The sequence below is a fragment of the Anomaloglossus baeobatrachus genome, chromosome 2, assembly GCF_048569485.1.
Source record: "Anomaloglossus baeobatrachus isolate aAnoBae1 chromosome 2, aAnoBae1.hap1, whole genome shotgun sequence".
NCBI classification, from domain to species: domain Eukaryota; kingdom Metazoa; phylum Chordata; class Amphibia; order Anura; family Aromobatidae; genus Anomaloglossus; species Anomaloglossus baeobatrachus.
Window position 1 is genome coordinate 251336865 of NC_134354.1, and position 135266 is coordinate 251472130.

At 46.1% G+C, this 135266-nt stretch overlaps 1 protein-coding gene across 2 annotated transcripts; it reads right to left on the minus strand.

The window, feature by feature from the left end:
• Positions 1 to 35819: 35819 nt before the first annotated feature.
• KCNC4 (potassium voltage-gated channel subfamily C member 4) lies at positions 35820 to 121303 on the minus strand. Of its 2 annotated transcripts, XM_075335740.1 has the most exons (4): positions 117720 to 121303; positions 116157 to 117669; positions 111090 to 112020; positions 35820 to 36278 (listed from the first exon to the last, which is right to left on the minus strand). In XM_075335740.1, the coding sequence occupies exons 2-4, from the start codon at positions 116763 to 116765 to the stop codon at positions 36028 to 36030; spliced, it is 1791 nt and encodes a 596-aa protein (XP_075191855.1). In that variant the 5' UTR covers positions 116766 to 117669; positions 117720 to 121303; the 3' UTR covers positions 35820 to 36027. The 2 variants fall into 2 exon arrangements, with proteins under 2 accessions (XP_075191855.1, XP_075191854.1); XM_075335739.1 differs by having other exon boundaries at positions 116157 to 121303.
• Between the last annotated feature and the right edge of the window lie 13963 nt (positions 121304 to 135266).

Below are 135266 nucleotides of genomic sequence, written 5' to 3' on the forward strand. Positions count from 1 at the left end.
CGAGACAAATCCTTCTCACCCTCATCCACTAATACCCTTATCCGCTCCATCCCATCCTCCATTCAAACTCCTTTATTGTACGCCTCGGGGCCACGAAGCCGAGAAGGGCCACTCGTGACATACCCAGACCCGACATCACGAGCCTGCTGACGAGTAACAAGTTTAACCCCTTGCTCCGTGGGTGCTACACTTCTCAGATGGCGATACACTAAGCTCTTCCTGTTACAAAATGAAAAAAATGATAAATTGTATTTCTTCAGTAATTTTCTTTTCATTTTCTATTCTATTTCATTTTGTTTTTAAGTCACAACCTTTACTGTAGCCAGGGCTGTATTTTGCCTTCGTGCTGCCCTAGGCACTTTAAGTGGTCGCGCCCCTTAGTGACAACGTAAAACTGAGTTTTCGCACACGACATCTGTTTAAGGCAGATCTACTCTGTAGCACACTTTAAAAAGTATCAATAAGAAACGAACCCCCCCCCAATGGGAATCACCACAGGCACATCAAAACATAGCATGAGTATAAAATATTCCCACCACACCGTCCCCACTTATATACTGTGACTGTGACACTGCCCCTAATAAACACCACACTGCCCTCCCTTATAAACTACTGTATATCCACCACACCTTCCTCGATTATGAAATATGATCTGTACATTGTGAGGAGGGAGCAGCATGATGTGAGGACAATGTCCCATGCATGCTGCCCCCTCCTCACAATGTCCCATGCATGCTGCCCCCTCCTCACAATGTCCCATGCATGCTGCCCCCTCCTCACAATGTCCCATGCATACTGCCCCCTCCTCACAATGTCCCATGCATGCTGCTCCCTCGTCACAATGTCCCATGCATGCTGCTCCCTCCTCACAATGTCCCATGCTTGCTGCCCCCTCCTCACAATGTCCCATGCATGCTGCCCCCTCCTCACAATGTCCCATGAATGCTGCCCCCTCCTCACAATGTCCCTTGCATGCTGCCCCCTCCTCACAATGTCCCATGCATGCTGCCCCCTCCTCACAATGTCCCATGCATGCTGCTCCCTCCTCACAATGTCCCTTGCATGCTGCCCCCTCCTCACAATGTCCCTTGCATGCTGCCCCCTCCTCACAATGTCCCATGCATGCTGCCCCCTCCTCACAATGTCCCATGCATGCTGCCCCCTCCTCACAATGTCCCATGCATGCTGCCCCCTCCTCACAATGTCCCATGCATGCTGCTCTCTCCTCACAATGTCCCATGCATGCTGCCCCCTCTTCACAATGTCCCATGCATGCTGCTCCCTCCTCACAATGTCCCATGCATGCTGCCCCTCCTCACAATGTCCCATGCATGCTGCTCCCTCCTCACAATGTCTCATGCATGCTGCCCCCTCCTCACAATGTCTCATGTATGCTGCTCCCTCCTCACAATGTCCCATGAATGCTGCTCCCTCCTCACAATGTCTCATGCATGCTGCCCCCTCCTCACAATGTCTCATGTATGCTGCTCCCGCCTCACAATGTCCTATGCATGCTGCTCCCTCCTCACAATGTCCCATGCATGCTGCTCCCTCCGCACAATGTCTCATGCTTGATGCTCCCTCCTCACAATGTCCCATGAATGCTGCTCCCTCCTCACAATGTCTCATGCATGCTGCCCCCTCCTCAGTGTCCCATGCATGCTGCCCCCTTCTCACAATGTCCCATGCATGCTGCCCCCTCCTCACAATGTCTCATGCATGCTGCCCCCTCCTCAGTGTCCCATGCATGCTGCCCCCTTCTCACAATGTCCCATGCATGCTGTCCCTCTCCATGAGCTCCTAATGCTGCCTTCCTCTTTTCCATAATGAGACCTTCATGTTGCCCCACTCATGCTAAGACCACCACACTAACGCTTATGCTGAGACCCCCCACACACACACTACCCCACTCTTGATATTGACTCCCCTACATTGCTCCACTCCATACTGATCCCACACATGCTGCCCCTTCTTCACAATGAGCTCCCAATGCTGCCCCCTCTTATTCTGAGTCCTTACACTCCCCCCACCCAATCGATTTTGTCATTGCACTATCCCTCATCCCTTGTCCTCTGTCTCTAGCATTAGCCCCTCTCTCCCACTCCCCCAGCATCAGCCTCTCTCCCCCAGCATCAGCCTCTATCTTCCCTCAGCATCAGCCTCTCTTCCCCAGTCTCATCCTTTGCCTCCCCCCAGCCTCAGCCTGCCCCAGTCTCCGCCTCAGCCTCCCTCCAGCCTCCCTCCAGTCTCAGCCTCAGCCTCCCTCAAGTCTCAGCCTCAGCCTCCCTCCAGTCTCAGCCTCAGCCTCCCTCCAGCCTCCCCCCAGTCTCTGCCTCTGCCTCCCTCCAGCCTCCCCCCAGTCTCTGCCTCTGCCTCCCTCCAGCCTCCCCCCAGTCTCAGCCTCAGCCTCCCTCCAGTCTCAGCCTCAGCCTCCCTCCAGCCTCCGCCCAGTCTCAGCCTCAGTCTCCCTCCAGCCTCCCCCCAGTCTCAGTCTCCCTCCAGTCTCAGCCTCTGCCTCCCTCAAGTCTCAGCCTCAGCCTCCCTCCAGTCTCAGCCTCAGCCTCCCTCCAGCCTCCCCCCAGTCTCTGCCTCTGCCTCCCTCCAGCCTCCCCCCAGTCTCTGCCTCTGCCTCCCTCCAGCCTCCCCCCAGTCTCAGCCTCAGCCTCCCTCCAGTCTCAGCCTCAGCCTCCCTCCAGCCTCCCCCCAGTCTCAGCCTCAGTCTCCCTCCAGCCTCCCCCCAGTCTCAGCCTCCCTCCAGTCTCAGCCTCTGCCTCCCTCCAGCCTCCCCCAGTCTCTGCCTCTGCCTCCCTCCAGCCTCCCCCCAGTCTCAGCCTCTGCCTTTCTCCAGCCTCCCCCCAGTCTCAGCCTCTGCCTCCCTCCAGCCTCCCCCCAGTCTCTGCCTCTGCCTCCCTCCAGCCTCCCCCCAGTCTCTGCCTCTGCCTCCCTCCAGCCTCCCCCAGTCTCAGCCTCTGCCTCCCTCCAGCCTCCCCACAGTCTCAGCCTCTGCCTCCCTCCAGTCTCAGCCTCTGCCTCCCTCCAACCTCCCCCCAGTCTCAGCCTCTGCCTCCCTCCAGCCTCCCCCCAGTCTCTGCCTCTGCCTCCCTCCAGCCTCCCCCCAGTCTCTGCCTCTGCCTCCCTCCAGCCTCCCCCCAGTCTCTGCCTCTGCCTCCCTCCAGCCTCCCCCCAGTCTCTGCCTCTGCCTCCCTCCAGCCTCCCCCCAGTCTCAGCCTCTGCCTCTCTCCAGCCTCCCCCAGTCTCAGCCTCTGCCTCCCTCCAGCCTCTTCCCAGTCTCTGCCTCTGCCTCCCTCCAGCCTCCCCCCAGTCTCAGCCTCTGCCTCCCTCCAGCCTCCCCCCAGTCTCTGCCTCTGCCTCCCTCCAGCCTCCCCCCAGTCTCTGCCTCTGCCTCCCTCCAGCCTCCCCCCAGTCTCTGCCTCTGCCTCCCTCCAGCCTCCCCCCAGTCTCAGCCTCTGCCTCCCTCCAGCCTCCCCCCAGTCTCAGCCTCTGCCTCTCTCCAGCCTCCCCCCAGTCTCAGCCTCTGCCTCCCTCCAGCCTCCCCCCAGTCTCTGCCTCTGCCTCCCTCCAGCCTCCCCCCAGTCTCTGCCTCTGCCTCCCTCCAGCCTCCCCCAGTCTCAGCCTCTGCCTCCCTCCAGCCTCCCCACAGTCTCAGCCTCTGCCTCCCTCAGTCTCAGCCTCTGCCTCCCTCCAACCTCCCCCCAGTCTCAGCCTCTGCCTCCCTCCAGCCTCCCCCAGTCTCTGCCTCTGTCTCCCTCCAGCCTCCCCCCAGTCTCTGCCTCTGCCTCCCTCCAGCCTCCCCACATTCTCAGCCTCTGCCTCCCTCCAGTCTCAGCCTCTGCCTCCCTCCAACCTCCCCCCAGTCTCAGCCTCTGCCTCTCTCCAGTCTCAGCCTCTGCCTCCCTCCAGCTTCCCTCCAGTCTCAGCCTCCCTCCAGTCTCAGCCTCTGCCTCCCTGCAGTCTCTGCCTCTGCCTCCCTCCAGCCTCCCCCCAGCCTCTGCCTCCCTCCAGCCTCCCCTTAGTCTCAGCCTCTGCCTCCCTCCAGCCTCTTCCCAGTCTCTGCCTCTGCCTCCCTCCAGCCTCCCCCCAGTCTCTGCCTCTGCCTCCCTCCAGCCTCCCCACAGTCTCTGCCTCTGCCTCCCTCCAGTCTCCCCCCAGTCTCAGCCTCTGCCTCCCTCCAGCCTCCCCCCAGTCTCTGCCTCTGCCTCCCTCCAGCCTCCCCCCAGTCTCAGCCTCTGCCTCTCTCCAGCCTCCCCCAGTCTCAGCCTCTGCCTCCCTCCAGCCTCCCCCCAGTCTCTGCCTCTGCCTCCCTCCAGCCTCCCCCCCAGTCTCTGCCTCTGCCTCCCTCTAGCCTCCCCCAGTCTCAGCCTCTGCCTCCCTCCAGCCTCCCCACAGTCTCAGCCTCTGCCTCCCTCCAGTCTCAGCCTCTGCCTCCCTCCAGCCTCCCCCCAGTCTCAGCCTCTGCCTCTCTCCAGTCTCAGCCTCTGCCTCCCTCCAGCCTCCCCCCAGTCTCAGCCACTGCCTCCCTCCAGTCTCAGCCTCTGCCTACCTCCAGCCTCCCCCCAGTCTCAGCCTCTGCCTTCCTCCAGCCTCCCCCCAGTCTCAGCCTCTGCCTCCCTCCAGCCTCCCCCCAGTCTCAGCCTCTGCCTCCCTCCAGTATCTGCCTTTGCCGCCTCCCCCCCCGCATGCGCAGATCTCTGGTCTGCATTAGAGACACTCCCACGCTCCTTATGAATCCTCTTACCTGCTCCAGTGCCCGCCGCCATCTTCCTGGCTCACGTGAGTATCCTCTTCTGACACCGGCTTCCATCACGGCGTCCTCCACGGCGTCCTGCTGTGAGCTCTGCATGTGACGTCCACACAGCAGTGGACGCAGCACAGAGGAAGGAGCTGATTGGCGCGCGCCTGTGACCCCGGAAGTGCAGGCGCCGGCAGTTCCGGGGTCAATCAGCTCCCTGTGCTCGGCGGCCACAAAAAAAAAAATGTAAAAAAAAAAAAAAAAAAAAATTTTTTTTTTTTTTTTTTTTTTTTTTTTGCTGCCAGAAGGTGCCGCCCCTCACAATCTGCCGCCCTAGGCACCGGACCACGGGTGCCTAATGGTAAATACGGCCCTGACTGTAGCTCAAAATAACAATTGTGCAAACATAAAATTATATTTGTTTGTAATGCTTTTCCTTTTTATCATTCTCTTACCATTGATGTTGGCCTTGTAGACCTTTTCATTTTTTACACTTCATCCCTGTAGGAATAGTCTGGTCGGTGTATTTACGTAAATCCTCATGAGGCTGGATTCTCATAGTACTGCAGTGTTTCTTTTTTCTACTTTTTCTTTGGCATTTTATTCAGAGAACATATTATTCAAATGGTTTATTTAAATGAAATTTTAGTTTTTGCCTTTTGTCTATCCTTTTTGTTTTATATATAAGGACAGCATGTTTGGTCTTGGGGTTCTTTTTTGGACTTGAAAAACAATAAAACAACAAAAAAATAGTTTTTAAAATATTACAAGAAATAAAAATGCAACAGAAAAGCTTATATAAAAAGAGGTATGAAAATGCTTGAATAGAAATAATTTATTTTAAGAGGAGGCAAAAAAATATTGCTTGTGAATCGCCAAAACTGCATAAAAAATGAACTTGTGAACATAACCATATAGCACTGTACCAAGAAATGTTTAATATTTCATGATCTACATGATGTATAAATACTCGATTTAAGGTTTATGCAGATGGCACAGTCTTTCGGCTTTTGCACCTTACAATCATAGGCACCCCGTGTGTGCAGCTAGAAGATTCTCTTTGTCAATGTATTACAGTTTTATTCCGCTACAAAACATTGCTCCATAAGGCCTCATTGTGACGTCCATTTTTTTTATATTTCTGTTCTATCCATGGTTTTCACAGATAGAACCCTAGAGTTTGTCTCCTTCCTCCCTGAAAAGGCAATTTGAATATTTCCCAGAGGAGCATTGTAGCTATAAGTCTTCTCACCATTGACAGCCAGATTGGTTTGTCAGTCTCTGCAAGGAGAATAGCTTTCCCCTGAGACCCCAGAAGAGCTTCTCATACAGCCAGATCAGTCTCATACTTTGCACTGATGAGGGACAATCATCCTGAAACACCGTGTCTGCAAACTGAGGTTCTGATCTGGCATAAATCCTAGGTCATATGAAAAGGCTCGTTGGAGAGTCACTTTTGACTTTTAGGATTGCTGCTTCCAATAGGTGGCGCTAGAGTTTGTTTCTTTTCTCCCTGAAGAGGTAATTTGAATATTTCCCAGAGGAGCATTGCAGCTATAAGACTCCTCACCACTGACAGCCAGATTGGTTTGTCAGTCTTTGTAAGGTGAATAGTTTTCCCCTGAGACCACAGATAGAACCCAAACCCACTATAACCTATGGTACCATTGACATATGCATGTTTTTTGCAGACCAGGTGTCAGCAAATAAAATCACGGAAGCATCCTTTTTGATGCACTTCATGGATGAAAATTAGCCATACAAGTCTATTAGTCGCTAAAAAGCACAGGCAGCACACGGATGGCATCAGTTTGCAGTCTGGATGTTGTCCATAATTAACATTGTAATGGATAGGAGAAGCTTTGTGATATTTTATTTTATCCATGTAAATATCACTGATGAAACACTGATGGTAAAAACTAACACACTGACCAACACTAATGAAAACTGGATGAAAAACACTGATAACACACTGACCAAATACTGATGTGAAAAATCACTGGCATATGAATGAGGCCGGATACAGCATTCACAGGAGCATGCCACACTTTCATCACACCAAATCCAAAATAATAATTTGTTTAGCTTAGCATTCATGAGTAGTGATGAGCGAGCATGCTTGTTACTACTCGGTACTCGCACGAGTATCGCTGTACTCGGGCTGCTCGGCGGGGACCGAGTAATCTCGCGATACTCGTGCTGTACTCGTGGTCTTCATCCCTGCATGTTGGCGCTCTTTTGAGAGCCAGCCCTCATGCAGGGATTGGCTGGCAGACCACTGCAATGCCACAGCCCTGTTAGTTGTGGAATTGCAGTGATTGGCCGGCCTGCACAGCGTGACCGAGCCTTTATACCGGCCGGCGCCCTGTGCTCTGCTCACAGCTATCCAGACAGTCAGTGCAGGGAGAGTGTCGCTGCTTCAGGGAAAGGTTTGCGGCCCTTTATAGTTAGTTCCGGAGCAGGGCTGCAAACAGTGTGACCAGAAGTCCTTCTCAGGACATACAATAAGTTTCATACAGGCAGGCAGGGAATAGCCAGGTCGGAGTACAGTAGCAGAGTCCTTCTCAGGACTATTGTTGCTATATACAGGCAGGGTATAGCCAGGTTGGAATACAGGCTAGTGACCAGAAGAGTCCTTGTCAGGACTATTGTAGCAGTATACAGGCAGGCAGGCAGGCAGGGTATATAGCCATTCCTAGTGGTGACCGTATACCAGCCTTCATCATATCTGGGGCTGGTGTACACAGTCTAAAACAGTCCAGATAGTGTCAGACTTCTCAGTAATTGTCGCTCCTAAAAACCTGTTAGGTTCTTATTGCGTCCGTGCTTGCATTTAAAAACAGCACGTGTGTGTCTGTCGGTGGCAGCGTACAGGTGCACGTTTTGCACAAACTATTATATAACGCACAAGTCTAGTGTATAATACACGTCAGTCAGCAGTGTCTGATAGTGTCAGACTTCTCAGTAATTGTCGCTCCTAAAAACCTGTTAGGTTCTTATTGCGTCCGTGCTTGCATTTAAAAACAGCACGTGTGTGTCTGTCGGTGGCAGCGTACAGGTGCACGTTTTGCACAAACTATTATATAACACACAAGTCTAGTGTATAATACACGTCAGTCAGCAGTGGCTGATAGTGTCAGACTTCTCAGTAATTGTCGCTCCTAAAAACCTGTTAGGTTCTTATTGCGTCCGTGCTTGCATTTAAAAACAGCACATGTGTGTCTGTCGGTGGCAGCGTACAGGTGCACGTTTTGCACAAACTATTATATAACGCACAAGTCTAGTGTATAATACACGTCAGTCAGCAGTGGCTGATAGTGTCAGACTTCTCAGTAATTGTCGCTCCTAAAAACCTGTTAGGTTCTTATTGCGTCCGTGCTTGCATTTAAAAAACGCACGTGTGTGTTGCAGTCGGTGGCAGCGTCAGGCTCCACATTGTCCCTGGATAGAGATGTGCATAAGGGCCTCAAAACATTGTTCCCATTGCAAAGGAGCGGGTCGCCTGTCGTTGTAATGTCCATTCTGAAAGAATGGTCGAAAAAATTTACCACTGGGGGTATACCTGAAACAACGGCCTAACTATTGTAACGGTCATCATGATGGCGCATGAGGAGAAGGAGGAGCAGTCCAGCGATTAGCCAAAGTCCAGAAGTGTGTACCCATGGGTGAGTGTAGGTACATGGCAAACTTTAAATTCCGCTCTCATTTGCTGGTGGTGTGGTGAAGTCTGGCCCAATCCAACCCTTGTTCATCTTGATCAGAGTCAGCCTGTCAGCATTTACAGTTGACAGGCAGGTGCGTTTATCTGTAATGATTCCACCTGCGGCACTAAAAACACGCTCTGACAAAACGCTAGCGGCAGGGCATGCCAGGACTTCCAAGGCGTAGAGAGCCAATTCATGCCACGTGTCCAGCTTGGATACCCATTAATTGTAAGGCACAGAGGAATGTCGGAGTACAGTTGTTTGATCTGCAAGGTACTCCTTGAGCATCTGGGCAAACTTAGGATTTTTTGTGGCACTACCGCGCACCTCAGGGGCTGTGGTATGTGAGGGCCTGAGAAAACTGTCCCACATCTTAAAGACTGTTCCCCTACCTCTGGCGTATTGGACTTGTGCCCCTCTCGGCTGTACGCCTTGGTTGTCCACTGATTCCTGACCTATGCTGCTAGCGTTTTGTGAGGGGAATGCTTTGCCTACTTCCGTGACTATGGCCTTCTGGAACTGCTGCATTTTGCCTGACCTCTTCGCCTCGGGAATAAGAGACATAAAGTTCTCCTTGTAGCGTGGGTCTAACAGTGTTACCAACCAGTAATGATTGTCGGCAAAGATGTTCTTAACGCGAGGGTCACGAGACAGGCAGCTTACCATAAAGTCAGCCATGTGTGCCAGACTCTTAACAGCCATCACTTCAGTATCCTGACCAACACGATGACTGAACATGCTGTCCTCCTCCTCCTCCTCCTCCTCCTCCTCATCTACCCTGTCCTCTGGCCAGCCACGCTGAACCGAGGATATGACTGCATGTCATATCCTCAATTTGGCCAGAGAGTTGCTCCATGTCTTCATCCTCCTCCTCGTCATAGTCCTCCACTGCACGTTGTGATGAGACGAGGCTGGGCTGTGTGTTATCACCCACACCCACTACTGTTTCTTGCTCAAACTCATCGCGCTCCGCCTGAAATGCATCATGGTTGTTTTTTGAGCAGAGACCATTTTAGAAGGCAGAGAAGCGGTATGGTGACGCTAATAATGTCGTCATCGCCGCTCACCATCTTGGTGGAGTCCTCAAAGTTTTGGCGGATGGTACATAGGTCGGACATCCATCTCCACTCCTCAGGTGTTATGTGTGGAGTTTGACCCATTTCCCTACGGCTTAGGTGATGCAGGTACTCAACAACTGCCCTCTTCTGCTCACATATCCTAACCAACATGTGCAGAGTTGAATTCCAACGCGTGGGGACATCACACACCAGTCTGTGAGCCGGAAGATGCAAAAGGCGCTGAAAGCCGGCAAGGCCGGCTGAAGCAGTAGGTGACTTTCGAAAATGTACAGACAGGCGGCGAACTTTTACCAGCAGATCAGACAGCTCTGGGTATGACTTTAGAAACCGCTGAACCACGAGGTTGAGCACATGGGCCACGCATGGAACATGTGTCAGCTGGCCTCGCCTCAAAGCCGCCACCAGGTTCCGGCCATTGTCACACACAACCTTTCCTGGCTTTAGGTTCAGAGGTGTGAGCCAGTGATCTGCCTGCTGTTTCAGAGCTGTCCACACCTCTTCTGCATTGTGGGGTTTGTCACCTATGCAGATTAGCTTCATCACAGCCTGTTGCCGCTTCGCCGAGGCAGTGCTGCAGTGCTTCTGTGTCGCCCTGGACAAGCCAGGGGCCACAGAGCACAACACTTACACACCCCACACTCCCTGCAGGCATATCATAGTCAAAACACAAAATCCTTGTTGCCTTCCCCAGGGGCTGTTGTCCACACCAGGGGGTGGAGCCAGGCGGTTGGTCTCCACTCACCAAGGAGGAGGGAAAACACAGGCAGTGAGAGTTAAGCTAAGGAAGTGGAAGGAGGAAAGTAGTAGAGAGGAGAAAAGTGACAGCAAAGAGCCTGAAGTTGGTCCGGGTGTGTGGCCCGGACAGGACAGCAAGGTTGGCAGGATGTGGTGACCGTCTGCAGTGGAGGCCGATTGGAGTCTGCCGTAAGGACCGTGGATGGGTGGTGACCCGGCCGTACCGGACCGGTATACAAAGAGAAGACAGCACCATTGGCAGGGGCCTTTCGGATCCCGGCAAGGCTTGGTGTCGCCGTGAATTTGCCAAATCCGTTAGTGAAGGGGACCTCAGGGTTTCCAAACAGCCAAGTCACGATAGAAGGCAACCGTCCAACCGTGAAGGGGAGACACCGCCACCGCCAAGGGCAACCGTCTCCCAGGGCCAGCGCCTGTGGGCAAAAGGGGCTCCTCCGGCCCATATCCAGGTCGGGGAGCGGGTTACCGGTGGGAAACCATCACTACCAACACTGAACTTAGGTGCAGGGAGAGACAGTCATCACTAACCTGCAGGGAGGAACAACCGCAGCCGTCCGAGGGACCCGTCCATCCAGCCACTTGTTTTACCGTGAACTGTGTCATCATCATTGGGCTGAGTGAGTACCTCCGTGCCGTGCGGCACAGCGCTGCCCCTGCGACCCTGCACCTCATCAGGCCCCGCTACCCGCCTGTCATCCATCTCTACCCCATCACCGGGCCCCGGGACAACCAACCCCCCTACCCACGGAGGGGAGAAATAACAACAAAGCTGCTCCCTGTCACAGGCTCCCGGGATCCCCGTCCAGAGCAGCGGTGGTGTCCACACAATCACCACAACCGTGGGTGGCGTCACGGACAATATCCCCAAAACCCAAACCACCCCTTTTCACTCACGGGCGAGGAGCGCCGCTCGAGCCTCCGGGATCCGGCCATCGCTCGAGCCACCGAGCAGCAGCAGCCATAGAGCAGCGGCAGCCGGACCCGAGCAGTGGGAGAGCGCAGCGTCCCCTCCTCCGCCCGCGACAATTACAGCTTGGGACTGGTGTGGAGGGTAAAGTGGATGAGGATGCGCAGGAGGAGGAGGAGGCTGAGGAGCATGACATTCCGGAGCTGTAGAGTGTGGGTGAAACCCTGACTGAGGTAGGGCCTGCAAAACTTGGTGTGTGAAGGACGTGTTCCGTCCCTCGCTCAGACTGGGTCCCAGCTTCCACAATATTAACCCAGTGTGACATCAACGAGATGTAGCGGCCTTGCCCACATGCACTTGTCCACGTGCCTGTGGTTAGGTGGACTTTGGGTGAAACAGCGTTGTTCAGGGCACGTGTGATGTTTTGTGACACGTGGTTATGCAATGCGGGGACGGCACACCGGGAGAAATAGTGGCGGCTGGGGACCGAGTAACGTGGGACAGCTGCCATCATCAGGTCGCGGAATGCTTCTGTCTCATCCAGCCTAAAAGGCAACATTTCCAGCGCAAGCAGTCGCGAAATGTTAGCATTTAGAAGTGTGGCATGTGGGGCGTTGGCAGTGTATTTGCGCCTGCGTTCAAAGGTTTGCTGAATGGATAACTGAACGCTGCGCTGGGACAAGGACGTGCTTGATGATGGTGTTATTTCTGCGTGGGCAACTGCAGGTGCAGGGCCGGAGGAGGCTTGTTCGCGGGCAGCATGGACAGGGGATTGGCTCGCATGCACAACAAGCGAAGATGTAGCAGTGACATCAGCAAGCACTGCTCCTCGACTCTGTTGTACATCCCACAAAGTCGGGTGCTTGGCTGACATGTGCCTGATCATTCGGGTGGTGGTCAGGCTGCTAGTTTTGGTACCCCTGCTGATGCTGGCACGGCAGGTGTTGCAAATGGCCTTTTTAGAATCATCTGGAGCCAACTTAAAAAACTGCCAGACTCGGGAAGACCTAACATTTGTACAGGCACCTTGTGTCGTGTTGTTCCGGGGAACAGTTGCCTGACGTCTGCCTGGGGCCACCACCCTGCTTCTTACTGCCTGTTGGGATGCTACGCCTCCCTCCCCCTGTGCACTGCTGTCCTCGCTCTGCATATCCTCCTGCCAGGTTGGGTCAGTTACTGGATCAGCCACCACGTCGTCTTCGTCTTCCGCACCCTGCTCCTCCTGACTTCCTGACAATTGTGTCTCATCATCGTCCACCCCTTGTTGAGACACGTTGCCAACTTCGTGAGAAAATGGCTGCTGAAATATTTGGGCATCTGTACATACGATCTCCTCATGACCCACTTCAACAGGAGCTGGCAAGAGGCCAGAATGTGTGAATGGAAACGTGAACGAACAGCTCTTCCGAGTGTCCAAGTGTGGGATCAGTAATGTCCGTGGACGTGTACTCGGCCTTGTGGTAGGAAGGAGGATCAGGTTCCAAAATGTGCGGTGCAGTATCACGGCTACTGACACTTGACCGTGTGGAAGACAGTGTTTGTGGTGGTGCCAATCTGACTGGAAGCATTTTCCGCTATCCAACTAACAACCTGTTGACACTGGTCTTGGTTCAAGAGCGGTGTACTGCTGCGGTCCCCAAGAATTTGGGACAGGACGTGCGAGCGAGTAGATGTGGCCCTTTGTTGTGGCGAAATTAGAGCTTGCACACGACCTCGGTCTCTGCCTGCACCACCATCACGTCCACTTCCTTGTTCGTTGACAACGCCCTTGCGCATTTTGCAATGCTGTGCTGATGTGTATTCACTAGACTTGTGCGTTATATCCAAGTTTTTGCAAAATGCACACAAGTGCAGCGGAAAGCTGCCACCAACAGGCACACACGTGCGGTTTTTAAATGCAAGCACGGAGGCACTAAGAACCTAACAGGTCTCTATCCAGGGACAACGTGGAGCCTCCCAATTTTTGGCTGCCCTGCCAAAGGGCTATACTACAATAGACCCACTTCCTTACAATGGGCACTTCAGGTTTCCAGGCCCTCATGCACGTCTCTATCCAGGGACAACGTGGAGCCTCCCAATTTTTGGCTGCCCTGCCAAAGGGCTATACTACAATAGACCCACTTCCTTACAATGGGCACTTCAGGTTTACAGGCCCTCATGCACGTCTCTATCCAGGGACAACGTGGAGCCTCCCAATTTTTGGCTGCCCTGCCAAAGGGCTATACTACAATAGACCCACTTCCTTACAATGGGCACTTCAGGTTTCCAGGCCCTCATGCACGTCTCTATCCAGGGACAACGTGGAGCCTCCCAATTTTTGGCTGCCCTGCCAAAGGGCTATACTACAATAGACCCACTTCCTTACAATGGGCACTTCAGGTTTACAGGCCCTCATGCACGTCTCTATCCAGGGACAACGTGGAGCCTCCCAATTTTTGGCTGCCCTGCCAAAGGGCTATACTACTGATAAGGCCGTAATTTAGGTTGATGCAATCTAATCATGCATCCCTCTTAAACTGTCTGCAGTCCAAATTATGAGTCTCTCGTGGTAGCATGCATTACCCTCTCTTTCGCTCACACCAGAGAGACGTACTCAGATATGAATAGAAAGTAAGACTGATTTATTTCCGGAAGTGTTACAAATATATATAACCTTATTGGCTAGGTGCCAAGAATACGTAACACGTCTCCTATTGGATAAAGTAGAACAGCTTATTCTGTGATATACAATTTACTGTAATTTGCTTGGTTCCTCATTTATATTAAGCAATGTCAGCATTATTCACTTGTCACAAGAATAGCCCAGACTGTCTGTCTGAGTCTTATGCCAAGAGATATGTGGGGTACAGTTCAAACAACATCTTAAATCTTGTTCTTTATGGATATCTCCATGTAACTCCTATATACTCATAATAATGATAATCACATCCCTAACAGTCCCCCCTTTGGAGATAGCCAAAAAGTCTTTCCTTACGTTTCCAGGTCTATTGATCTGTCCTAATGCTGATGGTTACCTCACTCACATACGAGATACCCCATCCCTTGTGGATGAATCTCCCCACCCAACAGACTATGCATAGGAAGCCAGATCCTGACCGTGTTCTCTAGACTGTCCTCATGGCTATGTTCCCCTGGCCCACGTTATTCAGGAAGGGGGAACGTGGCACTAGTCCTTTAATTGGCTAATATTTATCAGGGTTGGGTTCACTCAGAGTCTCATGCTCCTCAGTCCTCAGGCGGTAATGGTGGGACATCAAAGGTGGGATGTAGAGTCGTCTTCCAGTCCACATGCTTAGATATCATCATCCTGGCACAAAGTATCGGGTAGAAGAGGGAAGACAGCCATCTCCTGGTCTCAGGCAGGTCCGACATCTCTTTGTAGTGGAATGCATGGATCTTCGTCCGAAAGAAAAAGAGTGAGGGAAGAGAGAGAGAAAGAGAGAGAGAAAGATTGAGAAGAGAGGGAGAGAGAGGAAAAGAGAAAAGAGAGAGGAAAAGAGAGGAAAAGAGGAGAGAGAAAAAGAAAAGAGAGAGAAATCTAGATCTGGTTGGATCTGGAGGAGAAAACTTCAAAAACGTGTATTAGGCAAATGTTTAAACAAACAACAAGCTTAGTTGAAGTATCTGGCGCTACTTCTAAACAGGATTTCATAGGGTCTCAACCTAGTGGTCCCTGCTGAGGTGTGTCTGACACTGAACAATTCAAGGGGAAGACTCTCATGCCCTTGCCTTCTACACTGCCCCATCCTCCCAACCTTCCCTCTATTCTGTGGCTGGTATGGGGTGTGTAGAGTCAGTTCTGTGTCTAAGGCCTGCCATATCTCATTGGCTGGCAGTGAAAGCAGGTCACTAGCCACTTTCTATGGTCTCCGGGAGCCCACAGCTGCACCCTATCTCAGTCCTCTTCTTCTTCTGGGACTTGCTCTTGTAGGGTCAGGACAACGTTTTCTCAAGACTTTCCATCCTTCCTTTCTTCTTCACATCTGGGTCATTCAAAAAGCACAGATTGACTGACTGTTTCTCTCGTAAGTGGTCTTGGGGCTTCTTTGGATGTTCTGTCAGTGAGGGCACTTCTTACTGCTTCCCTTGACTCCTCCAATGTAGGCCTCAACCCTGTTCACCGCGACTCTGTCTGGCAATAGCAAAGCTTCCATCCGTTCTTCTATGGCCTCATGGCGGCGTACAGTTCCATGGTCAGTGATCAAGTCTCTTATCCTCCACAGAGTAGATGCTGGCTGCCATCTTGCAGGCTTCAGCGAGAGCACATACATCTGCTTCTTTACAGACAGGCATGCGGGTAGCGACTGCTCTATCAGCACAGCGTCTTCTGCTACCAGCACCATACCCATGTTGAACCGTCTTCTTGATGCACATCTTGATCCATCCGCAAAGATGTTAAGTCAGGGTCCAAAGGTGTATCCGTCACGGTATCGAATCCAGAGTTTCAGCTATGCCAGAGTCGACTACCTCTTCCACCAAGGTGTCAGAGGTGGGACACTCCCCCCTTGGAAGAGGGAGAAGTTCAGCAGGATTAAGGACCGCACACCGAGAGATGGTGACTTTGTCAGGGAGCAGTGATGTCATACGGGCACTGATCTTCAACTGGTGCTTTAGGTAGGTGTTCAATCTGGCTGAGTAGTGGTCAAAGGACTGCTATCTTCTTCCATGGCAAACATGTAGAATGACTTCTGGGCTGGAGATGATGTGATGATACTCTTCTGGTGACTGAGACTGTAACTCAGGTGACTGTGACTACTGCACATCTGTATGTGGGGTGATCTTGTAAGCTGCTAGATTCATCTCCATACGTCTTGCCATTTGAAGGAGGGTGTCTTGGTCTTTACCAGCTGTAGTTTACATGTGGGCTCTCGGAGACCTGATACAAAGGACTATACCCAGGTTTGTAAGAAAAGAGCAATGAGTGTAACTTGGGGTCAGGAGAACACTGAAATTCTAAAAACTAAGATCCCCTAAAACCCCGGGGAAAGAGAAAAGAGCACAAGAGGGTTTGGAAACTACCAAGCAGCACCCCCTGACTACATATACACAACTAGGAAAAAGCAGTGGAGCATATCTACTCTACCTCTCCTGTGCTGACCCTGTAACTGGGGGCCCTGCACTCTCCCTCATCCCGACGGTAGACCTGATGGTGGTCAGGGTCGAGCCTCCAGCGTATCCCTCTCTCCTGTCAGACCCTGTAAACTAAGACACAAAGGATTACTGGGTGTTGCCAACGAAAAACTCTAATATATGTCAACTCCTGATGATCAATGTCCCCTTGGGACCACATGAACCTCCACCCTCTCTATCAGGGAACTCTTGTGCAAGACACCAGGCAGGATAACATACAAGTGAAAATATCTCAAAACTAGGCTAAGTAACAACTGCCATATGCAGAAAAATATTCACTGTCCACCAGGACTAATAGTGAGCAGTCTATATGGTCTACTAAATTGTATAACATACAGAAAGAACAAATATGCAAAAGTGAAGGGAAAAGGTCCACAGGACTATCAGCAATAACCTCTGCTAAGGTTCATTAGTGGAAAAATGGAGTGTGTGTGTTCCAGGTCCCTGTCTCCCCCCTCTGCAGTCCCTGCTATGTCGGCAATAAACAGAGCAGTGACTTTGGCTGCATAAACAAAAATGGGGAACTGGGTGTCGGCTGGACTAAAATGGCGTCTAAAGATGAACTATGTAGTGTCTGAGTTAAAACGTCCACTAAAGATAATTACCGATAAGAAACAGCCGCTAAAAGAGGAAGTAGGTGTTGGCCAAAAATGGCGTCTGAAGAGTCCTGGGAGGGAGTGACATGTATTGAAACATCTACATCCAGGAGGTATTCAATCTGTCACCGGGAATATGGATTATATAGGGACCCCTGGGCTGACCCTGTAACTAGGGACCCTGTACTCGCCCTCATCTCGACGGTAGACCTGATGGTGGTCAGGGCCGAGCCTCCAGCGTATCCCTATCTCCTGTCAGCCCCTGACAACTATCCCCATACCATACCCCACCCAGGGCTGAGTAAAACACTGAGTGACAGAAAGAAATCTACATTCAGAACAGAAAATAATGGGGTGGGCTTACGTGGACACAGTGCTCCACAGACAGGTAAAATACACATAGTGTATTCAGTGTCATCTAACCTCCCCCCCTTTTTGGGAGAATTCTCCATTTCAACATACGTACATTCACAGGACACTGAAATAGAAACTAACACTTCCCTGTTTTTCTGTTTTTTTTTCTTTCCTTTCAACTCTCCTACGGTGTTTCACACCAAAAACTGCGTACATTATACATAAAACATCTTCCAGTGTCACTTGGGTGATAAGGTACACGTACCCTCACTGCAAACCTGCAAACCTGGCTTCATTACTGGCCAGAAAGAATCCCCAGCTTTAATCTGGGTGAAAACATCTTTCAGGGAACTGTTATGAGATATTATGTCAGAGAGAGAATTCACGATATACATACACCTCCATGAGAACGGTCTATCGACTACTCAATAATTCCGATTAAGACCAAAGTTTAGGGGTCTTCCCCAATGTATTCAATTCTAGGTAAGAATACACTGACATCTACTAAAACAAGACCAGTGAGTACGCATACAACGTTCAACTCACTGCTTAGCAGGAAAACCGTACCAGGTAACAGTCTAACAGTCAGGGCTCTTTCACCCACTTTTTCCTTAACACTGCACCTGTACATCAGGTCCAAGGTATCAAACATCAATTATTGATGACACGTCACTCATAGGTGTATATATCTCAGTGTTCCTTCACAAGGACTGCAGCCTCTTGAGGCTTCCATGTCACATATTTAGGGCGTTCTTGTCTGGGACTATCGGAATAATGGTGCGATGCCATGTGTGGCCTGACGTCCTCAAATAGGACAGCACCTGTGGTTTACCTCTACTAGGGACAGTGTTGGTGGTGGGGTGGATCATTGTTAAATCATTGTCATCTTCCTGCCCCCCCTCGGTGTCTTCTGTTGCTCCAGCAACAAATAGGCCAGTGGCCTTGGGACTGAAGATGGCTGGAAAAGGGAACTAGGTGCGGCCCAACCTGAAATGACGTCTGGGCAGGCTAGGGAGGGCGTTTGGTGGGCAGGGGGACAAACTACACAAGTCCAACCCTCTGAGGATGACATATAGGGTGGTGGGCATTGCTTTCTAATGGGCTTGGCCACTTCCTGAGGAGCCATTTTCTGAGCTGGTGCAATATAGAAATATCTACCATCTCTATCCCATTCCTCTTTCCAGGCCAATCTTTTAACGTCCTTTGACGTTCTATACCATGCTTCAGCATCCATAAGGAGATCTTTATCTTTCAAGATCCCTCGCTTGTTTAACAAAACATCTTTCCATTCCTTCTCGTTCGCTTACTACTTCTTCTGCCGTTAACTTGACAGGTGTGGACTGATTAGACCCCATGCTTCAAGGGTATACGACCCAAAACTAACACGTCAATCTGGATGTCTGCTATGCCGTAATCCACTTCCTCTTCTGGACCAGCGATTTTACACATCCACAGAATACACAGAATACACAGAATTTCTATCTCAGTCCACAAACCACGTTGTCCTACCAGGAAGGGGTGTCACGTGGGTGATCGATACTAAATTCACCCTCACTATCTCTTACTTCATGTACCAGCAACCTCTGTTCACACTATATACACCTTATTTTAACGGTCCGTCCAGAACATCAATAATACTGTTTAAAACCAAAGTCAAGGGATTTTGCCAATGTTCCTCCTACCTAGGATTGCGGAGAACATCAAATACAGTCAGGGTCTCACCATGACGCTGTACCGGCCAAAACCAATCCCCCTATCGTCTCCTCTCTGTGGAAGACGCACTAGGATACAGTCAGGGTCTCTTACCGTAACTCTGTACCTAGCCTTCAGTCTTTATCAATTACTGACTATCAACCGGACACGTTACCCACACCCGTGTATACTCTATATACTCAGACAGCATACTTCAAAGTACATCTTCAGAGTTTTTTTTCCTTCACTCAAAGACAGCTCTCACTACATTACGTGACACTTCCTCTTTTTGCATAAACCAGTATATACGAACAAAGCACACAGAACTTCACGGTTCTCGTAACCAGCAAGTACTCCACCTGCTGCAAATAGACAGACATTTTTACACCGGTAGACACAGGTCAATACAATGACATAACAATAAGGACACTATATACACCATCCAGGTGGCTGATCTCACCTGCAGATATAACCATATATATCCATATATATGTATCCAGCGTATATCACAACTTCCTCATTTTCCTCTACTTTCAACTCAGAGAAAAACGAAACTATAGAACTTCTGCTTTTCTCAAAGAGCAGACAAAAACCACATTACATAAATTACAGACAGCTTAAGGTGAACCTGACCACCTTGGTGTGAGATCTCTTAGGACGGCTTATCTCATGCGAGATGGCGGTCATTAGGTGTCTAGACTGGGACAGCCCAACCCCCCCCTTCGAAATGCAAGTACACGCAAGAGGTTTGCAAGGTGAGATTATACAAATGATCTCACCTGCAGCTGGAGTTGCGCAATTCTCCACCTCTCGTGTAGTTGCCTTCCGACTGAAGGTGTCAGCACGGCCGTCCGCCATCCAGAGCTCCGTCCTAAGGTTCGTTGGGCGCCAAATGATAAGGCCGTAATTTAGGTTGATGCAATCTAATCATGCATCCCTCTTAAACTGTCTGCAGTCCAAATTATGAGTCTCTCGTGGTAGCATGCATTACCCTCTCTTTCGCTCACACCAGAGAGACGTACTCAGATATGAATAGAAAGTAAGACTGATTTATTTCCGGAAGTGTTACAAATATATATAACCTTATTGGCTAGGTGCCAAGAATACGTAACACGTCTCCTATTGGATAAAGTAGAACAGCTTATTCTGTGATATACAATTTACTGTAATTTGCTTGGTTCCTCATTTATATTAAGCAATGTCAGCATTATTCACTTGTCACAAGAATAGCCCAGACTGTCTGTCTGAGTCTTATGCCAAGAGATATGTGGGGTACAGTTCAAACAACATCTTAAATCTTGTTCTTTATGGATATCTCCATGTAACTCCTATATACTCATAATAATGATAATCACATCCCTAACACTACAATAGACCCACTTCCTTACAATGGGCACTTCAGGTTTACAGGCCCTCATGCACGTCTCTATCCAGGGACAACGTGGAGCCTCCCAATTTTTGGCTGCCCTGCCAAAGGGCTATACTACAATAGACCCACTTCCTTACAATGGGCACTTCAGGTTTCCAGGCCCTCATGCACGTCTCTATCCAGGGACAACGTGGAGCCTCCCAATTTTTGGCTGCCCTGCCAAAGGGCTATACTACAATAGACCCACTTCCTTACAATGGGCACTTCAGGTTTACAGGCCCTCATGCACGTCTCTATCCAGGGACAACGTGGAGCCTCCCAATTTTTGGCTGCCCTGCCAAAGGGCTATACTACAATAGACCCACTTCCTTACAATGGGCACTTCAGGTTTACAGGCCCTCATGCACGTCTCTATCCAGGGACAACGTGGAGCCTCCCAATTTTTGGCTGCCCTGCCAAAGGGCTATACTACAATAGACCCACTTCCTTACAATGGGCACTTCAGGTTTACAGGCCCTCATGCACGTCTCTATGCAGGGGCATTGGTGAACCTCACAATTTTGGACTGCCCTGGCAAAGGAAAATACTACAAAGACTCACTTCCTCAAAATGGGCACATTAGACTCAAGAGGCCTTCATGTACGTCTCTTCTCAGGGACATCGGAGTGCTACACAATGTTTTCACGTAAAATCTTTCATGTATTAATCTCAAAAAGTAACATACACCAGCTCTATCTCACTATTGGGTATGTGCCCTTAACATTTCTGCCATGAAAAATCATTTTGGGGTCATTTTGGAAGGTTTTCTGGTGAGTCCGTAAAAATGGCGTAAAACGCGGACAAAATTGTTCACAGCTGTGACTTTTGAGTGATAAATGCTTCAAGGGGTCTTCCCCATGCTGTTGCCATGTCATTTGAGCACTCTTCTGAGACTTTTGTGACATTTTTAGGGTTTCTCCATGCTGCCGGGGGGTCATTTCACAAAAATACTCGGGTCTCCCATAGGATAACATTGGGCTCGTTGCTCGGGCCGAGTACACGAGTATCTTGGGATGCTCGGCCCGAGCCTCGAGCACCCGAGCTTTTTAGTACTCGCTCATCACTATTCATGAGCAAAGGCATAATGTTCGTGGTTATAAAGAGTGTGACCACAACCTGGAAGTGGCTCGGTGTTTGCACAGAACCAGCAGGTTTCCTTCAGCGAGAAAGGATCATTATTAAGGCCATAGAAATAGAATTAGACAGCGCTCATCCCTCTCGCGCAGCTGCCTTTGAGTTCATCTATAGCTTTGTTATTAGGATGCAGCTAGGGGGATGTAGTGGACAGGGTGGAGGGGCAGGAGGGCATGGTTTTCCCCCAGGCGACAGGGTTGCACTTCATGGGAATCCTGACATGCCTATGGATGGCCAAACTATTCACTGATAGTGCTGAGCGATCACTACCATGTTCAGGTGCTCAGTACTCGTAACGAGCAGTTGGACGCTAGGATGGTCTCAACTCATGTACTGAGTATAATGGAAGTCAATAGGGGACTCGAGCATTTTTCCAGGAGATCTACAGGAAAAATGCTTGAGCTCCATATTGACTTCCATTATACTCAGCTACTCAAGCCAATGTGAAGCCCCGCAGGTGTGGTGTCGGTGTCGGTGCGTTACCTTCAGGGACTCCACGTTGCTGGATCTCCGTCACTGGTAGGAAATCTTCTTGTTTGATCGTGACGCCACTCTCAGTATTGCGGTCAGTGGGGACCGCCACTGCAGGTTAGGGGACGCCTGGGGCTGATGGTGGTGCAGTCGGATGTAGTAGCCTCCTGAGAGTGAGGCAAGCCCCAGGGCCCTGTATAGGTGCGTAGTACCACAAGTCGCAGAATGACCACACAGGCAGGATGTCTTTTAGGGTTTTTACTCACATTAGATGGCAGGGTGAGTAACCCGGGCGTAACTGGGGTGAACCAGGTGGGAACCAGGTATCCTTCAGGCTGACTTTATGAGGGTGACTACTGACTCGCCTTCCTTAGCCCTTGGTGGTTTGGGGTGACCCCGACTTTTAGTCCCTATGGGGGTCACCCAGGGAAGATGCTGCAGCCTCTCTCTCCCCTTCGTTCGCCGTATGCTTGTTCCCCGGACCAGGCCACTCCAGCTGCTTGCCTCCTGTGACCTATGGGCCCTCACTGTGGTTACGTGGCTGCGGCTTTTGTGGTGTTGTGGTGTGGGCTTTGAGAGCCCCACGCCGGCAGGTTTAGCAGGGAAAGGTGGATCTATCCTCGCTTCGGGATCTGCCGCCCGGTTGGGCCTGGTGCTCTCTAGCAGTCTCCTTACTTCCCACTCCGTTGCACTCCCTAGCTGAAGCTGGCTTTCAGGTAGCACTCCTAGTTGACCGTTCTCCCCCGTCTGTAGCCACTGCGCGGACGCTGTCAGATTGCACAGCTCCAGGGATCTGCTCCTCACTTGAGCTCCCTGGACTCTACACTGAACTGGCTCACTGCTCCTCCTCTCCTGTTCTTGCCTACGCCACCTAGCAACCAGACTCTCCACCACACCCCTTGAGAGGAGATGGAGGCTCTACGCCCTCCACTATTCCAGTGAAGGTGAAGGCTTGCCCCCTCCTGGGATCCCCAGGGGTCCTCTCATGGGTACATGTGTGAGACCTGGTCACTATGCGCCTGTGTTCCACACCCCAGTCAGCCTTCTGGATTACCTGTATTGTACTGTCCCCAGCATGGGTGCAGTACTCAGTGGTGCCTGACCAGGTCAGGGGCGCCACATTAAGCCCACCTGAGTGTTTGACTGCTCTTTACGAGTACCGAGCACCAGAGCATGGTAGTGATCGCTCATCAGTATTCACTGACATCAGCAAGCTTGAGTGCCTGCTGCTCGTAGGAAGATGTTTCTGTATTGGGCCTATTAATGCTGAGCTTACTCTGTGCACAGAGCTGGCAGGAAGCTCAGCGCTCCGGAGAGAAGGCTGATGGTGACTACGGTACTATGGAGTTGGTATTAGCTGCTATGGCAGTGTGAAAGAAAACTGCACTTGGTAGTTATGGATATTTTGGTTAGGGGGCTGCTGGTACTAACTGAGGGTAAGGCTGACTGCAGATTAGCATATGAAAAATTGTCCAAGTTTCATCCAGAAAACTTTGATGATTTTTAGCTAATTTTTTCAAGATGTTGATTTGCGTACCATCCATGTTTTCATTTTTTACATCTGTGTGATATTCTTGTACAATAACGATGTTTTCATACATTTAAATTAAAAAAATGTACATAATTAGTTTCCTAGGATAATAGAAATTGGAGGTTGTGTTGGGATACAATTTTTTTTTTTAAAAACCCATAAACTTAAATGGGTAAATCTTATTACCTTATTATGCACAGGTCTACAATTTGTATTTGACTGAATCTACTTTCTTTTAGTGCTATACGGGTTAACGACACTCTCCTCTCTGGCTGTTCTTTGTAGCCTTAATCTCAGGTGCAGCTCTTTTATGAACACTTCCCTTCGCTATAAAAAGTCATGTGCTTTACCATCTGACGCTGGTTATAGATTAGCATTCTATGCTGTCCACTTTTGAAGGAGCATGTCTCTGGAAGAAGCTGAGGAGTCGTGACTATTGCAATTTTGGTGTTTAGCTGCATTGTAGGAGCTTGGAGTGTTTTCTTTTTGTGTCTATTTTCCATCTCTCTGTCTCCCTTACCTTGTGTTTGTAATATTGCAGTGGTGAGACTAGTGTTCTAGTCAGCCTTCTCACTAGCCAGGGTGAGTTCAGGGCAGGTGAGGGCCAAGGCAGGAAATGGCGATGAGGGAAGGATCCGTATAGAGACATTAGGGTGCAGCCTAATGTGAGTTGCAGGAGGTGTCCCTTCTCCCCTCTACCTATTGACAGTGCCCTCCTTCTATACCATTCCTGCTGTTACCCTTCTGTTGTGCTACAGTCTGAGCATTTGTACGCTCTGAAGTGGGATTATGAGTGTATACAAAATTATGTATGAGTATGTGTGTGTATACATAAAATCATGTTTCTATTAAAAAAAATTGTTTATATAAAATTCTGTATGTGTGTTGAGTATATGATATCATACCTGCATATATATGTTTATAAAAGCCTGTGTATATCTGAAAAAAGATCAAGTACAAAGTGTACTTCTTTGTGCTAAAGTTTACTTGTGTGCACCTGTGTATAGGCGCATAACTGCATCTGTGTGTGTGAAAGCATAATTAGACATATAGGACAGTTCATATAGGTAAAAAGAAAAGTAGGAAACGGCTTAACAATTATGGTGTTTAAAGGTAGGGTGTCGCTTTTTTATTTTTATATTAATAATAGTGATTATGAAATCAAGTATTTTTAATACAAAAATAAATTCATTGTTTATTTAGTTTTTATTTAATTCTAGTTTTACTGAAACACTGGGAGCTGCCATCTTGGATTTGCTGTGAGTAACGATAGTTACTCACCTCAAATACGGCAGCGGCCTGGGCATAGAAGACCGTTGTTGGGCTCCGACCCCTATACTTAACACATAGAGATAGCTTCTGCTATGAAATGGACAAGCCCCCTGGGCTATCCAGATCACAGCAGAGGGAGGAGATCTCCGCCAAAAGTCCTGGAATTTTTCCCATTTGTATTTTGCTGTTTCCTACTCCACATTTTTTGTTTTTGAAATCAGGGCAGTAATATCTTTCTGCCCTCTGTGGGCAGTATAGGTCCAGTAGTTTTTCTTGTAACAACAAGTGTCTCTCCTTGGATGGGTGTATTTTCAGTGGCACCAAAATTATGTTTCCGTGTCCCGTTATTATCTGTAATTGCTCTATAGCATATGTTATGCAGATATAATATTAATGGATTACTAGTATCTATTTTCTATTTGTGTTCTGGACTCCTTTTTTGATCCTTTCTTCTTTGCATGTACCTGGACATTGTGAAATATTTGATTTATTTATTACATCTGTAAATTGGAAAAACTAAAGTATAGTATTTTTGTCTTGACAACCATAGACTTTCTGTTAGTGACCTCCTCTTTTTAATGTTTTTTTTAATAACAAATGTTCAAATAAAGATTTTTTTTTTCTTTTATTACATGAATTTCAGCTCATTATACTCCTTTTCACTCTAGGTTTCTATGCCAACTATAGTTTATGCTGTGTTAGTCTGTGAGTTTTGGTGTGCCAGACTTGCTGGAAAAAAATTTGTTTTGTGCTTTGTGTTATTGTGGCGTCATCTTGTTGTTTCCACCCTGCTCTTGTTTTCCTCTTAATATCTTATTGTCTTACACCTCTGTGTGTGCGTGCTGTGTGACAGAGTTTTGGTTTACCCTGTTTGTCTATTTCTGTGGGTTAAATCACATTACTGTCCCAGATCCCTCTAGGGAAGGGGGAGAAGTATAAGATCAGGGCTGGTCAGAAACAGGGCCAGGAAGGAGACTCAGACATCTACACCATTAGGGGTATCTCTGAGAATAGGGACAGCACAGGACCCCCCAACCTGAGGGTCAGCTTAGGGGCCTTGGTTTTCTGCCATCCCCATGGTCCCTTGTGACAGTTTCCTGCCATATAACTAGTGATGGCTGAATAGTAACTATTCATGATCGGATTATTCATAACGAATACCAAAGTACTATTCCAGTATTGGTCACAACTAACAACCCGGCACAGTGGCTCAGTGGTTAGCACTGCAGCCTTGCAGCGCTGGAGTCCTGGGTTCAAGTCCCACCAAGGACAACATCTGCAAAGAGTTTGTATGTTTTCCCTGTGTTTGCGTGGGTTTCCTCCTGGTTCTCCGGTTTCCTCCCACACTCCAAAGACATACAGATAGGGAATTTAGATTGTGAGCCCCAATGGGGACAGTGTGCCTGATGTATGTAAAGCGCTGCGGAATATGTTAGCACTATATAAAAAATAAAGATTTATTTAAGTAAATAGAGAAACCAAGCTTTTTTCATGTTGTGATGAATACTGGAATAATACTCGGTATTCAGTAAGCATTATCCGAACACGAATAGTTACTATTCGCCTATTGCTACATATCACAGCTACTGATCACCCTATGAATGAGCATAACAGTCATTAGTTGAGTGAAATGGTCTTTTGCGCACAGCGCAGAAAATCATGGTTGTAGGCAGTGTTTTATCCTGTGTAAACATTACTCATATTGCCAAGATTAATGGCTGCCTAATCTGCACTGTGTGATAAATGGATCCTTAGGGTACGTTCACATGTTGATATCTTTGGTCTGATTGCGGTCTGTGCAAAAACTGACATTACGTGGACAGCATGCACTGGTTTCTTCCATTTTTCATATGATACTTGTATATTCAATTCTATGGGTGTGCAAAAAAACCCTCTCTTATAGATCAACTTTATAACATTGAATATTCACAGAAACACCGTGTCTGCAAATTGGGGTTCTGGTCTGGTATAAATCCTAGGTCATATGAAAAGGCTTGTTAAAGTGCCACTTTTGACTTTTAGGATTGTTACTTCCAATAGGTGGCGCTAGAGTTTGTCTCCTTCCTCCCTGGAGAGACAATTTTAATACAGAAACATCGCAATTCTTAACATAGGAAACTTTTTTAAGTCTTGTAAATTTTATTAACTGTTGATGTATAAAAAAAAACCAGGTCCCATATATATAATAACACAAATGAAAAATCATCTGGTTTTTTTTTCTGGATAAAAATCCGATTATTTATTTATAAGCTTGTGAGAACTTAAGGGGGCTTTACACACAACGACATCGCTAACGAGATGTCGTTGGGGTCACGGAATTCGTGACGCACATCCGGCCTCGTTAGAGATGTCGTTGTGTGTGAAACGCACGAATGACCGCTAACGATCAAAATTGCTCACCTAATCGTTGATCGTTGACATGTTGTTCTAATTCCAAATATCGTTGCTGTTGCAGGACGCAGGTTGTTCGTCGTTCCTGCGGCAGCACACATCGCTACGTGTGACACCCCAGGAATGAGGAACAACATCGTACCTGCGTCCACCGCCAATGCGGAAGGAAGGAGGTGGGCGGGATGTTACGGCCGCTCATCTCCGCCCCTCCGCTTCTAAAGGGCGGCTGCTTAGTGACACCACTGTGACGCCGCACGAACAGCCCCCTTAGAAAGGAGGCGGTTTGCTGGCCACAGCGATGTTGCTAGGAAGGTAAGTATGTGTGATGGGTGTAAGCGATGTTTTGCGCCACGGACAGCGATTTGCCCGTGACGCACAACCGACGGGTGCGGGTGCTTTCATCGCTAGCGGCTTCTTTCATCGCTAGCGATGTCGCTGTGTGTAAAGTGGCCTTTAGCCTAATGAAAAGATCTCAAGCTGACCATACACATTCAATACTGTCAGAAAAACATTCAGGTGATGCAGGAGAACCAGAAAAACGGCATGACAGCGCTGCTGGGAACTAACAGAGTCCAAAGCACTTTGTCCAGATGGAGGATGGTTTATTTGTCAACGCGTTTCAAAGTGGTCACACTTCTTCCTCAGGAGCCCACCAGGTTACAAAGCGATGTCAATTTTACAATTTACATAGATTGCTATTTTCAAAAAAGAGCGCTAACAGGGCATATGACATCCTGTGTCAGAATTCAAGAGACACGTATAGAAATAAACCACTAAGGCAAAACTTATTGTAGTGCGCATGCGCGGATGCTCTTGGCTTCTTCCCATGCATATGCATTACAGTATTTGCTCTGTCCTTGGCAGGGCAGACAGAGGTATGCCTGTGCAGGAATGTGATGGGGGAGACTATGTGGATGATGCAGGGCATGTCATAAACATGAATCAAGAAAAGAGGAAGTGCCGTATCAAGAGCAGTGATGCCCATCAAACCAGACCGCCCCAGAGGTGAGTAAATTAAAAGCTTGCATTATACAGAGTGGCTTGGGATCATATATACAGTATAACTGCAAAATACATACAGGTGCACTCTAGAATGCTAACAATGAGTAAGGGAACACTGGTATTGTATTACTGCTATAGGAATATTTGAAAAAAGAGATATCCAGCTTATGTATTGGACAATGCATGTGAACACGATAGCCACGACAAGGCAATGTCAATATTCCGGGACCCTAACTGCAATATCAGAGTTGCTTTATTCATTGTTGGCATTCTAGAGTGATGTATTTTGTACTTATATTCTGTTTTCAGCTAGCACCTGTTTGCACCTGTTCACACCTGTTGGATGTGCAGGTCAGTCTTTTTGATATATTCATATATACAGTATTCCAGAATGCTGCATATAAGGGCTTACTGGTGGTGCACACACTTTATATGGGAAAAACCTTGTGATAGGTTTCCTTTAAAGATAAAATAAAGAGAATCTTTGATTATGTGCAGAATTCATGATGAACCATGCCACTTTAATGAATTTGATGCAAAATTAGTTTAACAAATATCACAAGTAAAAAAAAAAAGAAAAATGTCATAAACAAAAATTACAAATGGTGATTTTTTTTGTTCTGCTTAATTTTTCTGTATGATTTTTGTTTAATTATTCTTAATCCTTGAACAATACCAGTCCACTCATGTGATATTTAATCTGGAATATTTCAGCTATGTCAGTGAGGGCATGGTGCTTTTAACAGGTCACAACTCCAACACCACAGGTTTCCAACAAGGCTACTAAAATTCTTAAACATATAGTATATTTTTATTTATTGCTACACTTTGTAATTTTTCATTTGCTTTGAACAAAATAATTTTCTTAGTTTTTGTATCTCTCATATAATACTAAGAACTGATCTTCAGTTGTCCTAACCTATAAATCCATTTTTCACATACAATTACAAAAAAAGTTAAATGTTGAAATGCTTCCCAAAGTTTGTTTATAATCTTAAGCGGGCTTTACACGAGGCGATAGATTGTGCGATATGTCGTTGGGGGTTACGGTTTTCGTGACGCACATCCGGCATACCGCACGACGTGGTTTCGTGTGACACCTCCTAGCGACGCAGTATCGCTCACAAATCGTGAGTCGTGTACTCGTCGCTAGGTTTCATAAAATTGTTTAATTAAAATGGCGGCGGTTGTTCATCGTTTCCGTGGCATCACATGTTGCTCCGTGTGACACCACGGGAACGATGAACAGCAGCTTTACCTGCCTCCTGCGGCACCCGACGGCTTAATGGAAGGAAGGAGGTGGGCGGGATGTTTACATCCCGCTCATCTCCGCCCCTCCGCTTCTATTGGCCGGCTGCTGTGTGACGTCGCTGGGATGCCGAATGTCCCGCCCACTCCAGGAAGTGGACGTTCGTCGCCCACAGCGAGGTCGTCCGGAAGGTAAGTACGTGTGACGGGGGTTAAATGAGTTTGTGTGCCATGGGCAACTAATTGCCCGTGACGCAAAAACGACGGGGGCAAGTACGATCGATTGTGCTATCGCACAATCTATCGTCTCGTGTAAAGCAGGCTTTATGGTGGCACAATATTTGAAATAAATGAAACATAAATAAATAGGAGGAAAAAATTAAAAAAGTCTGATATATAAAAATAATTGTAGTGGAAAAGGATACCATTTTTAAATGTATTTTAGTTGGCATTTGTAGTTTAAAAAAAATGTGAAAAAAAGACACTTACCGTATTTACTTTTTTTTCCACCAATGTTGTCCCATATTGTGAAACAAAAAAAACTAAAAAGTATGAAAATACCATAACAATTAGGCCTTGTGTATCACAATAAAATGGAAAAAATATTTTAACAAACAAATGAGACAATTTTTTTATAGCTTTTATTCTCACATACGAATATACATACAAACATGTAAATGCCTGGTCAGGAACGGGGTAAATGGCCTAGTACTGAAATGGTTAAAAAATGCTTACCCACCTGTGGTTTGTAAGCTACATATGATTCGCAGACCTATGATGTGTAGCTTTTCTGCTGTCTGTTAGCTTGGAGTCGGTCTAATGACGCGCCCCACAGGGTCTTGGGAATACTCGTCACCGGGCCGGTAATGAAGGGAGGTCTTGGGGATGTCACGGGTGGCCCTGCCCAGTTTGATAGATGATGGAGATGATGAGGACGAAGGGGTTGAGGATGTTTTGAGTAGTTGTCTCGTGACGCCACCTGTGGTGTGCAAACAGGGATTAGCCGCCGCTGCGGATGCTGTCCTCTGGGGTGATGGTGTCACAGCTCTGATGTTACTAATAGCAGATTTGGATTTGGTAACGGTTGTCCCAGCTCTATGCAAGTCATTCACTAGGTCACCCCATGTGGTTTTGGGATTTTTACTTTTTGCTTTTGATCATTTTGACCCCATGGGTTGAGATCTTGTGTGGAGCCCAGATCGCGGGAGATTATCAGTGGTCTTTTATGTCTTCCATTTTCTTATTATTGCTCCCACAGTTGATTTCATCACACCAAGCTGCTTGCCTATTGCAGAATTGTGCTGCCCCCGTGCCGGCAGCCTGCTGCTGCTTGGGTCCGGGCCTTCCGGTGGGTGGCTCGAGGGTCTCTGGACCTGGGGGATCCCACGGACACTCAGAATGAAAAGGGGTTGGGGGAATGGTGGATGTAGGACGTATATGTACGGGCTGGGCCGTACTAGGTTCGTGACGCCACCCACGGTATGTGGTGAGTTTTGGTCACCACCGCTGCAGTTACAGGGCACCCGGGGGAGATGTTGTGCAGCAAGTTGTTAACCCCTCCGTGGGCAGGTATGGTGGCCCCGGGACCCGTTGGGGTTTGTTGGTGTAGGGAGATGGGCGACCGCAGGGTGCTGGTGTACTCACTATTGAAGGAAACACACGAGCCTCTGGTAAACCAAGGTGATGGTAGTCGGTGCCCGCAGATGGCTGCGTTCTGGTTCCCCCACTCGGCTGGTGGTCTCTGTCTTTCTCCTGCACCTTTGTGTAATGGTGGACTGCCTGTGCTTGCAACTTCAGTCCGCTCCCGGCTGGATGTGGCCTAAGGAGCCCTTGCCCACAGACGCTGGCCCGTGGGATCTCTGAGCCGTGGCGGTGGCCTTTTATCCCCCTCGGTGGGCTGTTACCTTCTAATAGGGACTTTGGGTGGGACAGGACCTCTAGTCCTGGCCTCAATGGGTTAATTAGCTGGTTCCAGTCACTTCTGGTCCCGGCTTCAGGGTCCGAGTACCCCCCTGTGTGCTCCGGTTTCTGAGTCGGTACCGGCGGGCCACTACCCTGTCCCGATCCGCCTCGGTTCCACCGAGCCGTCTTCCCGGATCCTGCAGACGGAGACCGCCGTCTGCCTCCTAGCCAGTGGCACCAGGGCTCCTACCCTGGCGACGTTCAATTTGGGGTATTCGCCTCTGCTGGAGCTGCACAGCTCCAGTCCACACTCCTCTCCAACTTGAACTCTCACACTTGACTGACTACTTTCCCGCCCCCGGGCTGTCCAGACTCCTTGGTGGGCGTCATCCAACTGCCTGGTTCCGCCCTCTGGTGTGTCCATCTAGCCCTGAGGGGGGTGACTAGGGTTTTAAGGTTGGCTGGTGTCACCTGTGAGGGAAAGGTGTTGTGCAGGGGCCTATCTGTGACTACCTGGCCTGGCCAGGGCATCACAGAATCACTCTGCCCAGCCTGGTGCAGGGCTACACATTTGTTGCTGGTGTCCTTCATCAGCTCTTTGGTCTTCACCATAGTGGAGTTTGGAGTGTGACTGCTTGAGGTTGTGGACAGGTATCTTTTATACTGATAACAAGTTCAAACAGGTGCCATTACTACAGGTAATGAGTGGAGGACTTTTAAAGAAGACAAGAGCCTCTTAAAGAAGAAGTTACAGATTTGTCAGAGCCAGAAATCTTGCATGTTTTTAGATGACTAAATACTTATTTTCCACTATAATTTGCAAAAAAAAAAAATCTTGTCAAATCAGACAAGGTGTTTTCTGGATCTGTTTTCTCATGTTGTCTCTCATAGTTATGGTCTACCTATGGTGTCAATTACAGGCCTCTCTCATCTGTATAAGTGGGAGAACTTGAACAATTGGTGGCTGACTAAATACTTTTTTTCCCCACTGTATAAGTATGCGGTCTATAATATAACAATAAATAAAAAAATAAATCTTTATTTTTATATAGCGCTAACATATTCAGCGCTTCACATACATCAGGAACACTGTCCCCATTGGGGCTCACAATCTAAATTCCCTATCTGTATGTCTTTGGAGTGTGGGAGGAAACCGGAGTACCCGGAGGAAACCCACGCAAACACGGGGAGAACATAAAAAATCCTTGCAGATGTTGTCCTTGGTGGGATTCGAACCCAGGACCCCAGCACTGCAAGACTGCAGTGCTAACCACTGAGCCACCGTGCCACCCGCCATAATATAACAAAACCATCAGCTCACCAAATGTGTAATTGCTTCATGTAGGGTGCTCCGCTCATTGAGCAGAGCTTGTGAATATAATCAAGTGAGAGAAAAGCCGACACTCGGTCTTTCTTGAGCAAACTCAGTGATTGTTGTAACTTTGTTCCATACATGCTAAAACCACTGAACACATCCTCAAACTCCTACGCATTTCGGAAGTAACCTTCCTTATTCAAGTTATAAATAAAAATGTTACTTCCAAAACTTCAGATGTTTGAAGATCTGTGTTCAGTGGTTTAGGACATATGGAATAAAGTTGCGGTAGACACAGAGTCTTCTCAAGAAGGACAGATTGTTGGATTTTCTCTTACTTGATTATGCTGTCTATAGGGTACAATGGCACGAGAGCTCTGTGTTTTCCGAGGAAAAGCTTTGGCTGTCATTATATCATTAAGGAGAGGTTTTGGGTGTCTCTTTTATGTTTGTGAGTCACTGTAGGTCACTATCACTACTTAGGGGACACTGGATGTTTCTTGCGACCGTCTTTCTCGCTTTAAAAAAAAAAATAGTTTGATGACCACTGACCTACAATATAATGTCTTATTGTACATAAGATTATGCTATTAACCCCTTCACGACCATGGACGGATCTTTCCGTCATGGATCGTGTCCCGGTAAGCCCCGCCCCCTGCCGCGGGCAGGTGGCGTGGATCGGCACACATATCAGCTGTTTTCAACAGCTGACATGTGTGCCTACATGTTCCGAGTGGAATCGCATTCCACCCGGAACATTAACCCCTTAGATCTCGCTGCCAAAGTCTGGCAGCGAGATCTATATGCGCGCGGCCATGTTTTCTAGTGAGTGATCACGTGACGTTCGGTGGTTGCCATCGTAGCACAGGGTCATGTGATGACGCCTGCTGCTACGAAGTTTCACTTTCCTTTTTCCTCGGCACGGAGCAGAGGAAAAAAGAAAGTGACTATTTCTGCTGTTTACAGCGGTATAGCTGTGATCAGCAGATAGCGATCAGCGATCTGATTGCTGATCGCTATAGCCCCCTAGGGGGACTAGTAAAATAAAATAAAAAAAGTAAAAAAAAAGTTTTAAAAAATTAAAAAAAAAACAAAAAACCTAAAAGTTCAAATCACTCCCCTTTCCCCCCATTGAAAATTAAAGCGTTAAAAAAAATAAATATACACATATTTGGTATCACCGCGTTCAGAAATGCCCGATCTATCAAAATATAAAATCAATTAATCTGATTGGTAAACGGCGTAGTGGCAAAAAAATTCCAAACGCCAAAATTACGTTTTTTGGTCGCCGCAAGTTTTACGCAAAATGCAATAACAGGCGATCAAAACGTAGCATCTGCGCAAAAGTGCTACCATTAGAAACATCAGCTCGAGACGCAAAAAATAAGCCGCCACTGAGCCATAGATCCCAAAAAATGAGAACTCTACGGGTTTCGGAAAATGGCGCAAAACGTACGCCACTTTTATTGGACAAGCTTGTGAATTTTGTTTAACCCCTTAGATACAAGTAAACCTATACATGTTTGGTGTCTACAAACTCGCACCGACCTCAGGTATCATACCCACACATCAGTTTTACCATATAGTGAACACAGTGAATAAAACATCCCAAAAACTATTGTGCCATCACACTTTTTTTGCAATTTTTCCACACTTGGGATTTTTTTGCTGTTTTCCAGTACACTATATGGTAAAACTTATGATTTCATTTAAAAGTACAACTTGTCCCGCAAAAAACAAGCCCTCATATGGCAAGATTGACGGAAAAATAAAAAAGTTACGGCTCTTGGAAGAAGGGGAGCAAAAAACAAAAACGCAAAAACGGAAAGTGCCCCGGGGCTGAAGGGGTTGAATAGACGCTTTCCCCAGTGATAACAGCTGATAGAGGGAGATCTCAAAAGTGTAATCCTCACAAGCAGGTCATTGTTAGAAGCCCACCTGTGAGTAGGGATAGTACAAAATGGACAGGCAAGCCAAAAATGATTCATTATTACATAACTTTTCTAATCTTTGACCTCTTTTAATGAGGTTTGCTTAACAGTAGAGTATGATGGACAGGTGTCTTATTCCAAACACCTTACTAAATATTCAGTAAAAAACTATTCATACACATAGTTTAGTTTTTAGAAACATAACCTGATTGTCATGAGTGTGACCTTGGGAGGAGCTGAGATCAGAAGGTCACAGCGTTTAGTTTATCGCAGATCCATTTTAAAACCCACTCACCATTTATCCTGAGTAGGAGCGTATTTAATTCCATTCCATTGCTGAAGGGGCTAAGGATTCTTTCCTATCCTGCTGAGACAGACTTGTAGCTGAAACCATGCCCTTTTTGCTATATAAAAGCACTCCTCACACTCTCCTATGGCAGCTATTGTTCATTTCTATGCTGACCTGTGATGGAGTTGTCTCTGGAGAAAGCTGTGGTTTTCTTTCCAGCAGAATTCAGGGGAGTCCCTTTCCAGAGAAGAATTGGAGTTTATGTTACTGTTTCTTTTTTCCCTTGTTTATTCCCTTTCCTCATGTTGCCTTAATATTAGTTGTAAGACTAGTGCCTTGCTGGCCTGTGCTCTAGTCAGGGCCAAGACACATGATCGTCCATAGGGGTAAGGACCCATCGAGGGACATTAGCGAGCTCAGGGATCAGCTACAGGTGATTTAGGTAGTGACCCCTTTCCCCTCTTCCTGGTGTAAGGGCCTACATTTACATCTTCCCTGGCATACCCCTCCTCTTACGCCGCACGACGGGCATTCCCTTGCACCAGTTTGACACTGATATGTTCATCTAACTCGTCTTACAATAACCTATATTTTCCTATCTTCTGGCAAATCAGAAGATATTAGAGATAGTATGTTAAATATGACCCTCTGACCATGTATCCACTAAAATAGCTGAACCAGCATGATCACTTTGGCCTTCAGCTTGGAGATATTCATATCTTCATTGTTTGTTTATTTCAGTGGAACTGCAATTATCCCAAAATTTTAAGTATATGGTCAAAGTTATCGAAATCTGGTGAACATGGAACACAGTAGCAGTTGTGCTCCTTCTTTTCAGTGTTGAGTGAGCATCTTGACCCTTGAATCATCACTATGATATAATCTACTTATGTGATATATCAAAAGCACTAATGATTATCTAAGAATTTCAATAATAAACAAAACTCTTACTAAGAAATGTTTAATTTTCTTACACAGACTAAACTTTATTCAGATTTTTTTCAGACAAAGATAAAAGATACAAGTAAGAAACATCTTACCACACAGGTGACCAGAGACAAACTGTAACACTTCACCTATGTAGTTTTCATCAGTTTTCTATGGGAAGACTATGAAATCGAGAATTTATAGTATACATCCAGGTCAAAATTTCTACGGAATATGCATTTTATGAGGGACCTAGTAGAATCTGTGAGTCCATTTCTATATCTATGTCTCGTATACCTTTCTTTATTCCTCCATCGGCAGCACAAGTATAGTCTCCAGAACTCAGTAGAAAGCAGGATGCCCCTGACTTGTTTTTGTCTTTGGCACTGGCTCTTCGAATGATTCTCTTGTCTTCAAGTTGTTGAAATGGGGATGGGTCTTCATGGTCCTCATCTGACATTACCGTGTTGGCATCCCCATTTTGCTTAGAATCTGTGGAAAATAACATTTGATTTAGAATCCAAATATTATAATGCCATAAGTTACGTTCTCTTACTTCCGATCCTACTATATATGTTAATGGGATTGTAAAATAATCAAAATCTGAATCAGTAGCAAAAAAGACATTAATGTCACATTTTCTATTAAAAGTGCCTAAATGAAAAGTATAGAATACCCTAACAAGGCAATTTGCATCGTGTATTAGAATCTGTTCTTCCATTGACCCTAATGATAAAAATACCAAGAACTTGAGGTTTTCTATGTTTTACCAGTGTAACAGACAGCTACCTATGCCTCAGCCAACGTTCATCTGTAACAAGATAAAAATAGAAGGAATATATTGACTTTTTGACATGACTGGTTTCTCTCTCCAAAAAAAATTATGTTTTATTCCTTTGAGAAATGGTCTCACCTATGGTCTTACAAACAACAGTTTTAGTTTCTCATCATTGCAGCATTTGAAAAAGGGGAAACAGCTTATGTATTAACTCTTTCACTGTAAAGGGTGCATTTATTATACATATTATACTATGAACATTACAGAATGACAGGTTTATAAAAATGAATCTCCATCAAAGATAACATATTACCATTACTGCAGTCTGAATGATGTAAAATAACTCTGTGCTATTGACTTGTACAGAGAAGTTGTTTTAAAGGGCAAAGTCTCCCTTGGACATTGACATCACTGGATGTAAAAAGCCTACAGTCCCTGACAGTAGTTCTGTGGCTTATCCATGTTATGTAAATAAAAGCTTATAACCTGACTTTAAATTCATCCATTGGTTTCATAAATTACTCTTTTGAAAGCTGAAATCCTCCCAAATTTGGTTTAGGTTATGAAAATAAAGTTGCTGCAAAGCTGAAATATTGATCATTTAATGAACACAGAGAGGTCAGATTTTGGCAAGACAAAAGTTTTGTCACCCACAGAAAGTAATGTGAAATTCAAAGAAATAATTAACTTCTAATACAAAGATATATTTTATAACTTTGATGATTGAAGTTGTGGTGCTATTAGAGCCATATTTAATATTTTGTGTGACTTCCATGAGCTTGAAGGACTGCATCCATGCGGCTCAACAATGATTCATACAATTTATTGATGAAGGCATCAGGAATAGCAAAGAATGCAGTCTTACATGCCTCCCAGAGTTCATCTAGATTCTTTGGTTTTGTCTTCCAAGCTTCCTCTTTCATCCTACCCCAAACATGCTCAATGATGTTAATGTTTGGTGACAGGGCTGGCCAGTCCTTGAGCACCTTGATCTTCTTTGCCAGGAGGAACTTTGTTGTAGAGAAGGATGTATGAGATGGAGCACCATACTGCTGCACTATTTGACCCCTTTTATGATTGGGAATGTAAGAGGTAGCTAATACTTCTTGATATTTTAGGCTATTTATATTTCCTTCCACCTTGCTTACGTTTCACACACCCCCATACTGAATGTAACCCCAGACCATGATCTTTCCACCACCAAACTTAACTGTTTTCTGGATCCATACGGGCTCCAGTAGGTCTCCTGCAGTATTTGCGGCGACTGTGGTGTAATTCAACTGAAGATTCATCAGAGGAATCCACCTCCTGCCACTTTTCCAGCATCCATCTGTTTAGCAGGCTGTGGGACTTGGCAAATGCCACACATTTTTAAATGCCTTTTGTTTAGTGCTGGCTTCTGGGCACGGATTCGACCATGGAGGCTATTTTGAGACAGAATCCTACAAACTGTTCTAGTTGACACAGGGACTTGAGGTGACCAGGCCTTTTGGAGCTCTGCTGCAGTGGAAGAGGGGCAAGCTTTAGATTTTCTAACCAACAAACATACCTCCTGAGCAGTTGTCTTGTGGTGTCTGTCGGACCTGGCTTGTCAAAAACATCTCCAGTCTCTTCAAATCTTTTTTTCATTCTTTGTACTTGACTCTGAGACACATTAAAGGTGCTAGCCACCTCTGCAGTGGATCTGTTCTTCAGCATCTTGATAATCAAGGCCTTGGTTGCAGGGTGGATTTTTTGGCACATTGTCAGAGGACAAGTTTCAGTTCAACTGAAGGTCTGGGGTGCTGGGTTTCTTTTTATACACAGCCACTAATTAACCGATCATTTAGTGAGCACAGGTGAAGATGTAAACTTGGACTGAGTGCATTATATGACAAGGCGAAAAAACTTTTGTCTTGCCAAAATCTGACCTTTCTGTGTTCATTAAATGATCAATATTTCAGCTTTGCAGCAACTTTATTTTCATAACCTACACCAAATTTGGGAGGGCTTCAGCTTTCAAAAGAGTAATTTATGAAACCAATGGATGAATTTAAAGTCAGGTTATAAGCGTTTATTTACATAACATGGATAAGCAACAGAACTTCTGTCAGGGACTGTATGTTCTGTCTCCTTGTCCAATGCTCCATCCAGGATCATTAGCGCTTACTGTATCTATGCCCCTGTGATGACTTACTTGGACTAATATACACCATTGCTCCAATTGTTAAATGTAGAGACTGCTTAGCACTAGAGATGACCCGTGGTAGATCGGGGTCTCTGGGTTAGGCCATAATTTAGTTAAAAGTTTGGTGCGGGACGCAGACTTGACCCCGGACCTCGAACCCCATATAAGACCATGCTGTGCTGTAAAATGGGCTATTTCTCTCTACGCTCCGCTCCACTGCAGCCTCTCAACAAACGTTGTTGGCATACGAACAGCATCCGAACTAGGACACAGACTTTTTTTAAAGTCTGTGTTCGAGTCCAAGACCCAAACACCCACTGTTCGTTACAAACTCCAGACTTTATGGTTCAGGTTCACTTACCTCTATTTGGCATTCATGGGTAGAAATGAGCAAACCTGATAAGTAAAGCTCGGTGTTCGTACCGAACACGGACTTTACCAAAAAACAGTGTTTGAGTTCAGAGTTCGGGTGCTTTACATATGCAACCACTCAATCGAGCATCGTAGGGCTCAACCCAATGTGAGTCACTTGCACTGTTTGAATGGTGCACTGGGAGTAACAACAGCATGATAGGATGTAGTGCGCACCAAAAAAAAATGAAAAGAGGTCACCCACCCTCCACTGGAACCGTTCTGTTTATGGCTGGCTATATGTGGCCAGAGACCCAAACTGCCCAATTTGTGACTTCCTTTGGGGTTCAGGCCAAGTCCGGGTACAGAACCGAACTTTATCTAAACCGCCAAACCAAATTTCAACCTTTACGCTAATCTCTACTCATGGAAACATGAAGTTAGCTGGAACTGTTATGAAGCGATGTGACTGGATGACATTGTTATGTGGGCATGTGGCTGCCTTGTCATATGTGACTTTAACCCCTTTGAGAATTATATTTTTGCATTTTCATTTTTTCCTCCCCTTCTCCCCAGAGCCATAACATTTTTATTTTTCTGTCCACATAGACATATGAGGGCTTGTTTTTTGCTGGATGAGATGTACTTTTGAATGACACCATTAATTTTACCACATAGCATACTGTAAAACAGGCCAAAAATTCCAAATGTGGAGAAATTGTGAAAAAAACACAATTCTGACATTTTTTTTCATTGTTTTTACAATTGACATTTTCTTGCAATATGATTCTCCTCATCAGTATTATTACGACGATACCAAACGTGTCCAGTTTTATATTACTTTAGTGATGAAAAAAAAATCTGAAATTTGTAAAAAGTAAATTTAGGGGGCGATGTTGCCATTTTCCAAGACCAATAACGTTTTCACTTTTCAGTCGATGGAGCCTCGTTATGGCTCATTTTTTGTGATGATTTAAACTTATGGGGTTTTTTATTTTTGTCACGTTTTTTAAAACTTTTTTACTTTTTTTTTACTTTTCATAGTTTTTAACATTCCCCTTATGTGACTATATCCTGCAATCCTCTGATTGATTGTACTATTACATTGTTGTATGTAGCAGAAATCATAGTCTCCTTTGAAGCCTGGCCACAGGCAGGGTTTCAAAGAAGCTCTGCTATGACAAGCACGGAGGTCTTCAGCAGACCCACTGCTATCATAGCAACCCATCGGCGACCCTTGATCGTGTCACAAGTGCGACGATGGGAGCTGAAAATGGTGAACCCCATATGTCGGAGCTCGTAAAATCCACTCCATCTGCGATTGTTAGCAGCAAGTCCTGGCTGTAATACACAGCTGTTACCTGACGGTTATGGAGTGAGTTCACCCTGTGAGCCCACTCCATACACCAGCTTCCAACATGCGCCGTAGATGTACAGCAGATATCATGAAGGGGTTAAAATATTGATTTTAATGAGCAAAGAACATAGGGGAACTAGAGTGTAGGATCTTCAAATTCCTGAATACAGCACTGAATTTCATATGAGAACAGACTTCCTTGTTCATAACATTTATTAAGATACATGCTCATTGTTCTTCACAGTCGCAGCATGTGCCGTCTTTTATTGATATATCCACAGCTTAGATCTTCTCATTTATTTTGTTACATATAAAATGAATGACTGATGAATAATGACTGAAACATATTTATCACTGTTATCTCTAAGAACAACATCTAAAAAAATCTTCATTCTCCATCAAGGATAAAAATGTATAAAACCTAATGCAAAGAAAAACTGATTAGAGCATTCATTTTTTTAAGATTCAACAGTGAAAGTGCAAGATGTGCCCCGGGACAGCTATACAGATTGCTCAATAATCATTTTGTTGCCATTACCATGTATGATGCAATTGCTGAGTTGTAAGCATGTTTGCCTTAAAGTTTTCTTAAAAGGGTTGTCCGGGACTTAAACATTGATAGCATATCTTTAGGATAGGTCACCCCCACCGGCACCCCCACTGATCAGGTGTTCCCAATGTAACAGGCCAAAGTATACCCCGAGTTCAGACTACACCCCGAATTAAAGTGGCCTAGGCCATTTCATACCTACTCATGCCAGATTATACCCACCTTGATATTAGCAGCATTGAGTAATATTCACAAGAATTACTTAATTTAACCCCTTCACGACCGATAACGTACTGATACGTCATTGGTCATGACTCATGTTGCGGTAATCACCGCCGGCTGCTGTAGTGAGTTGGCAGTGATCCATGCACATGTCTGCTGATTTGAACAGCAGACATATGGGGCTAACAGGAGCATCCTGCTTGCCAGTTAGATTGCGTTGTCAAAATGTGACAGCGCGATTTAAATGGCCGTGGTGGTGATCACTGCCATTGGAGGCCCCATGACGCTATCATAACGTATTTCCTGTAAGAGCCGACAGAGCGGCAGCTCTCACAGTAACGCGGCATTTCTGCTCTGATCAACAGAAATCCACAGGCAATCAGACTGCTGATCCATAAAGTTCCCAAGGGTAAAATAAATAAAAATGTAACAAAAAAAAATAAAGAAAATAAAAAAAAAAATCTAAAGTTCAAATCACCCCCTTTCGCCCCATTGAAAATAAACCAGTTAAAAAAAACATATACACATATTTGGTATCGTCGTGTTCAGAAATTCCCGATCTATCAAAATATAAAATCAAAATATAAAATCAATTAATCTAGTTGGTACACGGCGTGGCAAGAAAAAAATTCCAACCGCCAAAATTAAGGTTTTTGGTCACCACAAATCTTTTTGAAAATGCAATAACAGGCTATCAAAACGAAACACAAAAATTGTATAATTAAAAATGCCAGCTCACTACGTGTAAGTATGTTTTAAGTGATTAAACAATGGCAGGTAAAATCTATCTCATTTACAAGAACTCATTAAAAGCACTTATCTTAATGGACAACATTAAGATATAATAAGAAATAAATGGCACTTCCTTAGTATGGATGTTGATGAGTAGCGAGGTGCACTTCAGGTTCCAAAGCCATATGATACAAGAAGTAAACAAGGCACTCCCATAATAGGCTGAAAGGTATTTATGTGCACAACAGAGAACGTTTTCGGTCCAACATGGACCTTCCTCAGTAGCACATAGGTGAGAGGAGAATCAGCTTAGATCTGTCAGGCGCGGAATCCACCACCCCTGACATCTAAGCTGATTCTCCTTTCACCTATGTGCTACTGAGGAAGGTCCATGTTGCACCGAAAACATTCTCTGTTGTGCACATAAATAAATACACTTTTCAGCCTATTTTGGGAGTGCCTTGTTTACTTCTTGTAACATTAAGATATAAGATATAAATACATGTAAGTCAGTAGAAAATGTGATCTCATTTACAAGGGCTCATAAAATAGTGGGGTCAATTGGGAGAGCTATAGTTTGGTCTTGGTTACTTTACACCCCCAGGGATAGTTTGGCCTATGACAGTTTATCCCCATGGGTATAGTTTGGCCTAGGACAGTTGATATCCTGGGTATAGCTTGGCCTAAGGCTATGTGCGCACTAGAAAAGTGATTTTTCTCAAGAAGATTTCTTGAGAAACTTCTGGGAGTTGAAGATTACCACACCTGCGGTAAAAAAACGCAACAAAACCGCAGGAAAAACGCATGCGTTTTTGCCACGATTTTGCCGCAGGTTGGTCCCTGCAGTTTTTTATGCTGTAACTGCAATAAATAATATAGATAATAGATAGATAGACAGACAGATAATGGATAGAGGGAAAGATGGATAGATGAATAGAGAGATAGATAGATGAGAAAGACCTATATAATGTCCCACCTCCCCGCATATTCTATGTTTGCACTCTTTAGTGACTTTCATGTGACACTAAAGGGTGTTTAGCCTTGTATTTAGCCAAAAAATAAATAAATAATTAAAAAAAACACGATGTGGGGTCCCCCTATCTTTTGTAGCCAGCTAGGGTAAAGCAGACGGCTGCAGCCTGCAGACCACAGCTGGCAGCTTTACCTTGGCTGGTAATCCAAAACAGAGGGCACCCCACGCTGTTATTTTACATTAAATAAATAATTAAAAAAAAACGTGGGGTCCCCCCCAAATTGAATCCCCAGCCAAGGTAAAGCGGACAGCTGTGGTCTGGTATTCTCAGACTAGGGAGGTCCACCATTATTGGACACTCTCCAGCCTAAAAATAGCAGGCATATATATATAAATCACTGCACTCTCAATCATTTGAAGAAAGTATCAACAGATTCGTTTTTGTGCAAAAAATAATACTTTTATTAATAGATATTTTTTCATAAATTTGATAAATTAATAGATAGACTAAGTGGAAATGGGACGTTTCGGCCTAGTAAAGGGCCTTCTTCACGCCAATATACACTCAGTAACTGTGAGGTGGTTAGTTCAGGTTCTGTACGTGCAGAAAAAGAAGTTTTTGTGGGGGATACTTGTAGAGGACCACCACTTCAATTCATTAACTCTTGCATTAGGAGTCCTAGGGAGTAAGTCCTTATTGGTACTTATGTGCGTATTCACACAGTAAATATTCTGAGTCTCTGGAAACCAGGCTAATAAAAGATTAAGCTTTCCTTGTGGTGCCTTATATCCTATAGTATTCAGTAAGATTGTACTTGGATAGGGATAAGTGGAACCATCAGGAAAAATCATGAAACCTGTAGTCTCATTAGTGTTATCATGGGAGCCTGTTCTATCCTTGCATACGAACACCTGGGCTAGTTTTATGATTTGCACATCCTTAAAACAATGGTAAGCGTCAGGAGTCGCATAATAAAGAGAGTTTTTATCAATACAATGGAACTTGTAGTGAGCTGGACTTTCCTGGTGTAGTGAGTAGTGAGTGGTAGATTCCTCTCATTGCCGTCTTCCCAGACTGTGGCTAGTTGTGGCAGACAACTAGCCACAGTCTGGGAAGACGGCAATGAGAGGAATCTACCACTCACTACTCACTACACCAGGAAAGTCCAGCTCACTACAAGTTCCATTGTATTGATAAAAACTCTCTTTATTATGCGACTCCTGATGCTTACCATTGTTTTAAGGATGTGCAAATCATAAAACTAGCCCAGGTGTTCGTATGCAAGGATAGAACAGGCTCCCATGATAACACTAATGAGACTACAGGTTTCATGATTTTTCCTGATGGTTCCACTTATCCCTATCCAAGTACAATCTTACTGAATACTATAGGATATAAGGCACCACAAGGAAAGCTTAATCTTTTATTAGCCTGGTTTCCAGAGACTCAGAATATTTACTGTGTGAATACGCACATAAGTACCAATAAGGACTTACTCCCTAGGACTCCTAATGCAAGAGTTAATGAATTGAAGTGGTGGTCCTCTACAAGTATCCCCCACAAAAACGTCTTTTTCTGCACGTACAGAACCTGAACTAACCACCTCACAGTTACTGAGTGTATATTGGCGTGAAGAAGGCCCTTTACTAGGCCGAAACGTCCCATTTCCACTTAGTCTATCTATTAAATTATCAAATTTATGAAAAAATATCTATTAAAAAATGTATTATTTTTTGCACAAAAACGAATCTGTTGATACTTTCTTCAAATGATTGAGAGTGCAGTGATTTATATATATATGTTGTAACTCGGACCTCGGTCCTCTCACTAGCACCTCAACCCCCTTCCCCTTATCAGGGCAGAGTGCACACCATTTATTTCATACTAAAAATAGCAGGCCACAGCCGCCCCAGAAGTGGCGCATCCATTAGATGTGCCAATCCTGGCGCTTTGCCCCAACTCATCCCATTGCCCTGGTGCGGTGGCAAACGGGGTGTCACGCTCCCCGGGTCCCCTGCGCTGCCCTCCGGCTCACCTGTCACGCTCCCCGGCTCCCCTGCCTCGCTTCCCGGTTCCTTGTTCCGGTCACCGCCGCTCCCCGCTCGCCTGCATCCATTGCCAGCGCGTCCCCGGCGTCCTGGCCCCCGCTCCCGGCGCCCGTCGGCTTCCCAGCCCCAGCCCGTCCCTGCTGCTTCCTCCTCGCAGCTTCCTGCTCTGGCTTCTGGCACTCGGGCCACGCGCATGCGCATTAGGGCGCGCGCGCGGTCACTGACCCTTTCTTAAAGGGCCAGCGTCCATTAACAGGAAATGATGCAAACAGGTACAGGGTATAAAGGGGTTTAATGTCCAAGGGGGCGGGGCCTGATCTTCGTGTTTCTTAAGCTAGGAGTCAGGTCTCCTGGTGTTTGTATGATATACTCACCTATCTCTCTTGTAGAGCCGTGCCTGCCTCGCCATCCGGTCCTGCCGATTCCCGAACCCCGCACGCTGTCCATCTGCCATCCTGACAGTCCGTACCATCTCGGAGCCCTGCGGTGACCCGTCATCTCGCTCCAAAGGTTCCGGACCCCGCCTGACATCATCTCGGCTTCCGAACCTGAGCTGCGTCACCCGGACTACCATCAGTGACTCCGTGGTCCCAGGGACTTCTCCGTTATACTCATATGCACGGACTGTTCTGCTGCCTATAGTGCTTCAGCTACCGGACCCCTTACCACCATCTAGGAGTTCGGCCCAGTGGATCCACCTCCTGGGTCTGCCCGTCCACCTGGTCCTGACAGTAAGATCAGGCCATGGATCCCGCTGCAGCACTAGCAGCCGTACAGGAGGAACTCCAACGTCAGCGTGAAACTCAGACCCGCATGCTGCAATTCATGTCTTCTGTGGACGCCCGCCTGAACACGTTGCAAGCCGCAGTTACGTCTTCAACATCCCGGGCCTCCACTAGTCAAGCCACGACTCCAGCTCCTGTGGCGACTTCTTCAGATACTTCCAGACTTCGTTTGGCCTCACCACCCCGGTACGCCGGAGACCCCAAGACCTGCAGGGGATTCATAAACCAATGCTCCCTCCATTTCACGCAGCTGCCGCATTTGTTTGCCTCCGACCAAGCCAAGGTCGCCTTCATCATGTCCCATCTAGAGGGTGAGGCACTGGCGTGGATGAACCCCTTGTGGGAGAAGGGGGATCCTGTGACCACGAAATCCAAGAGTTCCTGCAGGCATTCCGTGGCACCTTTGATGAGCCTGGACGCGCCTCCGCGTCTGCTTCGTCTCTTCTCCGGTTACGTCAGGGGACTCTGACGGTGGGTCAATACGCAATCCGGTTTCGCACCCTGGCTTCGGAACTCGGCTGGAACAATGAGGCCCTAACCGCCGCCTTCTGGGAAGGACTCTCGGGGCGAATTAAAGACGAGCTGGCGGGTCGTGACGTACCGACCACCCTGGATGCCCTGATTGCCCTAGCGACTCGAGTAGACATTCGCTTCCAGGAGCGATCCAAGGAAGTGTCCCGTGAGAGACGTCCGGTACGGCATTCTTCTCCTCCGCAGAAGCCCTCCGTACTTCAGTCATCGACAGCTGGGATTCCCGTCCACGAGCCCATGCAGATCGACCGAGTGCGGCAGTCTGAACAACGTCGAGCAGAGCGGCTCGCCAAGGGTCTCTGCTTTTACTGCGGAGAGGGCACACACCTGCTACGTGCCTTTCCAGAGAGGCCGGGAAACTCCAAAGCCTAGGGTTGGTAGGAGAGGCCACCCTAGGTGCTGGGACTCTCTCAGACCCGGTTACGTGGACTGTGCAAGTGACAACGGGAGAGACGCGGTTCACGGCTGAGGCATACCTCGATTCCGGGGCAGCAGGCAATTTCATCCAGCAGGCCACGGTGGACAAGTACCAGCTGCCTGTTACTCCACTCGACAAGCCCCTAGTGATTGCCTCTGTGGATGGGAGACCCCTCTCTGACACCATCTCCTGGATCACCAGGCCGGTCGAACTGCGTATCGGTGCCCTGCACACCGAGAACATCGCTCTCTATGTCCTTCCACACATGTCCCATCAAATCCTGCTGGGACTTCCCTGGTTGCGGACACACGAACCATCAGTCAGCTGGGGCACTGGCGAAATCACCCGATGGGGCTCTTCGTGCCATGAGAAGTGTCTGAAGACCATACAACCCATCCGACGACCTCTGGTTCCAGAGAACCTACTGGAACTGCCCTCGGCCTATTGGTCCTTTGCAGACGTCTTTGACAAAAAGGAATCTGAGGTACTTCCGCCACATCGTCCTTACGATTGTGCCATCGACCTGCTCCCAGGAACAACACCACCTCGAGGACGGATATATCCGTTGTCTCCAGCCGAAACAAGGGCCATGTCTACTTACATCACAGAGAGCCTGGCAAGGGGATTCATTCGGAGATCCTCCTCTCCTGCGGGAGCAGGCTTCTTCTTCGTCAAGAAGAAGGAGGGCGACTTACGCCCATGCATAGACTACCGGGGATTGAATCAAATCACCGTAAAAAACAAGTATCCTCTGCCGCTCATCCCCGAATTGTTTGACCGGCTTAGAGGAGCTCGTGTGTTCACCAAGCTGGATCTTCGGGGTGCTTACAATCTGGTTCGCATCCGCTCTGGGGACGAATGGAAGACCGCGTTCAATACTCGCGATGGGCATTATGAATACTGCGTGATGCCCTTCGGCCTGTGTAACGCACCAGCAGTCTTCCAAGAATTGGTGAACGACATTTTCCGGGACCTTCTCTACGTCTGTGTGGTAGTATATCTGGATGACATCCTTGTCTTCTCTCCGGACCTCCAGACCCACAGAGAGAACGTACAGCTGGTTCTACAAAGACTGAGAGAGAATCGTCTGTACGCCAAGTACGAGAAGTGTGTCTTTGAGCAGTCTTCTCTCCCCTTCCTGGGGTACATCATCTCTCCTAGCAAAATCATTCCGGTGGCTCCTGTCACCCTGGCCCAGATACCGCCCGGGAAGACCTATGTCTCTGAGACTGACAGGCAAAAGGTGTTACACTGGGGTCATGCCTCGAAAACAGCCGGTCATGCTGGCCAGAAGAGAACATGGGGTGCGATTGTACGTCATTACTGGTGGCCATCCCTTCGCACGGACGTCGCTGCTTTTGTCTCTGCTTGCTCTTCTTGTGCCAGGAACAAGACGCCCAAACACCTGCCATATGGCCGTCTTCTGCCTCTGCCGATACCCTCAGTTCCGTGGCAACACATAGCTATGGACTTTATTACGGATTTGCCATTGTCCTCCAGACACACAGTCATATGGGTCGTGGTGGATCGGTTCTCTAAAATGGCTCATTTCGTCCCTATGGCTGGACTGCCCTCTGCTCAGGAACTCGTGGAAGCCTATATACAGCACATCTTCCGCTTGCATGGCATTCCATCACACATCGTGTCCGACAGAGGAACTCAGTTCACCTCCCGCTTCTGGAGGGCGCTCTGCAAACATCTGGGAGTAACTCTGGACTTTTCTTCTGCCTACCATCCTCAGTCTAATGGCCAAGTGGAGAGGGTCAATCAAATCTTGACCTCCTTCTTACGTCACTACGTCAACGCCCATCACGACGACTGGTCCACGCTTCTTCCTTGGGCTGAATTCTCCCATACCCACCACATCAGTGAGTCGTCCTCCAGCTCTCCCTTCCATGTTGTTTACGGACTTCAGCCCTCCGTCCCATTGCCTATATCCCCTTCTTCGGATGTCCCTGCTGCTGATACTGTAGCCCGTGACTTCGCTACCATTTGGGACTCTGTCAAGGCGTCCCTTGGGCGTGCTTCCCTGCGGATGAAGAGACACGCAGACAAGAGACGTCTGGACCCTCCGTGTTTCTCTCCTGGAGACCTAGTCTGGCTTGCTTCCAAGTACGTCCGATTGAAGATACCATCCTACAAGCTGGGTCCTCGCTACATCGGGCCGTTTAAGGTCCTCAACAAGATCAATGAGGTCTCCTACAAGCTACAGCTCCCGGCCACGATGAGGATACCCAATTCCTTCCACGTCTCCCTGCTCAAGCCGGTTGTCCTTGGTCCCTTCTCCGCTGCTGCCAGTTCGGCTCCTCCTCCTATTGCCGATGACGACATCTATGCGGTAAGGGATATCGTGGCCATGAAGACCGTACGAGGCCGACAGTTCTTCCTGGTGGACTGGGCTGGGTATGGTCCTGAGGATAGGTCCTGGGAGCCCCGGGAGAATGTGGGCACTCCGCTGATCCGTGCCTTCCTGTCCCGGTTGCGGGGAGGGGGGCGTGGGGGGGGGGTACTGTCACGCTCCCCGGGTCCCCTGCGCTGCCCTCCGGCTCACCTGTCACGCTCCCCGGCTCCCCTGCCTCGCTTCCCGGTTCCTTGTTCCGGTCACCGCCGCTCCCCGCTCGCCTGCATCCATTGCCAGCGCGTCCCCGGCGTCCTGGCCCCCGCTCCCGGCGCCCGTCGGCTTCCCAGCCCCAGCCCGTCCCTGCTGCTTCCTCCTCGCAGCTTCCTGCTCTGGCTTCTGGCACTCGGGCCACGCGCATGCGCATTAGGGCGCGCGCGCGGTCACTGACCCTTTCTTAAAGGGCCAGCGTCCATTAACAGGAAATGATGCAAACAGGTACAGGGTATAAAGGGGTTTAATGTCCAAGGGGGCGGGGCCTGATCTTCGTGTTTCTTAAGCTAGGAGTCAGGTCTCCTGGTGTTTGTATGATATACTCACCTATCTCTCTTGTAGAGCCGTGCCTGCCTCGCCATCCGGTCCTGCCGATTCCCGAACCCCGCACGCTGTCCATCTGCCATCCTGACAGTCCGTACCATCTCGGATCCCTGCGGTGACCCGTCATCTCGCTCCAAAGGTTCCGGACCCCGCCTGACATCATCTCGGCTTCCGAACCTGAGCTGCGTCACCCGGACTACCATCAGTGACTCCGTGGTCCCAGGGACTTCTCCGTTATACTCATATGCACGGACTGTTCTGCTGCCTATAGTGCTTCAGCTACCGGACCCCTTACCACCATCTAGGAGTTCGGCCCAGTGGATCCACCTCCTGGGTCTGCCCGTCCACCTGGTCCTGACACGGGGTAATATATGGGGTTGATGCCAGATGTGTAATGTCACCTGGCATCAGGCCCTGGGGTTCGTGATGTCAGGCGTCTATCAGATACCTGACATCACCAACCCAGTCAGTAAGAAATAAAAAACTAGACAACAAAAAAAGTTTTATTTGAAAAAACACTCCCCAAAACATTCCCTCTTTCACCAATTTATTAAAAAGAACAATCAATTCCAGGTCTGGCGTAATCCAATAAGGGGGTCCCACGACGATCCATACCATAGTCAATGTCCCAGTCAATGAAAAACAGAATGTTCCCCATTGGCTGGGAGAGTAGTGACCTGAGCTAACATCAATAGGTCAACCCAGGTCACTGCAAGGGATGACGAGCGCTGCCATCAGGAGGTTAGCTGAGATCATTACCTGCAGTGATGATCTCCTGCACTGCTGATGTCAGCGCTGTCACTAACTTCTATGCCCGCCGCGTTCTCAGCAGTATCGCGAGAGCCCGTGACGTCACCGCTAGTCACAGTCTCGGGCCGCTCGGGAGACGGGCATAGAAGGCAGTGACAGCACTGACATCAGGAGAGCAGGAGATCGTCACAGCAGGTAATGATCTCATCTAACCCCCTGATGGCAGCACTCGTCATCCCCGCGGCTGCCAGCACTGCAGTGTGAGAAGCTGCTGATACTGCGGGCAGACACTGACACTGCAGGGCGGGCAGACGCGGGACACAGACTGCACGGGCACTCGACGGACGTCACACAGAAGTGCTTCCATGCGGCGTCCAGGGAGTGTGATGTGTGTGTATTTACTCTCTGCTCCGCTTCCTCTTCCTGTCACAATGACATCACTTCCCTGCAAAACGCAGGGTAGTGATGAACATTACCGCAGGTAATTTGCGGCTATACCGAGGGTATACCGCACATCATATGCTACCTGCGATATGCCTACGGTATTTCGCAATTACATTACAGTGAATGGAGTGAAATACCGCAGGTACCTGCGGAAAAGAAGTGACATGCACATTTTCTCAAGAAATTTTCTCAAGAAATTCTGCAGAAAGAATTTTCTTGAGAAAAAAACGCAGTGTGCACACAGCTATTTTTTTCCCATAGGTTTTGCTGGGAAATGTCTGCAGAAAGGTTACAAACATTTCTCAAGAAATTTCTGCAGCAAAACCGCGGGTAAAAACGCAGTGTGCGCACAGGGCCTAAGACAGTTTATCCCCTGGGTATAGTTTGGCCTAGGATAGTTTATATCCTGGGTATAGTTGAGCCTAGAACAGTTTATACATTGGTGACCCCCCCGAGGAATCCCACGCGAAACGTGCATTGGGGTTGCAGTGGTGCTAACTGCTGACAGGGTACTCTATAGGTGAGTGTTAAACTGGCATTGGTGCATGTTGAGTTATTTACTTCTGACATGCTGCATTCTCCAGCTGTTAATTTATATACTGTGTCTACTGTCTGCACACTATCATATGTATGACCCTCCCTCCACATGTTTTTGTTTCAGCATTGGCACTTCATTCATCTCTTATTTCACTTGGATATTTAATAAAGATTTATATTTTTTGGTAAAACCTTGGTGATTATGTGACTCCACTCTCTAGGTTAATAGATTATCTGGGAGTTTTTTCATTCTTTTATTTTGGTGATCTTGAGTTCCCTATCTACAAATGTAGATTTGGTTGATTTTTCTCAGGTGTTCAGATGTTGTGTATATTTATACCTTGTGTATAGTTTGGCCTAGGATAGTTGATATCCTGGGTATAGTTTGGCCTAGGACAGTTTATATCCTGGGTATAGTTGGGTCTTCGACAGTTTATACCCTGGGTATAGTGTGGCCCAGGACATTTTATATCCTAGATATAGTTTGGCCTAGGACAGTTTATACCCCAGGGTATACTCTGGCCGGGGGGGTATAGTTTGGCCTAGGCTACGATAAATAGTATATTTTTTATTAATACAATTGTATGTTAATTTTCAGTTATCACATGATTGGCCCATGAGGGTTTTTAAACAGGTTACAAGGTAAGAATAGATATAGCTACGATAAAGGACAGTTATTATGCCGGAAATGCGTCGGAGGTGCAATATGGAGCCATGCATGTAACTTTTTAAACAAATGCATAAATAAAGGAAACCAAATTTTGAAAGTTCTTGAATGTGCCAGCACTTTTTCTTTGTTTTTTTCCACGCATAGTATAATGCACCTATTCATCATGACATAATGATGCCTCCACTGCGTCCAACACAGTATGATGGCCCCACAGTTTCTCCACCAACAAGTTCTGGTTGACAAAAAAAAAAATGAAACTAAATCTTTTCCCCTGATGTATTGCTCCAGCTTGTGCTGTGCATGGATTGATCCTCCTCATATCATTCACAATCATTTGATGCTATCGCTCCTGTGCCTCCCTGTTCCACCATTGTTTTCAACTGTATCCCGATTTTCAGTATTCAGATGCCATTAAAACTGAGATAGAGATTAGGAAGAGGAAACCATTTGGAACCAGACACCTCAACCTATGTGCCTCACAGTGGTTGTGTGATCTGCCGCTATTAGCGATTTTCTACTGACAGGAATTAGATGGCAACTTTGGTTGTGACACAAGCCGTGCGGCCAAAGATCGGTATATGCTGCTGCCATGATACCATGACCATGACAAGTCACAAAATGTCCGACCAAGTCAGATGTGTTTCGACTTTCTGTCATGGTGCCCAAGATGTCTCAATGAGACTCTATTAACCTGAGTGATGCTGCGACACATGGCGATCTTTGGCTGGGCAAAGGCAGAATTGCTTTGTAGCCTCAGCCTAATGAATGGCACTTGCAAGTACGTTTAGATCTTCACATTATCCACATGATTTGGTTTTGAGCTGCAGCATTTACTCATATCTATTTTTCCATTCATTGCTTGTGGTTTTTTTTGCAGGATGGCATATAGTTTGTTATGCAATCTATTTTATTTGTACAGTAATAGCTCTGTGCAGGGTGGAAAGGGTTAAGAAACCAGACTGAGACCGGATGTGATGTCATTTGATTGACAGTTGTAGACAGGAGGACATCATTTGGAGCAGAAAATGACATTGTACAGGCTGATTACAGAGGAAAATAACTGTAATCTTGTTACATGGTGTTAGATCTATTACGTATGTAGTGTTATTTTGTTACTGAACTTAGGCTTCACACACTTTAAAAAAAAAATTCCCTCTACTTTTTTATTTTTTCTAATTTTTACAGAAAAAAGAAACACACTGGGCCACATTTATCAAAACATGCATTAACGGCCAATCAGACCTTTGCTTTTATTTATTAAACTGCCCTAGAAAAAAGGAAAGCTGTGCTGTAATTGTCTGCTATGGGAAAAAGGCTTTCACACTGGACTGGTCCACAAGACAATTACTAGGGGCAGGAATAGATGGCAAAACCCGACCCACATATTCCCTTTCTGTTGCACCTGTCAATCATATAGCAGTGCATTGCTGGAACTTTATTTGCACATATTTCTGAAATAAAACCTCCAATCTCAGAACAGAAGCTATGCTTACATTCAGCATCCTAGCGCCAGTATAGCCCTGGCTTTACTTTAAATGTGAAAATCCTGCTGGTTGGTTCCCTTTTAAGCTGTACTAAATCTCAATAAATACAAGGATAGTGTACATATATTATCCTTTTGTATAATATCTCTTTATTAATATATACAGTTTCTTTTTCCTAAAATGTAAAGAGAACCTGTCACCATGGAAAATGCTACATTTGCAGGTAAATAGTGTTTAAAGGAAATCTGTCAGAAGGATCAACCTTCCTAAGCTGTCTATGTAAGTATGCAGATCATAGAAAGTTGAATACAATTATGCAGTTAGATTTGCGATCTGATGTCTTATTCCAGAAAAATCCACATTTTTCTTAAATGTAAATGAGCTGTTAAGGGCTGTAGGCCGGACACAGATCTTCCTGAAATTACCAGTGTGAGACATGTAAATCAGGAGTGCAGACTGTCAGTCATTACATGTTTCACATTGGTAACACCTACTTTCATTTAAAAAGGACCTGGAGGCAGATTCTCATGCAGATCTAGGTCCGGCTCATAGATTTTAACAGTTCAATTACATATGAAGAAAAATGTGCATTACTCTGAAATTACTCTGGGACTAAAAAATGAAGTGAAAAAACAAAAATATAAAAATTGCAATGATTTGTTTTTACCTTTATTAAAAATAAAGAAATTAAAAAAATAAACATATTTGGTATCATCATATCCCAAAAAGTTAAATCTATGAAAATATAAAATTAGCATTAGGCTGTGCAAACACTGCTTTTTTAATGCATTTTTTTTCTTCGTTTTTTTACCTGTTTGGGTACAAATCTGTATTTTTATCCAGCAAAGTCAATGAGAATTCTGAAGTGTTGTGCACACGTTGCTTATTACCGTATTTTTCGGATTATGAGACACACTTTTCCTCCCAAAAATTTGGGAGGAAAATGAGGGGTGCGTCTTAAAACCCGAAAATAGCTTACCGGGGGGGTAGTGGAGAGGGGTCACTGGAGGCAGGATAATATTGTGCTCCTGTGTGCGACGCCCGGCGCGGCTCTGTGCGGTGGCTGAAACAGTTCTGTGGGGCGGCCGGCACGGCTCTGTGCGGTGGCTGACATGGCTCTGTGCAGCAGACGGCGCAGATCTGTGGGGCGGCCGGCTCTGAGCGGCCGCTCGGTGCTGCCCAGAAAGGCTCTGTGCAGCGGCCTGTGCTGCTGTGTGCTGGTGCTCAAGATATCAGTGATAAGTTCTTCAAATAATGGCGCCCATAGTCGGCGCATGCGCAGATAGAGCTCTCGACTCAAGCTCCCATCTGCGCAAGCGCCGACTGCGCCTGCCATTTCTTTGAAGTCCGCACCGCCGACATCTTCAGAATGGCCAGTGCCCGCAGCGAGCACTAGCACATAGCAGCATCGGCCGCCCCAGCACAGCAGTGCAACAGCAGCTCATCAGCACACAGCAGCACCGGCCACCCCAGCACAGCTCCACAGTGAGTATCTGGTCCCCCCTCTGCACTGCCCGTAGCATGGACCTGCTCCACCACTGCCGCTGCCCCCCACCGGACACCACCGGATTATAAAACTGACCCCAGATTTTTACTTTCTTTTACTTTTTTAGCTCTAAATTTGGGGTGCGTCTTATAATCCGGTGCGTCTTATAAAACGAAGAATACGATATTTCCTTGCAGATTTGGTGCAGAAAATAAATGGCAGCATGTCAATTCTTTCTGCGATTTTCCCAGCAATTTTCCAGCCCAAATGCATGAAAAACACACACAGCAAAAATTCAAGTTTTTTTCTGCCAGGAGATGCAAATTTGACGCAGAAATTTCTGCTACTAAATCTGCAACGTGTGCACATAGCCTTAACCCCTTCACAAGCTAGGACGTATATATATGTAGCACCCTATGGTTATGTAGCTACAGTAATATCTGGTTGGTGCAGTAAGGGATTTCAACATTGGAAGTACTCACATACAACACTTTCACCCCAGGCCTGAAGGGGGAGCTCTACTTAACTGATGTGAGTGGCTGATGTCAGTTAAAGTCTCGTAGAAACTCAAATGCTGGCGGCTGAGAGAAGCAGTTGAAACCGGTCGGGTCCAGTGCAGGACTAACAGAGGAAGCAACCTGAGAACGGTGTTGTGTTGGGCCAGTACCAGGGGAAAAGCCTAACAGTGTGTGGGATCCTGAGTGAGGGTCGGAGGCAAGGCGAGACAGAGTGGGTGAAAGAACCAGTTCGGTACACCCCAGAAGAGGCAATGCGGACACAGGGTCCGAGTCAGCGCGGGTTTAGTCAGTCCCAGCAGAAAAGTCCGGAAGGCGAGGGGGACTTCAGTCTCCCAGCACAGAAACACTTGTAGCACAGCCATCAACAGAGCCAGGGACCGCAGCGGAGTTAGTGGTGCCCAGCAGAACGGTTCATTACGCCTGCTATATAAGTGAGAGACGCAGGAGAGTTCAGGGCCAGGTTTGAAACAGCACAGGACTTAAACAGACACGCAGCAAGAAAGAGGCCTCAAAAGAGATGTGGAAATCCCAACTGCCACCTGACCACCCAGACTCTATCTACCCTGGAGTTAACCCTGTTAATATCAGTAAATGTACAGAAAGAAAGACCCAGTGTGTATGTGTGACAGTTATTGCTCTCCAAGGTCCTGCTCTCACTACAGACTGTGTTTGCCTGAACATGGGGAGCCACATCTCAGTGGCCTTAAAGAGACCGATATGAAGACTTGTGTGGTAAGCTGTCTCCCTGTGTGTAAAATCTTGTCCTTTTCCAAAGGTCTCGGGGACATCGCTCCACCTTCGGGGTGTGTTACAAACTAGCTGCTTCATCATCACCCTGGAGGTTTGCAAGCAGCATCGGTAACATTACCGAGAACCGTAGGTAGTGTCACAAGACACTTTTATTTTATTTATTTTTACTATTGTTTTTATCAGACTTCTTTTAACTGCCACCAGGGTCACGGGACCGGGCACAGCCACCTGTGACAATCCCCTGAAAACTAAAAGCCCGGGACCGGGTACCCCACGGCCCTGGGTCAGGCATATACGTACATCACTGCCATTATGTATTTTCTGTGAATGCTGACAGAGCACCTGCACTCACAGTAACCCAGCATTTCTCCTGATCAGAATGCTGAAGCATCGCTCTGATCAGGAGAAGCAATCACACTCTGCAGTCATAAAGGTGATTAGGGGAACTATTAATATAAATAAAAAATGTAAAAAACTTTTTTAAAAAATAAAAAAACCTAAAAGTTCAAATCACTTCCCTTTTACTCCATTGAATAAACAACACATATTTGGCATCGCCAAGTTCAGAAATGCCCGATCTATCAAAATATACAATCAATTAGTCTGATCGGTACACGGCGTACCGAGAAAAAAATTCCAAATGCCAAAATTACGGGTTTTTTTTTAGTCGCCGCAACATTGTATTAAAATGCAATAACAGGCGATCAAAACATCGTATCCTCACAAAAATAGTATAATTAAAAATGTCAGCTTAAGATGCAAAAAATAATCCACAACTGAGCCCCAGTTCCTGAAAAATGAGAATGCTACGAGTATCGCAAAATGGTGACAAAAGCGCAATTATTATATTTTTTGTTTGCAAACGTCTGAATTTATTTTCACCACTTAGATAAAAGTAAAACTATACATGTTTGGTATCTAACAACTCATACTGACCTGGGGAATTATAATGCCATTTAAGTTTTACAAAATAGTAAACACGGTAGATAGAAAAAAACCTAAACAATCATGCAATTGCACTTATTTTGCAATTTTATCGCACTTGGAATTTTTTTCCAGTTTTCCAGTACAGTATGAGGCAGAATAAATGGTGTCATTCCAAAGTACAACTCGTCCCGCAAAAAAAAACAAGCCCTCATATTGCTATATTGATAGAAAAATGTAAAAGTTATGGCTATTGGAACAAGGGAAGGAAAAAACGAAAAACGGAAAATCACCCAGTGGTAAAGGGGTTAAAGAAGAATAACAAAGTGGATTTTTTTAATCAAAGATATCAATGTAATCAGTATTACTGCACTATTACAGCCATGTCTTTAATTTACATTACAAAATCATATTGACAGGTTCTCTTTAGCTGAAATAGAAACAGATGTTTAAAAGTGGGTGAGGAATAGATAAACCCTGCTACAAAGGTGAGGTTGTGGAAGATAGTTTCATGTCACAGGTCATACATTACGGCAAGACTGAGCACAGCAACAAAACACAAGATAATTATACTGCATCACCAAGGTCTCTACTAGGCAAATATTTCGATGCAAACTGAGGCTTTAAGATATGCTGTTCAAGCTCTTTTGAAGAAGCAACAAGAAATGGGAACATTGAGGACCGTAAACACAGTGGTTAGCCAAGGAAACTTAGTGCAGCAGATGAAAGACACATCATACTTCTATTCGAAATCAGAAGTTATACAGTAGTGCTCATCAGGTCACAACTGGCAACAACCATGGAGACCCAGCTACACCCATCTACTGTATGGAGAAGTCAGTCCAGAAGTGGTCTTCATGGAAGAATTGTAGCCAAAAAAACACATACCATGGAAAGAAGTGATTCAACTTTGAACAAAAATATAGGAACCTGTATGAAGAAAAGTTGCAGTAGATGCTGTTGACTGATTAAAATCCCTGGTAAATGGGATTCAGGCATGTATGCTGATGGGGCCATTGACTGTAATGATGCAGATGGAGTCAAAGTTTGCTCCTTTTGACATAAATTTCGGCTGTTCCCAACTATTTGAAACTGGCACCAAAACAGTTGACTACATCTTCGTGCCCACCTCAAACAGGCAGGTATGGCCGAAAATTATGTCTGACAGTGTACACACAGTAAGCTCTGGTGGAGCTACAGACATGGGATCAAACACAGTCTAAGTCTAAGTAATATTATTTCCAATCTATGCAATGATCAATGAGATTATCAGTTGGCCACTGTATTAAAGGAGTCGTTTGGGATAAAATTAAAAAGATTGTAATCAATCTATGTGACTGCACACTGGCACACTTTCCCTGTATTTCCCTGTGAGTGGACAGTCTCTTGACTGCATGTATGTGATTTTCATACTTTCAGTTAGTAAGTAGTTTAATCTGGCTTCTCTCAATAGAAGAGAATTGAGAGAAATCGAGTGAGACAAGTAGGCTCATGACTGCAAGTATACAAATCATATATATGCGGGTGCGTTACCACCAACTCACAGAAAATACAGGGGAATCATGACAGTGTGCGCATGGAGTGACTATGGAAATTTAATTTCAGCACTGATAAGCCCTTGAACAAAAATCAAAGACAACTGTATTTTAACAAGAGATGATTATATATAAGACCTCTCCTTACATCCATGTCAAGGCTATTCATTAGTCAATTCATTAGTCAAACTGAGTGTGTGTAATAGTGTTCCTTCCATTATTTCAATAATCCAGAAACACATAACTGAAAAGAAACATGTTAATGACAATATTTGATTATTTAATTTTTTTTAACCTTTTACTCAAATTTAATAGAAGATGGTATTTACTTTTGAAACTACAACATTGTCATTTCTTCAATTTTTAAAGTGGTTTTGAAGGCTTATGATATTGATAATATCCATAGGAAAGATCAATATTAGATCGGTGAGGGTCCGTTATCCAGCACCCCCACCAATCAGCTTTTTATAGTTGGGAAGCAGTTGAATATAAATAGTGAAGGGAGCCACAATAGCTGCATTAAGCTGCAGTTCTTGACAATGTCGACTACACTTAATGAAGGCACTGGAGCATTAATCTGAGAATGGGTCCCTTTAGCTCTGGTAATTCTCCAAGGATCAGCCTAATAAGGTGGATCACAGTTAAAAGGACAGTCCATAGCATACACAGAAATCATGAGGTCACAGAAAAATTCCAAAAACACTCTAACTTGTCAAAAATATATATGTATAGATTCAATAGTGAAGACACCACCCACCCATTATGTTGAACTGATGAGAAGACAATGCTACAGGTTTGCAGGTTTCTCTATTGTAGTGTTCCCCAACTCCTGTCCTCAAGAGCCACCAACAGATCATGTTTTCGGGGTTTCCTTAGTATTGCCCAAGTGAAAATTCCATCACCTGTGTAACAAACAAAGATTTTTGGTGGCTCTTGAGGACTGGAGTTGAAGAACACTGCTCCAATGGCTGGAAAAAATATCCAGTCACAGGATCAAATGGTAAGACTGGATCAGTAAGAGGGAGCTTAGAAGCCTAATAAACCTATACAGAAAACTCCACAGATAAATTCACATAATAAAATAGATATCTTTATTAACAAACTTCAATAAAAACAGATTAAAAACCATATTTTTGTATGCTAGACAGGTACAGCAGGCAGGTATGGGCTTCCCCCAACCCCCAGCTGCCTATTTGTACCGGCTGGGAACCAAAAATATAGGGAAGCCCTTTTTTTAATTATTTCATGAAAACATTAATAAAATAATGATGTTTGCTTCGCCCAATTTTTGTGTCCAACCAGGTACAACTAGGCAACTGGGGATTGGAATCCACAGCACAGGGTGGCCCAAGCTTTCTGGGCCCCTCCGCTGTGAATTGCAGTCCGCAGCCGCCCCAGAAAATGGTGCTTTCATTGAAGTGCCATCTTTTGGCACTGTATCCAACTCTTCAGCAGCCCTGGTGCGGGATGGCATGCTGGGTAATAAGGGTTTAATACCAGCTTTGTTTTACCAGCCAGTATTAAGCCCGAGATTCTTCATGTCAGGCCAGGTTCGACCCAGCCATTAAGAATCTCCAATAAAGGGTTAAAAAAAAGACATCACACAGAGGAAAAATACTTTATTAGAAATAAATACACAGACACACTTAGGGACTCCATCTTTATTACTCCCTCTTACCCCTCCAGGATCCTGGTCTTCTGTCTTCTGTATTCTTCAACCGATGCAGCTCTGCTATATCACAAAACACAGGGGGAGGAACACGCTTCTGCTCCCCGTGCTGTGTAATCACTCAATGAGTGAGCAGAGACTGCGGGTTGGTAGGCGATGACGTCACCGCTGCCACCTTTGCCATAGTAACCGAATGAGCGGGTTACTATAGAAACGGTGATCTCCGATCACCTGATTCCTGACGCCACTATTCAGCAGCTCCTGCATGAGCCGCTGAATATCGGTGCTGGTATACAGGGAGTTAACTCCTGTGACTCCAGCAGGAGCCGGTGCATAGCGGCGCCAGTAATCAGGTGATCGGAGATCACCATTGCTATAGTAACTCACTCGGTAGGTTACTATGGCAATGGTGGCAGCAGTGACATCACGTCACCTAGTACCTACACTACCTAAGGCTGTTTCAGACCTCCATGTTTAGGTATATGTGACATCTATTTTTAACACTGATGCCACACATACCAATGTTATTCTCTGGAGTTACTCACATGGCCATCTTTTCACACGGACCGTGTGACCTCTCATGACCCTGCACTCACACGCAGAGACATGTCAATTTTTTCTCCGGCAGCACGGTTGTCACCCGGATCGCACACTGATGGGATCCGTGTGACATCAGTGTGACACGGACCGGAGAAAACACGGGGACCGCATCCCCGTTGAAGTCCCCAGCGCTGTTCCAGCTGGTGCATGTGTTCAGTGTAATATTGATGTCAGCATAGCACTGTGCACACACCGGCCGTCACCTCCGCCCACCCATACTAGCTTCAAGGGCTAGGGAGGGGGAGGCAAGGAACCACCCGCACGCACCACATACGTCATGGTGAGGGAGGTCAGCAGCGTGCGGACATCACGTGACCTGAAGATGGCTATGCCTGGATGGGCGCTGCTGCCTGGCGCATTGTGGTGCAGGGCACGGGCTGTGCGGGCCGAGGTTGCAGGATGCAGGGGTTTGACTTCTGCATTGGGGAGTGCTGCTTGGTCCTGTATGTTTAAAGAGGCCAGAAGTGGTGTCTCAGGGCAGGATGTCCCTGCAGCAGAAGGTGGAGAAGCTGCTGAAGCAGGTACAGCAGTGTGGGGGCCAGGTCATTGATGTCAGTGCACTGACCACAAGGGTGAAGGCTGCTGCTCTCTGATATCTGCCAACACACATGTGGCCAATTCACTGATACAACCTGCGCCGACCACCGCACACTGCTGCTTTCTGTTATCTGTGAATACACTTATCCATTCACCATATTCACTCTAGATTGCTAAACGCATCCTTCTATCCTAAGCCGGGATTGACCTGTTTGGCCTGCATGTGCGCAGAGCTATGTTCACATTGTAGTTAAATTCTTCAATTAAATTCCGCCGCAGTTAGCGCATGCCTATACCGCCAACTACAGTGCAATGTTATTGACAACACTGTCTCTGTGAATATCACCAGTCACAAGTTTATTTTAGATGATAATCTTCAATAAAATATTGCCAGAGTTGGCGGTATACGCTCGTTTTGACTCTGGACCCAGCTTAGTGAAGAATTCAACTACAACGTGAACATAACACTGTGCATGTGCCGTCCATAAGAATGATGGCAGCGGCTGTGGCGCAAAATTTAAATAAAGGGGAGGAAAGCAGCCAGGGAGGAATAGATTAAAAAAGACCCCACCCAGATGCTAAAACATCAACACCCCGGAGTTCAATGGGTTCAATAGCTAGTATATATACATATATATATATATATATATATATATATATACTGGCTGTAGCACCCGGGCGTTGCTCGGGATAGTAACTGTTTCTCTGTCTCTCTCCCAGTCTCTGTCTGTATGTCGCTCTGTCTGTGTCTTCCTTTGTCTGTCTTTGTCTGTCTCTGTCTTTCTGTTTCTATCTCTCTGTCTGTATTTGTATCAGTCTGTCTGTCTCCATCTCTATGTTTGTCTGTCTCTATCTCTGTCTGTCTCTATGTGTGTGTGTCTCTCTGTCTCTCTCTTTCCCCGTCTGTCTCTTTCCCCATCTGTCTCTTTCCCCATCTGTCTCTTTCCCCATCAGTCTCTTTGCCCGTCTGTCTCTTTGCCCTTCTGTCTCTTTGCCCGTCTGTCTCTTTTCAGGGCTGTCTCTTTCCAGTGCTGTCTCTTTCCAGGTCTGTCTCTTTCCCCATCTGTCTCTTTCCAGGTCTGTCTCTTTCCAGGTCTGTCTCTTTGCTCATATGTCTCTTTGCCCGTCTGTCTCTTTCCAGTGCTGTCTCTTTTCAGGGCTGTCTCTTTCCAGTGCTGTCTCTTTTCAGGGCTGTCTCTTTCCAGGACTGTCTTTTTGCCCGTCTACCTCTTTGCCCATCTGTCTCTTTCCCGGTCTGTCTCTTTCCAGGGCTGTCTTTTTCCGGGGCTGTCTCTTTGCCCATCTGTCTCTTTCCCCGTCTGTCTCTGTCTGTCTCTTTGCATGTCTGTCTCTCTGTCTGTCTGTTTGTCTTTTTCTGTCTCTCTCTATCCGTCTCCCCACCGACATCTTATTACCTCACACATAAGCTTCTTATACTAACAGTTTATTTTGTTCCTATAGCAACCACTGACAGTTGCTTATTAATAGCCTGTTGCTCCCACATCTATTCAGTTTAATGGAGGCAGGATTTTGGAGAGTAACTGTAAAGGGCGGGGTTAAATTTTCCCGTCAAAACATAGTCTATGACATTCCCTGAGTCACATGGGGTGTCTGTGCAAAATTTCGTGATTGTAAATGCAACGGTGCAAATTCTTTTAGCGGACATACACACACACATACATACACACACACAAATACATACACACACACATACACTCAGTTTTATATATTAGATTCTCAGAAACATAGTGCTTTGTTCTGTTGCATGTCATACTATGAAGGCACTACATTGCTCTAGATGAGACAGGGCCGCCCATGGGCACCATTCAGTACATATGACAAGAGTCCTAAACTGTTGTGTGATATTTTATTTATCAATTCACAAACCTAGTTTTTCCATGTAAATAACCAAGAAATGACAAAGGAATACTGATTTCTGTTTTCATAGCCTTTTCTAGCTGTATATGAGAGATGTGAAATGTCCGCCATTGACTTGCCCTTTAGCATCCAGTGGCCACTACATAACCTGAGCAATGAACCATGAAATCAGGTAACTGATGGCACTGGAGAAAGAAGAATGTGTGCCATCAATATGCTGTGAGTGTAATTATGGAGCTTCATACATTGGGACACTGAGGGCAGATGCCATTTTTACAGCCCAGTCAGGCGTTAAGAGAAAAATTGTGTTTTCTCACAAAAAAATACAAGTACATGGAAAATGGTCATAATGTACCTACATCAGGTGAATAAGTAACTGTGGTATCGGAACAATAGCTTGTACTCATTACTCTTACGGCATAATTATTGTACGGTTAAGAAGAAAAGATCTTTATCATTTACTTAAGTGCTCCTAGCATATTTCTGGGCACTGTGACTAATTTTCTTTATATTACTCATGACGAGAATTAAAGCTGACAATTACTACTGTTGCAATTTAATACCCTAGATGCAGTACATGACTCAATCTTACACGTGTTTTCTAGGCACCTGCGTTAATAGTAACACACAAATGGCTTATAACATTACTCTCAGTGGATATTACTTCTGGCATATTCCTGGATATGGTATTATCTATGCATTTAAAAATTAGCATCCCAACAGGCATGACTTGCAGCTCTACAATTATTGTTCTCAATGCTGCGGGTGCACGACATAAGCCATACAGGGATTCAGATGTTAGGAGTGATAACTTGAAAAAATTGTCGTGTGTAATTGTTCAGAACTGTAAGCGTTTATACTATAAATAGGTTTTGGCATGTAAATGGGAGCTGGAGTCATGCAAATATGCTACGCTGTAAGATATACAAATAATCTTCACGCATGATGTTGCATCTGCTGACTACAGCCCTACTTTAGCCTTCTGCAAGTATAGGTAATGATTGAATTGTAATAAACATCTGAACCAATCAAACAATAAATACAGTAAGCTCCTAACTATACAGTATGTGTGTTAGGAAAGTTTTCCTCGTTTTAGGATGATCACCTCCATTAATGGATTTGATTCAACATAGGAGAGAGCTTTCTACGAAGGCATGGCTTGCTGATATTTCAAAAGCTTCACCAGCCCTCTTCTCCCTCGTCATGGCTGATGCATAGAACAGAACGTTGCATTTTATTGTATGAAACATGTTAAAACATTTTATATAAGCTGAATAACCCCAATAAACGTTTTGTCCATTAAAATCAATTTGAAACAAAGCAATGGAAAAGATCCAGCTGGCCTCCAAAAGGAAAAATACAAATTCTTCTTTATTTATTTCAACTTGATTAAAAAATTATCCATTTTGCAAATAAAGACATCGGCTTGTGCACACTGATGAATGGCAGATGTATACCACAACGCATTTTGGTGAGACGCCTTCCTCAGGTCATAGTCAATACAAGACTGAAAGGATATTTATAAATGTTTTCCTTAAGCAGCGAACTAACCCACATGTTCTTAATAAATTAATTAAATAGGGGAGTATACGCTGCTCAGGTAAAATCACAGATTCACAAAAACCCAAAAATACAGAGATAGACCATGAAGTATTTATCTAACCATAAAATACATAAATATTCATCCAGATAGAGCAAAGAAAAATAAAAATCAAATATAATTATTCAATTTACATTTAGATACCATAAATGTAAATTGAATACCAATACCAATACCATTTCGGACCATAAGACGCACTTTTTTTCCCCCAAATGTTGGGGGAAAGTTGGGGGTGCGTCTTATGGTGTGACTATAGGGCTGCGGCCGGGAACGAGGGTGCTGCGGTGGAGCGGGTCATCGGGGGCACGAGCAGGCAGCAGCGCCTGCCGTGACCACGTGGGTCCGCTCATTACATATGCACGCCCATCCTCCCGCCCATCTCTCAGCGCTGAAGCCGGCACTGACAGGTGGGCGGGAGGATGAGCTGGGACGCGCGTATAGTAAAGAGCCGGTTCGCATGATCACCCCTGGCAATTACAGCCTGGAGTGATCATGTGCGGCTGTATTCACTGCCCCCCGCGCGTCATCATCAGCGCGGGGTGCAGTGAATCAGTACACTCACCCGTCCCCATGTGTGGAGCCGTCCCCCTGCAGCACGCGATGTCTTCCTGTTTGTGTCGGTCAGCTGATCTGTGCTGACATTACATTGGAGCAACCATCATCCCCCTAGTTTGAGAACTGGTATCCCTAAAGGGCAGTACCTGAGGGTGCGACGAAATTGTTCATCAAGTCAGCATTCCTTCATCAGGCAGAAACCTCAGGAATCATTTCCTTGAAAGAGGATATCCTCCAAGTGCACTAAGTGATGCCTTCAGTAATGCCATCCAGACCTCCAGGAGTAGTCTCTTGACCCCAAAAAATAGGGAAGAGAATTCAGAACTCCGTATTATTGGAAAATGTGATAGTCATGCACGTTCAGTCCGTAGTATTATCCAAAAACATTGGAGAATACTTAAAGCGGACCCTGACCTCAAAGACATATTGCCCCATGCACCAAAAATAACTTACTGAAGAAGCCGCAGTATTCGAGACCAACTCGTACACAGTGAATTAAAAACTCCAAAACTTCCAGGGACCTGGCTGGATAGGAGAGAGTTTGGTACCGTCTGTTGTGGCAAGTGCAGTTTTTGCCAATACATTTGTGTCACAAAAACCTTTTATAGTGAGACTTTGAAAAGAACATTCGCCATACGACATTTTGCGAACTGCAGAACTAGTGGTGTGATCTATTTATTTAAATGTATCTGCAGATTAGAATACATTGGTAAAACAAAAAGGGAATTTCGCAAACGTATAGGTGATCATATAGGCGATATTCCTAATGAGAGACTCCTATCGCCAGGCATGTTAAGACCGTACACAGAGGTAATCTGGACTGCTTTAATTTCTGTGCTATTGAGGTCATCGACCCATGCCCAAGAGGAGGGGATTGGGACAAAAAAATGTTACAAAAGGAGACAGAATGGATCCATCGGCTGAACACCGTGAGTCCATTAGGCCTCAATGAGCAAATCTCGTTTGCCTGCTTCCTGTAAATTGTATATCTGATTCCCTCATAAACAATTAATTTATGTTATTGTATTCTTTCCCAATTGTTTCCCCTGTTCTAAGGAAAGTCATTCATAGTTTCCATCTCATAATTTCTTCTTGCTCTCTTTTGATGGCCACAAAAAGTAATGGAAGGCCTGCCTTTTGGTCCATTGTTCCATATGGAATTAGGCCTATTAAAATATTTGGCCCTTGATTTCAAGGTAAATTTATCCCTCCCTTTTCCTTGGGGTTCCAGCTGATTCCCAACTTTCCCTCTTTAGATAACTGTAATAATCTGTATGTACATATGTACTAGTATTCTATCTACATATGTATTCCTCCTAATGCTCCTCAGCATTTTATCCCCTCTGTTATGTCCGCATGTCCTAATAAATGAGTCTGTCTAAAAAGTGGGAGGTGGAATTCCGTACATTTTGGATGTACTTTTCCTTTATACATCCCTCTGAGAAATATAAGATTTAAATAGATTGGGATGAGGTTATTTTGTCCACACGTCCATTTCATTCTATTGTGGAATATTAATATAAAGGATCTGAATTTACATAAGTTGACAATTCTCTGAAACTATCTCCCTCTGTGTTTGAACTTGGATAGGCAGATAAACGCCACAGGAGCTACTGCTGGGTTTCACTACATTGTGCTCCACAGTGGAACACTGACACAGGTAATGAGATTATGAGTCAATCTAGGCTCTTTGGAAAGATCTCTTTATCCCTGGTGGGAGGAGCTTATCAGACAACCTGTGTATATAAAGGGAGGAACATGGCATAGTTGGGAAGCATCATCCATGTGAGGAGGTGTTTGAGTTGCAGTTGCAGTGTTCCACATTGAGAAACAAGACCTTGGTATGTAAAGTATATGTTTGAACCAAAGCTCTTTTGAATGGAGTAAGGGTTTTTATATGTCTATATAAGTACATGTATATATTTTTTGCAGTCTAAATTATCTGCTGAAACTATTTATGCACCAGTGTATGGACTAGTGAAACTCCAATATTAACCATCTTGGAACAAAAAATATCGTAAGCCTTCCCCTTTTATTTACAATCACATGTTTTGGAGGAAGCTTTTCTGGTCACACTTTTTATTCTGGGTGATTGGGTCCTCCTTCCTTAAGTCCTAGTGTATAACTAGATGTTTAGTAAAAAAATTCTTTTGACATCACTTTAGGTCTAAAAGTTTGTTGATGCGGAACTTGCACTCTGATTGCCCCCCCCCCTCCCCCCCCACCTAGACATCAGTGAGTAAATATTGTCTCTGAAATATCCACTGTTTGACTGCATTTTACTAATAGGTGGCTTCTATATGTATTTTTGTAGGTTGAAACCTTTAATAATACTGAAGAAATTCAATTTTGCCTTATAAAAGATTTGGATTAAAATCTAGAGAACGGCTGACATACAAATCTTCAGTAATGAGGTTTTCCATATAACGTCTGTGGTATCCATATATGCCTATTATCTCTGTCCTCACATTTTGTACCGAATGTTTTATGACACGCTATATACACCCCTGAAGAACCTCCGATGTAGGAGGAGAAATGCGTCGGGTGAAAAATATTGAATGTAATTTAATCAGGAGTTTGCAAATAATGTCATGTAAATACATCTGTGACTTCAGGGACAGTTTGGTCTAGGCGAATGTATTCTGGACACTCCCAGTTTTCTTACCTCGGATTTGTGAGAGCCTCAGAATATAGACATACCTGGACCAAATTTTTCCAATCACATACATTGTAGGTCAATTGGCACGGTGGTATATTGACCCCCTATTTTTGGGGGTATATCACTGGTCTTTCTGCTACATAATTAGCTGAAGTCTTTCATATTTGGCTGTTTGTTCTGTCTTGTGTATCCTTAAGTTTTTTGTATGTAAAATTTTTTATAAAAAATATTTTTTGTATAATAAAAAATTGATATTTTAGAAAGTGACTTTTTCTGTGAAATACTGGTAGTTAGTTCACTTCAAACCATTTTCTTCTGTGAAATACAGTTGGGAGTACCCGGTGGTCATGGTGTGGGCAGCCAGGTGGTTAACCCCTCCACGGGTAGGGGCAATGCCCCGGGTCTCGGCGATGAGGACAGGGTTGTGCCGTTGGGACAGTAAGGGTCACTTGTGTACTCACTCAGTCCAATAACGCTGACACCGACAACTGTGGTAAACCAAAGTTCTGGACAATGCTGCAGCTGCGAGGGAGCATGCCTGGATCCCGTGCCCATTGGTGTTGCCTGTTAGTCTGTGACCTTTGCCTTGGCACCTTGTTTTCTAGTTGGCCCCTTTAGTGGGAAACTAATCGGGTCCCGCTCCCCAGTATGGCTAACTGGGTTAGCTTGCTCTCAGAGTTCATGCTTGAGATTTTCTGGACCTTATGTGTCCTATCCCCCTCATTGCGCAAGTACCCCGATTTTGGAGCGGGTGGAGGACGAATCTTGAAGGCTCCGTCCTCGTCGGGTAAATTGTCAGGATGCCTGAAGCTACTCCCTGACCTAGGTGATGGCACAAGGCCGCTGGCTGTCCTCCTCGACAGTTCGTGCCCCTTGTCACGATCCCCTGCAACTGGGGTCCAGTTCCTACCAGGCCCAGACCAACGTCTGCTAACTAGTAGTTCCAAGGAGCCCAGCTCCTGACCTCCTCTCACTTTCCCCTCCAACATTACTCCTTTTCTCAGACTGACTCCTGACACTCCTGACCCCCCCAAAACCAACCCCCCAAGTGGGCGACCCTTTTCCACTCAGGCCGTCCACTGGTGTGTCTGGTGGGTGTGTGGTGCAGAGTGTTCCTAAGATTTTGATTCGCTTGTTCTTGGCAACACCAAAGGTTAGGGACCCTTAATCAAGGAGGAGGTGGATATTGCATAAAAGGGCAGATTGCACAATACCCTGTGACGACCTGATAGGCCAGGGCGTCACATTCCCCCTTGGTTAAACATAGCTCGTCCCCAAGCTACAGGACATCAGAGGTTTATTTTATTTTTTTTTAACTGTAGAAAAAGGTAAGAAAAGTTAACATTTTTATTCACACACACATCCCTCATCAGGGAGGCTTGTCACTTAAACGTTACTTTAACATTATTAAGAGTTCATCTTCTCAACGGTGGGACGCTACAGGTTTCAGTGGTGGCGGAGACTCAACCTCCTCCGTTACAGCCTCTACCCACGACAGTCCAGTCCCAATGTCCCGGATCCCGTTAACCCGCCACCCAAACAACCTGACCCACTGCATACCTATGGTGGGTTCGTGACCAGATTAAGGTCCCAGGCGTTGTTAGACGACTCTGTAGAAGTCCTGAGCAACCTGGTAGCCTTTGCCCCTTGTGCCGACCCCCACCGGGGCCACCTGGTGCCGTCTACCAGCACTGCACCATCCAAGGCCCTGATGGCCCTTTCCATGGAACAAAGAGTGGAAAAAGGTTCAACAAGGAAGGCGCAATCTACTTGTAGGAAACTTGTCTGTCACCTTCCATCAGGAATCCTTCAGCCAGTCCCTGACAGCCTCCTCCGCTGAACACTGGAGAACGTTCAGCAAAGGTGACAGTCCATAACCAACTTCAAAACATGCAGGTTCCGGTCCCTTTAGCGTTGGGCACCTCCTGGACACACTCTTGCAAAGTGCCCTGGTAAACCACAGCAACGGTAAATAGGCACTACCTCCATGGCATCAAATGAGATCTCTTCATCTGAAGTGGACTCTGCTTCCATCTCCATGATCTTCAATGCCATCTGTGCCCGTGACTACAGTATCATCCTACGGCCGTTTCCTCCATACCGTGGCACCCATGCACCTTCTGGGGTACTGGAGCCTGAATCGCCTTCTTCCATCGCCTCTGGTTCCGAGTCCACGGTAACCGGGTCAATTTGGTCAGAAGCCACTGACTGGTCATCTCCATCAGGATTTGAGGGATCCGCTTCCGATGTTACGGGCAGCGCCAGAGGATCAGCCCTGGCAGGAGGTGGAGGTGACAGCAAACGAGTGCCTGCCGTGAGCGGGGCCGGCCTGGATCCCACAACCGCATCGGCCGGATTTGGGAAATCAACTGGGACTGGCTGACCGCTTACACGCTCCTTGCATGGGGTTTTGTTCTCACGAGCTTGTACTGCCACTGCCATCCTCCGCGTCTCCATCCGTGGAGCTGCTCCGGGAGCCTCTGCTGAACAGCCGCACCTTTCTGCCATCTTGACTCAGCGCTGTCCAGGAACGTTATGGCAGAGTCCTGGAGTCTCTGCTTCTCTTCTGCTGTCGCTACATTCCAGCACGCCCCTTCGGTTGTCACTCATCACTCCTTCGCGCACTGTGGCCCTTTGGGAACTTCCAGTTCCGGCCTTACACTCAGGACAAAGAACGGGGCTTCTGCTTTGTGCGCTTTTGCAGGGAAGATGGCGTTTTGGCACGAAAAGATGGCAGAAAATGGCGAAATTGGCGGGAAAAGGAATCTTGACTCGCGGTTTTCAGCTTTCAAGGCGCACGTCACCTAGGTGAGTGGGTCCTGCTTGAATCCTGTTCGTGACGCCAAAGTTTCCGAGGTGTGCCGCCCCCATGTCAGCAGCCGGGCTGCTCGGATCCGGATCCGCAGTGGCTCGACAGGCGTCCAGATCCGGGGATCATGCGGCCACTCGAATTAAGGGGATATTTACAGGCGTTGGTGTGGAAAGTTTGTGACGCCACCCGTGGTGCGTGGTAAGGCTGAGTACCACCGCTGCAGTTGGGAGTACCCGGTGGCGATGGTGTGGGCAACCAGGTGTTTAACCCCTCCATGGGTAGAGGGGAATGCCCCGGGACTCGGCGATGAGGACAGGGTTGTGCCATTGGGACAGTAAGGGTCACTTGTGTACTCACTCAGTCCAATAACGCTGACACCGACAAACCAAAGTTCTGGACACCGCTGCCGCTGGGAGGGAGTACGCCTAGATCTCGTGCTCGTTGGTGTTGCCTGTTAGTCTGTGACCTTTCCCTTGGCACCTTGTCTTCTAGTTGGCCCCTTTAGTGTGAAACTAATTGGGTCCCGCTCCCCAGTATGGCTAACTTTGTGAGCTTGCTCTCAGGGTTCACGCTTGGGATTTTCTGGACCGTATGTGTGGAAAGTCCTATCCCCCTCATTGCGCTAGACCTGGACACGGTGAAGCTTGGAGCACTGGATAGAGATACCCAGATCGTATGTGCCAGTAGTCCTAGAAGCGTACCACAATAAAGCTGGGCACTTTGGTTGGAAGAAGTTGGAGGTGCTGTTGAGAAGTCGGTTTTACTGAGTCGGAATGAGGATCTCAATCGAGGAATGGTGCAGAAACTGCGGTCCTTGTGCATTAAGAAGAAAAGATGGCACCAGTAAGAGAGCACCCCTACAACCAATAGTCACCAACCACCAGTTGGAAATCGTCGCTTTGGACCACGTCAAGCTCACACTAAGCAGGAGTGGTTACACCTATGTACTCACGATGGTGGATCACTATTCAAGATTCGTGGTAGTGGTACCTGTCAAAGATCTAACTGCCAGCACAGTGGCAAAAGCCTTCCAAGCACATTTCTGTAGACTACATGGTTATACGGACCATGTCCTCATAGACCAAGGTCCCGCTTTTGAGGCTGAAATCTTCAAGGAATTTTGTAGCCTGTACGGATGTAAGAAGATACGCACTACACCCTACCATGCACAAACAAATGGGATGTGTGAGAAGATGAACCATCTAGTCATCAATCTGTTGAAAACTCTACCACTCGAGGAGCGGAACCTATGGCCTGAAAAATTGCCAGATCTCATTGATATGTATAATAATATTTCCGTGAGCTCCACCAAATGTACACCTGCTTATCTTAAGCGAACCAGACCTGGGAGGTTGCCAGTAGACTTGGAGATGGAAGTCGAAACTCCCGAAATTAGCTCACCAGCTACAGATTGGGAATCAAAATGCCAAATTCAATACAAGCAAATCCAAGAGTATGTTGCACGGAATCTGAAACAAAGTAGGGAAAAACAAGAAAAGAACTTCAACAGACAAGCGAAGGCTACCCCCTTTTCACCAGGTGAAGTAGTATTGAAGAGAAAGAGGAAATTACACAAGTTGGATGACCAGTGGGAAAAGGAACCCTATGTAGTACAACTCTCACATTTTGACAATCAGAAGACTTGTCGTATCAGCAAGGATCAAGGAAAGACACATCTGCAATTTCCAGAGATCACTTGAAGAAGTGCCCAGAACCCCTAAGAGTTCAAGATGAAGTTCAACCTCACCCTCAAGTCCTGGAGAGGAAGAAGAAAACAATCCATACTATCCTAGGTGTTTTCCCAGAAGATTGGTCTATGCACAATGGAGCAGTGACTATCCCTGTAATAACATTCCCACAACCGGTGGAAGAACCAGAACAGGAGAGACCTGCTTATAGTGCACCCATTCCCACACCTAGAGTAGTACCCATATCTTTGCCACGAACACGTAGGCTCTTACCAGCAACACACGCCACCAGTAGTGAGGAACTTGTAGCAGACACTTCCACACCACAGGGACTAGAAGGGAGTTCAGAGTTGAGGAGGTCAACCGGTATAAATTTTGGTCAGCCCCCACTTAGATTCAGATAGTAATGGTAGCGGAACCCGGCTACCTCCGTAGTTGCTGTTGTTTTACATTTGTGTTTGTTATTTTTCTTGAAAAGTATGCATAATTGCAAATGTTGATTGAATAAGCTGCTAATCATTTAAAAAAAATGTTTGAACAAATGCTAATTATCCGAATAAGTCATCTGATTTTGAAAAGTTTTACAATTTTGCACCCGGTGCATGGACCCTGTTTTATCTCCCTAGTTTTAAAAATGGATCATGGCCGCAGGACTAGCGGCAGCCAGCACAAACTTGTGCTCTTTGTAAATAGTTGCACCTAGTGTGCCTACCAGAGTTGTCTCCTGAACCATCAGGACTTCAATCCTGTCACCACGGACACTGAAAGAAACTCGGTGTGGTGCGGCACCATAACTAGAGGTGGCACCAGAGGTTCAGGTGTTTTGGGTGGCGGGTTGAAGGGAAAAGGGACAATGGGTATGGACTGTTGCAGGAAGGAGCTGCAGCAGAGTAGGCTGAGTCTCCGACTACCACTACAACCTGTAGTGTTCCCAAATGTTCTAGTGTTGGACACCACAAGTTTGTAACCTTTAAGTGTATTGCCTCCCCTGCGTGGGAATAATATTTAATTTAATGTGTTATCTTTTTACTTTCAGGTTAATAAAAACTCTGTGTCCTGTAGCTCGGGGACGAGCTCCATTTAACCAAGGGGGAATGTAGCGCCCCTGAATAAGTCAGGGTGCTACAGGGAACTGCATCCTGTTCCCTCAGGAGGCAGGGCCTGCCCCCCCCCAAACTGGTGTCACCTTCATCAGCACCACAAATCCAATCGACACCTCACATTATGACCTGTCAGACGCACCAGTGGGTTAGTCTAGCTGGAACAGGGCCGCCCACCTAAGGGTCAGGCAGACTGGCTGGAGGGAAGAAGAGAGCAGAGAGCAGAGTAGTGAGAGCCCTCAAAGAGTGAGGAGCTGGAGTGCTAGCTCCCGGGGAGCTAGACCGAGGTTGGGTCGCAGACGGTGGCCCGGGACCAGAGAAGTCGGGGACCGGTAGCAGTGACATTGGGAAAGGGTGTGACGGACATAGTCTAGGAGGACTGTTGGCACCAGAAAACCCAAAATAACTGACCGGTACCGAGCATGACGGTGTTCAGGACCCTAGGTCAGGAGCCGATTCAACGTCCTGGCAATTAACCTGCATAGGAAGGGGACCTTCAGGGACCTTCCCACAGAGCTCAGAGATTGAGGGCATAAGCACATCGTGGGGAACAGGGTTTTCCAGCCAAAAAGCAGCCCACTGAAGTCCCAAGTGCCAGCCCTCAAGAGCATAGCTACACTACACATAGTGAGCAGGGCCCTGACAGCTTCAAGCCACGGGGCCACAAGCAGACAACTAAATTGTGCACAAAGGCAGGCTCCGGATTACCAAGTGACACCGGTGGGAGCAGATACCTGTATACGCAGTGGCATTGGTACAGAGAGACTTTGGTTTACCTACAGTGTGTGTGTCTACGTTATAAACCTCATCCAACACCACGACTACCACAGTGAGTACCCTGATCCCTGTGTGACGCCCCTGAATCTATCAGGGTGTCACAGGGAACTGCACTCCTTTCTCTTCTTGTGAAGAGTTCAACCCCCCCATGTTCTGGGATCCTAACTGTTGGTATTGCTTCCATCAGCATCCAAATCCTAGCGACACCTCACACCACACCCTGTCAGGCACACCAGTGGGTGGTCTAGCTGGAAAAGGGCCATCTGCCTAGGGGTCAGGCAGACTGGTGGGAGGGATATAGTCAGAACAGAGTAACCCTCAGAGAGTGAGAAGCTGAAGGGAGTTTGAGCTCCGTGGGAGACTTTGGCTAGGTCGCAGACGGTGGTCTGGGACCGGAGGAGTTGGAGACCCAGTCGCAGGGTATTAGAGAAGGGTGCCCAGACATAGTTTTGGAGAACGGTCGACACCGGAAAATCTAGTAACTGGACTGGTACTGAGCACGGCGGGGTACTGGACCCTAGATCAGGGAGTAGCTTCACGCAACCTGATAATTAACCTGTGGAGGATAGTCTCTTTATGAACTTTCTTCAAGAGCTCAGAGATCTAAGGCACCAACACAACGAGGGGGATAGGGCTTTCCAGCTTATGCGGCCCATTGAAATCCCAAATGTCAGCCATCGAGAGCACAGCTCCTCTATTTAATCATAGGGAGCGGGACCCCGAAAGCTCCAGGCCAAGGGGTCACTCAGAAACAACTAAACATAGTGCATAGAGGCAGGTCCAGAACGATCAACAATACGACGGATTCCCGAACGAGCTCCCCGAGTGGCAGCGGCACCCAGAGACTTGGTTTACTCCTGTGTCAGAGTCTGCTTAATGGTCGCACCAACATCCACACGGCCTGAGTGAGTACGCTGCTCCCCCCCCTTGAATCTGCCCGCCTGGCCTGTGAAACGCCCACGCCGGGGCTTGCAGGGCTCGCACGGTCACCGGGCCGTTGGTATTCGGGGTCAGGCTGTGAGTGGCCCGACCAGGCTTCCGTGACCCCCGGCGGGTTTCAATAAAAAGGAAAGTCCGACCGTCAGTCCGGTGTTACAAGGGGACGGAAGGAGGGTAACGGGGTCCCTGGGGGGGGCTTGTCATCGCTCTTCCCCAGGAAACGGTGCGGGACGGGGATGGGGGGTGCTTGCAGCGCCACCCGTGGTTTGCGGCCAGGTGTTAAGCCGCCGCTGCGCGGTCTCTCTCCGGGGCAGGTGTTACGGGCAGCCGGATGGAATCGCTCCCCACGGGTGGAGCGGGGGAGCCCTGGGAGGTTAATGAGACCCAGGGCAACAGTCCTCAGGGACACCGGGGGCACAGAGCGGCGGCATTACTCACAGCAGTGCGGTTCCAGTTGTTCTTTATTTAAAGTCCGTTTCACATCGCACCCGGGTGCTGGTCCTCGCTGCCTGTAGCCTTTGGTCGGTCCCAGGCAGGTAGGAGGAAGGGGTGTCCGGTGAGGTGTTCTGGGGGTCTCTCCCTTTCGGTGCGTTAGTGCCGTCCCCGTGGCATAGAGCATCTTGGGAACTCGCCGCCTCTCTGTCTCTCTCATCCCCGGTAGCGGACCTAACACAACCGCCACCGGGTACAACTTGCTCCAGGGAACCCCAGTCCTCAGCTCCATTCCCCTCCTCTTGGTGTTATCAGCCCTGGTCTCGTGGCATCTCCTCAACAGGAGCTGTTCTCTGGACGTCTGCTCTCCCTTGCAGCCTCTGACGTTCTCCCAAAACTTCTGTGTGCTCTGCACTAAACTCACTCCTTCAGGCCCCCCTCCCCTTGGTTGTCATGGGGACCTGCCTGTGTCCAGCCACCTGCTCATTAAGGAGACAGGATGAGTCATGGACTCAGAACAAACTTCATGCTGCAAATGCTGTTAACTCCTTCCTGCCAGTGTGATGTTAGTGTGTGTTGTGGGGACCCTTCTTCCTCCTGCCCGGGAAAAATGGGGTAACATTTAATACCCTGTAACGACCCGTTTACAGGGGCGTTACACCTGCACCACGTTTCCCTACATCTCCACCATCCAGAGTCCCGGAGCCTTCCCTACCCGTGGAGGGAACATCATCTGGCTGCCCGGCTCCATCTCTCCCAGGTACGCCCATCGGCAGCGGCGGTACTCTACTTACCATGAACCACGGGTGGCGTCGCGAACACTAATCCCCTGTACATAGCCCCCCCCTTTTATTTTCGAGTTTCTGTAAGCCCCCGGACCCTCGAGCCACAGCGACCCCGGATCCAAGCAGTCCGACTGCTGCAGGGGCGGTACACCTGCACCCTGCGTTCCCAAATGACTACAAACATCCCCTGAGCCCAGGGCCTTACTAACATCAGGCTGCTTAACTCCATCTGCCCTGATACTACTTACAGCAGCGGCGGTACTCCCATTACCGCAACCCACAGGTGGCGTCATAAACTTCTCCCCTGTAAATATCCCCTTTTACGGATCAAAGTGTCCACCAAGTCAGGTCCAGACGACCCCCTCGAGCCACGATCCTGGATCCGAGCAGCCCGACTAACATTGGGGCGGTACATAGCTAAAGAAGAGAACATTAATTTGTGAAAATGAAGAACATTTGTAAAGTCACATGTTTTTTATTTTTTTCTCCAAACATGGAGCAAGACATTTAGGAATACTATGGCGGTAAAAGACGACACTCTTGCATGCTGAGGGAATGAGGTGCAAATACGTGATTAGCATTAAACAAGTAGGACATTATCTGAATGAAGGGAATGAAATTAGAATTTTTATTGCATACAATATCACATGTCCAGACCTGGGTTGCCAGGTTTGGACTGTAGAGACAGTCTGTAAAAACCCAGTGCGTTTCTCTGTCGTCTGTAGAGTCAGAAATAAAAAGCACTGTACATGATTTTCTTACTGTTTACATGGTTTGTACTGTGCATGAGCTAAAGAAACTGCCATGTGCAGTAGGGGACCTTACCAGAAGAAGAATGACGCCGCCACAAGGACCAGCCCAATCACCACCAAGTGCGCCAAGACTGCATTTGAATCTTCAGCATCAGAGCTAATGAGTATCATTCATCTATGTGTGTCTGTCTTCTGGTTCCTGTTTCCAGCTCATACACAGCACCATACTATATATACAGGTTCACACTATATCCTGTATTACAATATATCTGTATATAAGATATGTATATACTGTGGATCTGTGTGTATAGTTTAGAGCTGTGTATACATTATATGCAGCCTGCAGCCTGTATTCCCTATATTATATATACAGACATCAGCATCCTGTATCCTCTATATTATATATTCACAGCCAGCATTCTCCTGTATCCTTTATAAAAATATATATATACATATACAGTCAGCAGTCTCCTGTAGCCTCTAAATGATATAGACACAGCCAGCAGCCTCCTGTAGCCTCTAGATTGTATGTACAGCCAGCAGTTTTCCTGTATCCTTTATAATATATATGCAGCCAGCAGTCTCCTGTAGCCTCTATATTATATATACTGTGGGGTATTAGCTCTGATAGGCAATGGCAGGGAACCAATAGAGGCACACACAGGTTCCCGGTCCAAAATGTATTGTTTATTTATACTGGTAGCAAACAGAAAAACACATCATATGGGCATGCAAAGCAAAAGTCCAGCTTGTCAATCAGCATAGCATAGGTCCTGGACGTGCCAGTCAGTTCAGGTATGTTATGCTTACAAAAACCTGCTTCAGCTTTTTAGCCCAAACACTCACATGCAGGGAAGTCAGGATTGTCTGATTATACTGTCCTAATTCCTTCAGCTGTGCAACTCGGGCATTGTCCCAAAAACCCAGAATAGCAGAGAAGGTCTAGGCCAGAGTTTGACACCACCTTGCTGCTCACCACTGCGAGAGCCACTTTCTGGGAGGAATATCTCTCCCATTTACCACCATACCCCTCACTGTGTCACATACCCCTCCCTTTTTGTTCAACCATGAGGGGCTGGACACACGCCAGACAGTGAGCTATCAGGCTTGTCTACTCACTCCAGGACTTTTTAATGATCCCTATTCGTAACATCGATTTCACCTTCTCCGAGATGGCTTGTCACCGAAGCCTTAGGCACCCCAATATGGCTTTATTCGAACCTTGGCTTGGGGCTCAGTGACAATGTCATGCTGGATTACTGTGGTACGTCCAGGGCACTCGGAGAAAACACCTGGAGCTGACGGAGTCTTCCCATCAGGAAAGCAGACAGAGGGCTAACCCCACAAAGGCTTTCTCTATAATGCAAAGACTTGTGCAATTTGATATAGTGGACCTGCTCCCATTTTTGCCAACCCAGCTGGTGTAACTTATAGTTTACCCCCTACACTTGGTCAACTCAGTACAGAAAGTCTTGGCTAATCTCACAGCAAGGAAACATTGTATCTGCTCTGGGTTGTTGGGGTTCCCCATCAACAATTAACACATTTTCTCTGGCTTTACTTTCAGGAGAGTTTTCTCACCCACCAGAGTGGAGGTCACCCCTACAGCCTGCACCTCGTCCTCAGGGTTACGAGGTTCTTGCACCACTTCTAAACAAATGCAACTGAGCTGATATTTTTTTTGACTCACGTTAGCCATAGGGCAAAAAATAAGGGAAAGTGCCTTCCACCATCAGTTCGCAGTGCAGCCTAGCAGTCACTCCCACCTAATGATATTGCTTCCTGAATGGGGTGTTTATCATCATCAGTGCGCCTGGATAGCCAATGCATAACATGACGATTTTCCGGCTGGTGTACTCAGTGAGTGATACAAAGTTAGCCCCCACCATGGTCACAAGACTCCCCGAGTCCAGCAAGGCCACAGTGCCCTCTATTTCAACTTGACAGAAATATTTATCATTGGGAGCTTCCGTAGTGCCAGTCGCAGAGACCATTTTAACATACAGGGACTGTAGGTATACAATGTTTGTATCCATAGACTCAGCAAGGTGTGGGGGATCCGTTCCCTGCGGTATACATCCTGACAGTCCTTCCTCTGCTCTGCGTGATGGGATGGGGGTGGGGCCATTCAGGACTTTCCTGTCACCCTCCCTAGAGCCTTCCCCAGAGCTCCTCAATAGCCCCATAAAGCTCTATAAGATTGACCACCTGGAGCGCATTTTAAGGGGATGTCTATCTGACCCAGCATTGTAGGGGGTGTGGTATGGCCCTCCACATTTTATCTGCCACTATGTGGCCCACCACAGCAGTGGGAGACAGTACTTTGGGCTGTAAGCACTTCTGTATAAAGTGCACTAAGTCATAATGCTGGGATTTCGCCTGCTTGGAAGGGTAAAATTCCGATTGATACTGGACCTGCACCTACAAATTTATGCCAGTGTCAGGGTCTCACCCTTGAAGATTGCATAGTCCGCTGGTTGCTTGGCTGGTAAGTCGAAATAGGCCTTCTGGGATCCCTCTTCTGTGCTTCTGCTGGCATTTACAGGAAGTGAGTCATGACAGCAACAGGCTTCATCAGCTGACCCCACACTGTCATGACAACCTATTGGCGCCCCGTGATCGCGTCACAGGGAACAGCACGATCCCCACCGGAGTGCGTTAGATCATGCTGTCAGAGTTTGACAGCGCGATTCAATGGGTTAACAAGCGTAGATAAATCTCTGATCCACCCACACCTGTTAGCTGCAGATGTCTGCTGATCAGCTTAACAGATGTGTGCGGGGAATAATACGGGCTCGCCACGTGAGCCCACATTAAAGAGCCAGATACATTGTAGGACATATAGGTACATCCTAGGTCGTAAAGGGGTTAAAGCTGATGACGCAGTTTTTGCCCAAAAGGTCTGAAAGAATTAAAGCCAGAGTTGCTCTTAAAGGGGCAGCAATCATATAGTCGCTAAGGTGGGGCAGCCTGATAAGTCGCTCTAAAGACTATAATTATAGCTATGGCTGTCAACAACCACTGCAAAAGTAACTAGGACCTCATTTATGAGAATTGCCTCCCAGCAATATTGGTCTGGTTGCCTATAGCCACTTCAGAAGTAACTGGGGCCTCATATATAAAGATTGGCTCATAGTAAGATCATTCTGGTTGCCTATTGTGACCAGATGCAGCTTTCAGCATTCAAGCTGCTGAGGTAAAGTGACAGCTGAGCTCTGATTGGTTGCTATGAGCAACTAGGACAGTCTGAGTGTGAGGCAGTTTTCATAACAGATTTGAGATCCTTTAGGATACTAGTGATGGGCAGTCCGGCTCTTTTTGGTGATCCGATTCCCATGGCTCCGCTCACCAAAAAGATCCGACTCTTTCGGCTTGTTCATGGCTCCCTATTAAATATGTGTTCACCGCCAAAACCCCGCCCAACCGCTGCTAAACCCCGCCCACCCACAATGGGCCAATACATTTGCTGTGTGGGTGGGGTTTGTTCAGGTGGGCGGGGTGTTGAAGACAAAGCACCCAAATTTTATGCCCAGTGAGAGACGTAAGAGAATTTAGTGGCTGTCACTGGGGATGCAGTTTCTGTCAGCCCCATCAGGGAGCCGGATCTTTGCGTCGGATCATTTGCGACCAACACATCACTACAGGACACACATTTTCTGCTTTATATACATAGATTGACCTGTTAGATCTCTGAAAAGTGTTAGTTGACTACTAAGGGTCATAATACTAAGGGCTGTTTTTTAAAATGCTGCCCAAAAATCGACTATCTATTGAGCAAGCTAATCCAAAAGATAAGAAAGCAAAACTGTCTCAAATAGCAGAGACAAGTGAACAACACGAGTCCTTTGAAAGGAAATGGAGAGTACATTTTCATATTTAATAAAAGTTTGCTCAAAACATAGCTGTTGTTCACCTCACTGTTCCGACAAATATGTAAAAATAAACAAATGTTAACACCAAACCAACAAAGAAAATGAGTAGAAAAAAACAAATTTTAAACACTGAAGATGTCAACTTGAAACTGAAAATGTAATCTTAGCAAAGCGTAACCAACAGCTTAACAAGTCCGAGAGTGAAGCCGCGGGTATTCTTCTAGTATTATATATAGCCAGTCAGCAGCCTCCTGTAGCCTCTATATTATATATACGCAACCAGCAGCCTCTTCTATATCTATATTATATATATAGGCAGCAGCCTCCATATTACCGTATATATATATATATATATATATATATATATATATATATATATATACGCAGCCAGCAGCCTTCATTTCCTCTATATCAGGGGCGGACATATCGTTAGTGACTCTTGTACAGAATCACAGGGTCCCAAGGGGTAAGAGGACCCATTTCTATCTCCAAAGTAGGTGGAATTGTGCATTTTAATGAGTTTGTAGACTGCACCTGTCTGGTCTGTGTCCACCAGTGCTCTATATTATATATTCAGCCAGTTGCCTCCAGCAGCCACCTGTATCCTCTATGTTATATATACCGCCAACAGCCTCCTGAAGCCTCAATATAATATATATACAGAGCCAGCAGCCTCTTGTATCCACTAATATATATATATATATATATATATATATATATATATATATATATATACATATACTGGAAGGTGGCCGATTCTACGCATCGGGTATTCTAGAATTTACGTATTGTGTAGTTCATGTATGATTTTTGTTATATATATATATATATATATATATATATATATATATATAGATGTTGTTGTGTGTAGTTACCAAGTGTTTGTGTAGGGCGCTGTACATGTTCTGGGTGTTGTCTGGGTGTGGCGGGGGGTGAGAGCGGTGTTGTATGTGTGTTGCGTGTGTTGCGTTGTTTGTGGAGCGCTGTGTGTCTGTAGCGTTGTGTGTGTGTTGCGTGGTTTGTGTGGGTGTGGTGTGTTTTGGGGGGAGGTATGTTTTGTGCAATGTGTGTGTTGTGCGGTATGTGCGTATATTTATGTATGCCGCGGTGTTTGTGTGTTGGGTGTTGTGTGTGTGCGTCGTTGTCTGTGTGTGTGGGTGTCTGTTTATGGTGGTGTTTGTGGTTCCCAGTGTGTGTGTGGTGTGTTGTGTGTGTGATGTTGGGGGGAGGTGTGCACCTGCCATCGTGCTCCATCCCCCATGCTGCGCACCCCCCATCGTGCTCCATCCCCCATGCTGCCCACCCCCCATCGTGCTCCATCCCCTATGCTGCGCATTCCCCATCGTGCTCCATCCCCGATGATGCGCACCCCCCATCGTGCTCCATCCCCCATGCTGCGCACTCCCCATCGTGCTCCATCCCCCATGCTGCGCACTCCCCATCGTGCGCCATCCTCCATGCTGCGCACTCCCCATCGTGCTCCATCCCCCATGCTGCCCATCCCCCATCGTGCTACATCCCCCATGCTGCCCATCCCCCATCGTGCTACATCCCTCATGCTGCGCACCCCCCATGTGCTACATCCCCCATGCTGCGCACTCCCCATCATGCTCCATCCCCCATGCTATAATAGTTCTCCTATTATACTCAGAGAGGAGTATAATAGGAGGACTATAATAGGAGGAGTAGTCCTGGGGGGAGAGGAGTATAATGCCGGCTCCCTGCACATCTGTACCGGGAGCCGGTGTACGCTGGTAACTATGATACACATCGGGTAACTAAGGGACCTTAGTTACCCGATGTGTATCATAGTTACCAGCGTTCACCGGCTCCGTCACGATCCCAGCATCGCAAGGGTATGTCTGGCGCTGCTGGGATCGTGACGGAGCCGGTGTACACTGGTAACTATGATACACATCGGGTAACTAAGGGACCTTAGTTACCCGATGTGTATAATGGTTACCAGCGTTCCCCGGCTCCGTCAGGATCCCAGCATCGCAAGGGTATGTCTGGCACTGCTGGGATCCTGACAGAGCCGGTGTACACTGGTAACTATGATTCACATCGGGTAACTAAGGGACCTTAATTACCCGATGTGTATCATAGTTACCAGTGTACACCGGCTCCGTCACGATCCCAGCAGCGCCAGACATAACCTTGCGATGCTGGGATCTTGACGGAGCCGGTGAACGCTGGTAACCATTATACACATCGGGTAACTAAGGTCCCTTAGTTACCGGATGTGTATCATAGTTACCAGCGTTCACCGGCTCCGTCACGATCCCAGCATCGCAAGGTTATGTCTGGCGATGCGTGCGGAGGGCCGGGGCGAGCGGCCAATCCATGCGGAGGGCGGGGCCAGGCCGAGGCGAGCGACCAATCCGTGGGGGGGCGGAGCCGAGGCGAGGCGAGCGGCCAATCCGTGCGGGGGGGCGGGGCCATGGCGAGCCCAGCGGCCAATCAGCTTTGTGTCACCGTAAGGACACAATTTTGGAGCAAGACAGACAGACAGACAGACAGACAGAATAAGGCAATTATATATATAGATATACAGTGCCTTGCGAAAGTATTCGGCTCCCTTGAATTTTTTAACCTTTTCCCACATTTCAGGCTTCAAACATAAAGATAAAAATTTTAATATTATGGTGAAGAATCAACAACAAGTGGGACACAACTGTGAAGTTGAACGAAATTTATTGCTTATTTTAAACTTTTTTAACACATTCACGACCGGACAATTTTGCGCTTTCCGGGGTTTTTTTCGCTATTCTTCTTCCGAGAGAGATAACTTTTTTATTTTTCAGTCAATATAGCCATGTGAGTTTTTTACGGAATGAGCTGTACTTTTAAATTAAACCATGAGATTTACCATATAGTGTACTGGAAAACGACAAATTCCAAATGCGGAAAAATTGCAAAAAAGTGCAATAGCACTATTGTTTTAGAGCTATTTTATTCACTGTGTTCACTATATGGTAAAACTGATGTGTAAATGTGATGTCTGAAGTCGGTGCGAGTTTGTAGACACCAAACATGTATAGGTTTACTTGTATCTAAGGGGTTAAAAAAAATCAGAAGTTTGTCCGAAAAAAGTGGCGTATGTTTTATGCCATATTCCGTGACCCGTAGCGTTCTCATTTTTCGGTATCTATGGCTCAGTGACGGCTTATTTTTTGCATCCCGATCTGACGTTTTTAACTGTACCATTTTTGCGCAGATGCTACATTTTGATCACCTGTTACTGCATTTAGCGCAAAATTTATGGCGACCAAAAAACGTAATTTTGGCGTTTGAAATTTTTGTTGCCGTTACGCCATTCACCGATCAGATTGATTTAATATTTGGATAGATCGGGCATTTCTGAATGAGGCAATACCAAATGTGTGTATATTTTTTATTTTTTTAACCCTTTCATTTTCAATGGGGCGAATGGGGGGGTGATTTGAACTTTTAGTTTTTTTTATTTTTTAAAACTTTTTTTTAATTTTTTTTTATTTTATTTTACTAGTCCCCCTAGGGGATTATATGGATCAGCTGTCTGATCGCTCTGCCATATCTGCTGATCACTGCTACACACCTGTAAACAGCAGATATGCTCATTTCATGTCTCACCCAGCTCTGGGCCGGGTGAAACAAAAAGTGAGTCATGTGAGCTACAGGAGTCATCACATGACCCTGTGCTACCATGACAACCACCAGAAGTCATCGTGGAATCACGTGACTTCCGGTATCGGTGGTATGTAATCGTTTGCTGTGCTCACGATCATTATTTCGCTGTCACTTATTGACAGTGCCATTTAAGGTGTTTAAACAGCATGGGCGGATAACGATTCCACTCGTGCCTAGCAGACTGTATAAATCAGCTGAGATGTGCGCCGATACCCTATGACCGCTAGGACGTAATTTTACCGCCCGCAGTCATAAAGGGGTTAAAACATAAATAACTGAAAGGTGGGGCGTGCAATATTATTCATCCCCTTTACTTTCAGTGAAGCAAACTCACTCCAGAAGTTCATTGAGGATCTCTGAATGATCCAATGTTGTCCTAAATAACTGATGATGATAAATATAAGCCACCTGTGTGTAATCAAGTTTCTGTATAAATGCACCTGCTCTATGATAATCTCAGTGTTCTGTTTAAAGCGCAGAGAGCATTATGAAGACCAAAGAACACAACAGGCAGGTCCGTGATACTGTTGTGGAGAAGTTGAAAGCTGGATTTGGTTACGAAAAGATTTCCAAAACTTTAAACATCCCAAGGAGCACTGTGCAAGCGATCATATTGAAATGGAAGGAGTATCATACTACTGCAAATCTACCCAAACCCGGCCGTCCATCCAAACTTTCATCTCAAACAAGGAGAAGACTGATCAGAGATGCAGCCAAGAGGCCTATGATCACTCTGGATGAACTGCAGAGATCTACAGCTGAGGTGGGAGAGTCTGTCCATAGGACAACAATCAGGTGTATTCTGAACAAATCTGGCCTTTATGGAAGAGTGGCAAGAAGAAAGCCATTTCTCAACGATATCCATAAAAAGTGTTTAAGTTTTGCCACAAGCCACCTAGGACACACACCAAACATGTGGAAGAAGGTGCTCTGGTCAGATGAAACCAAACTCAAACTATTTGGGCACAATGCCAAACTATATGTTTGGTGTAAAAGCAACACAGCTCATCACTCTGAACACATCATCCCCACTGTCAAACATGGTGGTGGCAGTATCATGGTTTGTGCCTGCTTTTCTTAAGCAGGGACAGGGAAGTTGGTTAAAATTGATGGGAAGATGGATGGAGCCAAATATAGGACCATTCTTGAAAGAAAACCTGTTGGAGTCTGCAAAATACCTGAGACTGAGACGGAGATTTGTCTTCCAACAAGACAATGATCCAAAACATAAAGCAAAATCTACAATGGAATGGTTCACAAATAAACGTACCAGGTGTTAGAATGGCCAAGTCAAAGTCCAGACCTGAATCCAATCGAGAATCTGTGGAAAGAGCTGAAAAATGCTGTTCACAAACGCTCTCCATCCAACCTCACTCAGCTCCTCCAGCTATTTGCAAAGGAAGAATGGGCAAGAAGTTTAGTCTCTTGATGTGCAAAACTGATAGAGACATAGCCCAAGCGACTTGCAGCTGTAATCGCAGCAAAAGGTGGCGATACAAAGTATTAACTTAAAGGGGACGAATAATATTGCACGCCACAATTTTCAGTTCTTTATTTTTTTTAAAAGTTTAAAATAAGCAATGAATTTTGTTCAACTTCACAATTCAGTCCCACTTGTTATTGATTCTTCACCATAACATTAACATTTTTATCTTTATGTTTGAAGCCTGAAATGTGAGAAAAGGTTGAAAAATTCAAGGGAGCCGAATACTTTCGCAAGGCACTGTATACACTGCACACTACCACTTCTCCTATATACCGGGTGTAATTCTGTGAATACAGTATGTCTTAATGTGTGTGTGTGTGTGTGCATGTGTGCGTGTGTGTGTGTGTGTGTGTGTGTATATATACATATATATATATATATATATATATATATATATATATATATATATATATATATATATATCTATATATATAATTGCCTTATTCTGTCTGTCTGTCTGTCTGTCTGTCTGTCATGCTCCAAAATTGTGTCCTTACGGTGACACAAAGCTGATTGGCCGCTGGGCTCGCCATGGCCCCGCCCCCCCACACGGATTGGCCTCTCGCCCCGGCTCTCTGCAGGCCCCGCCCCCCTCACGCAATGCACGCTCGCTCTGGCCCCGCCCCCCGCACGCATTCCCCCAACTGACACGGAGCCCCAGGTGAGTACACACACACACATCAGATCACACTCACTCTCACACACACCTCACACACACATCACATCCACACACTCACAACATCCTGGGATATCGCTTGCTTCTCGGCGGCGATACTGTGCTGTGAGCTTTCAGGACCTGCCGGAGGATCACATGGCCGGAAGCATGTGGTATCTTCGGATGTTGTGAGTATGAGCGCCTATGTGTAATATCGTCAATGTGTGTGTGCGTGAGTGTATGCGATCGGGTGGGTGTAAGTGTATGCGATCGGGTGGGTGTGAGTGTATGCGATCGGGTGGGTGGGTGTGTGTGTGAATGTATACGATCGGATCTGTGAGTGTCGGCAGAGGAGCACGGCGTGCTGGAGGAGGCTGGGAGGAGAGAGGCTGATCCTGGGGAAGGCTGGGAGGGGGGAGGCTGAGAGAAGAGAGGCTGATGTTGGGGGAGGCTGAGGCTGGGGTAGGCTGGGAGGAGAGAGGCTGATGCTGCGGGCAGAGAGGCTGATGCTGCGGGCACAGAGGCTGATGCTGCGGGCAGAGAGGCTGATGCTGCGGGCAGAGAGGCTGATGCTGCGGGCACAGAGGCTGATGCTGCGGGCAGAGAGGCTGATGCTGCGGGCAGAGAGGCTGATGCTGCGGGCAGAGAGGCTGATGCTGCGGGCAGAGAGGCTGATGGTGCGGGCACAGAGGCTGATGGTGCGGGCACAGAGGCTGATGCTGCGGGCAGAGAGGCTGATGCTGCGGGCACAGAGGCTGATGCTGCGGGCACAGAGGCTGATGCTGCGGGCACAGAGGCTGATGCTGCGGCCAGCATGGGGAATGGAGCACTATGGGGGGTGCGCAGCATGGGGGATGGAGCACGATGGGGAGTGCGCAGCATGGCGGATGGAGCACGTTTGGGAGTGCGCAGCATGGCGGATGGATCACGTTTGGGAGTACGCAGCATGGGAGATGGAGCACGATGGGGAATGCGCAGCATAGGGGATGGAGCACGATGGGGAATGCGCAGCATGGGGGATGGAGCACGATGGGGGGTGCGCAGCATGGGGGATGGAGCACGATGGGGGGTGCGCAGCTTAGGGGATGGAGCACGATGGGGGGTGCGCAGCTTGGGGGATGGAGCACGATGGGGGGTGCGCAGCATGGGGGATGGAGCACGATGGGGGGTGCGCAGCATGGGGGATGGAGCACGATGGGAGGTGCACACCTCCCCCCAACACACACACGCGCACTGCACAACACACACACACTGGGAAACACAAACACCGCCCTACACAGACACCCACACACACAGACAACGCTGCACACACACAACACCCAACACACAAACACCGCGGCATACATAAATATACGCACATACCGCGCAACACACACACTGCACAAAACATACCTCCCCCCAAAACACACACAAACCACGCAACACACACACACAATGCTACAGACACACAGCGCTCCACAAACAACGCAACACACGCAACACACACAACACCGCTCTCACCCCCCGCCACACCCAGACAACACCCATAACATGTACAGCGCCCTACACAAACACTTGGTAACTACACACAACAACATCTATATATATATATATATATATATATATATATATATATATATATATATATATATATATATATAACAAAAATCATACATTAACTACACAATACGTAAATTCTAGAATACCCGATGCGTAGAATCGGGCCACCTTCTAGTATGTATATATATATATATATATATATATATATATATATATATATATATATATATATATGCACAGTACCATTTCTCCTGTCCTTAATACTCAGCGTCATTTTTAGTCTCTGTATTATTTTGTAAATATGCACTGCACAGTACCACATCCCCTGTCCTGTATACTGTGTGTAATTCTCAGCGAAAGAATTTTGTCCAGTAGCTTGTGCTTGTGGCAATAAAATTAAATCTTTATTGATAAGTCCATAAAAAATAGCCATGCGGAGGAATTAAAGGTAGCATCTGCAACGCATTTCGATCACAAAAATATCTTAGTCATAAGTATGGACCATCAACACAAGCTGCTGGACAAAATTCATTCCATGGTTTACTTTTTGTTGTCGACTACCGATGTCTTGAGCACTGTGCCTGAGATTTGGATCCATTATATGTGGTGAGCTGGTTTCCCTTTTCTATTTGGATGTGATTTTTCAGTATTTGTATTATTATGTATATATATATATACTTCACCGTGCCACTTCTCCTGTCCTTTATACTGGGTGTAATTCTCAGTATCTGTATTATGCTGTATACATACACTGCACAGTACCACTTCTCCTGTCCTGTATACTGGTATAAATCTCAGTACCTGTATTATTCTGTATATATACACTGCACAGTACCACTTCTCCTGTCCTGTATACTGGTATAAATCTCAGTACCTGTATTATTCTTTATATATACACTGCACAGTACCACTTCTCCTGTCCTGTATACTGGTATAAATCTCAGTACCTGTATTATTCTGTATATATACACTGCACAGTACCACTTCTCCTGTCCTGTATACTGGTATAAATCTCAGTACCTGTATTATTCTGTATATATACACTTCACAGTACTCCTTCCCCTGTCCTGTATACTGGTATAAATCTCAGTATCTGTATTATTCTGTATATATACACTGCACAGTACCCCTTCCCCTGTCCTGTATACTGGGTGTAATTCTCAGTATCTGTATTATTCTGTATATATACACTGCACAGTACCACTTCTCCTGTCCTGTATACTGGTATAAATCTCAGTACCTGTATTATTCTGTATATATACACTGTACAGTACCACTTCTCCTGTCCTGTATACTGGTATAAATCTCAGTACCTGTATTATTCTGTATATATACACTGCACAGTACCACTTCTCCTGTCCTGTATACTGGTATAAATCTCAATACCTGTATTATTCTGCATATATACACTACACTGCACAGTACCACTTCTCTTGTCCTGTATGCTGAGTGTAGTTCTCAGTGACTGTATCATTTGAGATATATATATATATATATATATATATATATATATATATATATATACACAGCACAGTACCACTTCTTCTGTCCTGTACATTGGGTGTAATCCTGTGTTATTTTATATATGTGTACACACACACACACACACACGTGCATCTCAATAAATTAGAATATCAAAAAGTTAATTTATTTCAGTAATTCAATACAAAAAGAAAAACACATATATTATATAGAGTCATTACAAACAGAGGGATCTATGTCAAGTGTTTATTTCTGCTAATGTTGATGATTATGGCCTACAGCCAATGAAAACCCAAAAATCATTATCTAAGAAAATTAGAATATTATATAAGACCAACTGAAAAAATGGTTTTAAACTCAAAAACGTTGGCGCCTACTGAAAAGTCAGTACAGTAAATGCAGTCAGTACTTGGTCGGGGCTCCTTCTCCATGAATTGCTACATCAATGCGGCGTGGCATCGAGGCGATCAGCTTGTGGCACTGCTGAGGTGTTATGGAAGCCCAGGTTGATTTGATAGCAGCCTTCAGCTCGTCTGCATTGTTGGGTCTGGTGTCTCTCATCTTCCTCTTGACAATACCCCATAGATTCTTTAAGGGGTTTAGGTTAGGTGAGTTTGCTGGCAGATCAAACACAGTGATACTGTGGTTATTGAACAAGGTGTTGGTACTTTTGGCAGTGTGGACAGGTGCCAAATCTTGCTGGAAAATTAAGTTTCCATCTCCAAAAATCAAAAGACAGCAAAAAGTGCTCTAAAATTTCCTGGTAGACGGCTGTGCTGACTTTGGGCTTGATAAAACACAGTGGACCTACACCAGCAGATGACATGGCTCCCCAAACCATCACTGATTGTGGAAACTTCACACTAGACCACAAGCAGCTTGGATTGTGGCTTCTCCACTCTTCCTCCAGACTCTGGGAACTTGATTTCCAAATGAAATGTAAAATCTACTTTCATCGGAAAATAACACCTTGGACCACTGAGCAACAGTCCAGTTCTTTTTCACCTTGGCCCAGGTAAGACGCTTCTGGCGTTGTCTATTGGTCATGAGTGGCTTGACACAAGGAATGCGACAGTTGTAGCATATGTCCTGGATACGTCTGTGTGTGGTGGCTCTTGAAGCACTGACTCCAGCAGCAGTCCACTCCTTGTGAATCTCCCCTAAATTTTTGAATGGCCTTTTGTTAACAATCCTATCAAGGCTGCAGTTAGCCCAGTTGCTTGTGCACCTTTTCCTACCACACTTTTTCCTTCCACTCAACTCTCCATTAATATACTTGGATACAGCACTCTGTGAAAAGCCATCTTCTCTAGCAATTAATTTTTGTCACTTACCCTCCTTGTGGAGTGTGTCAATGACTTCCTTCTTAACATCTGTTAAGTCAGCGGTCTTCCCCATGATTGTGTAGCCTACTGAACCAGACTAAGGAACCATTATAAATACTTAGAAAGCTTTTGCAAGTATTTTGTGGTAATTATTCTAATTTTCTGAGAAAATAACTTTTGGGGTTTTCTTTGGTTGTAAGCCATAATCATCAACATTAAGAGAAATAAACACTTGAAATAGATCACTCTGTGTGTAATGACTCTATATAATATATGTGTCTCGCTTTCTGTATTGAATTACTGAAATAAATTTACTTTTTGATGATATTCTAATTATTGAGATGCACTGGTCTGTTCCTCCGTTACTGAGAAGAAATATTTGTAGATCTGTAGCCTGTGTCACTCTAGCTCTATTCTCTGCCCAGCGCCACCTCCTCCTAATATTTAAAAGGCATTTTGTCATCTTTTTTTCACAAATCAGTGCTTAGTATACCTCATGGGAGGAATATAATGGCTTTCATTCTTAGAGGAGAATGACTAGCATACAAACGATGAGTTATATGCCATTAACTGCATTATCATTATGACATTTTCTGGGATAGCATCAGCATTAGACTTCATTATTGGAAAGTCCAAAAGATCTCGCTGTGATCTACCCATCAATTAGATAGAAATCATGCTACTTAATTTATGTCTGTGGTTTCTAAAGGCAAGTTATACTACTGCGGTTTTCAGTGGCTAGTTAATTGACTGATGTTGTCATAATTTGTATACTTAAGGTGGCCATACACATTAAATAGTGAAGGTTAATGGTTAAAAAGGACAATCATGTAGCAAATCATCATTCCGATGATGCGTTAATTTACCTTTTTATGGTCTCCATACATATTGCATTAAAATTTGTCGAACATAACAATTTTCACGGGACCAGCTCAGTTTCTAATATTCATGGGGCATTCCGAATCTCTTCAGATGAGTTCAGTGGAGATAAGGAGTAGGCATTTTGAATTTGAATGCCACTTTCTTTGGTTCTCCTGGGAGAAGGCGCTGGCAGAAGCTTTCTCTGCTCTCCGTGTTGATAACACATGAATAGTGGTCTGAGCACTCATGAGTAGAGAAGTATTAGGCAGAAGCTGGCTTGGCTGACAACTACTGAAGGCATATGGGAATCATTGGTCCATATTGTCTGTTACAATTGTTCACCCTGGCCATACAGTTGGTCACCCTGGTGGTTACAATTGTTTACCCTGTTTTTACTAACATCATGATTTCGTCCAAATACTAACTTTAGACTAATGTGTAAGGCCACCTCAAGTGATAATTTGTTGATATGTGATGATACAAACAGGCCAATATTCAAATAAGTCACAAATGGTAGCATAAATAATGTATACACTAGAGTTCAATAGTTTAGGGACACTTAGATATTTCCTTATTTTTGAAAGGAAAGCACATTAATTTTCAATGAAGCTAACATTAAATTAAACAGAAATACACTCTATACATTGTTAATGTGGTAAATGACTATTCTAGCTGCAAACGTCTGGTTTATAATGCAATATCTACATAGGTGTATAGAGGTTCATTTCCAACAACCACCACTCAAGTGTTCTAATGGTACATTGTGTTTGCTAACTGTGTTAGAAGGCTAATGGATGTTTAGAAATCCCTTAAAAACCCTTGTGCAAGTATGTTAGCACAGCTGAAAACAGTTTTGCTGATTAGAGAAGCTATAAAACTGACCTTCCTTTGAGCTACTTAAGAATCTGGAGCATTACATTTGTTGGTTCCATTAAACTCTCAAAATGGCCAGAAAAAGAGAACTTTCATGTGAAACTCGACAGTCTATTCTGGTTCTTAGAAATGTAGGATATTCCATGCGAAAAATTGCCAAGAAACTAAAGATTTCCTACAACGGTGTGTTCTACTCCCTTCAGAGGAGAGCACAAACAGGCTCTAACCGGAGTAGAAAGAGAAGTGGGAGACCCCGCTGCACAACTGAGCTACAAGACAAGTACATTAGAGTCTCTAGTTTGAGAAATTGACGCATCACAGGTCCTCAACTGGCAGCTTCATTAAATAGTACCCGCAAAATGCCAGTGTCAACGTCTACAGTGAAGAGGCGACTCCGTGATGCTGGCCTTCAGGACAGAGTGGCAAAGAAAAAGCCATATCTGAGACTAATAAAAGGAAAAGATTAATATGAGGAAAGGAACACAGACATTGGACAGAGGATGATTGGAAATAAGTGTTATGGACAGACGAATCGAAGTTTGAGGTGTTTGGATCACGCAGAAGAACATGTGTGAGACGCAGAACTACTGTAAAGATGCTGGAAGAGTGCCTGATGCCATCTGTCAAGCATGGTGGAGGTAATATGATGGTCTGGGGTTGCTTTGGTGCTGGTAAAGTGGGAGATTTGTACAAGGTAAAAGGGATTTTGAATAAGGAAGGCTATCACTCCATTTGGCAACGCCATGCCATATCCTGTGGACAGCGCTTGATTGGAGCCAATTTCATCCTACAACAGGACAATAACCCAAAGCACACCTCCAAATTATGCAAGAACTATTTAGGGAAGAAGCAGGCAGCTGGTATTCTATCTGTAGTGGAGTGGCCAGCCCAGTCACCAGATCTCAACCCTATTGAGCTGTTGTGGGATCAGCTTGACTTTATGCTATGCAAAAAGTGCCCATCAAGCCAATCAAACTTGTGGAGGGGCTTCTGGAAGCATGGGGTTAAATATCTCCAGATTACCTCCGCAAATTAACAGCTAGAATGCCAAAGGTGTGCAAAGCTGTAATTGCTGCAAAGGAGCATTCTGTGACGAAAGCAAAGTTTGAAGGAAAAAATTATTATTTCAAGTAAAAATCATTATTTCTAACCTATTCAATGTCTGGACTGTATTGTTTATTCATTATGCAACTCATTTGATAAATAAAAGTATGATTTTTCATGGAAAAGACAGAATTGTCTGGGTGACGCCAAACTTTTGAACTGTAGTGTATATGTCGCGGGCGGGGAGGAGGGTGTCAGCACACTACGCTCGCCCCTTCTGCTCGGGTCCGGCGGCTGCTGCTCAGTGGTGGCTCGAGCTGTGGGCCGGATCCCGGGGGTTTCTCGAACGGCGCTCCTCGCCCGTGAGTGAAAGGGGTTTGTTGGGTGTGGGAATTGTTTATTGTCCGTGACGCCACCCACGGTTGTGGTGATTTCACCACCGCTGCTCAATATGGGGATCCCGGGGATGGTGATGCGGAGCAGCCAGGTGTTGTGTTGCCCCTCCGTGGGTAGGGGTTGGTGATCCCGGGGCCCGGTGATGGTTTGGGAGGTGCAGGGCCTGGTGGGCGCAGGGACGCGGGGGCAGCGCTGTGCCTTGCGGCACTGTGGTACTCACTCAGCCTGAGACGTTGACACAGTTTTACGGTAAACCACACGGCTGGAAAGACGGTTCCCACAGACGGCTGCACTTGCTCTCCCAGTAGGTGACGGTGATGTCCCTTTTCCTTGCACCTTTGTTTCTATGTTGGTAGCGATGGGTTCCCACCGGTAACCCGCTCCCCGGCTTCAAGCTGGACCGGAGGAGCTCTACTCTTTGCCCGCAGGCGCTGGCCCTGAGAAACTGGTGCCTTGGCGGTGGCGGTGTCTCTCTTACACTGGTTGGGCTGTTGCCTTCAATCGGGACTTGTTTGTTGGGGGATCTACGTCCCCTTCACTGACGGATTTGGCAAATTCTGGCGACTGCAAGCCTTGCCGGGGTCCGAGAGGCCCCTGCCCTGGTGCTGACTGTCCTTCGGAACACTGCTCCAGACCGCCGGGCCACTACCCGTCCGCGGTCCTTCCAGGAACTTCCAAACGGTCCCCCTCCAGACAGTCACCGCCGTTGCTGACCTTGCTGACCTGTCCTGCACACAGCTGGACTACTTCAGGCTTTCTCTCTGTCACACTCTTGCTTTCCTCCTTTACCACTTCCTTCTACTTTCACTTCCTTAACTCCTTTTAGCTGTTTACTCAAGCCCTGCCTGGGCTCCTCCTGTTGTTTACTCCTTCATGTCCCTCTCTGGACTCAACTGCCTGGTTTCTCCCGCCTCCAGAGCTGTGAACTCCTCGGTGGGCAAAGCCAACCGCCTGGCCCACCCCCTGGTGTGAATCATCAGCCTCTGGAGGAAGGCAACAAGGATTTTTGGTTAGCTTTGGTGTTCCTAACTGGGATGTAGGGTGTGGTAGTGTGTGACCTGTGTCCCCTGGCTTGCCCAGGGCGACACATTCCCCCTTAGCAAAATGCAGACCGTCTGCGGGCTGCCGTCCAACACCGGATTTATTTTTCTGTAAAAAATAACATGGTAAAATAACATATGTACATTTTTAATGGATCTTCCCATAACGGGAGGCACATTTCTTTAACGTTGCATAACGGTTTACGGTTACGGTTTCTGCTCTCTCCCACCCAAGCAACCTGGCCCTGATGCTGCCCCTAAAGCCCAGGCAGCACCCCTTGACCCACAGTCCAGCACACGGTACCCGAGCGGGATCTGTCCTTCCCTCCAGAGGGTAGCCACCGGTTCCTTTGGTGGCTGGGCCCCAGCCTGCTCTGCTGAGTGCCCTCCCTCCAACCTGCCTCTCCGGAGGCGGCATTGCGGAAAACGGTAACGGTAAACAACTTATTTACAAGCCACTAACGTTTGTGGTTGCCCTGCAAGTTCACGGGCTTGTCCATGGAAAGTCCTCCATGCAAAACCTTTTAAACGGTCCCTACGGGGACAACGGTGCCGGCTCCAGCCGGTTGCAAGTCACAAAGAAAATCAGGTAATGTACTCGGTATCATCATTTTCTGTAAACTTTTCAAACTTTTAAACAACAGTTCACACAGACTTCGGTCCCAACGGGGACTGTGCAACGGTGCTCCGCTGCCTTTTTCGGCTTAACAGTCCATTCTCACTCGGGCTCTAGTGCCACCTTCACATGGTGCACCGCTCTGGACCCCAATGGTAGCTCGCTGCAGGCGATCTTCTTCCATATTCATGCGGGCATGCACATCCGCTCTACACCCCTCTCGGGCATCGATCTCCCTGCGCAGCTGCTGTTGCCGCCGCTCCCAGCCGGGAGTACTTTCTGTTTGCTCCAGTTCAGCGTGTGCGGGGGACGGACCCAGCCAGAGTCCCTCCGTGTCGGCTACGACCGGCACCTTCAGTAATGAGGGACCCCGCTGTGACATGGCCTCCTCTGCCTCCTGGCAGCTGCATCCCCGCCGTGCCTCCGGTGCATCTTTGCTGACGGGCTCAGCCTTTGGCTTCTTCCATAGAAGCGGTTCAGTGTGGTCATGAGCTTCTGCTGCAGGTCGGTCCGCCGGGGCGGATTGGCAGGGTACCGCTACCGGTGGTGGTGGTAGCGGGCCTAGTGGCGGGGCAGCAGCAGCTAACGCGGGTAGCGGGAGAGGCAGAAGGGTGAACGGGTGTAGGCCGGGCCCCTCAGCCGCAGCGGCCGATCCCTCGGGAATACAGGGACGTGGGTCTCTTACCCGTTCCTCCAAATCTTCCTCCACCTCGCATCTCCGCATAGCAGCCACCGCTTCCACCATGTCGGCCTCCCACTCCTCCAGGAGAAGCTGCATGCGGACCTGCAGACGGCTGCTTAGCTGGGCGGTCCAGACTTCCACCCACGCCGCCATGCCGGGCGCGGGGACCACGGTGTTGTTGGTCGGACTCAGCATCTTTAGCAGCGGCCTCTTCCAGGAACCAGTCAATGGCCGCAGGGTCCTGGCATCCCTGCTTCTATAGCTGCGTTCACATGCAGCCAGCCGCCATCGCGTCCCCCTTAGCTCTTTTCGGCCCCTCCTCTCTCGGGGTGGGGTTTTGGCCTTCGCGCCTCTACTACTCGAGAAGACGCTCGAGCGGGAACTTTTCGCGCCAAGATGGCGGCTTCTGAAATTTTTCTGCCGGATACCTCCGGCGGTAACAAGGCGCACCTCTACCAGACGGCAGAGCGGTAAGATCCTGTTCGTGACGCCAAGTTGTCGCGGGCGGGGAGGAGGGTGTCAGCACACTACGGTCGCCCCTTCTGCTCGGGTCCGGCGGCTGCTGCTCAGTGGTGGCTCGAGCTGTGGGCCGGATCCCGGGGGTTTCTCGAGCGGCGCTCCTCGCCCGTGAGTGAAAGGGGTTTGTTGGGTGTGGGAATTGTTTATTGTCCGTGACGCCACCCACGGTTGTGGTGATTTCACCACCGCTGCTCAATATGGGGATCCCGGGGATGGTGATGCGGAGCAGCCAGGTGTTGTGTTGCCCCTCCGTGGGTAGGGGTTGATGATCCCGGGGCCCGGTGATGGTTTGGGAGGTGCAGGGCCTGGTGGGCGCAGGGACGCGGGGGCAGCGCTGTGCCTTGCGGCACTGTGGTACTCACTCAGCCTGAGACGTTGACATAGTTTTACGTTAAACCACACGGCTGGAAAGACGGTTCCCACGGACGGCTGCACTTGCTCTCCCAGTAGGTGACGGTGATGTCCCTTTTCCTTGCACCTTTGTTTCTATATTGGTAGCGATGGGTTCCCACCGGTAACCCGCTCCCCGGCTTCAAGCTGGACCGGAGCTCTACTCTTTGCCCGCAGGCACTGGCCCTGAGAAACTGGTGCCTTGGCGGTGGCGGTGTCTCTCTTACACTGGTTGGGCTGTTGCCTTCAATCGGGACTTGTTTGTTGGGGGATCTACGTCCCCTTCACTGACGGATTTGGCAAATTCTGGCGACTCCAAGCCTTGCCGGGGTCCGAGAAGCCCCTGCCCTGGTGCTGACTGTCCTTCGGAACACTGCTCCAGACCGCCGGGCCACTACCCGTCCGCGGTCCTTCCAGGAACTTCCAAACGGTCCCCCTCCAGACAGTCACCGCCATTACTGACCTTGCTGACCTGTCCTGCACACAGCTGGACTACTTCAGGCTTTCTCTCTGTCACACTCTTGCTTTCCTCCTTTACCACTTCCTTCTACTTTCACTTCCTTAACTCCTTTTAGCTGTTTACTCAAGTCCTGCCTGGGCTACTCCTGTTGTTTACTCCTTCATGTCCCTCTCTGGACTCAACTGCCTGGTTTCTCCCGCCTCCAGAGCTGTGAACTCCTCGGTGGGCGGAGCCAACCGCCTGGCCCACCCCCTGGTGTGAATCATCAGCCTCTGGAGGAAGGCAACAAGGATTTTTGGTTAGCTTTGGTGTTCCTAACTGGGATGTAGGGTGTGGTAGTGTGTGACCTGTGTCCCCTGGCTTGCCCAGGGCGACACATATATCCACACATTACATGAGGTAAGAAGACAATATGGTCAATAGTTGATCAAAACTAATGGGAAACTAACCATAGTCAGCTATAAATGTGTTTTCATTGTGATATTTTATTGCATTTCATGTTTAGGTGAACAGTAACTGTTTGGTTTGCAAAAATCTTAAATGGAAATACCAACTTTTGTAAAATATATATATTTTTTCTTAGATCAAACAAGAGATCAGTTACGTCCCGTCCTTGGGGTTCTCACTGTTGCTGAAAATGAAGTTCCTATATAAGCTCCATTAACCACATTGATGTTCTGCCCAGGATGTACCATGAATGGCTGTCTACCAAGTCATCACAATTCAAGTATCAAAATAGGCTCATATCATTACATAAACCTACAGCGATACTCTGGATTCATTACACCTATGATTATATCTACAATATATAATAATTTATTAATAAAATATCATTATTAAAGACGTACTGTAGATAATACCTTTTGTGGAAGGTAGTTTACGTCAAGGCACTAATGACAACCTCCAAAGGCAGTGGTGAAAACCTCAGTGGACCTGTCACCATATCTAAAGGAGCAGTTTTTGCTATTATTTTATTTCCACTGTTCCCCTGAGTATTCCAATTTTTAATTGTTTTATACCTTCAGGCCATGACCATTTTCCATTTTTGCACTTTTGATTTTTCTTCCTATTCTTCCAAGAGCAAAAACTTCTTTATTTTTCCTTCAATATTGCCATATGAGGGATTTTTTTTTTTTTTTGAGGGACGAGTTGTACTTTTGAAGCACACCATTCAATTAACCTTATAATATACTGTAAAAGGGGAAAAAAATTCCAAGTGCGGTGAAATTGCAAAAGTGTGCATTTCCACAATTTGGGGGAGGCAGGGGGGGGGGCATTTTTATTTACTATGTTCTCTATATCGTAAAACTGACCTAGCCGTATGATTCTCCGGCTCAGTACGAGTAGGTACATACCGAAGATTTATAGTTTTTTTTAGTAAATTAAATGGAGATAAAAATTCAGAAGTTTGCCAAAAAATAAATTTTGCTTTTGGCTGAATTTCCTGAGAACCGTAACGTTTTTAATTTTTCGGGATCTAGGGCTAAGTGAAAGCTTACTTTTTTGTGCCCTGGGCCGCCATTTTTACTCATACCATGTTTGGGTAGATATAATAATTTTATCGCCTCTTACTGTATTTTATTGCAATGTTGCAATGGTCAAAACAATTGTGGCTTATGATTTTTTTTTTCTAAATTAATCTGATTGGTAAATAATGTATTTACTATTTTGATTGATCGCATATTTCTGAACGTAGTGCTACCAAATATGTATATATTAAATTGCTTTATTTTCCATATTTTTAAAAACTTTTTTTTAACCTTTTTATTAGTCCTCATAGGAGAACATGAAGCTGTGAATGTCCGATTGCTTGTGTTGTACAAAGCAGTGCATCAGCAACGCCCTGTATAGCAGAAATCAAGATCTATGAATGCCGGCTCACAGCCGATGTTCACAAAAGGATTGTCATGACAGACACAGGGGAATCAGCTGACCCCTGGCTGTCAAAACAATCCATCAGCGCCCCGCGATCACGTCATGGGCATGTCGATGGAAGGAGGGAGTGAAGCGCCAACCTGCCGGCGCATGTTAAATGTTATCTTTCCCTGCACATGTCGACTGAGCCCATATCGTTCCCTACACATGTCGACTGATTTAATCAGCTGTCATCTGCCTCTAACAGTTGCCGATGGATCGGAGATCCGCCCGTGGCAGCCAGATCCTGCTGTCAATTTCTGACAGCGGGATTTGGCTGGTTAACAGCCACGGGCGGATCTCCGATCCATCGGCAGCTGTTAGAGGCAGATGACAGCTGATTTAACACTAGAAGTCCCAGAGAGGTTTCATTTAACATTTCTACCTTTGGAATCCAGTGACAGGTCGAATGACCTGAAGGATTTTAGCTAACACCCTATAATCACCGTCTTTTGTTCTATAATTAAGGCCATTACTGTCGCACCACAGGAGGTTGTTGTTTTCCATTGAGTTTAGCCATTTAGTTTCTAGTTAGTTCTATTCAGTTTCTTGTATGTCATTTGACCCTCTTTCGGGACTTCAGGGAGGAGCTCGAAATTTCTGGGACTTCTAGTGTTAAATCAGTCGACATGTGCAGGGAAAGATATGGGCTCGGCATGTGAGCCTGCATCCAAGGCAGCAACACAACATCTGACGTGAATATATGTGATATGTCATGAAGGGTTTGAAATATGGTTCCAGAGATATGAGCCTTTTTATTTAGTGCTAATGTTTATGACCTTTACAAGACTCACATGATCCTCGGGGGAATGTCTCTGGGTGGCTCTGCATGATTATCTTGTAAGTACGCCCCCTTTTTAAAGGCCATAAAAATTAGCGCCAAATAAAAAGGCCCATATCTCAGGAACCATACGGCGGATTTAAAAATAAACAAAAACCTGAATACTCAGGAGAGCAACTGTAACAAAGTGAGGCCACTTAACGTGGTAACTGGTCCTCTTTAAAACAAAAAAGAAGTCTAAAATGAATGATAAAAATAAATTGGAAAAATCATCACAAATTTTGTACACTTGTAATGGTTGGCTATGAAGGGGTAAGAGCTATCTGTTGCAGTCAGTCTTACTTTCTAGAGATAATCCTGGAAACTTTCTTTATGCAGTTCTCACAATTTTATTTGCAATAAAATGAAAATAAATATGAACAAGATAGACTGGATGATACTAAGGTGATAAATTGTTGTTTTTATGCCACCATTAGCCCTATATAAATACAGGATAACATGTTGTAACATAATTTCATGCTATTTTATGTTCTACCAAACTTCAAGTTTAGTCGTTGGCAGTGTTAATACTTAGAAATGCTAGAGAAATATAAAACATTAATCAAAATATGCATTGCTTATTGTATGACCATGCTATAACAATACATATGATGGGTTTACAGGAAAACACAGACTTAGAGTACAATGTAATATTATATTAAAAGGATTCTGTCAGCAGATTTTGTTGTGTAATCTGAAGGCCGCATGCTGCATGGGTTAACACAGGGAATTCAGGGATGCCTGTCCTGTCAAGATCGGATCTGTTGATTATTTGCTAGGTTTGTTTAAGCAGCAGGACACAGCATTGCTTGCACGGCAGTCAGGCATGCCCCCTCCTCTGACACCTCACTGTCAATGTACAATCTCTATAGAGAGCCTGCTGTGAGTGGGACAGCTCTCTCAGCTCTACTACATGGCTAAATCTAAAAATTCAGAATGTGTCATAACAGCTGCAGCCAGTAATCTAAGTAAACCATCATTGGATTCAGGATCTCTTTGCCCACATCATGCTGCTCTCAGATGAGGTAGCAAAAACCTGCTGACAGATTCCCTTTAATGACACAATACAATGATTAGTTAGACATACCATATAATGAGAATACACAAAGTATTTCCGAATTTTTAGGCAATCCAAATACTTTACATGTAGCAGATGAATGGTACATAAATATAGACAGAGACATTGATGTCATCAAACGTCTAAAATAAAGAAATCTGTAAATACCGTAACGCGTCTTGGAAATCGTATTGCTGTACATTCCCAGAGACATTCATGCTCAAAAAGTTGTCATCTAAATAATTTTCAACGGTCTAAAAACTATTTGGACACTTTAACCCCTTTCATTTTTGCGTGTACATTTTTCCTTCCACTTTTTTATTTTTCCAACAATTTAGTCATTTGCTTGCTTTTTTGTGGGCTACTTGAACGTTTGAACGATGCCATTCATTTTACCATATAACGTACTAGAGGATGAAAAAAATATATATAAAAAAAAATATTTAAAATGTGGTGAGATTGCAAGTAAAAAAAAAAAAGATTCTGCCATTGTTTTTTGGGTTTATTTTTACGGTGTTCATTGCACAGTAATAATTGCCTCACAACATAATTCTTCATGTCAGTGTCATTATGTTGGAACCAAACACGTATAGTTGTTTGGTTTTGGTTTTTTTTACTTAATTGGTGAAAAATGTTTAGTTAAAAAAAAAAAATGCTTTTTATTGCCATTTTTTTGAGACCAGAAATATTTTAATTTTTCTGCTAATGGAGTCGCATATTTGTTGTATGGTATAAATGACTTGTCTACATGATTCTCCAGGTCAGTACAATTCCAGAGATATAATATGCTTCTTTTTTTAATTTAAGTGGTAATAAAAAATTGGAAATGGGGAAAGAAAAATTTCCCTTGTGTGTGTTGTCATTTTCTGAGAAACGTAACATTTGAATTTTCCCATCGAAAACGTGTCTTTATTGATGGAATTTTGGGTGGAAACAATGTTTTAATAACTTCATATTGTAATTTTTTTTTTTTTAAGTTACGTCAGACAAAAAAACTGTCATTTTGTCATTTGGATGGCTGTTTTTTTAATGACCGCATTTACTGATCCCATTACTTTTACAGTTTGATTGATCAGCCTCCTGTGGAGATACCAAATGTGCTCATTTTTTTATTTATACATTTTATTTTTAATGTAAAAAGGCAGGGGGGGGTTTCTTTCTTTTTTTTTAAGGAATTTTTTTACTTTATTCTTTTATTCCATTTCGTGAACTTGAACCTGCAGTAATCTGTCTGCTTACCGTATGCTATACACTGTTATACCACAGGAGAAGAAAAAAAGAAAAATCAGCTCACCCAGGTCTATGGAGACTCCAATGAGAGACAGGTGCAAGGATAGAGGCCGGCCACGCCAGGAAATTCCACAAAAAGCAAAAATATCCAGCATCCACGTCCAGGTAAGATATAAAAGTTGTATCTTTATTCAGAATCCATTAAAAACATAGGGTGATGAACATCACATCCCCAACAAATATAAAAGTCCTCTTGGACCCCTCATACAGATGGTACGCGTTTCGAGCTCCTCGCTCTTAGTCTGAGTCCATACTCATTCAAGCACATAATGGGGATTTAAAGAAAAAAGAGGAACAGGTGGAAAATCACACAGGAAATGACATCACATGAAAAATAAAAAACACCAGACTGAATAGTGACATAGTGCAATCGAAAATATAGAGCATATCGCATAATATAGCTTCGGCAGTACATGAAGCATAAACCATATATAGGACCCTAGAAAGAATGAAATTGGGATAAAAATAAATGAACAAGCATGTTCGAACTATAGGTCCACATGTTAGAAAAAAAAAAAAAGGAATTGCATCTCTCTCAAACAACCACAGCCACTTGGATAAACCGGCGTACCTTCCATCTAATACAAAAAGTATACCAAAGTGCACAAAATAATGGCATTCAAATGAGAGAAGCATTTTCATACATTCAAAATAATTATAGATCGAAAAATCCCAGACATGAAACTGATAAATTTAAATCACGACTGTGGCATAATACATAAATATATGAGAAACCAGAGAAACCATATTGAGCATGTAATCCAAAGAGAAGAACACATAAAGAGTTCCCATTACATTCAAAGAGAAATATATTTATATTTATGTATTATGCCACAGTCGTGATTTAAATTTATCAGTTTCATGTCTGGGATTTTTCGATCTATAATTATTTTGAATGTATGAAAATGCTTCTCTCATTTGAATGCCATTATTTTGTGCACTTTGGTATACTTTTTGTATTAGATGGAAGGTACGCCGGTTTATCCAAGTGGCTGTGGTTGTTTGAGAGAGATGCAATTCCTTTTTTTTTTTTTTCTAACATGTGGACCTATAGTTTGAACATGCTTGTTCATTTATTTTTATCCCAATTTCATCCTTTCTAGGGTCCTATATATGGTTTATGCTTCATGTACTGCCGAAGCTATATTATGCGATATGCTCTATATTTTCGATTGCACTATGTCACTATTCAGTCTGGTGTTTTTTATTTTTCATGTGATGTCATTTCCTGTGTGATTTCCACCTGTTCCTCTTTTTTCTTTAAATCCCCATTATGTGCTTGAATGAGTATGGACTCAGACTAAGAGTGAGGAGCTCAAAACGCGTACCATCTGTATGAGGGGTCCAAGAGGACTTTTATATTTGTTGGGGATGTGATGTTCATCACCCTATGTTTTTAATGGATTCTGAATAAAGATACAACTTTTATATCTTATCTGGACGTGGATGCTGGATATTTTTGCTTTTTACTGTAATACCACAGTATTACCATGAAGGCCAATGACAGGTTGGTCTTCAAAGAAGTTCCCTTATGACAGTCTCAAGGTTCTTCAGGAGGCCCCTAGTTGCCATTACACGCAGCAATGGCATTGTGTGGGGGCCAATAAGTGTGTGAAATGCTTTCCGGAGCTCAACCTTGCTCCCTGCTGTTTAGCACGGCCATCATCTATCAGAAATCATGCAGGCTCAGCTCCTGAGCATGCATCAAAGATGGTGACCCAACATATGAAGTTAAAGTACATTATAAGGTGGGAAGGAGTTAAGGGAGTAATAAGGGCTACTTTAATGATAATTCAGATCAAGGGCTCTGTTTCACGGGGTTTAACACTGTACTATAAGCACTACAGAACAGCCTTTTCATAAAAATAATCCTTTCACTTTTCATTTATACACTGTTTAGCCATAACCTTAGCCAAAGCCACCCTAGTCTACTATTATTTAGGTCTCACCTCGTGCAGCCAAAATAGAGCTGAACTCTACTAGTAGCCTATCGTGAAGCTTATGGGCCCCAATGCAAAATCTCCAACATGGCTCCCAACTATAACAGGTCTTTCATACTACTGTTCTTATCTGATGAGTCAAAGGGATCCTAAGTTCGATGGCTCGGATATGACTGTAACCCCTGCACTAACTATAATTACACCTCTGAACTACACAAAACTCTTGTGTTCTATGGTATCTGGCACCAAAATGTTAGTAAAAAAAATCCTTTAAGTCCTACACATGGTAAAGTGGGGTATCTGTGATTCAGAAGAACATCAGTGAGCTTTGGGTGTTCACGTGTTGCCCTTTATTGGATCAGATGTTGCAGGCACTAACTAATGATTCCCTACCCTACAAGAGCTGCAATTCTGTAGATGTCTTGGGTCATGTAACTGTGAAGCCCCGCAGGTGTTGTGTCGTTGCATTACCTTCAGGGACTCAGGGATTACCTTCAAGGATGGTCTGGTCACAGGTAGGGAACCTTCTCTTAAGGATTTTCATGACGCCACTCTCGGTAATGCGGTCAGGGGACTGCCACTGCAGGTTAAGGGACGCCTGGGGTTGTTGGTCGGTGCAGTTAGATGTTGTGGCCACCCGAGAGTAGGGCTGGCCCCAGGGCCCGTTTGGAGTGGGTGGAACCACAAGGTGCAGAATGACTCAAACACAGTCCAGGCAGTCTTTCAGGGTTTTTACTCACAGTTGATGGCAGGGTGAGTAACCCCGGCGTAGCTGGGATGAACCAGGCTGGAACCAGGTATCCTTCCGGCTGGCTGATGAGGGTGACTACCAACTCACCTTCCTAGCCCTGTGTGTTTTGGAGTGACCCTTACTTGAAGCCCTGCTGGGGTCGCCCAGGGAAGTTGCTGATGCCTCTCTCCCCTTCTTTTGGCCCGTTTCTTGTAGCCTGGACCAGGTCACTCCGGCTGCTTACCTCCTGTGAACTATGGGCCCTCTCTTTGCTACGTGGCTGCGGACTCTGTGGTGGTATGGTGTGGGTCTGAAGTGCCCCCACCGGCAGGTTTGGCAGGAGAAAATTGAATAAATCTCTGCACTGGGACCTGTTACCTTTGCGGGCCTAGTACCTCCCTGGCAGTCCCCTTACTCTGCCACCCCTTTGCTCTCTCTAGCCTAGGGTGGATTTCGGGTGGCACTACCAGGTGACCGATCTCCCCCGTCGGTAGTCACTGCGCGTACGTTGTCTGACTAGTGGCAGCTTCAGGTCTACTTTTTGCATCTGCTCTCCCTGAGCTCCACTTCAGACTGTGTTAAGTGCTGAACTTTGAACACAGACTTTTGTAACCCACACTCAGACAATCCGGCAGCACTTTCACTGAGAGCAGCGGAGGAGCGCGGGTTTGACCTCCACTGAACTGAATGATGTCCCCGCTTACAGCCGGGTCCCCCCGCTGTCAGTCATTTGTGAAGCCCCTCCAGTGTTGTATCGGTGCATTACCTTCAGGGACTCCACTCAGCTGGATCCTGTCACAGGTAGGAAATCTTCTATCTAGGATTGTCGTGACGCCACTCTCAGAATTGCGGTCAGTGGGGACCGCCACTGCAGATTAAGGGATGCCTGGGGCTGATGGTGGGTGCAGTCAGTTGTAATAGCCTCCTGAGAGTGAGGCAAGCCCCAGGGCCCTGTGTAAGTGTGTAGAACCACAAGGCGCAGAATAACACAACACAAGCAGAATGTCTTTCAGGGGTTTTACTCACTGTTGATGGCAGGGTGAGTAACCCGGGCGTAGCTGGGATGAACCAGGCTGGAACCAGGTATCCTTCAGGCTGACTGATGAGGGTGGCTACCGACTCGCCTTCCTTAGCCCTTCTGTGGTTTGTGGTAACCCCGACTTTTAGTCCCTATGGGGGTCACCCAGGGAAGTAACTGCTCCCCTCGTTTGTTTGCCGTTTGCTTGTCGCCTGGACCAGATCACTCCAGCTGCTTGCCTCCTGTGAACTATGGGCCCCAACTGTGGCCACGTGGCTGCGGCTTTTGTGGTGTTGTGGCGTGGGCTTTAAGGGCCCCACACCGGCAGGTTTAGCAAGGAAAGGTGGATCTATCCCCGCTCCGGGATCTGCCGCCCGTTTGGGCCTGGTACTCCCTGACAGTCTCCTTACTTTCCACTACACTGCTCTCTCTCCAGCTGTGTGTGGTGTTCGGGCAGCACTACCAGGTGACCGTTCTCCCCCGTCGGTAGTCACTGCGCGGACGCTGTTAGACTGCAACAGCTCCAGGGGTCTGCTCCTGACGTCTGCTCTCCCTGGACTGCTGCACTAAACCGGCTCACTCGTGGGACCTGCACTGCTGCTCCTGTCTGAGCTCCACTTCCATGCTCCTCACTCCTCCGCACTCTGCTTCAGACTGTCTACTCCTCCTTCTCTTTTCCCCTTGTGCCTGCCTACGCCACCTAGCAACCAGGCTCTCTACCACACCCCTTGAGTGGAGATGGAGGCTTCGCCCCCTCCACTCCTCAAGTGGAGGTGAAGGCTTTTACCCCCTCCTGGGATCCCCAGGGGTCCTCCCAAAGGTACATGTGTGAGACCTGATCACTATGCGCCTGTGTAGTCACACCTCGGTCAGCCTTCTGGATTACCTGTATTGTACTGTCCCCAGCATGGGTGCAGTACTCAGTGGTGCCTGACCAGGTCAGGGGCGCCACACATTCCCGAACCCTGAGGAGAGCGGACATGTTTTCCCTCTCTACAGGTCCCAGATGTATCAGAGATGAGGATTGCTGTGGGACTTTGTGTGAATTACGTCGGATCTGCAAGAGTGTTTTGGGGGTTAATAAAGGTGTGAAACAGGGTGTGTGTAATTTACTTCAAATAAAGGATTTTTTTGGTGTTTGTATTTTATTTCTTTTCACTTACAGGATTAGAAATGGGTGTCTCATAGAATTGATATCGATAAGACTGTAACTGTGCATCAGGCCTTGTACAAGATATTGTCCAACTTTCCTTAAGCTCTTGTGAATGGAGACAAATCCACACTATTCTAAAAGCTAGTGTAAAGCCTACTCAAAATGGATTTTTATATGACCCCCCTAGACCAGTATTCCTTAATTCTCACCATTCCTCGACAGATGCTACAGCCACAGAAAGTCCTAGGCAGCATATAATCACTTCTACCAAAATTGCCTCCTCAGCTACGCCTTACAAACAACTCACTGGTTAGGCTAACGGCAGAGTTGGTGAAGAATGACCTAGACTGTATAATATGCCCATGGTTTAAAATAAAACATTTAAAACACTTATATTGGACACAATGATCAAGTGTATATATGCTTCTAATGTATTGTGATTGTAATAATTTTTATCAGAAGTGGAAATCCAGGTGATAGTTGCTCCCACCAGTGTAAAATGTGAATTAAATCACCAATATAAAAATAAAAAATGTATTAAAAACACAACGTGTTTCGTCTGTGTCCAGGCTTCCTCAGATGTCTAGTTAGGCCCTGAAGAAGGTTTGCCCCAGATGAAATCTCAGCTCCGCTTGGTTGCTATTGATAACAAGGGCAGTGTTTTATAAGGTAATTTTCATAATGAAGCTTAATGGAAACTGGATGAAAATACATAGACACAAGTCTACACTCTAAAGCCATAAATACTAAAAAGCATGAAAGTATACAGTATATCACAAAAGTGAGAACATCCCTCCCAATTTTAGAAATGTTTTATTAGATCTTTTCATGAGACAACACTGAAGATATGACACTGATGCAATGTAAAGTAATCAGTGTACAGCTTGTATAAGAGTGTAATTTTGTGTACTCTCTAAATAACTCGGACAATGTGAGGGGTGTACTTATTTTTGTGATATACTCTATGTTCTATAGGTGATCAGCTAAACTATTAGTTATTTCCATTGTTAACAAGAGGCATTGTGCAGCTCTGGACTATATTCCAGACTGAGTTTCCAGCTTTGCTATAGCCACCTAAATGATTATTGTAATGTAGGATAGGCCATCAATATCGGGTTGTTGGGAGTTCACTTCCTGCATCCCCCACCAATAAGACATTATTATTTCATTACTAGTCATAGCTCCATACTTTTGGTACATGTTACTGAAGCTTACTGCAGCTCAGTCTCATTCAAGCAAATGGGTGTGAGCTTCAAAACTCTAAAAAAACAGTAAACAATGAAGAGCTCAAGCAAGCACCATTCCTTTATTCAGCTGATTAGCAGGGATGCTGGGAAAAAACCCCATCAATTTTATGATGATGGCCTATCCTAAAAGCACATATTAGATAGCTGTTGGCCAAACGATCGTTCACTGTCAGTCATCTCCCTTTGACGTCCATCCGAGCATTTCTGTGTTCTCTGTTAGAGAGTTGCTACCGGACACCTCTGGCAGTGGCTTATCTTACTGCCAAACAAAATAATTAGCAATTGATATTCAATAAGCTGGATCCTTATCTCCCTCGACATTATTTATTGGTGTAGAGTCCAGAGACTTAGGGTTCCATTACACATAGCGACGTACCAGCGATCCCACCAGTGATCTGACCTGGCAGGGATCGCTGGAACGTCGCTTCATGGTCGCTGTTGAGCTGGCAATTAGGCAGATCTCCACAGCGACCAGCGACCACCCATGAGCCACCAGCAACCCGTGTAACGACGGCTCCCTGCACACTCAAAACCGGTGCTCGTTGGTCTCCCATTGTCAAACATGCCGATGCGTGCTGCACAGCGGAAGACCAACAAGCAAAAAATGGTCCTGATCATTTTGTCACGATCAGCGACCTCGCAGCAGGGGCCCGCTCGCTGTTGCTTGTCACACACAGCGATATCGCTGGCGAGGTCGCTGATAAGTCACAAAACCTGTGACGTTACAGCGATCTCGCTAGCGATCACGCTATGTGTGACGGGGGCTTTACATACACATTAGATAGTTTGTATTACTTTATATCTAATGTGTATTTGGGCCTTAAAGGGAATCTGTCAGCAGGTATTTGCTATGTAAGCTGAAGACAGCATGCTGCAAGGGTTAAAGAGAATTCAGGGATGCCTGTCTTGGCAAGGTCCAATCTGTTGTTTACTTGCTATGTTTGTTTAAGCAATAGAACACAGCAGGACTTATCATTGCTCAGACTACAAGGTCAAGCGCATGGCAGTCTGGCATGCCCCTTCCTCTGATTGACACCTCACTGTCAATGTAAATTCTCTATTGAGAGCCTGGAACAGGTGGGACAGCTCTCTCCGCTCAGCTGTATGGCCAAATCAAAAAATTCTGATTGTATCAGTAATCTAGGTGATACATCATGGGATTCAGGGTCTCTTTGACTTTATCATGCTGCTCTCAGATGAGGTAGCAAACGCCTGCTGACAGATTCCCTCTAAGGGTAGGCCATGAACCTTATTTTCTCTTAAAACTGTTTAAAAAGATACAGTAACTAGCCAAACCTGTTTTAATAAGTGCTCACATCTAGCACTACATCAATCCATTAAAGTAATGCCGTAATGGCATTGTATTCCTGAGACAGTGTATAGACCATAGTGAAAAAGAATTTTACAATCAAAGAAGATTCAGAAATAACCAAAATTCAATGTTCTTGCTGCTAGCCATTCATTATATCACTGCACATGTCTGTTGTGCATCTTACCTGTCCTCTTTTCCGTGACATCCTCTCCAGCCAATGGGCAGGATTCACTTTGAGTGCTGTTGCGATGTGACGTGTCTTCAGATTTAGCAGTAACTGGAGAGTCCAGCTGCATAGGTTTAGGAACATGTTTCTTTTTCTTCTTTGGAAGCTTTTGTTTGGCCATAGCAAGAGAGTAATACATTCCAAAATTATTCACAATGACTGGAACAGGCATTGCAATGGTAAGCACACCAGCTAGGGCACATAGCGCCCCCACTAACATGCCAGACCAAGTCTGTGGATACATGTCCCCATACCCAAGTGTGGTCATGGTGACCACTGCCCACCAGAATCCTATGGGAATGTTCTTGAAGTGTGTGTGGTTGCTTCCAGTTGGATCTGATGCACTTGCACCTATTCGTTCTGCATAATAGATCATGGTGGCAAAAATTAAAACCCCTAAAGCTAAAAAGATGATTAGAAGCAGAAACTCATTTGTACTTGCACGAAGAGTGTGCCCTAAGACTCGGAGCCCAACAAAATGTCTTGTCAGTTTGAATATACGTAAAATCCGGACAAAGCGAACTACACGTAGGAAGCCCAAAACATCTCGTGCTGCTTTGGATGATAAGCCACTGAGGCCCACCTCTAGGTAAAATGGCAAGATGGCCACAAAGTCTATAATGTTCAGGAGGTTCTTCACGAAGACCAACTTATCTGGGCAGCAAGTAATTCGGACAATGAATTCCAGTGTGAACCAAAAAACACACACCCCTTCGATGTATGTCAGAATGGGTTCTGTTTCCACCTCTTTTACCACTGAGATCTTTGTCACATTTCCCACAATCACCAGTTCGGTTACATTTATGTCCACAATAAAAGCCTCATGAGTCTCCAAGCAGAAAGTGGTAATCGACATCAAGATGAAGAAAAGAGAAATAAACGCCACTACCTGCAAGACAAATGAAAGGACAAGCACAGATATTTCCATTTGCACAAATTCAAATTATGGAAAACGTGTCTATGGAACAAAAAGCTGTCGGCATGAGGTTTCAGCGAGCCACAGGTACGCTATTTACATGTCCTAATGTGAACCACTTCTCACAGTCCGCCTATTTCCTGGGCAGTCACTCAGGCCATTCAGACTGCTGGGCACTCAGCCAATAGTAAGGAGATACCCAGAGTCTGTTTCAATGGGTTTGTCTACGTAAGAGCTTCAGAGCTGTTTGCTTTCTAGATCCTCTCATCCATACTATATTTTTGGTATACACAGAAATATTTTTCAGATTTTTTTCATGAAAATGTTTTGTGTTTGTTAAAGAGAATCTGCTACCACCCAGATTTCAAAACAGGGCTTTTTTCAAAATGGCGTAATAATACGTTTGTGTCTGCCTTTGCACTCCACAAATAGTCTCTAAGACCTCTAGTTGTAAAGTACAGGCTAAGTTTACATGTCTAGTAATCATCTGATCCAGAAATCACTTATTTTAGCAGCACAAAATAGTTGTGCAAACACAAGGTTTTTTTGTCCAGTTAAAAAAAAAAATGATGGCAAATGGATCCGTTCTTTTTGTCTCTGAAGTCTATGGACAAAGGGACCTGTTGAATAGCCTTCAGTTTTTTCTTCCATTTCAAAATTATCCGTTTTTTTCCTTACTGGATCAGTTCCAAGAAGATGACATGTGGGCGGGTAAATTTAAAACTGATCCAGTAAGCAACAATAGATCCATTTCAGATTAAAAAAAAAAAACGGATAGCTATTCAACAGATCCATTTTCCATAGACTTCAATTTCAAAATGGATCCAGTTGCAATCAGTTCTTTTGGTTGGCAAAAAAGTTGTGTCTCCAAAACTTTCTGTCCTGCTAAGATAACTGATTGCTGCTGGATCTGTTTCAAAAGGACAAAGCTTTAGGTGGTATCACATTTATGGCTCTGCAGTCCTTTACTCCAGTGGTGTAGCAACTGCTTTTGCCGCCCCCCCCTCCGTTGGCCATCAATAATCCAGAATATATAACTTGGGTATCTTGGGTATTGGGTGACAGATGGAGGGGGGCAGCGGCTGATGGGGAGATCAGTGGCGTATGAAAGGGAGCAGCGGCTGATGGGGAGAGCGGTGGCGTATGAAGGGGGGCAGCGGCTGATGAGGAGAGCGGTAGCGGATGCAGGGGGCAGCGGCTGATGGGGAGAGGTGGCGTATGAAGGGGGGCAGCGGCTGATGGGGAGAGCGGTGGTGGATGGAGGAGGGGCAGCAAATGGAGAACGGCGGTGGAAGATCGGAGGCAGTAGCGGCGGTGGATCGTGGGCGGTGACTATTGCTGCTGCGGCGGTGGCGTGGCTGAAAGGGGGCAGTGGCGGGGGCAGCAGTGGATCGGGGGCACTTACCAAATGGCACTTGCACTGGCACTCTCCTTAGCTTTCACGGATGAAGTGAAGCTGAGGGGAGTGGTCACCTACAGGTCACCGACCCCAGATCCAAGGTGATTGGAGAGATCGGTCACAAGGTCAATCGTTCCAATCAGAGCTGGGAGCTGCACTGATCATGGCTGGATTTCAATGTTTCAGCCATTTTCAATGGCTGAAATATCACAGTGGCTGTGATTGGCTGAGCGGCGTTCGTCAGCTAATCAAAGCCTCCGTAGGTCCGAGGGGGAGACATTACCCTTCCAAAGGTCAGGCAGAGGTCACGTCCTCCCCGAATCTAAGGTTTTTGCACACCGATCGCAGCCACCGAGTCTCCGGGGACGCGATTTCACCATAACGTATTGGGTACGTCATGGGTCGTTAAGTACTAGGTAACCATGACGTACCCAGTATGTATGGGTCATTAAGAGGTTAATCAACAATTATTATTTCTTCTATGTTTTTCTATTTTTTATTTTTTACCCCCAAAATGATGCCCCCCTGACACGTGCCGCCTGGGGCGGACCGCGCCCCCCCTTTGCTACGCCACTGGTTTACTCGCCAAAGGGTTGTAAATCGCATCATATGGCTCTTACTGGCTAATTAACTTAGAGAAATCAAAATACAATCATGAATTGGCTCGTGGATTGGCAATGTTGATTGTTGCAACCATTGGCACTTAGCACTAGGGGAACGTGCTCACCCCCAGGACCCAGAGCACATGCCACCCGCAGCTACTCCAATCACTAAAGGCAGTCTGTCTCTTGCAAACCTTGTTTAAAACTACTTATATAGTCCTACAGGAGTCTTGGCTCATATAAAACTCGTAACTGCAGTGAAGATTTCACTTATTCAGTTGTACGGAAAAATGTTTTTTACTTCATATGCAAATGCAGCTCCTCGGTGCACCCTTCAATTAGAATAAGACAGTGCACCAAATGCCCCATCAATCAACTTTCCAGATTGATAGCATTGGCTTGCCCAAAGTGCATGATTGAATCCCTGGCACTGCATGTCCACACTGACACTGCAGGAGCTATACAGGCGAGTGCACACAGTGACTTTGTGATTCTGTGTTCACTGCCAACAGAATTACACAGCAGCAAGCGGCTTCTGCATACAAAAGAGGCAGGTGAGAGCGCACCTGCACTGACAGTGTACGTGTGCGCATGCTGGGATCCTGCAGTTTACTGCGTGCATGCTTTGGGTAAGCGAGTGCTGTCCATCAAACTAAGGGGAGGTGCGCAGCTTGTTGATTGACAGAGTGGAACAGTGCACTTAGCCCTTGGCCATGCCAAGGGGGCACCAAGAAGCCCTTATTTGCATATGATATTAAAACTTTGTATGTACAACCAAAGAAGTAAACTCTATACAGCAGATATACAGTATGTGTTACATGAGTCACGTCCCCTATAGGCCTTTATTAGTAGTTTAAATTAAGTTTTGCAGGTGACAGATGCCCTATAATTATTGGCGTAGCTGGGGCTGAGCAGGTGCCCGGGTGCTGAATGCCACAGGTTGCCACAAGCCAGAAATTCAGTGACAAGTACATTATTCTTCAGGTAAAAGACTCTGCCACGTACTGTAAAATTGGGGCATTTAATATATAAGGGCTCTGTTATAAAAAGAAAAAAAAACAAACACTTCTATAGTAAAATATGATAAAAATGATCCACTAATTAAGATGTTATTATGTTATCACAGGTTTAAACCCTTTGCTGGCAACATGGGGTCCATCTGACCATCTGACCGCATGTATATGGTACAGCAACTAGTGTTATCAGACAAGGGATATATATATGTATATATATATATATATATATATATATATATATATATATATATATATATATATACATATAGTATATGGATTTGGGAATGTGACTGATTTCCCGGTTAGGCCGCCTGCTTTCCTAGTCCATCTCACTTAGTAAACATTTTAATTCTGTTGTGCTGCAGAAAAATTCAATCAGAAGCAGTGGAGAATCCCAACAGGTCCCACTGACTACAATAGGCTATGGCATTTTTTTGTATGGCATTTTTTTCTATGGCATTTTTTGTATGGCATTTTTTGTATGGCATTTTTTGTATGGCATTTTTTTGTATGGCATTTTTTGTATGGCATTTTTTTGTATGGCATTTTTTTCTATGGCATTTTTTGTATGCCTTTTTTTGTATGGCATTTTTTGTGTGCAATTTTTTTGTATGCCATTTTTTTGTATGACATTTTTTGTATGGCATTTTTTGTATGCCATTTTTTTGTATGCCATTTTTTGTATGCCATTTTTTTGTATGGCATTTTTTGTATGGCATTTTTTTGTATGGCATTTTTTGTATGGTATTTTTTTGGATGTGATTTTTTTGTGTGCCATTTTTTGTATGGCATTTTTGGCCAAATCTCCAAATCGTGTGTGAACAGAGCCCTAACACACAAGCCTGTTTACCAAGGTGTGAGTAGTTGGGGCTATTGGGCTATCACCCTGCGGACACAGAGTTTATTTATCAAGTGTTCTGTGTTTGGTAAACACAAGCCATGACTGATAGAACATAAAGTTTGATTCTTTAAATATACAAATATTAGAGGACGGGACAAGGAATCAGTATCTGATCTTTTCATTACTTTGGGGCTAAGGAGAGCATTAATTAAGGAGGGAGATGATACAAAGAAAGACAGCTGAGCGCTTACCCTGGCGGCTCTGGAGGAGTAGGGGTCCTCAAACAGTGCCCACATCTTGGCCTGCCCTCGCTTGCAGCGCCCCCGGGACCTGTCTGCCCTCTCCTCTATACACAGTAGTTCGGGTGTGGAGTCCTTCTCCTCATCACCATCATCTGCCTCCACGTTCTCGAAGATATCCAGAGCCTCCTCCGCCTCCCGGTGCTGCCGGTATGTCATCCAGCAGCAGGGCTCCACATCGGTCTCATCGATGCCCCAGAACGCCAGCTCCTCCTCAAACAGAGGACCGCAGATGTCCGCCGGGCAGTGCAGCTTCCCCGTGCGGTAGTAGTTCAGGACATAGGAGAAGATCCCGGGGTGTCTGTCAAAGAAGAACTCGGTCTGAGGGGTGTCAAGATCCAACTGGCTGGAGGTGTCAGGGTCTGCCAGCCATGCCAGGCGAGTGCCAGGCAGCGTCCTCAGGGTGCTCTTATAGGTCTCATGCCGAGTGCCCCCCACATTGATGGTGATCTTGCCAGAGTCTTCCCCCTTTGCCATCTCCTCCTTCAGACATGTTTTGGAGGGGGGTTTGTTCCCAGACTTTCGTCCACGGTAAGATGAGACACACACCGAACTAATCATAGATTTCTCCGGGTAAGACCCCTTTAGACAGTCTCAGGGGCTTCCAGAGAGACTGTCTGGGGGTAAGAGACGGCACGGATGTTCCAACAGGTGACGGAGAGAGGAGGAGAGGGCTGCAGAGAGCAGGGCGCTGGGGATGGGAGTGACCGAGGATGAGGAGGAGGAATGGGCTACAGCAATTGGAGAACTGGCTCAGCAATCATGGGCACGAAGGAAAACAAACACAGGAGGAATCAATGAGGCTGAGGTGCCCACACTTAGTGCCCCTGCTGCAGGGAGACCTGTGCAAGGACGTGTGCCACAGCTGCAGCCAAGGTGAAGGGATTGGCACTGCCGCCCCTGACCCTCACCCACCTGTGCCAAAGCTAAGAATATTGGCACTGCTGCCCCTGATCCTCACCCACCTGTGCCAAAGCTAAGAATATTGGCACTGCTGCCCCTGATCCTCACCCACCTGTGCCACAACTGAGAATATTGGCACTGCTGCTCCTGACCCTCACCCACCTGTGCCACAACTGAGAATATTGGCACTGCTGCTCCTGACCCTCACCCACCTGTGCCAAAGCTAAGAATATTGGCACTGCTGCCCCTGATCCTCACCCACCTGTGCCACAACTGAGAATATTGGCACTGCTGCTCCTGACCCTCACCCACCTGTGCCACAACTGAGAATATTGGCACTGCTGCTCCTGACCCTCACCCACCTGTGCCACAACTGAGAATATTGGCACTGCTGCTCCTGACCCTCACCCACCTGTGCCACAACTGAGAATATTGGCACTGCTGCCCCTGATCCTCACCCACCTGTGCCACAACTGAGAATATTGGCACTGCTGCTCCTGACCCTCACCCACCTGTGCCACAACTGAGAATATTGGCACTGCTGCTCCTGACCCTCACCCACCTGTGCCAAAGCTAAGAATATTGGCACTGCTGCCCCTGATCCTCACCCACCTGTGCCACAACTGAGAATATTGGCACTGCTGCTCCTGACCCTCACCCACCTGTGCCACAACTGAGAATATTGGCACTGCTGCTCCTGACCCTCACCCACCTGTGCCACAACTGAGAATATTGGCACTGCTGCTCCTGACCCTCACCCACCTGTGCCACAACTGAGAATATTGGCACTGCTGCCCCTGATCCTCACCCACCTGTGCCACAACTGAGAATATTGGCACTGCTGCCCCTGATCCTCACCCACCTGTGCCACAACTGAGAATATTGGCACTGCTGCTCCTGACCCTCACCCACCTGTGCCACAACTGAGAATATTGGCACTGCTGCTCCTGACCCTCACCCACCTGTGCCACAACTGAGAATATTGGCACTGCTGCCCCTGATCCTCACCCACCTGTGCCACAACTGAGAATATTGGCACTGCTGCTCCTGACCCTCACCCACCTGTGCCAAAGCTAAGAATATTGGCACTGCTGCTCCTGACCCTCACCCACCTGTGCCAAAGCTAAGAATATTGGCACTGCTGCTCCTGGCCCTCACCCACCTGTGCCAAAGCTACGAATATTGGCACTGCTGTTCCTGACCCTCACCCACCTGTGCCAAAGCTAAGAATATTGGCACTGCTGCTCCTCACCCTCACCCACCTGTGCCAAAGCTAAAAATATTGGCACTGCTGCTCCTGACCCTCACCCACCTGTGCCAAAGCTAAGAATATTGGCACTGCTGCTCCTGACCCTGCTCCACCTGTGCCAAAGCTAAGAATATTGGCACTGCTGCTCCTGACCCTGACCCACCTGTGCCAAAGCAAAGAATATTGGCACTGCTGCTCCTGAGCCTGCTCCACCTGTGCCACAACTAAGAATATTGGCACTGCAGCTCCTGAGCCTGCTCCACCTGTGCAATGACGTGTGCAGGAGCTGCAGCCAAGGCGAAGGGTATTGGCACTGCTGCTCCTGACCCTGCTCCACATGGACCAGTACTAAAAATATTTACTGACCCTGCCCTACCTGTACCAATATTATCAGTATTTATAGAAACACTGCTGCTGACCTTCCTCAACCTGTGCCAATACTTACTAATATTCCTGACACTGCTCCACCTGTGCCAATATTATCACTATTTATTGACCCTGCTCCACCTGTGCTTATACTAACAATATTTATAAACACTACTGATGACCCTGCTCCACCTGTGACAATAATATAATTTTTTATGGACACTGCTCCACCTGTGCCAATACTTACTAATATTACTGACACTGCTGCCCCTGATGCTGCTCCACCTGTACCAAAACTATCAATGCTGACCCTGCTCCACCTGTACCAATACTCTCAATGCTGACCCTGCTCCACCTGTACCAATACTCTCAATGCTGACCCTGCTCCACCGGTACCAATACTCTCAATGCTGACCCTGCTCCACCTGTACCAATACTATCAATGCTGACCCTGCTCCACCTGTACCAATACTCTCAATGCTGACCCTGCTCCACCGGTACCAATACTATCAATGCTGACCCTGCTCCACCGGTACCAATACTATCAATGCTGACCCTGCTCCACCTGTACCAATACTCTCAATGCTGACCCTGCTCCACCGGTACCAATACTCTCAATGCTGACCCTGCTCCACCTGTACCAATACTATCAATGCTGACCCTGCTCCACCTGTACCAATACTCTCAATGCTGACCCTGCTCCACCTGTACCAATACTCTCAATGCTGACCCTGCTCCACCTGTACCAATACTCTCAATGCTGACCCTGCTCCACCTGTGACAATACTATCAATGCTGACCCTGCTCCACCTGTGACAATACTCTCAATGCTGACCCTGCTCCACCTGTACCAATACTCTCAATGCTGACCCTGCTCCACCTGTACCAATACTATCAATGCTGACCCTGCTCCACCTGTGACAATACTATCAATGCTCACCCTGCTCCACCTGTGACAATACTATCAATGCTGACCCTGCTCCACCTGTGACAATACTATCAATGCTGACCCTGCTCCACCTGTGACAATACTATCAATGCTGACCCTGCTCCACCTGTACCAATACTATCAATGCTGATCCTGCTCCACCTGTGACAATACTATCAATGCTGACCCTGCTCCACCTGTACCAATACTATCAATGCTGACCCTGCTCCACCTGTGACAATACTCTCAATGCTGACCCTGCTCCACCTGTGACAATACTCTCAATGCTGACCCTGCTCCACCTGTGACAATACTATCAATGCTCACCCTGCTCCACCTGTACCAATACTATCAATGCTGACCCTGCTCCACCTGTACCAATACTCTCAATGCTGACCCTGCTCCACCTGTACCAATACTATCAATGCTGACCCTGCTCCACCTGTGACAATACTATCAATGCTGACCCTGCTCCACCTGTGACAATACTATCAATGCTGACCCTGCTCCACCTGTACCAATACTCTCAATGCTGACCCTGCTCCACCTGTACCAATACTATCAATGCTGACCCTGCTCCACCTGTGACAATACTATCAATGCTGACCCTGCTCCACCTGTGACAATACTCTCAATGCTGACCCTGCTCCACCTGTGACAATACTCTCAATGCTGACCCTGCTCCACCTGTGACAATACTATCAATGCTGACCCTGCTCCACCTGTGACAATACTCTCAATGCTGACCCTGCTCCACCTGTTACAATACTATCAATGCTGACCCTGCTCCACCTGTGACAATACTATCAATGCTCACCCTGCTCCACCTGTGACAATACTATCAATGCTGACCCTGCTCCACCTGTGACAATACTATCAATGCTGACCCTGCTCCACCTGTGACAATACTCTCAATGCTGACCCTGCTCCACCTGTGACAATACTCTCAATGCTGACCCTGCTCCACCTGTTACAATACTATCAATGCTGACCCTGCTCCACCTGTGACAATACTATCAATGCTCACCCTGCTCCACCTGTGACAATACTATCAATGCTCACCCTGCTCCACCTGTGACAATCCAGTAGTGACACTGTGCAGGATATCCCCGGGATGAATGCTGCTGACACAATGGGGGCCAGCAGCTTTCCGTGCAGTCACCTTTCTCCTCTATAGCTGAGCCCGCTGTGTTCTTCAGATTCCTTCCCACACAAGTATAGACCTCTTTCCTCCTGGCAGCGCGTAGGCCCCTTCTTCATAGGTAAGAACAGGATGGAAGTTGCTGATGAGAAGAACACGTTTCCTTGACGCTGCTGCTGCTGGAGCAACAATTGGTCTTCTCCTCCCAGTGGTGGGGTTCTGCTGCTGTCTACAGTCTGCCCAGTCCTGTATTCCCGGCTGGATGTGGCTGAAGTTTGCTCCCCTGCACAGACACTGGCGCCTCTCCGGCCATGCCCTCCCGAGCAGCAGCTGATGCCCCCTTTGCTTCCCTTCCAATGTGTCTCTCCGTCGGTAATTTGAGGCTGGAGCTGACAGAGGCGTCACTCCCAGAGCTGGGAGCTGCTTGTCCTTCAGTGCTCAGGCTCCAGCAGGTGGAGCAGACTCTGTAACCTTCCACCCTGCTCTGCTGTCATGCCTCAGATTGGATTGTCATTTATAGAAACACAACCTGTGGGAGGACCCCAGAATTCTGCAAGGGCAAGCACATTCTGCAAATCAATCCAGCATCCTTCTGATAAAGTGGCCTGTGTTCATTAGCAAAGCTTTTAGGATTCTGAAGTTTAAAGTGAGCATGGGTTGGATGTTAGGAGAAGTCTCATATAGTGTCCTTAGGAGGAGGCAACTCTGGTTTGGAGAGTACAGGACAAGCCCCACTTAGGGTGAGGGGTGCATAGGGCACCAAGGTAAGTATGGAAATCACGGGAGAGGGAAAATAATCATGTGTGCTGCTATGTATTATTGAAAAATATATATATATATATGCTACATAGTGCAATGTATTACTGCAAAGGGAATATAGCAATTGTTATCTATGCGTATCCCAATTATTACAAATAACAGCATTCAATATTCATCCCACCATAATCTATATTAAATGTATATATTTAGATTATATTTATATACAAATACATTCAGTGGCGTAACGAGTTTGATGGGCCCTGATGCAAAATGTGGACCGGGGCCCCCCCTCCACGTACCCCGACACTTAGGGTACGGGATAATGACACTGACACTCGGGGTACAGGATAATGACGCTGACACTTGGCTTTTACCCTCAGCACCCAGGTTTCCCATGATCTGAAATCCCTCTATCAGCACCCAGCTTCCCCATGCTCTGCCATACATCTTACCCTCAGCACCCAGCTTTCCCATATCAGAGCATGGGAGAAAGCTGGATGCTAAGAAAAGATGTACAGCAGAGCATGGGAAAGCTGGGTGCTGAGAGAAGATGTATAGCAGAGCATGGGAAAGCTGCGTGCTGAGGGAAAGAGCCTTTTCCCCCTCACCACAAAACATTACCATCCCATGCTTGTATCTTTGTCCCCCCTTTTTATATAGTTCTCCAAATACTACAATGGCCCCCACATTGCCTTCCATATAGTATAAAGGGTCCCAAATAACCCTTCATATATTAAAATGCACCCCCATAGTTATCCATGTATTATAATGCATTTCCCATAGTTCTCGATGTATTATAATTCATCCCATAGTTCTCTATATTTTATACTGCACCACATAGTGCTCCATGTTTTATAACCCCCACAGTCCATGTATAAAGTAGCCTCCATAGTCCTCCATATTATAATGTAGCCCCCATAGTCCTATATGTGTTATAATGCAGCCCCATAAACCATCATATTGTATTATGCAGCCCCATACTCCTCCATGTATAATGCACCCCTATATTCCATGTATAAGGTGTCCTTCATTTTGTATAATGCAGCTCCATAGACCTCCATGTATAATGCACCCCTAGTCCATGTATAAGGTGTCCTTCATGTTTATTATGCAGTCCCATAGACCTCCATGTATCATGCAGCCAGCCCCCCCCCAGGGCCTCAATGTGTCATGCAGCCAGCCCCTAAGGTGTCATGCAACCAGTCCCCCCAAGTGTCATGCAGCCAGCCCCCTCAGGGCCTGTATGTGTCATGCAGCCAGCCCCACCAGGGCCTCCATGTGTCATGCAGCCAGCCCCCCCAGGGCCTCCATGTGTCATGCAGCCAGCCCCCCCAGGGCCTCCATGTGTCATGCAGCCAGCCCCCCCAGGTGTCATGCAACCAGCCCCCCTAGGGCCTCTATGTGTCATGCAGCCAGCCTCACCAGGGTTTCCATGTGTCATGCAGCCAGCCCCCCCAGGGCCTCCATGTGTCATGCAGCAGCCCCCCCAGGTGTCATGCAGCCAGCCCCCTCAGGGCCTCTATGTGTCATGCAGCCATCCCCACCAGGGCCTCTATGTGTCATGCAGCCAGCCCCCCAGGGCCTCTATGTGTCATGCAGCTAGCCCCCCAGGTGTCATGTAACCAGCCCCCTTAGGGCCTCCATGTGTCATGCAGCCAGCCCCCCCAGGTGTTATGCAACCAGCCCCCCTAGGGCCTCTATGTGTCATGCAGCAGCCCCCCCAGGTGTCATGCAGCCAGCCCCCTCAGGGCCTCAATGTGTCATGCAGCCAGCCCCCCCCTGGGCCTCCATGTGTCATGCAGCCAGCCCCCCCAGGTGTCATGCAGCCAGCCCCCTCAGGGCCTCCATGTATCATGCAGCCATCCCCACCAGGGCCTCCATGTGTCATGCAGCCAGCCCCCCAGGGCCTCTATGTGTCATGCAGCCAGCCCCACCAGGGTTTCCATGTGTCATGCAGCCAGCCCCCCCAGGGCCTCCATGTGTCATGCAGCCAGCCCCCCCAGGTGTCATGCAGCCAGCCCCCTCAGGGCCTCTATGTGTCATGCAGCCAGCCCCACCAGGGCCTCCGTGTGTCATGCAGCCAGCCCCCCCCCCCCCGGGCCTCCGTGTCATGCAGCCAGCCCCCCCGGGCCTCCATGTGTCATGCAGCCAGCCCCCCCAGGGCCTCCATGTGTCATGCAGCCAGCCCCCCCAGGGCCTCCATGTGTCATGCAGCCAGCCACCCCAGGGCCTCTATGTGTCATGCAGCCAGCCCCCCCAGGGCCTCCATGTGTCATGCAGCCAGCCCCCCCAGGGCCTCCATGTGTCATGCAGCCAGCCCCCCCAGGGCCTCCATGTGTCATGCAGCCAGCAAAATAAAAAAACAAGTACCTCTCTTCTCCTTCCGACCCCTACGACCGTGGTAGTTACGCCCCTGCCCTCATATGTCACACACCCTGTGCTCCCCATACAGCCTGCACCCCCCATAGCACACACACTACACCCTCATATGTCTCACACCCTGCCCAACATTTCTCACCCTGCCTGTACCCCAACTTACCCCTCGCAAACACTCTGCACCCCTTCACATCCTTCTGTCAAAGTCTGCAGCCCTCATATGCCACTCACTCTGCAGCCCCTCTCTCATGTCCTCTCTTTTTTCATTGAGTCATGTGTCTAAATCTCGTTCAGGAATCAGTATCTTCTCCTGCTTTCTGCCCGGCAACCTGTGTCTCCTCCCACACAGTCACATGGGCGTGACATCATCGCAGGTCCTGGAAGGATGGATTCCATGTGCTTTGCCGTAGGTCAGAGAGCCCCTCTCACAGGCCGGCCCCCTGACGGTCGCGTAGTCGGCCACTACACAGCGGCACTACACATAGGGGCCCGGCAGCCGCTTCTGAAGAGCAGCTGCCGGGCCCCTATAACCCTGTGGGCCCGGTCGCAGTGGCGACCTCTGCGACCGCATACATTCATGTTTATACACACATCTATTACTGCAAAGGGAATATAGCAATTGTTATCTATGTGTATCCCAATTATTACAAATAACAGCATTCAGCATTCACCCCACCATAATCTATATTAAATGTATATATTTAGATTATATTTATATACAAATACATTCATGTATATACACATCTATTACTGCAAAAGGAATATAGCAATTGTCATCTTTAAATACCAAATTAATGTTACACAAAGGAGTTTTGACAAAATGTCCTATGGTGTCAATGTACCCTTACATTCCCCATACTGTAAATGTAAATGGAATATAATTATTGGTATTTATTAATATTTATTGTACTCCTTTTCGTATAACATTTTGTAATTTTTTTCATATATATTGGAGTACGTAGTGCCATTTTTTGTTCGTTGAGATATTTTCTGTCGCCGTCTTGTGGTGCTTTATTGCACTTATTCCATTACTTTTTATCTTGTTTTTAATAATTATTCACTAATAAACTTCACTTTTATATTGTGCATTTTTTTGATTGGCTATTATTTGTAGGGATACAATTGTCATCTTTGTATATCCAAATTATTACAAATAACACAGTAGTCAATATTATTCCCAACATAATCTGTATTGAATACAGTTCAAAAGTTTGGGGTCACCCAGACAATTTTGTCTTTTCCATGAAAAAAATCATACTTTTATTTATCAAATGAGTTGCATAATGAATAGAACATATAGTCTAGACATTGACGAGGTTAGAAATAATGATTTTTACTTGAAATAATAATTTTTTCCTTCAAACTTTGCTTTCGTCACAGAATGCTCCTTTCCAGCAATTCCAGCTTTGCACACCTTTGGCATTCTAGCTGTTAATTTGCGGAGGTAATCTGGAGATATTTCACCCCATGCTCCCCCCCCCCACAAGTTGGATTGGCTTGATGGGCACTTTTTGTGCACCATACGGTTAAGCTGCTCCCACAATAGCTCAATAGGGTTGAGATCTGGTGACTGGGCTGGACACTGCATTACAGAAAGAATACCACCTGCCTGCTTCTTCCCTAAATAGTTCATGCATAATTTGGAGGTGTGCTTTGGGTCATTGTCCTGTTGTAGGATGAAATTGGCTCCAATCAAGCGTTGTCCACAGGGTATGGCATGGCGTTGCAAAATGGAGTGATAGCCTTCCTTATTCAAAATCCCTTTTACCTTTTACAAATCTCCCACTTTACCAGCACCAAAGCAAACCCAGACCATCACATTACCTCCACCATGCTTGACAGATGGCGTCAAACACTCTTCCAGCATCTTTTCAGTTGTTCTGCATCTCACACATGTTCTTCTGTGTGATCCAAACAACTCAAACTTCGATTCGTCTGTCCATAACACTTTTTTCCAATCTTCCTCTGTCCAATGTCTGTGTTCTTTTGCCCATATTAATCTTTTTCTTTTATTAGCCAGTCTTAGATATGGCTTTTTCTTTGCCACTCTGTCCTGAAGGCCAGCATCCCGGAGTCGCCTCTTCACTGTAGACATTGACACAGGCGTTTTGTGGTTACTATTTAAAGAAGTTGCCAGTTGAGGACCTGTGAGGGGTCGATATCTCAAACTAGAGACTCTAATGAAGGGAGTAGTACACACCGTTGTAGGAAAAATTCAGTTTCTTGGCAATTTCTCGCATGGAATATCCTTCATTTCTAAGAACAAGAATAGACTGTCGAGTCTCACATGAAAGTTCTCTCTTTTTGGCCATTTTGAGAGTTTAATGGAACCAACAAAAGTAATGCTCCAGATTCTCAACTAACTCAAAGGAAGGTCAGTTTTATAGCTTCTCTAATCAGCAAAACTGTTTTCAGCTGTGCTAACATACTTTCACAAGGATTTTCAAGGGATTTCTAAACATCCATTAGCCTTCTAACACAGCAAACACAATGTACCATTTGAACACTGGAGTGGTGGTTGTTGGAAATGGGCCTCTATACAACTATGTAGATATTGCATTCAAAACCAGACATTTGCAGCTTGAATAGTCATTTACCACATTAATAATGTGTAGAGTGTATTTCTTTGTAATTTAATGTTAGCTTCATTGAAAAAGAATGTGCTTTTCTTTCAAAAATAAGGAAATATCTAAGTGACTCTAAACTTTTGAACTGTAGTGTATTTCTATACACATACACTCATGTATATACACACTAAGGATGCAAGCCTTTGGAAATTGAATATTTTGTTTAACTTTAATTAATAATCTGTAAAAAGTTAAGCTATGAGGTCAGAGTTGTGTATCACTCCTCGGACCAGTGTCTATGACAGTGCATTAATCCCTGTGGATAAAATGGATGATGCAAACCCTGGAATTACCCAGCCTCATTACACTGATTTATTAATGTATATGATTTGTTCTGCCTCCTTGTAAATAATCCTCTGTCGGACGTATGATTGACACTTGTCCTCACAGCCATTCTCATACACAGAGCATCTTTCTACTTTGTGAAGTAACAGGATTACATTGAGAATGCTCTTTAAAGCTCAAGAGCTTACGTGCCCTTTACATGGAGAGTTTCCGAGCTACTTCACAGTGCATTACTATGTGGATAATGTACTACTGCCTCTTAAGTCTTTTAATTTTTTAATACCCTTCTCTCTGAAGTCTTCCAATGATTTGTAGATGGGAAAAAATTAATATCCAGATGATTGCTGGCATTGCAAAAATGTTTGCAACTTTATTTTTTTATTTTATTTATTGCATCGGTTATGTATTATGTTTGCTTGTATGGTGCATATGGCGATGCTGAATTCACTTTTGATTCCTACTACTTATTGGAAAGTCCATTATATTTCACTGAATATGGCTGCCAAAGGAATGTTCTTGCAAATGACTATATAAGCAGGCAGTCTACACAAACATTCGTCCCCTGTAAATGGGGTGATCTAAAACTATAATACCTAGTACCTAGTAATTAAAGGGAACCTGTCACCAGTTTTTTCACTATGAAACTCCTGGGCTGCATTCTATGAAGCGGTCTGACTCCCCTTGCAGACCCCGAATATAACTTTATAAAACCTGACCATTAGGTATGCTAATGAGCGGCTCAGATGGGCGTGCTCATTTTCGACTCCTCTCCCTCCTTGTGGCCTTCTTTGCCATCCTCCTTTCATGATTGACGTGATGATGCCGCCGTCATCATGCACACTGCTCGGCCAAATCTCGCGTCTGTGCAGTCATTCCCCGACTCGCGCAGGCGCAGTTCGCCTTTGCGCGAGCCAGTGCGGTGTTTGCGCATGCGCGAGATTATGGTCGGGAACGAGGATGACGCAGGGGACGTCATGCACATTGCCGACCATAGTTTCGCACATGCGCAAATACCGCACCGGCTTGTGCGAGGGCGAACTGCGCCTGCGCGAGGCGGGGAATGACTGCGTATGGGCCAATCTTATCCTATATAGCAGGTTCCTACTTGCCCATACACAGGGGGGTTTTAACCCAGAGAGAGGCTTCAGCATAGTGTAGGTACCCAGTTACGAGATATGCCGTGAAGGGGCAACTGGGCAGATATACAAATGGCCATTTCTATATGCTAAATATCTCATTTTTCTAAGATTTTCCTTAGCAGTAATGCAGGTCCATGTTCACACATTCATGGTTTCCATACTTTAGCATTATCAGAATGCAAACTGTCTTTTTTGTATTATATAATATAGAGGACAGAGTGCTGGCTGCATATACAGTATATAATATATACCGTACTTTAGAGGCTGCTGGCTGTAATATTATATATAGGACACAGGATAAATCTATTGTTAGTGTGTTTCTGCAGTGCATATACCGTATTTTTCGCTTTATAAGACGCACTTTTGTTCCCCCAAATTTTGGGGGAAAGTAGGGGGTGCGTCTTATAAACCGAATATATGGATTATATACTGCAGGGTCCAGGGGAGGTGAGGGCCGCTCTGGAGCGGTGCTGGGGGCTGCTGGGGGGGCTGGTAGAGGCTTGTGAAGCTACGGACGGCAGCGTTTGATCTCCTGCACCCGCTCATATAATATGCACAGTCGCTGTCCATCACCATGGTGCTGAAACTGCACCGCGGCGATGGGCTGGGGGAGCTGCGCATATTATCTGCCTGTGCCTAACTTTGATCGCACATGCCCCCTCCCCCTGTGTTAGCTATGGCCCCCATGCTGCTACCCATAGTAAAATAATAAACTCTTTACTCACCTCCTCCAGCGTGTCTGCCCGGTCTCCCTCCTGCCGCTGTGATCATGCACGCAGATATATCTCTCTGCTGTCCCGATCACATGACCGGCACAAGAACCAGGAAGTAGGAAGTGCAGGAGACAGGAGGAGCTCAACCCCGAGGAGGGAGACACGAGACAGGACAGTGCTGCAGAAAGTAAAGAAAGAGTTTATTTTACTAAAAGCAGCAGCAGGGGGCTGTGTGTGCCATCCGCAGGGGGCCGTGTGTGCCATCCGCAGGGGGCCGTGTGTGCCATCCGCAGGGGGCCGTGTGTGCCATCCGCAGGGGGGCCGTGTGTGCCATCCACAGGGGGCTGTGTGTGCCATCCACAGGGGCCGTGTGTGCCATCCACAGGGGGCTGTGTGTGCCAGCCACAGGGGGCCGTGTGTGCCAGCCACAGGGGGCAGTGTGTGCCAGCCACGGGGGGCTATATTCACTATAAGGTGGCCATATCCAGATTAAGGGGGCTAATTTTAGGATGGGGGGCTATGAGGGACATATACTCTATATGATTTGTTAGACGGACACTGGCATTATAAGACGGACCCCATTTATTAGAAAAAAATCTCTATTCCTTCACCAAATTTGGGGGTACGTCTTATAATCCGGTGCGTCTTATAAAGCGAAAAATACAGTATTATACACACACAGCTCTGCTACAGTGGTTTGCGAAAGTATTCAGTTCCCTTGAATTTTTCAACCTTTTCCCACATTTCAAGCTTCAAACATAAAGATAAAAATTATAATGTTATGGTGAAGAATCAACATCAAGTGGGACACAATTGTGACGTTGAACGAAATTTATTGCTTATTTTAAACTTTTTTACAAAATAAATAACTGAAAAGTGGGGCATGCAATATTATTCGTCCCCTTTAAGTTAATATTTTGTAGCGCTACCTTTTGCTGTTATAACAGCTGCAAGTCGCTTGGGGTATGTGTCTATCAGTTTTGCATATCAAGAGACTGAAATTCTTGCCCATTCTTCCTTTGCAAACAGCTGGAGCTGAGTGAGGTTGGATGGAGAGCGTTTGTGAACAGCAGTTTTCAGCTCTTTCCACAGATTCTCGATTGGATTCAGGTCTGGACTTTGACTTGGCCATTCTAACACCTGGATATGTTTATTTGTGAACCATTCCATTGTAGATTTTGCTTTCTGTTTGGGATCATTGTCTTGTTGGAAGACACATCTGCATCCCAGTCTCAGGTCTTTTGCAGACTTCAACAGGTTTTCTTCAAGAATGGTCCTGGGCTCCATCCATCTTCCCATCAATTTTAACCATCTTCCCTGTCCCTGCTGAAGCAAACCAGGCCCAAACCATGGTGCTGCCACCACCATGTTTGACAGTGGGGATGGTGTGTTCAGGGTGATGAGCTGTGTTGCTTTTACACCAAACATATCGTTTGGCATTGTGCCCAAATAGTTCAATTTTGGTTTCATCAGACCAGAGCACCTTCTTCCACATGTTTGGTATGTCTCCCAGGTGGCTTGTGGCAAACTTTAAACTACACTTTTTATGTATAACTTTGAGAAATGGCTTTCTTCTTTCCACTCTTCAATAAAGGCCAGATTTGTGCAGTGTATGAGCGATTGTTGTCCTATGAACACACTTTCCCACCTCAGCTGTAGATCTCTGCAGTTCATCCAGAATGATCATGGGTCTCCTGTCTGCATCACTGATCAGTCTTCTCCTTGTTTGAGATGAAAGTTTGGATGCACGGCCAGGTCTTGGTAGATTTGCAGGGGTATGATACTCCTTCCATTTCAATATGATCACTTGCACAGTGCTCCTCGGGATGTTTAAAGTCTTGGAAATCTTTTTGTAACCAAATCCGGCTTTAAACTTCTCCACAACAGTATCATGGACCTTCCTGTTGTGTTCCTTGGTCTTCATGATGCTCTCTGTGCTTTAAACAGAACACTGAGACTATCACAGAGCAGGTGTATTTATACGGAGACTTGATTACACACAGGTGGATTATATTTATCATCATCAGTCATTTAGTACAACATTGGATCATTTAGAGATCCTCAATGAACTTCTGGAGTGAGTTTGCTGCACTGAAAGTAAAGGGGATGAATAATATTGCACATCCCACTTTTCTGTTATTTATTTTTTTAAAAAGTTTAAAATAAGCAATAAATTTCGTTCAACTTCACAATTGTGTCCCACTTGTTGATTCTTCACCGTAACATTAAAATTTTTATCTTTATGTTTGACGCCTGAAATTAGGGAAAAGGTTGAAAAATTCAAGGGAGCCGAATTCTTCCGCAAGGCACTGTATATGATCATAGACATAAATGGCCATGTTACATGCCCTTAGACATACATGGCTCTGCTACATGCTCATAGACATACACTGCTCTGTGACATGCCCATAGACATACATGTCTCTGCTTCATTTCCACAGACATACATGGCTCTGCTACATGCCCACAGATATACATACATGGTTCTGCTACATGCCAATATACATACACTGCTCTGCTACATGCCCATAGACATACACAGATTGCTACATTCCCACAGATATACATTGCTCTGCTACATGCTCATAGACATACATGGGTCTGCAGCATGCCCATAGATATACACGGTTCTGCTACATTCCCACAGACAAACACGGCTTTGCTACATGCCCATAAACATACACAGCTCTGATACATGCACACAGACATACATGGCCCTGCTACATGCCCATAGACATACATGGCTCTGCTATATGCCCACAGACATACATGGCTCTACTTCATGCCCACAGACATTCACAGTTCTGCTACATACCCACAGATATACACAGCTCTGCTACATACCCACTGATATACATGGCTCTGCTAAATGCCCACAGACACACGGCTCTACTACATGCCCACAAACATACACGGATCTGTTACATTAACACAGACATACATGGCTGTGCTACATTCCCACAAACATACATGGTTCTACTACACTGCTACATGACCATAGACATACATGGCTCTCCTACATACTCGAAGTCATACACAGCTCTACTACATGCCTGTAGACCTACATGGTTTTGGTACATGCACATATAGACAAACACAGCTCTGCTACATGCACGCTACATGTACATAAAGACACACATAGCTCTGCTACATACACACTACATGCACATATAGACACACACAGATCTCTTACAGGCACATTTACTTATGCGTAGACTATTCATTAACACATCTTGCATTTCCTGATCAGTATAGAGCAGGAGAGAAGCCACTGCGACCTGCACAGAAGCTGCTGCAGTTGAGCAGCTGGAGGGCCTTCCTGTTATATGATCAGGCATATAATCAGTCACATGACTTGAAAGGTCTTGAGATTCCTAGCGCAGAAGGTCCTTCAGCTGCACAGCTCCTGCAGCCTCTGAGCTGATAAGGGTCCTCTCCTACTCTGCACTGATCACATAGATCAGTGCAGATGAGAGAGGGCAGCTCTCTGTGATTGGGCTGGGCCCTGTTTCTTTGCTTCTGTTCTCTGAGTCCCATACACCACAGTAATGCCCTGATGTCAGTCCTGTATATGTTCCCCATCCTGGTATATATGTTCCCCATCCTAGTATATGCAGCTCTGGCAAAAATTAAGAGACCACTGCAAAATTGTCAGTTTTTCTTATTTTTCTCTTTATAGGTATATTTTTTATTAAAATGTAAATTGTTTTTTAATTCTATAAACTACTGCCAACATGTCTCCAAATTTCCAAGCAATACATTTTGTATTTATTTTATGAAAATGATAAATGGTCAAAATAACAAAAAAATACATTGCCTTCAGACCTCAAGTAATGCAAAGAAAACAAGTTCATAATCATTTAGAAACAATAATACGAATAATGTTTTACCTGAGGAAGAGTTCAGAAATCAATATTTTGTGGAGTAACCATGCTTTGTAGTCACAGCTTTCATGCGTCTTGGCATGCTTTCCACCATTGTTTCACACTGCCTTTGGGTGAACTTACACCATCCTGGTGCAAAAATGTAAGCAGTTCTTCTTTGTTTGATGGCTTGTGACTATCTATCTTCCTCTTCCTTCCTTGCTGAAGCATCCCCAGATCATCACCGATCCTCCACCAAATTTTACAATGGGTACAAGAAAGTGTGTCTTGTACGCCTCTCCAGGTCTCTGTCTAACCATTAGATGACCAGTGTGAAGTTGGGCAAAGCTGAAAATTAGACTCATCAGAAAAGATTACCTTACTCTAAAAATTGGTCAGATTAAACTCTGCAAAGGACGTATAAATCAAGCCGCAAACAAGGTTATCCTGGGAAAACAGTTGCTTCCTTCTCCTCAGGCAATGTTCCCCAACTCTGAGGACTGTTTTATCCAGCAGGACAATGCGCTATGCCACACATGTACACTACAGGTGTATGCATCCTGGCTTCAAACTGAAGTAGTGCATATGACCCAAACTCCAGGGTGATGCGCCCTGAGCCGAAATCCCCCATCAGACGCGATGGCAGCGGAGAGGTGAGTGAGATCATCCTGTGTCGCTGCGCATTCATTAGCATGTTAGCACACCCATAGGAGCGTACTAACATGCTAATGGGGGCGACTGGCCAGGGAACTAACGTCCAGTGGACTAGTGCCCTCGCTCATTACCATATGGTAAAAGATCTTTAGAAATACTTTTTCTAAAGATCCCTTTATCTATGCTAGTGTATACAGGGACGGTTGGGCGGGGATTAGTAATATGCACCCAGAACTGCTCATGGGTCTGGGTGCATATTGGACCTGACATATTCCCTTTAAACACTCCCATTGATTCAGCAATATGACACAGCTAGCAGCTGCAGAAAACTACATGATTGGTAGACTCCATGTAAAAGTACCAACGATGATGCTTATGATGAGATTGGCAAATAAATTTGAGTCAATTTGAATTCTACTAAAATTTGCACACCAACTGCACTGAAGAGGAAGATGGTGGAATTCACATTGTGCTGATCTGCTCATCTCTACGACACTTTCATTCTGTAGTGAGAAGATTAAGAATGTCTTGTTCTTATTTTGTCAGGCTTTTACACTTGACTGTATTAGATCAGATAAATTCAGGATCAACCTACATCCAGACACAGGTTTGTAAGAACAGAGAGCCGGCATATTTCAGTCTTATTATCTGCCGACGATGTGTGACTGAACTATGGCTCTAGAGTCACTTTAAATGGGTGCTGTGACCTAGTATTTCCTGGATTTGGCCAAAAAGTCACAGGAGGAAAACAGAGTCCATAGTGATAGAAAAAGAAAAATCCTCATAGCTAAGGCTATTCCTACGTTTGATACAGTTTCTGTTCTAAATGATGTACTATTTAAAAATGACAAAGTTTCAAACAATATTATCTTTGCCAAACAGAGTCTTCTCTTCTCAGTCCATTTTTTTGCAACCACAAAAAATGCATTAGCTGCAAAGTATAAAGGCCCATTTACACACAACGATATCGCTAACGAAATGTCGTCGGGGTCATGGAATTCGTGACACACATACAGCGTCGTTAGCAACGTCGTTGCGTGTAACAGCTCTGAGCGATTGTTAACGATCAAAAATACTCACCTAATCGTTGATCGTTGACACGTCATTCATTTTCAAAATCTCGTTGGTCGTTGTGGACGTAGGTTGTTCGTTGTTCCTGAGGCAGCACACATAACTACGTGTGCACCCCGGGAACAACGAACGACAGCTTTCCTGCGTCCTCCGGCAACGAGGTGGGCATGTCGATTATGCGGCTGGTCTCCACCCCTCTGCTTCTATTGGTCGGCCGCTGTGTGACGTTGCTGTGATGGCGCAAAAACCTCCCCCTTAACAAAGAGATTGTTCGCCGCCCATAGCGACGTCGCTAGGGAAGGTAAGTATGTGTGACGGGTGTTAGCGATATTGTGCACCACGGGCAGCGATTTGCCCGTGACGCACAAACGACGGGGGCGGGTATGCTCGCTAGCGATATCGTAGCGTGTAAATGGGCCTTAACAATTTTAGAGACCATCTGTTTACCTTTCCCACATTGGAATAGTGTAATATATAGGAAAATTTGTTTTCTGGATAGAAATGAAAGTTTTAGCAAATGACCTTACAATGAGAGTTAAAGTTCTAGTTAATGAAATCTATTTCCTTACCATTTGGAATTTTGAGTTATTGATTTTGGAACCTGAATCACTCAATTGCTTTCAAAAGCATCCATTAGATCAAGCAGGGAGGACTGGGGCAAGCTTATCAACCAGATATCATCTTGAGTGAATATAGTCAATGTGTGACTTGGCACATTCCCTTTATTTTACAGTGATGTCTTATGAAATTTCTAAATTGTTTTAGGTAAATACTTTGCATATGCATTATGTATTCTCAATAATGCAAAGCAAATCACTATTTCAGAAATATGAGAACATACTCGAGTCTGGCAGGTCTCATTTTGCAACTCAAAAATGTTATGGTCTGGAAGAAATTAATTGTGCCAAAAACATTTATAGGTGATTCAATCCAATTGTATCGCTAGAGCTTTGGCAACAATGATGTTAGATCAATTATTTCACTTGTA

What these genes read in the sequence shown, in the direction of transcription:
- KCNC4 (XM_075335740.1), bottom strand. Translation starts at nt 116,765, where the DNA reads ATGATTAGTTCGGTGTGTGTCTCATCTTACCGTGGACGAAAGTCTGGG. An exon ending in ACTCCTCCAGAGCCGCCAGG is followed by an intron (nt 112,021 to 116,156) that starts GTAAGCGCTCAG and finishes TTTGTCTTGCAG; the next exon opens with GTAGTGGCGTTTATTTCTCT. An exon ending in TGTCACGGAAAAGAGGACAG is followed by an intron (nt 36,279 to 111,089) that starts GTAAGATGCACA and finishes TATTTTCCACAG; the next exon opens with ATTCTAAGCAAAATGGGGAT.